Consider the following 114492-nt stretch of genomic DNA (forward strand, 5'->3'; position numbering starts at 1 on the left):
TGAATTTTAAATAAAAATATATGTCATGTATGTTGAAATATTTTTTTTAATTTAAAAAAAAAAAAATTTATCAACTTTTGCTTCTGTTTGAAAAAAATTAAATTTTCTTGCCTGTCAAATAAATCCATGGGGGAATTGCTTAGATATCGGTATAGATTCTCGCATGGGTTCTTATGGGAATCTATACCGTGCCGAATCCAAATGGGGATCTTATTTGGATTCCCATATGGATTTTCATGAAGATTTCCCATGGAAATCTACTCCATATGGGAATTTAGTGTTTTTTTTTAAATTATTTTCGATTTCTATAGAAATGTAATACTCCTGAGGTTATATAATAATGGGGAAGTCAATAACTTATTACGAATACTGATGTAAAAAGTATCAATTAGTCAATTTTTTGTTAAATATATCCTGCCAATGGAATATCAATTTTTTTTTTATTCCTATACCCGTATCAGTAGACGATAGACATTGAAATCTAAATACCCTGAATTCTATAGAAATTACTGATATATAAACCCAGATTCCTATATAAATTTCCTACTAAGAATTCCATAAATCCAAATTCCTATGTCTAGTTTCTATATGGGAAATTCAGGTACCTACAGTTTCCTATGTGGATTTCCTAAATGGAATTCCAGGTGCTTACAGTTTCCTATGTGAATTTTCCATATAAGAATCCAGATGTTTATAGTTTCTTTACATGGATTTCTTCTATGGGAAATCCAGGTACTCACAGTTTCCTATGTGAATTTTCCATTTGGAAATCCCATAGTTTTCTACATGGATTTTTATATAAATTCGTAACTCTCATATTAATTTCTATGAGTTCTTACATGATTCCATTTTTTCCCATATGAATTTCTATGGGTTCCTATGCATTTCTACATAGATTTTTTTGATAGGTTGATGTCTAATCAAACAATTAAAGTTTCATAATGTGCTTGATTTAAATTTTATTAATTTAAAAATTTTAATTTATGGTTAAAAATAGCTCTTGTGAAATTATCAATTACTCATGTGAGTACACCAAGGATTCAATTTATCCGCATGTGTGCGAGTTATTAAAAATAGGCAAATTTACTTAGTGGTAAATAAAAATAACGGTTACGATAATGATAGTAATAAAAAAAACCTATATGGTTGCATGATTAATTTATAAAAAAGGATCATGTAAATAAAATAAATGAACATAATGGGAGATAAAAAGATGAGGAAATGATTTTCTCAAAGATTTATCGAGTACATTAATAATGATGTAATCCGCTGAATTAAAGTATTACGGAAATATGAAAGATAATTTATAATTTAATTATTTTTATTAATTTATCTATTAATGATGTAATTTGTTCCAGAAGTGATAGTTTTAATAAGAAGAATATTATTTTAATGTTAATTTAAAATAATAAAAAGTTTGCGATTAAACACTTTTAATGATGCACTGTTGAGAAAGGATAAATTTGATCTTGATTAATTCAGGATGTGAAAGTTTTAATGTTAAAACAGGTTAATATATTAAGTAAATATTAAACTAAAACGAGAAAGCCGGAAAATAAAACAAAAATCCTTTCTAATTATTATTAATTTTTTAAATATTCCATTCCATTAAATTTAATTAAATTAAAATTTTTTTTTGTTTTATCATTAAGACAAATAAATAAAACAATTTAATTGCTTAAACAACTTCATATTGTTCGTAAGTACATGACTTTTTAATCGTAAGCTAAACAATAATTTTCCAGTTTTTTTTTTTTCAAACATTTTCAAACTCACTCAGATTTAAATTAAAAAAAAAAATATACAGCAAATAATTAGTACATTTTTTACACTCACACTCTACAATTTTATATTTATATTTATATATTTTTTTTACTTATTTCAACAATTTATTATTTTTTATTTACTTGTTTACATTTATTTCACACATATGTGATTCATTTATTAATTATTTATTAATTACTAATTTCAGAACCGGTAATTTGAATTTTTAAATAAATTATTGTTGTCTTGGCGAAAAATTGCCGTGTCTGCAGTTTAATTCGTCATTTAAAAATTAAAAAAAAAGTAAACCAAAATATTTGTATTAATTAATGAATTAAATAATTAATTAATTAACTATTGAAACATTCTTACAAGAAGCTACGAGTGGTAACTTTTGTTATTGAAACTTCACCGTTGGATTTTGTTCATTTTTATCGGATAAATACTATAATTACTTATATATTTATATTACATACGTTTACTTGTTAAATTAATTTTATCTGTATATATTTTAATTGAATATTTAAATTTCCATTCAAACATTACAGCAAAGAAAAAATATATATATATATATTGCATGATATATTTTATTTTTATTATATTATTGCAATTATATAATTACGTCGATGTCTAATATGAATAACAACAATCGGTAGACTCTTCGTACACTTGAATAATTATTTATCATAATCATAATAGTAATAATTTATATCATTATTTTAAATATTTAAATATACATGTATCATATTTTAATCAGAAGACTTTTATAAGAACACCTTTTATATTTTTATCTTCGATTGTTGCTTGTTGTTTTATATTTATTTTAATAAACATAAATATCAATTATTCATATAATTATATTTATATATATATATATTTATTTGTATTCTAATAAATAATTCTATTCATGCAATTTAATTTAATAAATTTATCTTAACTATACAACGCGGTTTTGTTCTCACGTACGATTACATATTGAGATCACGAGCTGGAAACGTCACCGTCATGGTAACGAGTTTCAAAAATCTTTTTTTTTAATTTTTATTTAACAAGCATTTTAGTTTTAAATAAATCACTCACTTATTTAAACCCAATTTATAATAAATAATTTAATTACCAGAGTCAAGTATCTTTTTTTTCTTAACATAAAAGCTCATTTCGTTTCATATTTGTCATTAATCCTACAGTTCCGTATCAAAAAAATCCATGTGGGAATCCAGCCTATGGTTTCCTATAGGAATCCAGCATAGATACCGATATAGATTCTCACATGGGTTCTATGGAAATCCATACCATGGCAAATCTATATGGAAATCTTGTATGGATTTTTTAAATGATTTCCCATGGAAATCTGTATCATGTCAAAATCCACATGAGAATCTTGTATGGATTTGGAATTTAAAAAATTAACAAAAAGCTTCACTGTGTTGATACAAAAAAATTGATGAATAAAAATATCTGCCAATAGAATGTTAATCTGTTCTTTTATTCACATGCGCGTATCAATAGACAACAGATAGAAATCCAGATATCTCGAATTCTATAGAAATTTCTTGTATAGAAACCCAGATTTCCATATGAATTTTCCACTAAGAAATCCATATTTCTTAGTCCCTATATGGAAATTTAAGTATCCAGTTTCCTATATGAAGTTTCTGCATAAAAATCCAGGTTTCCATGGTGTCCTATATAAATCCATACACTCATTAACTCCTATGGATTTCTACATAAATCCAGATTTCTATATGGTTTCCTATGGATTCCTATGCAATCTCACATGAATTTTTTTGATAGACTAACTTTTAAACAAAAAAAAAAAAAATGATATATTCTCTATACCTTATATTACTTAATATTAATTATAATTACGGTTGACTAGAGTTCACTCTCCAAGACCTCAGTGAGGACATAAAAGTGTTGAAATAAAAATAATTTAACTGAAACTTATGTACTAATGACTTGTAGCTTAATTACATTAATGACTATTTTATAAATACCTTAATTAATATAATACTTTGACATTTAATATATAATATAATAATTAACAACAATATATTTGGTTACTTAAATAGCACCAAATAAATGCAATAATATTTATACTAATATAATTACATTATGTATTTATTACACAATGCATTCTTATCATCAATTCACATCTTTGGTCTTAGCTGGGGTTCTTTCAAGAATCTTTATAACGTGACACGCGTCAAATAATATTAAAAAATGAAACTTATTACAATAATTCGTTACAGTCTATCTTAATAATTCATTAACATTTAATTTATATATTATATATATTTATATATTACTTAAATTTATGACTACTTATCAAATAATTATTTCCCATTACTTCATACCAGGCAACAACATATAGCAATAAAATTAATTAAATAACATTTAATATATACTTTGCATTATTTAAAACAAAGATATGACTTATTGATATTTATATTTACTACAATTATTATTAATTATAAATAAATATAATACTTTTTGTTACGCAAGCTAAAATAAATATATCTTTTTTTAGCAAACAATTAAAATTTTTGCGGCCGGATTATTAAATTTTAAGTGCATTTACATTGGGAATAAAATTAAAATCAATTCCTTTTAATTATTTTTGATGGACTGTTATGAAAATTAAATTACTGTTCATTGATACTTGACACGGGTAATCATTTTTTTTAAATAATACGGGTGTGCGAATCGTGTTCGAATCAAATCGAATAAAACTTTGATTCAAAATTCAAATTTTTGAATTATTCGTAACTTTTCAAATAATCCAAAATTTTTTAAATTCTTCGTCAATTTTCGAATTATTTGTAACTTATAAAATTACTCGATTCAAATGGAGAAAATTCTAATCAGCTTTCTAATATTCAATTTTTTATTTAATAGAGAGCTTAGTTTTTAAATTAACCAAAAGTCTGTGCTCTATTTATCGCAGACAAAAATTTAAATTATTAGAAAAAATATTAAAATTTTAAATAAGTCGTTAAAAAAAAAATTACGAATAATTCAAAAACTTACCAATAATTAAAAAAATTCAAATTATTCAAAAGTTCGAATAATTCGTAAGTTCACACCCTAATAAATAAACATAAAAAGCTGTGTATTGTCTTTTTTTTACTGACTAATCTTTTACTTTTTTCACAACTCAATTTAATATTATTACTGTCCTATGCATTAATAATTAATTAATTAATTAATTGATTTACTAAGAATAAGTGAGTGTGCAATTGGTACTTTTACTCGGTACATTATCAAGCATTACAACTGGCGAGAAAAAATAATAATTTCTTTTTATCCTAGATATCTACCTTACTTTTTATCATTATATTTATTTATATGTATATATATAATTTGTTAATTTATTATATGATACCTAGTAACTTAAAGTAATATTTATTCCGAAGAATCAGAGTCAGACTCAGCAGCCGCTGGGTGAACTGGTTCTTCGTGAGTCTCTGGAGTACTTTCGGGAATTTTTTTAGTCGCTGATACGTAAGCACCTGGTCCTTCTCCCTGCGTGTGTTCAATGCCAACCCTAGTAATTGGATAGAATAATTAATAATTTGTTTACTATTTAAAACGACCGATAGCTTTTGAACTGTCAAAATCTTGAATATACTCAAAGTACTTTTCAGTGTTTAACATTCTCATATAATTAATTTAAAATTTACATTCGAAAGATTATAAATTTATATGGGTTTTTAATGCTGATTTATTGCTCTACGATAATTAATTCACGTTTTATGACTCTGTGATTTTTATCTAAGGGACCACGACTTTTTCAAGGACCGCCTGCGTACATTATATTTATATATAAAATAAAAAAAATATAAAAACAAAAATGAAAATCGATTTTTTTAACATTTTTAAAATTTTTTATCCCTGTAAATTTAAGGCAAGAGGTAAAATGGGCCTTCTAAGAAAAAAAATTTCAATAGTGTGAGTTTTTTTAAACTATTTCTACTTTTTATTTAGTTCCCAAATAATAATTCAGTGTAAGTATAACCCAGCTGTAAAAGTTAAAAATTTGGGGTAAAATGAGCCTCGAAAAAAAAATTTTAAAGTTATTTTATTTTGTCGTTTTTTTAAAAAAAAGTAAATGATTAATTGATTTAATAAAAATTTTTCGGGTTAATTTCAAATTTTTTAATTTCTTCAAAGAAATTTTCAATAGCCCACATTGCCCCATAATATCCACATCCGCTCACTCTGAGTACAATTTAAAAAAAAATACTTGGACCTATTTTACCCCAGGGGTTGATTTGCCTTTTTTTCTATTTAAATTTTCCTAATAATTTAAAATCACTCGAGACTTTTGTTTGAACTAAAAAAAATCAGGATAAGCTTTTGTTTGAATGCAGAGCATAATTTCAAAGATAGTCGTCTCATTAAAATGGATGAAATTAAAATAAAAATACCTGTATTCATGTCTCGAGAGATTTCTCACATATTTTTCTGGCGGATTATCACTGTCACTATTTTGCAAACTGACACTTCTTGCTGTCGTATGTGACACTTGAGTAGCAGGCATCGTAAATTCGACATACGCATATTCCGCCAACTTTTCTGGTATCTGATCATAAGATGTCAAGCACATACGACAAACAAGTCCATGTGTTGTATATGCGCCTAAAAAAAATAAGAAACCCAACATATACTAAGCACTCAAATCAATTTTATTTAAATCCGAATTCATTCCGCAAATTTTTTACAGTAAATTCAAAATGTATCATGATCTAAAAAAAAATAATAATACCTTGGCCTTCTTTGGGCAATCGAGGCATTCTCCAAACAATAGCTCGATGCTGATGTTCATATTTAGCTTGCCCAGATGTTACTTCCATCAGTTGGGGCTCGAGAGTATCAACTGCGCCCAGAAATCTCTCAATACCTTTTATTTTTCCTGTTCTTCTATGAGCCGACTTTACTGAGCCATATCTAAAGTGTTTTTCCACTCTAAATAGATAAATCCAGCACTCGGGTATTGGAAACCGTACCATCACGTCTTCGCAAGGTATCTGCCCAAGTTTACGCGACGCAAATCCCGGAACCAAAATGTCCGCACGTAATTCAACCTGATAATCAAAATTTCATACTCTTTCATATATTTATTTAACTTTTGTTCATCAGTTAAAAAAAAAACAAATTGTGAGAAAGTAATTGGAATAGTTGTGAGTATTAATTAAATTAAAAAGAAAAAAAAAACGAAAAAAGCGTTACCTTATTTCCTGTAACACACATTACAGCTTTTAGCTGAAGTGGCAACTCTCGATTCTTCGGTGGCCTTACCCGGAATCTCATTAGTTCAATATAGCATGCATCGGGTGGTTTGAACCTTTTAAAATAGTTAGAAAAAAAAGACATCCATAAAACTACGTGTTAATTATTTTATTAATAAAAGGATTCAAAAATAGATATTGTTAATTTAAAAATATTAATAAATGAATTAATAAAATATATTTTATATTATTACAAAGTATACGTACTTGATAATCCTAGATTTTTCATACTCGTCCGGCTGGACACAAGAGTGAAACTCAACACTTTCCAGTCTGATCCATTCTTCGGTAACCACCGGGATAATATCATGTCTGCCAACGACTTCTTTACCCTGTCGCCACATATCATTGATCCCCAGTTCAACATCCGGCATTCCGGTAAGAAAACCCAAGAAGAATAATCTCACCCGCGCTATTTGTTTATCCACATGACCAGTGGCACTCTGCTCGACGTATAATTCATCAACGACATTTATTTGAACCTCTTCCATTTTGTAAGTCAACGCGCGATCGCGTTGGGCGGGTATCCTAAAAAGCGCTTCTTCAACAGCGCAAGAAAACGTCTTAAGATCCTCATAATTTAGTGATCCTAATTTAAACAGCTGTGATATTTGCGGTGCGTGTTCAACAGGAAGCCCAAGTTTCTTTAAATCGCTACCGAATTCTTTCACACCCTGATAGTCGCCCTGAATAGCATACGCGGCGAACTGACTCAATTTGTTCGTAAGTCTTTCGGCTTTGGTCACTTGTCCCGGTCTGACACCTGGTCGCTCTTTGTAAAATATGTACTGAAGTTTTACCGTAAATATTTTCCCATACTGATCAAACTGCTGGGCTGCTATGTCAGACACTGAATAGCATGTTAGCAATGGCAGCTCTTGAAACGGATCTTTATCGTCGCTTTTGTTAAATAATTGAAGCACAGGCGCATCGCCTTGATAAACTAAACGTACAAATATTTTTTTCCAAAAACGCTGGCCTGTTATTTTTTTTTTATTAGGTTGACGTAAGTGCATTTCCCAACCGTCACCAGTGTAAGTTACTCGGGGAAAATCTTCAAGTGGCTGACTTACGTCTTCATCGAATAATGGAGTCGGTGGAGTTTCCTGAAATAACAATGTCGTGGTAAGTAAATTTATTTGCATATTAATCAGTAATTAATTTAGATTTATGTAAAATAACTTACTTGAGAATCAGTACGAGTCATTTCAGGAACCTGGGGCATTTCGGAAGGAACAACAGCTTCCTGAGCGAAACCCGCAGACTTATCGAAGGGATTGAAACGTGGAGATGTGTCGGTGAAAGCCGAATTCATTGGACTTTTTGGCGGAGGAGCTAAAACTGGCACTGGACCGCCTTCGTTGAATGCCTCAGTGCCTTCTTTAGGTTTTATAAAGACACTGAAATCAGGCGCCTCGTCAGAATCCGCGGAATCGTTACGTTTTATCCTCGCCGCTGCTTCCTGAGGCGGAGCAGTCATACTCAGGAAAGAGTCAAAGCCTTCGCTTTCGCCGAATCCGATAGCAGCCCCCTCAGAACCGGCTGCTGACGAGTCACCCCAGACATCACTCGAAGTATCCATGGCAGTCTGTCCGGACCCAAAAGCGTCCATGAACGGATCAACGCCAGCTTCAGGTTCAGCAGCTTTGTCAAATTTACTGGCAAATGCATCAAATGCGTCGGAGTTATTTTGAATTGGCTCAGTTGCCGCCGCAAAACTGTCCAACTCCTCGGGTTTATAGGCAGCAACGGGAAATTCTGAGGCCGGTGTAGGGCTCGAAGATGTCAATTCGTCTACTGTGTCAGCTGGTTGACCGAAACCGCCGAGTAAATCTGATGTGAATATATTTGTTGATGCACTTGTGGGTACTTGAGTTGTTTCAGCAGTTGAAGCTGTTGTGAAAAGTGGTTCCGCGTCAAATAAACCTGCCTGAGTGCTTGAGAATGGAGCGCTGGTCATATCTGATACAGTCGATTGGCCTACAGAAAAGAAATTTGATTGAGATTCGTCAATTTCTGATGAAACGGAAACATTTGTTGGATCTTCGGTGGTCATATCAGTAAATGGAGTCGTGACGTCAATTGACTGTCTCTTTTCTGCCAAAGTTTCTTCAGGTACAGCAGCTTTAGATCCATAAGAAACATCTACATCAACGACACCGGGTTCATTTACTTCAGCGAATGGATTCTCGGCCATTAGATTAGCATTTGTTGTAGTGAATGTCGAAATATCTGTGCCAGGTTGACTAATACTGGTGTCAATACCCATGCTGGGTGCTGAGAAAATAGAAGCTGCGGTTATTTCAGCTGAAGGCCCATCAAAAATATCAAGAATATTTTCCGTTTGATTATCGTTAGTTGGTTGAGTATCATCTGGCATTAAATCTGGTATGTTGTTATCGACATCAAGGAAATCAGCGTAACTGTGCTCGGGCGTGGGCGAAGGTGAGTGCATTAGTGTAGGGCTGGGCGTACGTGTTGCTTGGAGTCGGTCCAGTAAATGGTTTGAAGTAGCATCCATTGCGTCAGTCACCGAAAGAATTAAATCTTTAGTATTTCGTGGTGGTGCTGGGGGTGGACCAGGTCTTGGTGGAGGTGGAGGACGTTTGGGCGTGGGTTTTTCATTACTCGGCTCAACTTTGACCTTTTCGTTTGGGGGCGAACTGAAATCTACTGTCGCTGGCTCTTGTGGTTGATAATCCGGCTGGACTTGGTCCGTAAATAGATTTATTTGTGTATCTGTACCAAGAAGATTTGCTTCCTGTACGTCAGCAGCTGTTGTTGCTGGTATGAATTCTTCCTGCGGTGGAACTTCAGCAGCAGGAGCTTCAAAAAATGCAAATGGATTTGTTGAGTCAGCTTGTGGTGGTTGATAACTTTGCTCGGCGGTGAAATTAAAAAATGGATTATCACTGCCGACTGTTGGAGCTGCTGCTGGGTCTGCAGATTCTGCAGCAAAGTCTTGAAGAAATGGATTTGACTGTTGTGATACTGGTTCTGATGGATAATCATCCATCAGAAATGGATTTCCGCCTTTGGAATCCATTTTTATTTATTTTTAAACTGCGATTTAATAATTTTATTTATTTATTTATCAACTAATTCAGATTCCAAAAGTCTGAGTTCTGTTTTGCCAGGTCCAATGCTAGCAAAACTTGTGTCAAATGGATCAATACTATCGTCGCCAAAGTCTTCACTCAGTACAGGAGTAAGAACTTTATCACCAGACTCTTGTACGTCAGATGACAAGAAATCTTGTGACACTTTAACTTCACCAGCACGTGGATCAAAGTCGTCGTCCTCAGTTACAAGTGTCGCTGGTTGCGGTGCTCGTGAAAGTTTATCAGCACTAATTGGATTTATTTTAATTTGCTGAACTTGATTTGGTATTTTACTTAACTCACTTTCAAGTAATTTCAATTCAGCTTTACCTGGCAAAATATTACTTGCTATTGACGTATCAAAAGGATCAACATAAGATATTTCTTCTTCGTCTTCCTCAGATACTTTGCTTTCAATAGTCGGTGTCAGAGCTTTGGTATTGACATCAACTTCAGCGTCCAATAAACTCTCTTGACGTTTGGGTTGATCAGGTTTTTTGCGATGCGCCGCTTCGTTTATTTCATAAACACTTTTAACCTCAGTACCGTCTTCCAATAGCGACTCAGTAACCTCACCAAATTTAAGACTTTTGGGTCTCACTGACGTCCCACCAAAGTCACTTTGTCTTCGACCAGCTGACACTTTTCCAGCTTCCCGTGGATTAAAGTCGTGTTCGCTGGTACTGTGAGTTAATTTAGTCTCTTGTTTTTGCAAGAGCTCTGATTCTATTAATTTAAGCTCTGTTTTACCAGGAGTTACTTTGGCAACGAAGCTCGTGTCGAATGGATCTACATCAACATTGCCCTCCTCTTCGGGCAGAATTTCTTCATGAGCAATTTCATCAATTGATTTTTGTGTATAATACGGCGTCAGTGGCTTAGAATGTATTGATTTTTCCTCGTCACTGGTAATCAACAAGTCTGGACGCTGAGATGGGGTTGGTAATTCAAAGGAAACACTTTTAACCGGAGCTAGACCCAATATTTCTGGTCTTGAAGGCTTGCGTATTTGATTAGCAGCTACAGCAGCTGCCTCTTCGGATTCAAAATTAACTGCTGATACTTTTACGCTTGAAACTGGGGGATGAAATGCTGGAGGACGTGGGGGTGGTCCAGCTGCTGGTTTCTTGACAACTGTCTCTTCTTTACGTGGATCAAAGTCGTCGTCGTCGAGACTGTCAACGGATTTATTTTTATCTCCCAGAAGTTCTTTTTCTAGGAATTTTAACTCGACGTGTCCAGGAGCCGGTTCTTGGATACCCGAGGTGTCAAATGGATCAACGTAAGTAAATTCTTCAGCGGGAGCAATAGGCTGCTCAGTGAGCTGAGTCAAATCTGTCGAAGAACCGCCGAGTAAATCAGTTGTCGCAGCCAATGATTTACTTGATCCTTTACTCAATAAACCAGTTTCGTAATCGCGATGGAAACCCGACGGATCAGTCAACGAAATAGTAACCTCTGATTCTGGTAAATCTTCAAGCTCCTTTTCGATAAATCTCAACTCTGTTTTACCAGGTACTAAATTATCAGCAAATGTCGTATCAAAGGGATCTTCCTCGTTAACAAAAGTCGCAACTTCAAAGCTCGCTTCGATTATTTCAGCTTCAACATGAATTGCCTCTGGTTCTTTTTCAGCAAATGGGTCATCGGCCTCAATTAAACCAGCTGGTGCCTCAACCGGTCCATCAAGATCAAAATCGTCATCTAAATCAGGAATCTCTTCAAGAATAGTCTTCTCCTTTAGAATTTCAAACTCTGATATATCTATAGGACCTTCTGGTAGCTTATCACCCTCTCCCGCATTAACTTCGGGCGTTACAGGTCTCGGTAAAATAGACGGTAAGTTTGTTAAATCGATAGGTATATCTGGAAGATCTGAATCGTCATCAAGCAAAGTTCTTTCAACTTGAATCGGTTCACTTACAATCTCTCCAGGCTCCCCAGCATCACTAAGAACTGGTTCGCTTACCTCAGCGTCGTCTAGTAATAAATTTTGCACTCTTACTTTACGTGGTCTTGATATTTTACAAGCACTGGCTTGATCAACACGACCGGAAAGTACTTCAACAGCGTTACCAAGACTAACAACTTTTTTACCGTGTTTGTCAACAGTCTTTAGAACTTTATCAGCATTTGTAGTATCAAATGGATCATCACCAGCTTCTTCTTCAGTCGGACTGTCTGGTATGTAAGCTAATTGGATCTCGGTATTCTGCAGAACATCGATGTACGTTGTGTCAAAAATATCTTCATCCTCCGAGATTTCATCTTCGTCGTCATCATCTGGTATTTCAACGAAACCCTCTTCAGTGACAGTTAGTTCTTTCTTTTTACCCTCCTCTTTATCAGCGACCTGTTCAATAGGATTACCGTCCTTATCAAAACCAATGAAACGTTTAGCCCGTTCCTTTTCGAGTTCCGGATCAACTTCCGGTTTTTTTTCCTCAACGACCGGCGCCTTGCGTTGGAAAAAGGACGTCGATTTAATGCGATCTAAGTCACCCTGGGTTTTCTTTAGTATCGAATCGACACCAGCAGTCAGAGCTTGAAATTTTTGCCACTCGTCGGAACCGGCGGCTGCTGTTGAACCTTCGGCGGCTGCTTTTTCAAGGGCTTCCGCCCGTTCTCGCCTGTAACGTTCGAGCTCCTCGGGATCAAACTCTTCCTCCTCGGCACCTTTCTTTCCTTTCTTCGATTTCTTCTTCTTCTTTAAGCCCTTGTGCATCAGCTTGTGCATTCTCTACAAGCTACCAGGGCGTGGGGGAGGCCTCTGAAAAATAATTAACTATTCAATTAAGATTCCAACTCTTTTTTTTTATTTTTTTCATCTTTTGTTACTCAATCGTCAAGGATTCCTGTTGAGCTAAAGTAGAACATGATCGATTTATTCTATAGTATATAATATAAATATACATATATATAGATTTATATATTTTTATTATATACTCAATATATTGCACGTAAACTGGACAATAATTTATAACTTAAATATTTATAACGACATACTTTTTTAAATAATAAATATATAAATTGCAAAGCCTGCGAAAATTTATAAATATAAAATTCAAAAATAAAAATTATTTTGAAAAAAAAAAATAGCCATTGACACAGCAGACAATAAATAAACGCCTACGTTAAAAAAAATCCTTTATAAAAAAATATATGACTGGAAGAATATAAATATCAATTACTACAGATAGATTTTTTTACTCTACTCATGATGGTGGACAAGGTGCAACAGTTCGGCAGAAAGCTCGATATCAAATACCAGAGGATTAGCTATTAAATAAAACATTTAATTATCAGGTATCGGATGCATTATTAATTTTTACGCTATAACTTTTTTAGTTTTAATTGATGGTTTTAATAATTAAGTAAAAAAAAAAGTAAATAGGGATAAAAATAAATTTGGAGTTAAAATATAAGTTATCGTAATAATGGATAAAATTAAAAGTGACCCATTTCGTCATTCGGTAAATTTACGAACATGCTGTTTCGAGAATATCGATCCCGTATTCTGTTCGGAGTTTGAGCACGAAGATAAGCGACAAGGGTGTGTGCGCAAAGCCAATGAAAATATGTAGTTTGAGGGTGGCTTAAAAATATGACAGGGGAGACAATTGTCGCGTGTATGACTTTTTTTATTTAAAAAAATTTAAATACCGATTTGAAAATTCAAATAAAATGAAATCAATCCGCTGTAGTATAAAGGATTAAAATGATAAATTTATAACTGCGGTTATTTGAATGATTTCTTCATATTATCGGGTCACTGACAACTTGGCAAGTGTCCCATAAAAGATGGAAACCTTCACGATAGTCAAGGGCATTAATTTTTTTTTTTAAAACTCAAATTTAATTAAAATTTATCAACTCCAATAAAAAAAAAAAAAAATGAATTCTTTTTTTTTTAAATCAGTACTTACAAATTAAGCCTCATGAGCCCCATTGATAAGTTGCACATTGTCTTAACATCATCGTCCACAAAACAGTATTAGCGACATTAAAAATTAGCGAGCGATTGTCAAAATAATGACACAATAAAATTATTAATAAAATTAAAATAGACAATTAAAAATAAATTTAAATCTTCTGTACACTTTGGTTTACTTATATTGTGATTTTAAATTTTTATATCAATATTTTTTTATCAATCGTTTATTTTATTTAATTATTTAAACGTTGGTTTATTATGTTAAGATTTATTTTATTAAATAAAATAAATCGAGCCCTTTAGTAAATTAATTTTTTATATTTCACGTAATAAAGAGAGCCAAGGAGGCTCGGGCTCTTGACGAAGGCGACTCACCTCGTACTCCGGCCTGAGCTATTTCCAGCATCGATCCGTTCACGGAGAATGCGCACATACTCATCGTCGTCGTTCACGAGACGAATTAACAAAAAAAAAGAATTAAATACAAGGAGAGATTTAAATAACAGAGGGAGATGTTAAAACTTCGACTCTTCTCTGCACTTATCAATTTAATTTACGAAAAATTTATTTCTCCAAACGTTAACTAGATAAATAATTCCATTAATTTAATAAAATTACGTTTATACTAACATCATACTTTGTTTCATAATAATTCATTAGTAATCTCCTTTAAAATCTATAAATAGACCAGTTTTAAAAATTCAAAATACAGAAGTTAGTTTTTAAATTTTTTTTAACAATAATTTAAAATTTAATTAACAGATAAAATATCAATATTTTTATATACTTTTATTTATATATTTTCTTTTTCTTATATTATTATATTTTAGATAAAATTTTATCATTTAATTAAAGAGCGCACGCGTCATCAGCCCACGCGCTTTTTCTCAAACTCTACGCATGCTTAGCGGGAATTATATTTATTTTAATAATTAATTACACTTATTATTAATTGAATTTATTTTAAAAAATCACTTTACCAATTAAAAATTTTTTATCGATATTTAAATTATTTTATTATGAATTTTATTGTTGAAATTACAGATATTTCATATTAAAATAACTTATATATTTATATATATAGAAATAATTATATTTAAGACTAATGTATATCGATATATAAAAAATAATTTCGATGTTTAGTCGTTTTAACTAACGATTACACACGATTTTTGATTATAAATAATAACTATCTCCCACTAACGTCATATTTTTTTTCCTGTAAGTCGTTACAGAGCTTAAAGAATAAAATAAAAAGTTAATTACCAAGCGTGAAGCAGTTAAGATAATTTTTTACAGGAAAACAAGGTAATTAAGATGAATAATTGGATAATAATTTAATACTGTATATAAATTTCCATATTGGAAAAAATACCAAAATATTTTACCCTTGATTTTTTGAGTACTAAATAATAGATATTAAAATTAATAAATAAATATTAATGATGTATTGTTAGACATTATTTTCATTTTCATTTCCATTTTCCAAAGACTCCTTATTTGCGGCTATGAGATTTTCCCACTGAGCAATAAGTGTACTACGACGTCGCGGATTTGGTTTGTGTTTCCCACTTCTATTTTCTCCTCGATCTGAGTCATCGTCATTAAGTGTATTCGATGATGTCCCACTTCTTAGTGAATTCGATCCATCGTAAATATCTGAATCATTGTCATTACCAATTTCAATCAGGTTTGGTTGAGATTTTGCCAGCATCCTTGACCTCATCAACCTACAAAATTTTATTTATTATATTTTATATTTTAAATTACTTATATATATACATATATATATATATATATATATATATATATATATATATATATATATACATATATATATATATATATATATATATATATATATATATACATATATATATATATATACACTGTAAAAAGAGCGGTGTTAAAAATTAACTCAATTTAACTCTGCGTGGTGTTAAAGTGAAATAACGCCTGTGTAAGCGGTGTAATTTGCAGGATCCTGAAGTTAGCAATTACAAAAAAAAAAAAAAAAAAAAAAAAAAAACTAAAAAATGCACATTTCGAAAATTTTAAAAACTTCAGGTGAAATTTTTCTAAATATTTTTTTTTATAAGTCATCGTTTTGAAAAATAATCAAAAAATTATTAGACGTTGGCTAACTTCAGTATCATGTAATTTCCCAGTATTAAATCGATGTAAAAAAAAATTTCCACATATAGAAATTAGAAAAAAAAATGTATTATATATATAAAAAAAAATATAAAAATCAAATGAATATTATCTGGAGGAAATTTCAATTTTGCTCTGTACTTATTTAAATGATTATTATCCGTTATTTATTTAAAAATTACATGATTTTACACCCAACATTTTAATCACCAATAATTTAATTAATTAATAAAAACTCTTTTTAACTGTAGAGATCGAGTAAATAAAAATTTTTACGAAGTAAAATATTTTCAACACCAAAAAAAAAAACTCTAACACCGGTAAAAAATATTCACACGGTTTTCGGTGATGAAATCTAACACCTACACCGTTTGAACTTACCCCGTTTTTTTTACAGTGTAAATAATATATAAAATAAAAAATACCTCAGTTCATTTTCCCTCTCTTTCATATCATTGAGTTCTTTCTGAATTTTTTCTTCAACCGGAACGTATCCTTTTCTAGTTTGCGGTTTTTTCGGCTCATCATCCGGTTCTATTCTCACTTCCAGACTTTTACTCAAAGCACGAATGCTCTGAGGGTTCAGGACAATGGTCGGTGTCGGTGGTGGTGTCAAACAATCGGCAGGTGGTGACGAATTTTTGTTGAAAATTCTACCACGTGTCGCTAAGAACCTGTGCATTAGTCCCTTTTGACTTGGTGATGTTGCAAAACGCAGCGGTGTCGGTGTCGTACGTGCCGATATAACTCCATTAGTCATTTTGGGTGTGAGATTATTATTATTAATATTATTATTATTAGACGTCAGTGTCACTGACGGCTCCAATATCTGGGGTGTTGACGTTGTCCTCTTTAACTTTCCCGATATTAATGCTTGTGGCATTCGACGAACCTGTTAAATAAATTATTTAAATATATATTTATTATTATATTAGCTTTTAAACTTTCACCAATTATTGATATAGCTTTCATCGAACAAGACACTAATTAAAATTTATCAATGTAGATTTAGTTCTTTATATATCACGAAAATTTTTATTCATCACGAAAAATAAATTACAGGCGACCGGTGAAACAATTCCATGAATTGATGAAAATTATGTTAATTACTATGATGATGATGATGATGATGACGATGATGATGGAACTACAAGGATTGGAGTACAATGAACGTTAAATACGTGAGAAAAATATATATTATATTGACTAAGATTACTCATTGTAACTATATTGTAAATTTGTCATATGTTACGTGTAAAAAATCGACATGAGGACACCTGAGGCAAGTCTGTAAGTACTCTAATAGATTATTACGTGGCTCGATTGTACGTGACCTCGAGAATTAAAAATATAAATTACTGACTACGTGTTTTAAATTTATAAAATTTTCGAAAATAACAAAGTAATTAATTATTAATTATAAACTTCTTAAGACATTTATGTGGAGTTTTAAAAAATTATTAAATTGGAGCTATAAAACACTCAAGTCTAATCAAATATAATTTAATTACACGAGATATAAACAATCGTGTTTAGTTTTCTTATTTATAACTCTTTTCTCAAGTATTTCTACATGACAAAATAAATAACATTTCGCTCTCCATAAATTTCTTAGGCAAAAAAAAAACATTCTCACAATAAAATATCTCACATGACATTCCAGTGAAAATAGTCAATATTTAGCTAAGACATCCGTCTATTGTCAATTGTCTAAATCATGCAACGCAAACTTTAAGATTAATTACAATACAAATTACCCGATACACTCAAGACAAAACTAAACTACTCTGTACAAACATACCACATACTCAGTATGTACTTATTCATATCACAGTAATAGAAATAGAGTTAAAAAAAAACAATTCTCTACCTTAGAATCAACAGTTTCGTGTGATGTTGTTTTAATACTTCCGACGTTTCTCAACTCGTGCTCACGCTCAGTGACCTCTTCAATTTCTCGCTGTATCCTGTCTGTAGCCTTCTTCAACTGCTCCTTCCTAAGATCAACCTGCAATATAAAAAAGTTAAATTTATACTACTTGCTTAAACTCTAAAAAGGAGTATACATTTTTACTCTCAATCAGACTCAATACACTCAGACATTACTCTAGCAAGTTTATTGCAATACCCATAACTCTTTTTAACGTTCACATAAAGTCTCTCCTTAACATACTGACTCTCATGTTTAAGAAAACTAAAAAAAAGCAGAAAAAATTTAAATCATAAAATCCCACCGCGGATGCGGACACACTCGCGATCATAAAGTTCATGAGTCACTTGACTGACCATAACTGATGCAAAAAAATTACTCACAAAGAATTAAAAGTACTGATGATTAAATATAAATATCAATGATCAATAATCAATAATTGCTAAAACGTTAACTGATAACCGATAACTGATGATAAGTGACCATTTAAATTTAAATTATTATTATAATATCGTAAATATAAAACCTTTGAGCAAAGACGTTTGTAGTCTTGGGGATAAAATTTATTTATAAAAAAGCAAACTATGGACGCGGGCCACTGGAGTCCAGGAATGCCGGTGGTGTAGATGCGACGAAGCGCGCGCTCTAACTAACTGTAACTCGCGCCTGTTACCTTCCCAACTAAAATGGGCCAGACACTCTTTCTACAACCACATATACTAAAAACACATGTCCTACACCATATAATATTTACTTACACATATATATATGAATAATAAACATATATATACATACAGATATACTTTAAATGTAAGAACCATCTGTTCTCCTCAATTTTTTTTACCTGATAATTTTAAAACCCCGCCGAAAGTATAAAACTCTTCTTCGAAATCGTATAACATACATTAATTTTTCAGTTATTTTATTTTTTAAGATAAAACCGGTGAAAGTCATCCAATTACAGGTACAATCGAGAACGAAATTGTTTTTATACTGATACGTACGCGTTTCCGAAATAAAAATAATTATTTATAATTAATTTTTACAGAGAACTCGACGGCCAATATTTCAAAATTTATCAATTGATAAGATAATGCTTCCCAGAATTATTATTTAATTTTATGACGTAAATCATTAAATTTTTTTTGTTATTTTGTTATATTTAATATATATTTTTAACCGTAAAATTTTAAATATTTAAATATAAGATATATATTCCTAGCAATAAACCACCGAGTACTGAAACTATTTATTATGTACGTCGGTTCAACGATCGTAATTCTTGGTCGCGCATCAGGAGCACAAGGACCTTGTACTCTAAACCTCTCCCTTTAAATATTAAAATGCAAAAAAAAAAAACCAATAACACAAATCATTTATTTATTTCTCAATTAATAAGACATGTCATTATTATTTTGAAATGTATTAATTATTTCTTCCTATCATTAGATCATTACATATAAAAAAAAACGTATGCAAATAAAGTTATGTTTTTATTATAGTCTACAATAATATGAAGGTCAGAAAGCCAATAGTTCATGACAATTTGTTCAGGTATTGAATAAAAAAAATATTTTTATTTTTAAAATTATCATTACATTTTTATTTAAATTTCCTAAAATAAATAAAGTTAATTAAAATAAATAACAATTATCGTGAATATAAATAATTAATTATCGATAAATAAATACGTACCTCCATCTTCATTTTAAAAATATTGTATTTTTAAAAAAATGTATTATCTAAATCAACTAAAACGTTTTTATCAGCTAGCAAAGCTATAACTGATTCAATATCAGATACAAAACACTTAATATTTTTTTTTAAATATATATACGTGTACATATACATATATATGTTTTTTATCAGATGGCAAACTAAAAAACATTTACGGCAAAAACGTTTATCACTCTAGTTACGTCACACACTTGTCTTAATAAATTATTGTACTGAGTATTTTAATATATTTCATATCAGTGAATTAATAACTTAACTTTTTACATAAATGTATAACAAAATGACGGTATAATAATAATATATAAAGTAATAATAATTTATTGTAGTAAAAATATGAGATTTATAAGGAATTTCAAATTAAAACGATGGGAAATTGACCAGACATACGTGAGTTACAGATCATGGCCGAGCGTCATGAGAAAATTCCAGTATAAATACTCCAGCTTGAACAAAACTGTCTTATTAAATATAATTTGCTTTTTTTTTTAAATTATTTCTTTTTTTTTTTTGCAATTATTTAATTATTTTGTTGCTCACAACTTATCACTTTAAATCATTTAAAACCTACTGATAACTTATCTATGAGACAATTTATTTTTTATTTGATTTGTGAAGTAGAAAAATATTTTTCAAGTGGACAAGTTTTTTTTAAAATATTTCTTTTTTATCTTTTTATTTTTTAAAATTAGAATAATGATAAATGTAACTGTAGCACCGGTCAGTACAGTCAGTACCACGAGATCCTCGACAACTTGTTCACTGACTACACCAGTCAGCATTAAACCCAAGTGACCTTGTTCTCTTACACATCACCGTTCTCCAAACAAAAGCAATACAATACACAATGTGAACTAACTAACGTTTTCTCTGATTTACTTTTTTTTCGCATGCAAACTCTTTGATTTACAGTATTTTGACATTCTCCGTTTTTTAAAAACTACCGCGCTCTTTTTAAAATGAATATATATCAAATTCCCTGGTTGAAAATTCTGATTGAAGTCCGATTGAACAATCGGAATGAATCAGTTTCAAGTGGAAAAAAGTGCTGAAAACTAAAAATATTATTTTCCAATTGAATTCCATTTTAAATTTTTAATTGAAGTGAAACTTTTTCAATTGGAAAATAATATTTTTATTTTGATTGGAACCGATTTGTTCTGAATAAAAACTTTGACTGGGATTCAATTGGTTTCAATTGAAAAATGATATATTTTTTGGAAGTTTCTGATTGATTCTAATCGGAAATTTCTGATAAAATCCTAATGGTGAATCGAATTTCTCAACCAAGGTTGTAGCAAACAGGGTTGAAACAGATTAGTGTTTCAAGTATTATCATTTCAAATGATGATGCAATTATTAATATGTATACATGTTAGTGTAATTCTTGATCGTTAATTATTAAAATATGAAATTAATAATCTGAACATTAAAAACTACTTGAATTATAAGCAGAAGAGTAAATTTAAATAAAAAAACTAGTGGGAACTTTTCGCGGTTGGAAAACAGATTCAAAAATTTTGGAACTGGATTTTTCAATAACTTTTTGTGCAAGAGCTCTGATTTTAACGAATTAATTAATTATTTTTAATTGATTCTGTCCTTAATTTTCAAAAGTATGTCGTTTTATGAAAATTGAATTATAACTTTTGAAAAGGATTTAAAGGAATGATTATTTTTTGATTGTCGATCATTAAAAGTTATCGAGTCATCCGAGCATTAACTTGAAGGATATTTAGTATTAAGAATGAGATTACATTGTAAAATAATACCGGAAATTAAAAACTTGCATTCAGATCGCGTTCAATCTAATTTTTTAATCGTGCGCAAAGATAATAATTACTTTCTAAAAGTTGTTTAATTGATTTTAATTTTATAATGTCTTGAATCAACTCCCGGGCACTTTATTAATTATTTCAAATAATTAATATTAGTTTATTTATTTTTCATAAATTCAATTTTATAATTTTACAATTAAGATTCTCAGAAAATTTTCATAAAAAGTTATTGAATATCGAAACTTATGAAATTCTCAAAAAAATTATTATTATTATTATTGAGTCAAAAATTAAACAAATGTACAAAAATTATCAGTAAATAATAAAATTGAACATAATTACCTTGAATTAATTGTAAATTTAATTAACAAAACCTTTCAAAATTTTTAAGTCAAATTTTTATGAATGTAACTGACAAGTAGGAATTTTTTAAATATTTGAATTAAATAAAATGTAAATTCAAAAATGCATATTTACATAAATGAAAAATCTGTACGCGCATTTTTTAAAATTTCATTATTGTAATTAATTAATTTACTTATTTAAAATTTATAAAATGTCTCATGGCTGCTATATTCACTCATAAATTTTTTTGGTTTCATTTGCAAACAGAATTTTTGGGCTTTAAATCGATTGTGCAGTTTAAATCTAAAATATCGATAGAATCGAACCACCTGATCTCGATAAATTAATCGAGTGAAATTCAAAGTGTTTATTATCACATTATTATTTATTAATTAATTTATAAATTATTTCTATTTAAACTTTGGTATTTAAAAAATAATTAATTAACTTAATCAAAATTTAATTGTTATTGTATATTTTAATAGAAAAGAATTTTTAAAAATTAGGTTAGGTTAGTTTTTTTTTTTTTTTTTTTTTTTTTTAAGTATTTTAAAATAAAATTTATTCATGGAAGGATTTCTGCCAGTTATAAGTAAGTTTTTTATTATTTAAATAAACTTTATATTTTTATTAAAAACAAAAAAATATTTTAGCGTCACCCAAACCATCTCCACAGAAAAATTTAACCGGGAACCCACGAATCATCAAGGACTTAGCTGCTGATATTCATAGAGATATTCAAACATGGAATGGAATTCACTTGCACGGATTGTCAATTATAAAATCAATAACAGCAATTAAAACTGATGACTCATTTTCAGAAGAGATACTAGAGCTTTGCGATCAGTTAGAAAAGGATATTGAACTATTGGTAATATTTTTATTGTCAATTATTTAACCAATAGTCTGGTTGCACGTAACTTTTATTCTTGTAATCAAAGATAAACATTCATAGAAAATTTGGTAAAAATGATTATTTACTTCAGTTGGTTCCATGCCAACTAATTCTTGGCAAGCCATTTGACAACTTCTCACTGATCAGGAAATTATTTTAGTAGCAATTATTTTTTTAGTATGTATTAGGATATTAGTTGTCACGGGATCACTTTAGAATGTTCTGGAATCAGTTTACGACAAAGTACTTCAGTCAATAATATTTAAATTTTATACGTTTGATAAAATGTAGAAGGAGATTTTAATACAAGACATACATTTAAAAATTAATAAAAAATATCATGTGGAGACAGTTTATTTTTTAATTCATAAATGACCGCCAAATGAAAAATAAATCAATATGCATTTTATAAATAAATCTTTCTTCCATATTTATTGAAAAAAAAAAAAAAAAAAATAAGTAAATTGAAACAGCTGCAATATTAAGCTGCATCATAATCAATTAATTATTTTAGTGGAATAAAACATATATTGATATGAAAGAAAATTGTTGGCTCATAAAAAAAAAATCCCGTGTAAAAAAAAATGCGTTCAAAAAGTTCTACGTGTGGAACTTCTAAACTTGAGACAGATTAGAACTTCAAGTGGAACTTTTGTAGTTTTCAGAGTCAAAAAAATTTAACTAGGACTTTATATGAACGAACGTTTTTAAAGCATATGTTTGAAAATATATTTTTAATACTTTATCCTTGTCCTGTAAAAAATTTCTATCAGAAACGAATATGACCCCATAAGAATCAACAAACATCCACAAAAAGTTCCAGTAAAAATTCGTAAAAATACGTTTTGAAAAATATATTTTGAAAACGTTCTTTTTTAAATTCAAAATTTGCCCATATAAAGTCCTAGATAAACTTTTTTTTTTCCATAAAAATTACAAAACTTCTACTCGAAATTCTAATCTCTAATGTCTAATCTAATTTTTCAAATTTAGAAGTTTCATATTTCGAATTTCTCAAGTCAATATTTCCCAGCAATAATATTACATGTCATAATTTCCCATGACAATGCAGATTATAAAGTTTCATTACATATTTTTACCCATGGGAATTTTTTATTAATTATTCATTTGTATATATATTGTAATTATGCGTAATATATCATTATAAAAAACTGGCGGTAAATTTAAATACTAATATTAACAACATCACTCTATAATTTTATTTTTTTTTAATATTTAAATTACGAATACTGATAATTATTATAATTAATTAGTCTTGAAATAATTTCATCACTTAAACTAAATGGATAATTTAAAAAATAATTAACTCACTTTACAAAATTTGTAAAACTAATGTTTATTTAAATTATAGGATGGAGTTGTCGTAAGACTAAATCGTGCGTTATCTCAAATAAAAACAGTATCACTAATCCATAACAGTAATGATAAATTATTCAAAACATGGTCAACTAAAAAATTCGGTAAATAACTTTCTATTAATAAATTATAGAGACTAATGGATTTAAAGTATTAATATTAATAAAATAATTTAAATATTTAAATAGAGAAAGCAGTCGAACAAATTTACGAAGCCTATAGAGAAGAAGCTGGATTTAAAAGATCAATATTAGAAAATGTCGCTCATGGTTACACTGATTCCTGGAAAATGTTACATCTAGCGGCTTGGGTCCATCAGCCAATGTTACCTCATAATTTGAATACTACACTAGAATCTTTACTCATTGAAACAGGCCACAGATAATAATTAAGATAATAATTTCCCAAGTAGCACAGAAACAATTTTAAGATGTCTTCTAAAAGGACAAGACAAATTTTTTTTTATATCAAAGCCAAGTTTTTTATGTAAACAATACATATAGATATTGGTCTTAACGGTAATTAAAAATTTGTGTCTGCACCTTTAACAAAAATTCAAAAATGAATATTTTGTTTATTCCTTCGTTCAAATCCAAGATAAACTTATGTATCAAAAAAATCGTTTTGATTTCAGATGAGGCAGTCATGAGTTGTCCTACCTACGGCAAAGAGACTTTTTTTTAAGGTGTCTCTCCCCACTACTACTAGCTTATTTTTTAATATTTTTTCATAAAAATTTAGCAAAATATTCTTGGAATGGTGCTTAATTATGTCACAAATTTTAAGAATTTTAATAAAGAAGGTACTCTGAAAAAAAAATCACAAAAATATCCTTTTTTTTTTTATCTCAAACACTTTTCTCCCTTAAGCAGATATTTTTTCGGTGACGAAAATTTCTGATGGCTGTCAAAATTTTGTTGTCTTTTCGATGGTTAAAAACCAGCCTAGAACTTCTATTTTATTGATGCCACAAAGCCGTGTGCTATTTAGGTATGACCAAGTATTTAAAATTACATAAATAAAAATAAATATATAATTAAAACGTACTTTTTTTATTTAATCATATTGACAGTTTAAATTATAATTATAACACCTGTAAGTTAGATTTTATGGAATTGACATTTTACATCTTTAAGCATATTTTATACATAAATGTTTTATATTTTTTTATTAAACATTGAGCGTTTGTAGTTTTTTTAAAAATTATAGATTATGAAAATATTTACAAATGACTTATTGTTTAAACCATGATAGATTACATGGATGGAATATTTTCTTAGTATGAAAATATGTCTACATTTATTTAACTTTTTTTTTCAAATCATAAACCGAGGCCTACCAAATTTTTAAATAATAATAACTACAAAATCTCACTTTTCTGATATTAATTCAATAATTTATGCAGATACTTTTTATTTTTACCATAAGTATCAATTATTATTTTAAGTATTTCAAACCAATGTAATTTTCATTCCCAAATAAAATAAAAAATAACCAGAACTTTTTTTTATAAATATTTTATCTTAACAATTCGGAAAAATATATTCATATTTTTATTTTAACAACTATCCTATTTATTATAAAGTATAAAGTATATAAATAAATATATACACAGAAAATAAGTTATTGTCCAAAATGAAGTTCTTCAAACTCCGAATTCAGATTTCGTTTAAACTCAATAATAATTTAATTTGAGATCTAAATATAAAAAAAACAAAATAAGAACGAAGAATTAAATTATGAATTTTTAAATTTAATAATTTGTCACATATATCAGCTAAGGACTAGCTCAATAAAAATCTACAGAATTAGCATTAGCTCCAAGTTCTTAGACTTAAATCTTCATGATCCTGAAGTTAACAGACAGCTAGCAATGTTCAGATTTTTTTTTTCAACAAGCCAACGACGAAAAAAAAAAAACTGAAAATATGCACATTTAGAAAATTAAAAAAACTATATGTGCAATTTTTTTTTCTGTAATTTGACGTTTTTTAAAACATCCAAAAATTATTATACATCTACTAACTTCAGTATTATAAAGTAGCAGACAATTAACAATTTTTGGATTTTTTTTTTTTTTCAAAGTCAATTACAAAAATAAAAAAAAATGCACATGTAGAAAATTAAAAAAACTATATGTGCAATTTTATTAAATATTTTTTTTTTGTAATTTGACATTTTTAGAAAAATTTATAAATTATAAGACGTCGGTTAGCTTATGATACTGAAGTTAGCTGACGTTTAATAATTTTTTGAATTGATTTAAAATGATAAATTATAAAAAAAAATATTTTAAAAAATTGCACTTGTAGTTTTTTAAATTTTCTACATATGCATTTTTTCATTTTTTTTTTTTTGTACTTAATTTATTGAAAAAAAAAAAAAATTCAAAAATTGTTAACTGTCTGCTAACTTTAGAATCATGGTTAACTTCAGTATCATTAATTTGCCTCATCAATTATTAATCATTAATGATATTTATACCGATATCAATATTAATATTAATATACATCCACAACTTATTTCTAATTTTTTTTTTTCTATTTTTTTCTTTATAAAATAGTCACTCGCTTATCATTAATTTCTACAAAATAAAATTAATAGCTATTGAAAAATATATAAGTAATATTTTTTTTTAAATAAATCCTACATACTTATAAATATACTATTCATAAATACAATAAACAATATTGCGAATGCATGAGATACTTAAATGTTTTTCTTCTTTCTCGTTATACTGAAGACAATAAAACACTTGTATAATAATAAATTATATGGTTTACATATAAAGTACAATGGAGTAAGAAATATATAAGTTTAAAGGTATACAATATAAAAAAATATGTAATATATATACGAGGTATTTAAATCAGCTTCTAGTATTTCTATTAAACTCTTCGCTCAGTGCCTCAAAATCAAGTTCAGTATCCAAATTACTGTTACTGCTTATTAAATTACTATCTAAAATATTATCCGGCATTATATTTTTAAGTCTTTCAGATACCAGCTCATCAACCAGACGTGTCTGATCAACCAGCTGTAATTGTTCAACTAATTTTTCATCAATCATTAAATTTTTATCAATAACTCCATTACTACTAAGTAGATCTAGCTCATAGTTTGTTATTTTATTAATATCTATACTATCAGTACCGACAAATAAATTACCGTCGCAATTACTTGTCATCATCGGTACCACGCTGTCGTTTATTATCGTTTGTAAACCGTTACTATTAAATGCCTCTGTTTTATCAATACATTGATTACCAGTACTGTCATTTGCTGACGACACTGCTATTATTTTGGGTATTATTTTTTGAAAACCTTTTGTAAATGTCTGTGTATTTATAATATTACTACTGCTGGTACTGATACTAGTATTAGTACTGCTACTACCAGTACTACTACTACTATTACTACTGCTCTCATTACAATTATTCTGTGTTGTATTATCAGTGTAATTATTACCTTGTAATTTAAAACTTTGTGTTGAGTTTTTCTGCTGATAAGTACCGACACTGCCGTTTTCTAATTTAACAAAACCAATTTGTTGAATTGGCTCTAATTTTATAAATGCTTGAGTTAAATTATTATCTAGTTTAGATTGTTCGTAATTATTATCGTTTAATTTTGTAAAATCTGATGATGCTGATACTGATGATGAGGTTGACAGTGTTGACAAAGATGACATTGATGATTGGCTGTTGGTGATGTCCAATTTGCTGCCGTTCAAACGAGTGAATCCATCTTTGGCGGGTTCTAATTTTTTGAATGAATGTTTCGAAGTATTTATTTGAATCTTTTGAAACCCAGGATTGTCTAAGATCTGACTTTGAATTTCTGGATTAGATATAAGTAATTTTGTTGACACGTTGTTTGATTTGCTTATAGTGTCTGATGTATTAACTGGGCTTGAGTTTCTGGGCATCAGTGTCAATGCAGTGAGAACTTCTGGGCAGTTTGTACTGACGGGTTCGAACTTACGGTCAGTAAGAAAATTAGAAACGTTGACGTTGACATTAATGTTGTTGTCGCCAAAGTGATTTAGACGCTCGTCGATGTTTTCTTTGCCGTCATCGTTGTCTATTTTGGGTACTTTAGCTGGAGGCTCATCGTCTGTTGAAGTTGTAAATGACGTGTTGTAAAAATGATTTGAATTTTTAAATATTTCATCATTGACGTTGTAATAACCAGGTGCCAATCCCAGTGTGTCGCACAGCAAATCATCATTTAATTCAAGAACGTGTTCATCTTTATCTTCATCATCATTTTCCGGTGACAGCATTGCGCTGACTCTCTCACGCGCAGTATCAACTAAACCTTTTAATTCGCTGAGAAATGTTTTCAAACAATTGTCTGACTTAATAACCATGAGATCAAATAATGATTGCGCATTTAAAACTGGTTTAGCAGCTATTTTAAGTATCTCTTTGCTATCACAAGCAGCTAATGCTTCTTGTAATTTTATTTGTCGTCTTTCTGATTTAGCTTCTGGAGTTATGTAAGCCCAGGGACCACGTCTTTTGCCTTTGCGTTTAAACTGATCCTGGGGATACTGCGGCGACTGTTTTAGCTCGGGTTCCACAGTCAGTGGCGGAAGTTGCTCAGGACTGCCATGATCTGGGTGTAACTCAAAGTGCTTGGCCATCCGCGTCCTTCCTAAATAAATTTTACTACATGTGGGGCAGCGGAAGTGATCAGATATTTTACGCTTAGGACCTTCGTAGCCAGTCAGTAGATCCTTGGCGGCTTCTTCGGAGTCAACCTTATCAGTACTGACGCAGTAGTCGCTGTACCCACCGTCAGAATCATCTAAATCGGGTTCCATAAAATCTAGATGATGGAGATGCTTGTAGTCACGCACGATATGCTTCGGCGGCCGAGACAGTCGGCCAGAACGTGTTCGCGCCACGTGTTTCTTTCGTTCGTCCTAAATTATTTACACTTATTAGTATTTTATCTCCCAAAGAAAAACTTTTTTATACAAGTTTCATATTTTAAATACTCTACCTTCGCTTCCTCAGAGTCGTCTTCTACTATTATAGATTTTGTTGGTTTCTTTTTAGGCCTGCCTCGCTTACCACCACGAGTTTTCAACAAATTCATGGGGTTTCTAATCCTCAGATCTAATTCTTCTGGGAATACGACTCTACAAAACCCCAAATAATATTTTTTAAATTATTAATTATTATAATAATAATAATAATAATAATTTTTCTGACAACTACAAACCTATAGACTATTTTTTCATTTGGAATAGAAGACTCTTGACTTCGTTGCTGTAATACATGAGCAATTTGTTTCAATTGTGACTGCGTTAATTTTTGTGAGCTAAAAGATAAAATTTCGATAATTAATTTGATCAACATATTAGTGTAATTTAAAAACAAATACATGATACTGAAATTAGTGATCCAGAAGTTAACAGACAATTAGCAATTTAGGATTTTGTTTTTTTTTCAACGTCAATTAAAAAAAAAAAAAAAAAAAAAACATATAGAAAAGTTAAGAAACTATAAGTGTTTTTTTTTTTTTTTTTTTTTTTTTCTAATTGATTTGTTGAAAAAAAAAAATCTAAATATTTTTAAATGTCTGTTAACCAGGATGGTAAAAGAAAAAAAAAATATATATATATATATACCTATGAAAAGTGTGACCTTGTTGAACAATTTGAATAGGATTTTCATTAGAACCTAATGGTTTAGCTAAATCAGACTGTCCAGCAGTAACTGAAGAAAGCGTTCCCATAATTTTCGACTTTTTATTATTTATTTTACTCAATACCGAGTTATTTGGTTTCTTACCAGCATCATTAGTCTGCACGCGCTTAATATTATTCACAGACAAACTCTGCGGTACCATTTTAACAATTCTCTGTATATTATCACCACCATTCAATGCACCAGATACATTCTGTGAGCTAATTGCCGCAATATTCTGCTTAGGAATCACCACCTTTGGCTGCGGCTTAAGTATCGAAACCGGCGTAGACACACAAGTGCTATTTCGTTGCAACAACCCACTCTGATTAACCGATTTAAAAGTATGCTGCGTTTTGATACGCGTACCAGTTTGAAAAGTTATCCCCGAATTTGCTGAATTTATCGGCAGCTTGGTTGCAGCCGTTGGTTTTCCACCGGCTTTTAAAACTTGCGGAGAAAACTGCACCGTCTTGGATGTAAACAACCCCGTGGATATTTTATTGTTGCTAATTAAACTATTAGCCGACGTCAACTTCCCGTTTATTACTTCCGTACTTTTACTAATTGCTGTAAATTGTTGAGCATTGTCTTCTTGGATACCAGCAACACGTGGTAGCAAACGTATTTGTTGTGCATTGCCTAGATTTTGTGATCTCGCGCCATTTGTTATTAAATTATTACCATTTTTATTGTTATTATTATTAGCACAGCTGGTGGAATTGTTGATACGTTGATTTGACGAATCGCAGGTTATTATTTGTGGAGTTAATAATTGCGCAGACAATGAATTATTATGTACGATTTGTGAAGCAACAGACGTACCTTTAAATATATGAGAAGTAAGTAAAGTTGATACTTTGGGAAGTAGAATTGAATTTTGATTAACTTGTTGATGTTGACTACTATCAGAAGAATTACCAGGAGTATTATCACCAGTATTTAATTTATTAGAAACTAGTCGTATACTTTTACCAGTTTTCAAAATTGTCTGGACTGGTTTTATAATAAATTGCGATGATGGAAATACAACTGGTAGCTTTTGCAAAACTTGTGTCGCAGATGACGTAACTGGAGCCTGATAATTCTGACTGCTTCCATCAACCGTCAATTGGATTTCGTTGAAATTATTAGCTATGCTAGGATCTAGATCGGACTTTTTAGAAGAATCTGAATCAGCAAACAAGGCCTGGACATTTGTCTGGGTATTATTTTCAAATTCATGAATTAAATCAATTGATTTACCACCTGGACTATTGATATCATTGATAGTTATCATTTTGCTGGCACTGTCGGCATCATGTCCGTCTAACTTGTTATCAATTGACCATCTCGCAGTCTCGTAATCAATTGTCTCAGGTGTTCCAGGTGATGCTGTGGATTTAATGTTATTAGTTTGGGTATCTTGGTATTCATTTAGTCCGTTATTTTGAAACTGATGTTGCGCTGGTTGATGATAACTCAAATCATCAGATTGATCATCGGCACACGAGTCAACCTCAAAATTTAAATTCAATTCAGCAGCCTGGGCTTGGGTGAGATGAATTGTGTGCGAAACATCACCGTCAGTTAAAAATGTTACAAATTCATGGTCATCATCATTTATAACTTCTTGGAATGCACGTTGAAGTAAATCTGTGGTGTTACAATTAACTCCGTTCGTAAATACTGACGAATTTGCTATTTCAGCCATATTTATACTTAACTTTTAATTATTATTTAATTATTTATATATTTTATCACCACCATTTTATTTATTTAAATTATTATTTTATTATTTATGATGTTGGTTTTTATTTTACTTTTAACTATATATTTATAGAGTTACTTTTACACGTTTTCGCGCAAACAGAAAACATCAGATACCTGTGAAGTTGTTTGGTTATGTTGTATATTTTTTTTTATATTTGTTACTTACTTCATATAACTTAGCCGGTAATGAGAAAATTTCTTTTACCCACACTTGATATTTTTTTTTTAAATAAAAAAGATTTTTGGATTTTTTTTTAAAATGATAAATTATAAAAAAACATATTTTTTTTGTAATTGATTTGTTGAAAAAAAAATAAAAAAATTATTACGATACTGAATTTAGTTGACGTCTAATAATTTTTCATTTTTTTAAAAACAATAAATTATAGAATAGAATGGAGGAAATTTCATATATATATATATATATATATATATATATATATATATATATATATATATATATATGTCGTTATATTGTTATCAACATATTTATTTTGTAGAAATTTTTTATATATACTGGAGGTAAGTAAAAAAAAATCAATTTGTTACTTTGGCATTTAAATTTACCGCCTCCATATTATTTATTTTATGCGGGATTTTTAAATTTGAATTCTCAACATTTATTTTTATTAATTATAATTATTAATACTGAGTTTTATAATTAACCATGAGATTTAACAATGCCAGTGATTAATAATTTTTAAAATATTTAATTTAAAATTAAATTTTGAAAAAGTATTATAATAAAAAAATGAAATCAAAATATATCATTATAAAAAAAAAACAAAAAAAAAAAAAATGATGTAAAATTTTTTTTTATACAAGAATTAAATTGAATTATTTATTGAATGTTTTTTTTTATACGACAGTAAAAAATGTGAGCATTGAAGTCTCCAATCCTTTTTCATTTGTGTCTCTAGAGGGCTCCAACATAAAATATCATATACCCGTATGCCCATGACATCACATAATATATGAATAATAATTTCTCGTATGGACATGTAACCAGTAGCTATGCTGTCAAAATAATCTATCAAACCATGTCAAAACAAAATAACTTTTTCTCCACCATTAATCAAGTATCTATAAAAAAAAAAGCAAAGAAAATACTTCAATAATATTTATAAATATTTATCAAAAAAATTTTTTCAATTTCCATAGTATTAATTTCCATTAAAAAAAATAATCAACTACATATTTATATATTTTCAGTATAATGATTCCAATAATACGGAATGACAATACCAGCAACGGTCTTTGTCCGCTTGTCACCTGTTTGTCTGGTTACTGCTCGTGATCTACACAAAAGAAATAAATTAAAAAAACAAGTCCGAGCGAGAGAGAGATCGTGAGAACCGGTAGAGAGGTCCGGTAGTTTCGTCGTTACCGATCAAGTCTCTGTCCAAGTTTTGCGGGTGGAGAACCGCTGATATTTAGCAGGGCTGGGTGTCAGGGACGCACCATCAACCTGCGAAAATTCAAAATTAATAAACAAATAAATTTCAAAAATTTCATTCATTTTAATATCCACCAACAAATTATAAAACCACAAGTTAGTTTCATGCAGTTTTTATTTTATTTAATTTCTAAACTTACTTTATCATTCAACTTTTCTTTTAATGAAGAAGCCTTTAGTTTCATGATAGTGAATATTCGTAATATTTGAATCATTAATTAATTTATTGCCGTTTTTTTATAGAGAATAATTTTGAATTTACTACTACTACTATTACTACAGACAGCAGTTTCCACTGACGGACAAAAATTTAAAAATTTAGTATGATCCTGAAGTTAGAAGACAATTAAAAATTTCTTTATTTTTTTTTAAACAATTTTATTTAAATTTAAAAAAAAAAACTAAAAATATGCGCATGTAGAAAATTAAAAAAACTACAGGTGCAATTTTTTCAAATATTTTTTCTTTTAATATATCGTTTTTAAAAAAAATAATTAGACGTCGGCTAATTTCGGTATCATAATTTAGTGGGGCACAAGGAAATGTGACAGCGGCCCTGGTTTTCTGGAAATCGTCAGTGGTCCGGGGCCATTAAACGCGTTTTATGTGTCTTGCAATTTGATCCTGCAGCGCTCAGTGCGCCGATCAGAGAGTAACAGAGAGTAATTTACGCGAATTCCTCAGCATCGTGTGGACTCTCTGCAGGTGGGCTGAACTTATAATCCAAAATTGTAACTACGGTACCACTAAGTCTGCTGTCAACATTGTGTTACTATTTATATTTATAAATATATAATAATAAATAATAATAATAATAAACAACGCACGCGTTATATATATGTATATTTTTAAGGATCGATAAATCGTTCGATCATCGGTCGCAACAATTTCGTGCACTCGACGAGTGCACGACAAAAAATAAAAAAAAATACATACGACATTGAGGGCATCGTCTCTGCAATATTTGTGAGTAAAAAAAAAGAAATTCTTGTAAATTATTATGATTAAATAGTGGTAATAATTGTGTATTATGATGAAATTTATTATTTAATATTTGAATTTGTGTATTATTATGTAATGTCATATTAATTTTATTGATTGCAGGGTAAATGATTGCTAGTTGTTGAAGTGTAATGCAGGGCATTATGCCAGTTAAAACTAAAACGAGAGTACCAGAAAGTATGGGTGTTTCTGGAGACCTGGTTGATGCTCGTGCTAAGCAAGTTCTTCGGGAAGCTGTTGATGCTGTTGTTAATAGTTTTGCTAAACATACTCAAGGATATGGAAGAGGTAAGATTTTTAAATATATTTTATTATACTCAAGTTTGCTGACGTCTAATAACTTTCTGATATTTTTTCAAAACAATAAATTGTAAAAAAAAAATATTTGAGATAATTGCACCCATAGTTTTTAAAATTTTCTACATGTGTCTATTTTTAGTTTTTTTTTTTTTTCATAATTTATTCGTTGCATAAAAACTGAAAATTTTTGATTGTATCAATTTCAGGATCATTATTTTATGATACTAAAATTAGCCGACGTCTAATAACTTTTTGATTTTTGTTCAAAGCAATAATTTATAAGAAAAAATTGCACCTACAGTTTTTCGAATTTTCTATACGTGCATATTTTTAGTTTTTTTTTTTTTTTTTGTAATTGATTTGTTAAAAAAAAATAAACAAATTGTTGATTGTCTGTAAATTTGAGGATCATTATATTTTTACATTGAAATATTTTTTATTTTTTGTTATGATTAGTTAATGTCGTGGAGGCATTGCAAGAGTTCTGGCAGATGAAACAAAGTAGAGGTACGGAGTTAAGAAACGGCGCATTGGTTATTTATGAATCAGTACCTGGTGCAAGCCCTCCATATGTTTGCTATGTAACACTACCTGGTGGTTCTTGCTTTGGTAGCTTTCAAAGTTGTCCAACAAAAGCCGAAGCACGTAGGTCAGCTGCTAAAATAGCACTGATGAATTCAGTGTTCAATGAACATCCGTCGAGGAAAATAACTGATGATTTTATTGAGAAAGCTGTCGCCGAGGCCAGAGCTAGTTTTAATAAACCAGCCTCGACTTCCAATGGTCAATCACAGGTTAAATACTATTTTGTGTTGTATGATTTGTTTATTTGTTTACGGACAGTTAAAAATTATCAATTTTTATTTATTCCTGTAGAATAGCGGAGATGAAAAGGAAGATCCTAATACAGGTATTGGTGCATTTCGCTTTATGTTAGAGTGCAATCGTGGCAGAACAATGTTAGAGTTCCAAGAATTGATGACTGTATTCCAATTGCTGCATTGGAATGGATCATTAAAAGCAATGAGAGAAAGACAATGCAGCAGACAAGAAGTCGTTGCTCATTACAGCCATCGTGCTCTTGATGATGACATGCGAAGCCAAATGGCACTTGATTGGGTTGCTAGGGAACACGAAAATGGTGGCGGAGTTGTTGCTATGGAACTTGCTCTTGCTGAGAGAGAATTGGAGACTGCTAGACTTGCTGGCCGTGAATTACGATTCCCTAAAGAGAAAAAAGATATTCTCATGCTTGCTCATGCTCAAGTCTGTCCACAGTAAATTTTAAATTATTATTATTTCTTTTCATTAGGACTATTGAACCGGTTATAACAGTAAATCAGCATTTTTAATTAACGTTTTACTGCGGTTATTGAAATTATTTTTAGTAATTAATTCATTATTGGCAGAAATTTACAAGCTACATCGACTCATCGAATATTTCTCGTTTATTAATTAGGATTCATGAATATTTAATAACATTAAATTTTTTTTTTAGACAACCTTAGAAAATTTTTATGAATTTAAGTTCAATTAGAAAATTTAATGAAATCTTTTTATTTAGTAAATTATTTATTCATATATATATATTTTTTTTTACTAAAAATTATATTATTTTTTTTACAATGAGATGAGAATTATTTTTACAATTTGAAGGCGTTAAATTTATTTGAGTTACTGCATATTATTATCACTTTAATTACTCTTATTAAATATCTCCGCGTTATTTTTTACTATTATTATTATTTTATTTAATAAAATGGGGATTGAAATACTAGATCGCTAGGAATTTAATTTTCATTGATAAATTATTTGGCCAGTGTCGTTATTAAAAAAAAAAAAAAATTAATTAATTAAACAAAAGATTAATGTAATTAATCGGTTTATTTATAACAATAAAATTACATTTTAAGGCCATTCGCAGACTGCCTCGAGTTTTTAAAAATTTTCAATAACTCAGCTGCTGTAAGAATAATAAATTTTATTAATGAATTAAAAATAGTTGAAGCATTAATTGAAAAATTACTTACAGTTGATATCAATTAGGATTGAGGTTAAACGAAATTTGAAAGATAAATTTCAGTAAAATCTTCATGTCATTTTTATAATTAAAATTTTTTAACTTAATTCAACTCCCAATTAATAACAACTGCAATTTTTTTTTAAATTTTAAACCTCGGCGAAATTGCAACTGCCCTTTTTTCAATAAAGGTTTTAATTTTTTTAAATTAATTAATAAAATTTAAATGCAATTATGACAGATAAAAATAAATGGATAATTTTAAAAAATTGGCAGCACTGTTTTAGAATGTCCTTAATTGATTAAATTAATTAATAAATAATTTGTATATAAAAGAGAAAGTTTAAAGCAATTGTGGAGTCGCGAGAATCCGCTTTTTAAACAAAGTCTTCCACTGTCATTGTGTTGTTATAATTATATATTGGGCATTGATTAATTAAATTCGCGAGCTTAATGTTTGTGCCTAACTTGCCCAACCAAGTTAAGTTAATTATAGCAATTATATTGTTTTTAAAATACTTTATTAATTCATTATTTTTATCGTGTCTTATATATTTAGATATAGGTATTAGATATTAAATAAATATATATATAATAAACGTGGGAAGGCTAAGTAACTGATTACACGAGATTGTCTATTTTTATTTTATTTTGTTTTTTATAAAATCTTGTGTTATCTCGCGAATATTGTGTGATAAATATCTAGTGTAATATTCATTCTTCCATTTTATTGATATCAAAATGTTATTGTCTTTCTGCCAAACGTTTTGACACGTGATATATCATTACGTTTTTTTTTTTTAATAAGACAGTAAGTTAGTTTGAGTAAAATATTAATATTTGTATACTGATAAAACAAAATCGAATATGTTATTTTTTGATAAAAAAAAAAAAAATTTTGAATGCACAAATCAATCCGTACTGCATTCAAATTATAATTGATATAAAGTTTTAAATTTAATTAATTAAATAGTTTATAACGATGTTTATTTTTATGTTATTGTATTAAATATTAACAATTGATAAAACATTGAATTTATTATTTTTATATTTTATCACAACATTCATTTATGTATCAACTGCACTGTCAGTTTTCGAAGGCGAACTTCTATTATCATCTTTTTCTTGTGTTGGATGCTCTAAAATTGTGTCTATTATTCCAAATTCTTTAGCTTCTGATGGATTCATAAATTTATCTCTCTCCATACTATTTTCTGTAATTAATTATTTTATTTTATTAATTATTGTTTAAAATTTTGATTAGTCGCAATAATGAAATTAAACTTAAGAATTTTAATTTAAAATTAAAAAATTCAATTTAAAAGTAATCTGAATTACTAAAATTTATTTAAATTTATTAAAGAAACAGACTCATTACCGAAGCAAAAGTAACTTAAAAAAAAACCAGACTTTAATTAATTGATTTGCATTAAATTAAAAATTCACATAACAATCAGAATTAATTATTTTAGCAAACGATTGATAAAAAAAAATTTTAAATACTGTTTAAAATTTTATCAAGTTAGCTCTTGAATTTTGAGCGTAAATACCATACCTATTCTAGAAATATCAAGACCAGTATGTTTCACATATAGATGATTTATTTGATTTTTCAATTTTAAAATTTCTTCCGCTTGAATTTGGATATCAGTGGCTTGGCCTTGAACTCCTCCAGAAGGTTGGTGGATCATAATCCTTGCATTGGGAAGTGAATGTCTCATACCAGGGGCACCAGCTGCCAGCAATAAACTTGCCATTGAACAGGCTTGACCTACACACCAGGTTGCTATTGGTGGAAGGACATATTGCATTGTATCATAAATTCCTAGACCTGCTGTTACACTTCCACCCGGTGAATTAATGTACAAGTGAATTGGCTTTTTATTGCTTTCTGATTGCAGAAATAGTAATTGCGCTATTACCAACGATGAAACATCATCTGTTACCTATAAAATAAAATTAAAATTCTAATTAATTAACGGGCAATTAGGACACTTATATGTGAAATTATTTATTTATTTTTTACCAACGTTTCGTCACTAATATCTGAGCCCTAAGGAAGTCACAAATGGTGACGAAACGTTGATAAAAAATTGAAAAATAATTGCACATGTGTCCTTTTTCCCGTTAATTAATTAGAGTTATACTGAATAAACTGGACATAAACAACAAAAGTTTAAAATGAAAATATTTAGGGCACATTATAAAACATTAAGTATACTGTAAAAAAACGGGAGTAAATTCGGATTTTATTCAAATCTGTCACTCGAAGTTTGAAAAAAAATTACTTCGCATACGGAGTAAGTGAGGAGTTTATTTTTTCACCGAAGAATTTTACTCTGAACCGGAGTTGCAATATTAAAATAAATCTCTTCAGGGTGAATTTTACTTCAAAGGGATCAAATAAATATAGTCATTTGCTTCGCATTCATTCAGGATTTATCCACGTTTACTCCGCAAACTTTTTACACTAGAAAAAGTGTAATCAGTATGAGTGTGAATGTAGCAGATATCAGACAATTCATAAATAAATTAAAATAATGAAATTTAAAAAAACGCGAGTAGTAATTTTTCATTGATCTAAGCATTTTAAAATTTTTATTCTACTTAGATTTTAGTTATTTACTCAAAAATATAAAAAATTGCCACTTATTAGTTACATTCACATTAATCGGTAAATATATATTATTTTAAGTAAAAAATTAATAATATTTGTTGATACTCACTGCTCCCATAAGACAAATAATTCGATCTTTTAATAATCTTGAATAAATGTCATAAGCTCGTTCTCCTCGACCAGTTTGTTCAACTACAATTGGTACTAAACCTAAATTTCTTGAAATAATATTTCGAGCATGGTTCTGTAAAATAAAAAATTATTAAATATTATTTAAGGTTATAAAATTAAATTTTTATAAAATCATATTATTGTAAAATTGCATACATTTGTATTTAAAAAATTGCCAATTTTCCTGAGCAACATTTTTTTTTTATATTAAATTAATAGTCAATAGACTAATAAAAATCTGTTTTGTTTTTATGTCCTTTATTTTTATTGAATTCAAATTAAATTAAATTTATTAAAATTTAATTATTATTATTGAGTAAAGTTTTAGAAAGTATAAAATAAATTAAATTTTTATTTTGTTTATGTTACAAAAATAAAATAAATTAAAATATTTTCACTTGGTGTCATCTATTTATCAATTTTATATATTTGACACATGAACTCGGTTATATTTTTTCCATTCAAAATAAAGTAAAGCAATCGAGAATGTAAAATAATAATAATAATAATAATAATAGTAACTGTATTTTGGCGCCACCGCAAATCCTAAAGTGATTTCAAATTTTCGCGGTTAAAATTTTATCAGTGATGTATACTACTAATAACTTCAAGTATTTAGTATTTTATATATTAATTTTGGTCTATTACAAAATAATTTAATAATTTAATAATTTAATTACGAGCGTGAATTTGGCTGATAATTGAAAATATTTTAAATTTTTGAATAAATAAAAAAAAATGTCAGAAGAATAAAAATTTAAAAATGCGTACTTAGATAATTAAAGAACCAATACGCGTTTTTTTTTAAATTTCATTATTTTAATTAATTTATTCATTTATTTAAAATTTATAAATTGTCTCATATTTGCTACATTTACACTTATTTTAAATTTATATAAAATTTAAGCAGTTTTATAATCACGTTTGATAGACATGATGAAAATAACGATTTACCGACTCAAATCCATCGAAATCCGATTAAATTTAATCGTAATGACTGGGAAAAAATTCACAAAAATAATAATTTATTTATCACAATAATTTAAAATAAATTAATGACCAAAGACCTGTAAATTTTTACCAGGAAAAATTGCAGGTGATAAGGAACAAATATTCTAAAGCAATGGAACCGATTTGTCATTGGTTACATTGACAGAGGGTGGAGCAAATAATAAAATTCTTCGTAGCCATGCACGACAATATACCTTTCAATTATACTGTTATTAATCTAATGAAAGATATTAGGCAGAAATATGATAATAATAGTGGTGGTAAATTGATGACGTTGTTGCTACAAGCAGTAATCTCCTTCGATTAAATTTTTCAAATTTCGTTTATCAGTTGCTTTACGACAATTAACTTCGATGGATAGACACGGTAACTTAATAATTAAAATTTCTAACATAAACTGATAAAAGTCATGTTCGATATCTTTATCTTTAATTTTTAACATAATAACTAAAGTTATAAATATAAATTAATGTAAAAAAAAATATTATTTAGAAACAATATTAAATTTATTTGGTGAATTTTACGAGTTTATTAAATATAATTTGAACAAACATGCGCTCTCTTGACATATATCGTATTTTAGTGATTTTTATATATGTGATAAGTGTAGACAGTGTCATTAATAGACAGAAATGTTGCCCGCCAAATATGATATTCCCGATTAAAGAGAATTCCAAGTGTTATATTTCTCAAAATAAAAATTCATCTGATTATTATGAGGAGAGAAATGGCGATTGGATAATTGGGTTCTTCGAAGACTGCTCAAATGATACCTTCACGGATTTGAAAGAATTTAAGGACAAGAGTTCAACGATATCGAAATCAGCAATTGCCTGTACTGATCTTGTGCGAGACGATCTTACAAATATTTCATTTGTTCATTACTGCAATCAAGCACATGAAGAAATTTCGGATCCGCAATCAATGAGCATTAGAAAATGTTGTCCTCATGGCCAACGCTATGATGCTAAAATTCGAGAATGTGTTTCTGATTCCTCAAATTATTTCGACGTTCTTAAAGCTTTACGTGCCTTTTCTAACAAGAATATACATTTCTTATCAATAGTAGAAGGTCCCCCAAGTTGTAATTACTCTTTAATTGATTATATCATTAGTGCAGCTAATGATACTCTGATTCTTAATAGCGATACTTCAGAGGTATGTTTTATTTAATTACTAATTAAATTTTCAAATTTTGTTCTCAAGTACATGAGAACTCATATTTTTATCGTAAAATATTCCTCATTAATCTTTTTTATTATTTAGATGAAATGTATTTTGATAGACGAAGAAAAATGGTGACAAAAAATGTAAAAATTTAGATTATGATGTCAACCGAACTTTTAACAGGAACTTGAGTCGCCAAAATATTATACTGTACTATATAATTACTATTGTCAGCCGCTAAAAATTTTTTACTCTCTACTGTAATTCCTAATTAAGACAAATAATTTCCATTACAATTAATTAATACGTTTAGAAAATATAAAATTTTTTGTAATGCAGCATAGCAATTTTTTGGAGACTTAATTTCCTGTTTTAAGTTTGATCGACAACATAATAAAAATTCGTACATTTCTTCAGTCCATTTTTCTTCGTGTAAAATATCGTAAATTTAATGATCGGCGAGCATTATAAATTCAAATATATATCTGCATTTCGAAGCAATTACCTGACATTGCTTCGCAGTGACTCAGAATGTACTTAAGGTCTTAAGTATTCTGTTTACACAGGATTAATTTACTTTAGAAATAAATCATGTACTTTGAACTCAAAATATAATATTAATATTTTAATATCTACTTAATATTGTTTTGAATTTAAAGAAAATTAATTATGCATGAAAAAACTAGTTTTATATTTAAGATTTCCATGTAAAATTTTTACACCTTTTAATTTTTTATGTTTTTCGTAGGCATTGATTCAATCGAAGAATAGTCAGACTAAAATTTCTGTTAATGAAAATAATGCATGCTTTGACTTTGAATTATCTTCTGGTATCATTGTAGTAAGAGCGTGTAGTGACGATAAATACTGTGCAGAAAACACTTGTTTGAGAAAGTGTTGCCCGGAAGATGAAGCTTGGATTAAACATAAATGCCGGAAACTTTCGACATACGAAGGCCCTCGTAAAGAATTTCACACTGAAATAAAAACATTCATTGAAAGTTTTCGTAATAACTCAAAATCACCAGAGGTTTTAAATTCTACTGGTAACTTTTTTTTTTTTAATATTCTAATATAATATTTAAATCACAATAAATTATATACACTGTAAAAAATTTGAGTGGACGTGAATTAAATCCGGAGTGAATGTGGATTTAGAAAAAATCCAGATCACTTCGAAATCTTTTCGCTGAAAAACAAGCTCCGAATTTACTCCGTATGCAGAATGAATTTTTTTAAAACTCCGGAACTCTGAGTGAAATCGGATTAAAATAAAATACGAATTTACTTCCAATTTTTTACAGTGTATAATTATTAAAGTATATATACTAGGAATAAGTTCACAATCTTTGTAAAACGTTTCGTCGGTTTCCCGACTTTTTCAAATATTCAATTATTAAACATTAATTGTCAATAAAATAAAAAATAATTAAGACAGAGTAGTATACTAGTCTTTTCAACAACAAATTACTGATAATTATTAAAAAAGACGATAATAAAAATATTTTTACAAAGTTAATTATGACAAGTAGATATCAAGACAATAAAAATATACATGATGAAACCAACGAAATGTTGTACAGAAATTATAAATAAACGTTAATTATAACACCTATCAAAGAAATTGTGAACTTATTCCTATTATATATAAAAAATGGATATGAATCGTAATAATTTTAACACTAAAACATATTTGCTAAATTTATTAGATTACGGTATTATGATTGGGATTCCATTTTGCAACCATGGCCGTATGTATCCAGTAATGAAACCAAAGAAGAATTGGTATTTTACTTTACATGGATATATTTATATATCGAATTCCAATACTTTTTACGATCCGAATGTTTATTGTTTGGAAATGGCGTATGAAAATAATTATGACGATGGATTGTATCCTAATATATGTTTTGAAAGATTTAAACCAGAGACAGAGCGCTTTCCACTACGGTAGTAATTTTAAAATAATAAATAGTACTAATATTAATTGTTACAAAGTGGCAAGATTTGATTCTGCCTTTACATTTTTTTTTCCATATTGAAGATTTTATGTCTTTACTTTCAGATTTGTAATAAATGCGTCGTTGGAACTGACAAGTTGCGTATTTTTAATAGTGACATTTTTAATGTATGTGTTACAACCATCGATACAAAATCTTCATGGCAATATTTTAATGTCTTATATAGGAAGTCTTTTTATTGCATACGCTTGTCATGCCGTAATGATATTTCTAATTTTAAAAGACAAATATAACTATGATTATTATGTATTAGATTCCCCAGTATGTAAACCTCTCGGTTATATTGTCACAGCAGCATACCTTATTGCTTTTTCTTGGCTTCATGTTTTGTGCTTCGATATTTGGTGGACATTTAGGCAAGTCTAATTTTATATTTTATAATTTCATATAAATCCTTTCCTTGTTCAGAAAATCTCGTAGAATCCAACAGATTCTCATAAATTCCCACAGAGTTTTTATAAGAATGAAGGCCTTGTACCTGCGGCTATAAGAATCTAAGATTTTTTATACAGGATCTTAACATTGTAATCTTATTTATTTACAGAGGCTACAATGGGGTAATTAAGCTCAACAAGGGTAAAAACAAAGCGCATTGGAAACAATTCATTCGTTATTCTTATTGGGCATTAGTTCCTGCAATGGTAGTAACTATTTCGATTATCATCGTAGACAACATAGATATTATACCACTAGATTTCCGTCCTCTTATAGGCACAGATTCGTGTTGGTTTTCATGTACGTAATATTTAATATTAATAAACTATAAAACTATCATTTTAATTTAATTAAAAGTAAATTATAAATAAATTCTATCCGTTTATTTTACAGCAAAGTACGGAAATTCAGGTAAAATCATCTTCTTCTATGGACCAATGATTGTTGTAGTATTGCTTAATACTATATATTTCATATTAACAATGCGTAGTTATGGGAGTGTTAAGGCAGATGTTACAAAATATGGTGATGCATCCGATCGAGAAAAAAAACTAAAAGAGGACCGAGCAAAGTAAGGATTTATATTTATTGTCATTCAAATTTATGTAGAAAAAAATATTTATATATTAATCGATAATTTTCATTTCAGATTAAAACTCACGTTAAAGCTTTTAGTTTTAATGGGAATCTTTTGGCTTATCGAAATACTTTCTTTTCTTATTAACTCTTATTTTCCGAATTTTCCGTGGAAGATTGAAACATTTTATGCATTTGATGTCTATAATTGCCTGCAAGGTATGATTCTTTGCATTTTCGTCTTCTTAAAAGAGAATTCATGTACTAAAATCAAAGCTCAATACACCAAAGTTAAATCATTAGTTTCCGAATCGATAACCAGTTTTATAAATAGATTTAAAATTAAAAAATCTACTAGTTCTTCTACTATCACCGATACTACTATTTCTACTACTATCAGCGACACTACTGTTAATGACTCCTTTAACGACAGTACGAACGCCAATACTAGCATCACTACCATCAGTTCTAGTAATACCGCAGAGTCAACTTTGTAAAATTTTAAAATTTAATATGTATATACTAATTTAACTTTTAGTTTAATTTTAAATAATGGAAAACCCAACATGCGCTGTGGTTTATATCTAAGTATTTTATATTTATGTATTATTCTTTTGAATTGTCTAGCTTTTTTTTAATATTAAGTTATATAAAAACTTACTCTTTACTAATTAGTGATTCTGTAAAAAAAAAAAAAATGATTTTTAACAATAAAGTAAAAGCAATAATTACTATAAACTTTTTTATTTATTTAAATTTAATTACTTTTGGAGCAATTAATATTTCAATAAACTACTTACTTACAATGCAAAAACTTTTAGTATATCCTCAAAAAAAATTTTCGTGAGTGGGTATAATTGATAAATAACAATTTCTTAATTATGAAATAAATAAGTAAAATGTAAGTAGAATAAAAATTAAAAAATTTTAATTCTTATTTAAATAATTGAAATATCAGTACGCGCCTTTTTTTAAATTCATTATTTTAATTTATTTATTTAAAATTTATAAGTTCTCTCGTATCTGCTACATCACACTCATGATTTTTAAAAGTTTTTGATTTGTAATTTTTAAAAGTCTTTTCTATAAGTATTTTATTTGTTTATTTAAAAGGATTATATTTTTTTAATGTCTGTTATTTTCAGAATCATTAATTTTCTCCAACTTGCAAAAGCCAACATTGACAGGTATATGTATATGGGTATATATTATACACCCACACGTTTCTTTTTTGAACTACAAAAAAATACGACTCTGAAGTATGAGTGTGAGTGTAGCAGATATGAAACAATTTATAAATTTTAAATAAATTAAAATGATGAAATTTTTAAAAAAATGCGCATATGGATTTTGCACTTATTTAAGTATGCATTTTTTAATTTTTACTCTAACATTTTATTCATTTATTCTAGAATTTAAAAAATTGACAATTGTCAGCCACATTCACACTCATTCCTGAAGTATGACAAATATTGAATTTCTAATGAACGAGTTAAACAATTAAAAATTTTAAAATTAAAATAATACACTTACAGATTTTTAAATTCTATAAATCCGCATTTTTTAATTTTATTCGATTTACATTTAATTCACATACTTAAAAATTTGTTAAATTTACAATTGTCAGCTACATTCATACTTATTCCTAAAGTGTTAATTAACAATTTTTTAATTTTTTTTAACAAATCCAATAAAAAAAAAAACTAAAAATATGCACATGCAGAAACTTTAAAAAATATGAGTGTAATTTTTTTTAAATATTTTTTTTATCATTTATCAGTTTAAAAAAAAATTCAAAAATTATTAGACGTCAGCCAACTTCAGTATCATAAAAAAAATATGATTGCTCTTTTTACCCTCGAGATTTAATTTTGTTATGTTGTGAGACAAGTTTTAAATAAAACTTTAAAGCTGTTAATTAATAAATAATATGTTTCATTAATAAAATAAAATAAATAAATTTTTATGAATAATTAATTTATAAATAATCAGTTGTTACCACATTTGTAATTCAGCAGCACTTTAAAGAGGTTAGTAATTTTAGTTCATGTTCAGACTTATCGTCACTGTTATTACAACAATACTTTTAAATAAAACGATAATAAAAAATTAATTAACATATTTATAAATTATTTCAGATAAAATGAATTGTCAATTGTTATTTAAATCTATTCAAAGAGGAGCGTCATTAATAATTTCCCGGATAACCTCAATTGAATCTAATCAATTGAGTACCAGGCAGTTCCATGGTCTAACTCAATGTCTTGTTACGAAAACGAATTCAAAAATCTATGAATCTGTTTCAAGTAAGAAAAATTTATTGCAACCAATTCAACCGACTTTAAGCCACACGTGTGGTATGAAACACAAACCTAGACCTCATCGTCGTTGTAAAGATTGTTACCTTTATGCCATCGAGGGAAGATGGTTCGTCGAATGTAAAACACATCCAAGACATAAACAGGCACAAATTGTTAAAAAAGAAAAAAATACATGGATACTAACTTCTGTATGTCAAAATAAGAAACGCCCGTGGTTTTGAATACCTTATTATTATTTAATCAAAATAATAATACAATTCTATAATTAATTATTATATATTAATGAATTTTACAAATATAATCTTTAGTCTTTAAATATATATATTTCGTTATTTTATTTCAATACGTCATTATTATTTTTTATTTTAAATAGCAATTTTCTATTTATATCTTTTATTTTGTTATATACTGAGGTAATGGTAGAGTATAAAAAGTGATAGAGTCCTTGTTGATGACATTTTTTTCTGTATTTAATTGTTGATAATATTTTTCTTTCCATAAATATTTATCAGTGATTGGCAGTGAATTTGTCCATGCCTAGAATTTATTTATAAATTTATAAGTTTTTAAAAATAATCATTTTTCATAAATTTTTTAGTAATGAGTATGTCTGTGCATCAAAAAATTATAATAGTTAAACTTTTAAATTAGGTTTCTATTATTTTGTATACAGAAAAAAAGGATTTCTTGGCGCTAAAATTTTTTACTCGCTCTAAGAAAATTTTACTTGCCCTAAGAAATTTTTCATGATCCTGAAATTAGTAAACTAAAAATTTTCAGGTTTTTTTTTAACAAATCAATTGCAAAGAAAAAAAAATTTGAAATATGCACATGTAGAAAATTAAAAAAACTACCGGCGCAATTTTTTAAAATATTTTTTTTTTATAATTTATCGTTTCTAAAAAAATCCAAAAATGATTAAACGTCGGCTAATTCCAGTATCATCATTTTTCCAAATTCTACCTCTACGAAAATTTCGAGCAAATCATAAAAAAACGGCGAATGTACAAAACACTTTTTTTGTGTCTGTGTTATTAAATAAAAATTATTTTCATTTCATACTTTTTCACAATGATTTATCCATTCGTGCATCAGTTTATTGCCGGTATTACGTGCAATATTTTTTGATTGCTGTAATAATTTCATACTCGATTTAAATTTCGATTGAATTATATTAAAGTACGCTTTCATAAGAATATATCTGAAATTAATTTTTTTAAATAGAGAAGTAATTTTGGTCACTCGATATAGAGATAATAAAATAAATTTACCGTGACAAAATAAATTTAGCAACTTTTGTTATTCGTTCGAGTATTTTAAATCGTTTTTTAACGTCTGCTAAAATCGTCTGAACAGCGTCAAAGTTTCTCCGATCGAGATTATGAACTACAAAAAATTTTTTATCATTGGAATTAATTTTGAATTCAAATTAAAAAAAAAAGTTATTACCGTACGACAGGAGAAGACATTCGAGTTGGATTACGGCAGTAAACGACTCATTTATTGTTATTATTTTAATCGAATCGAGATTTCTTATTTTCAGGTTCCAAATTAATGCGGATTCCCACTCTTCCATTCTTAAATACCTTTGCAATAAAAAATAAATTGTCTCAGTAATTTTTTTTTAAAACCTTAAAAATATTATCACCCAACCAAAGCCACATAGAAGAGTAAAATTTTTCTTTAACCCCAACATCTTTGGGTTCGACAATTATTTGACCTTCTTCTTGATAATATTCTTCACAATTTTTTAAAGATACTAATATTATTCCAGTTTCTAATAGGAAAGACAAACAAATCGTGTAGTACAGCATCCGATTTGATTCATTTTCTGTAGTCTTGTAAATTAATTCTAGAGTAAATATAAAAATATTTTATTTTATATTAAACTTGATAGCTTGAATATTTACTTAATTCTTTCAACAAGGTATTTATTTCTTCGAATCGGTATTCAATAATAGATAAATAAATCAAATGTGATAAAATTAATATTTTTAATTTATTAGATCTGACATTTTTAGCCAACTGAAAAACTATCAGTCCTAAATCGAAAATTTTTTTAATTTTATTTTTCAATAAACGGGAACAAAAAATACTCGTATATAACTTGACTATCGACTTTAATTCTTGTTCTGTAAGATCAGTATTTTTATTATCACAAAATTTTATTCCATCATTTTCTATATTCGTTACAAATGTTCTAAAATAAATATTTTACATAAATTAATATTTATAATAATAATTATTTATTATTAATTTAAAATAAGTATACTCGTTATTAAATGTATGTCCGATAGTTATCATATTTGCAAAAGCGGTACAAAGTGTAATTAAATATTTTTTTGATTCCAAAGCAGAATGCAAACTCCAAACTGCTGCAAGTTGAGCATTTTCATACAATCCTTCAATCTAATAATAATAATAATTCAATATAATTATTTAAATTTACAATTTGAAGGAAATGTAAAAAATAAATAATAATTTAATTACTTAATGACTAATACCTGAAAGACAGTAAATAATTCAGATAGACATTTTGAAAGCTGATCATTATATTCAGTAGCATCGTCATCATATTTATCAATCATATCATTTTTTTGATATGACATCATGAACTTGAGTTGTTGAAAATAAAATTTTGTTCTTAATTTAATTACCGAATTACTTTTAGGCCACCAGTATCCCATACTTCGTATCGCTTCTTTTAAATTATTTTCCGCCTCGTTAATTTGCCCGATTTGTAAATCACACTTTGCTTTGAGTGTTTTTATTCTTCCTTTTAAAAAAGGGACGGTAACTAATTCATCGTCGCGTGCTTTGAATATCTATTGAAAAATTTTTAATTAATTATTAGTGTTGTTGAAATTTTATTTTTTTATTTATTTAATTTTATTTTACCCGGTTCAAAATATCATCTGCATCATTCAATAGTGTTTTGGCTTTTGGTACGTTGTAAGTTGCCAAAAGTACCGTTGCAAATTCTAACATTGATATTAATACTTTGTCTTTACGATCTAGAATATGAATTTATGGATTATAAAACAAATTTTTTTATTGATAATTAAATTACTTAGAAATTAAATTAAGTACAATGAGAATATGAATTTAATAATTGTAGTATCATTTACCAATTCCTATGCAATGATCCAAAATTTGTGAGTATGTAGTAATGAGAATTAAATTACATTGGCAGTTAGTAAAATTTAAATTAGAATATGTCTGAGGTATTATATCCGTTTCTGAACTTTTCTTAAATTTGTAATACCATTTTTTTGAATTATCGTGTTCTATTTTATTAAATACATAAATTAGTAATTAATAATAATAATTATCATTGCACGGAGTAAAATTTCAAGTCAGTATTTTAAATCACATGGGGAAAATATTCACTTTAAATTTTTCTCCCTGTATTTGAAGTCAGTTATTAATTAATATTTTTTTTGTGTGAATATATATTTACTTTTTTGAATTTTAAAATTTTTGTAAATTCTATAAGGACTTGAGAGTTGTAAAATATCATCGAAATCAATTTTCCGGCTTGAACTTTTTAAACTTTCGTGATGAGACTCTAATAATTTATTAAAAAATTTACTGCCACAAGATTTACATTTTTTCGTATTATTTGCCAAATATCTCAAAGCTTTTTTATGAAATTCAATCTTTTGATTCTCAGTTAATAATCTGTTTATAAATTTCAAATCATTATTTTATTTTCAATCCCGTATATATACATATAAGTATTTTTTACATACCTATAAGTTGTTTCGCGAGACTCACTAATTTTGAATCGTAACAAAGTACAAGATGCATATTTAGGGAGATCAGAAAGTGGTTCTACAAAAAAAAAATTTTAACGTGGAATAGAAACTAACATAAGTAGTTTCAAATATTGAATACCTCGTATTTTAACATTTGTACATCCACATTTTATTTTTATATTATCATATATGTTTCTTAATTTTTTAGTAGATATTCTTGGTCCCATACTTCTACTGAAATCCCCAGCTGCACAACCAAGTATTCTTTTTTCAAAGAGATTTATTACTGCTATTTTTTAATTCAAATGTTAATTTATAAAAATTATTTTTTAATTTTTTATTTTGGTGTTAAATTTTAGATAATTATTAATTACTAATTATTTACACAAAGCAATATCTCGAATAGAAGTTCGCTGCATCAATTTTTCCAGTAAACTTCTGTTGATAGTTTCTCCTAATACCGCAGCACATTTTAATAAAATTTGATCCATTGGTTTCAAAGAATCAAAAAGTTTAAGAAACAAAACTGAAAAATTTATATCATATATTAATATATATATTTTTTATTGGATCTAGTTTTTACCATCTGTTGCAAGTTCGGCGACAACATCTTCGAGTTGAAAATTTTTCCTAATCGTACAAATGCAGACACCTTTTTCTTCTATAGCTGTTTTTTCCTCATCTAGTATCGAAACATTTTCCTAAAAATTTAAAAGTAAATTACAAGAATTCTATTGCTGCAACATAATTAATATTCATTTTAAATTTAAATTAAATCAATACCTCATAACTATTTTCATACATCCGCCAGCCGTCTTTTCGTGTTAAAGTTTCTTCCTTTTCTATTTCTTCTGCATCAGAGTCTGATGAAAATTTTCTTTGAATTTAATTTTCACAAGATGAATATTTTGATTATTTAAAAATAATAATTTTTATTAATTATAGTAATAATTACGTGTTAATCATCTTCAGTGGTGGCGTAACTAGATCCATTTTTTTAAGCATTTCTCTTGAAACTTTTTTAATTTCAATACCACCAACTTGCATTAAACTTACGAGATAATTTTCAATCCATCCTGGATTCCCCATACTTTTTTCTTGAATTACTCTACAAAAAAGTGTTTTTTTTTTTTTTTTTCAATAACTACTCGTTGCAATTTACGGGTAATTACGGTAAAATACCGCAATTTATCGTAATTTATGGCATTTTTACCCTAAGTGTCGTATGATTTTCCATTTTAACAGTACAATACTTTACTTTACGGTAAAATACTCCAGGCTTGCCGCAATTTTGCGGTAAAAATGCCATACTTTTGCCTAAAATACCGCACGCTTACCGTAAATTACCGTAATTAGGATCCGCCAGGGATACTTTTATTTTAATCAAAAGTAAATATATATCTAGATAATTTAATTATTTAATTTTAAAAAATTTTTAGATACTTTTCTAACTCTGGAGGAATAGCAACGACTCTCAAAAATTGACAAACTAATCCAGCATGATACCATTTATCTAAACCTTGAAGATTTATTACTTTAGATTTCTTCTCTAATATTCCAATTAATTTTTTTTCATCGTCATTGAGACCAAAGACAAAAAAAATTCTTTCTTGATCAACAATTGTCGGTATCAAAGTAAGAGATTCTTTGTCAATATATTCTGCGTCATCGACTAAAATCGCCCATAATTCTTTAAAGCATTCAAGAACCAACTTTGAAATATATTCATCTACACGCTGTTTTTTATCGTCGTCCGATAGTGTTGAGTAGCGGGAATTGAATTCAAAGTTAACATTAAATATTTCATTTAATAAATAGAAATATTGTTTTTCACTAATCGATTGTAAATGACGATAAATAATTTTTTTACGATCTTCTTTAGTCATTTCGGCTTTGAAACCCAGTGGAGTACAAAATATAAAATTTATAAAAGAATATGGCATCTAAAAAAATTAATTTTCTTTAAATAAAAATAAAAATTGGCATTTATATACTTAAATTTTACTTCTAGATCATTGTCTGTAAGAGTTATATAATTGCAGGCGATATTTTTCGGAATAATTTTTGATATTTCATCGAGCAATCGAGTTCTTCCGATTCGTGGCTCACCCCTTAAAAATTAAACACGAAAAAATTGTTTTTTTTATATAATTTCATAATTATCTAGCTTTTATTTTACCTAATTAGTAAAATATTATTTATATTTCTCAATGGAATTTTTCCATTATTCCAATTACTTTGAGCTTCAGCAAATAATGATTTGAATAATATTAATTGAGGTGTTCGGCCTAGCAATGGATAAGTTGCTGCTGTCATTTCTGAATCTTGAATTCTAGATAATAATTTTATTAATCACAAAAATAATTATCACAGTAATACATTGTTCATTACACGGTACATTTAGAAGCAGTAAATTTTTTCAATACAAATATTTAAACATCTTTAGACATTTAGTAAATTAAAATAATTTTATGAAATAAAATCATGTGATGATATTCAAAAATATACAGTGTAATTATAAGTAATTATAAATATAATTGTTAAATACTGGACTTGTTCAAGAAATTCATATATAGGACCGACATTTGAAATTCCTTTCAAGTATTTAGCTTCCTGAAGAATAAAATGTCCTGATTCAAGACGTGAGTAAAGAAAACTTTCTCTGTCACAGACAACCTGAAATGTTTATATTAAAATATTTTAATTTTCCACAACAATAAGAATAAAATACTCTTACAATTGATAATTACAGTCAAACTCCATTAACTTGGACAGTTAGTCTACAGAGGAGCAGAAATTTATGGGAATTTTCCAGTTAACGGATGCCCTTTCTTCTTTAAAAAGTAAACTACACGCATGCGCTCTTACATCACATGAATAATGTACAAATAAATATACGCAGGCAAAGCATCAGGTGGGAGACAGTGTAGCTCGAAGTGGGGGTCGATTAAGGGGAAGTTTCGAGATAATGGAGTTCGACTGTACTTCTACCCTAAATAAAACAGTATATTACCACAATTGTTTCAATGCCAAAGTTTTTTATACTGATATTAAAAATATTATTAGTATTATTTATTTAAAAATGATTACTTTATTAACATAAGCAACCATAAGTCTAGCAGCTTTATTAACTGGCATTCCAATAACAGTATACTCTCGTCTCAAAGTATGTCCAACAACACCGCAATAAGTCATACCAGTTGATACTCCAATAGTTACAGAATCGATATTTTCAATAGCACTCAGTGCTCTCTTTAATTTTGAAGCACAACGAAGTCCTATCTGGGCTTCCAGCTCTTGTTTACCACCTCTGAGACCAAAAATACATAGAAACATAAGGTCTTTATCAAATAACGATACTTTGTTTACACATCCTTGAAGTTTATCAACAATCCTTAAAATTTCAAATAATCATTACTGTAAAATTTAATCTTATAAGTTATAACTTAAGGAGGTTCGACCGACACTAGTGAGTCAAAGTAGTGTTTGAATTTTTTTGTTTGCTAAATTCTCCCAATAGTTATGAAAATTCATTATTTTAATTTATAATAACATAACGAATTCATAAATTAATATTTATTACTTACTTAACTAAAGAAAGTAATTAAATGACTTGGTTATTTTTGACTCATATGATTTAATAAAAAGATTTGGCAACAACGCGTTCTAACTTCTTACACATCGATATTCAAATTTAAGCGGGAAAAATTTATTTTCTAATCTTGTATCTCTTATTAATGTATTTCTATCTTTGTTTTTTCTCTCAGCTGCTTCCGCGACGTTGCCAAACCCTCAATAATATGTATCTCTGTTGATGAACAAGATTAAATAATAAAGTTTAACTCGAATTACTTAAATAATTACAATGGTAACACAATACTACAATGGTAACAAAAATATTCAAGTTTATGGTATGTGGTTTTTTATTTCTTAAACTTGGGAGGTTAATAATGAAAATAATCGAACAAGTCATGACGGGAGCTTGTCCGCCATAAGAGCCTGTGTATAAGAACTTTAAAAACGTCATTTTTTAATTTTTTTTTCTAAAAAAACTAGACGGTAGATCATATTCAAATTTAGAGAATACATAGATAAAGTATTTCTTTACATGTATACTAAGTTTCAAATCTTAAGTTGGAAAATCTTTTCTACCTTAGATTCAGTCGAACCTCCTTAATTACAATAACAATAAATTAACTTACCCACAAACACGTTTGAATGCTTTGTTAACAATGTAAATTAATGCCTTTTTTTTAATATTACTATCGGTAACAACATTTATAAAAACAATGACAACTTGACGAATTTCAGCAATATGTTCAAGTGGCTCATCAAGTTCGACAGAACGTACTACTGGTTTAAGCATGTAGCTTCTCAGCTCATTTTTTAAATGCTGCTTTGTCACATTAACTACTTTTGGCCTCACTACAATTATTATTTAAATTAATTATTAATTTGTTATATGAGGACTTGGTTTAATTACCAATTACAATAAATTAAATATAATTACGACTGTAATCGATAGTTGATTTAAATCCACCATTTTTAATATGATCTTCAAACTTAATAGCAGTAGCAGAATCTTCATTATAAATAAAGTTATCATCTACTGCAATTGTTGTAGAATTAGTTTCATCACTATTTATAGAAGATGCCGATGATTCGTTATCTTTATAATCATCTTTAGAATGGTCCCACATTGTTGCACTTGCTAAAATTAATGTATGTCTGTCAGGAAGAATTTTAAAAACATAATCACTTGGATTAGCCCATTGCCAGCTACTTGGAGCTACCAAAATATCACCTCCCCTAAAACAAAGATAACTCTCATTTTAAAAAATAAATAAATAATATATAGTCTTCCCACTGTGTCGTCTTCGAGAATTATCGGAAATTTTCCAGCAAGAGAATGTACCTCGGGTGTTTTCGGTTTTTACTCCCTCTAGTTGATCTATGTACTAAATATTTTCCCACTTTCCTCTACGCATGCGCAGTTTAGAAATGTTAGATAGTGGGGCGATTGTGAAGTTCATTCTCTTTCTGTGAGAAGTTGAGTAATGATGTGAAGTACTGATTTTTTAAGAGTAAGAGGTAAAAATCAACGGCAACTTACTCTCTGGGAAGACTTTATTGTTAAGAAGTTTTATAGATAACCTGCAAAGAGTCTCAGCATGTTTTACATCCCACACAGGTTTACCAGTAATAATATAATGAGACATTTGTTGTGGATCGCCAATTGATGTAAAACATATTTTTCCAGAAGCTATGGCTAGTTTTACTGATAAATGATAAATTTATAATTTTATTTTAAATAACTATGGCTAATCTAATTTACTTGATACCTTTCAAAGTGACACCTATATCAGTAACATAAGTTCCAAAGTGTTTTTGAACAATACAGGCTGTTTGCATAGCCTTTGTTGCGAGATCTCGCATTACCATTCCTTCCTGTAGCTTCCACATGACAATAAATGCATCGCCTGAAAATTTCAAAACATCTCCATGGTGGGATAAAATTTCCTGGACTATTGGTCCAATGTAACTATTAAGTGTCTCTGTTAATTTTGATGGTCCACTTTTTCCAGACGTTGTATATTTTTCTGTCAACTCCGTAAACCCTATAATCGAGGTCATAAAATCGTCTAATTAAATCTATACATTGAAAGACGTTTTTTAAAAATCTTCTTCTCTATTTTAGTTAAATTATTCCCAGAAAATATCAATGACCTGATATATCTCCCAGCATCAATGTCGTGTAATATTCTCTGATATTATAATCATTATAGTGGTCCAGGATTTCATCTGGACACATGGAAGCAAATATTTCCGTATGTTTTTCTATTTTTAAAAGCTCAGAAATTCTTCTTTTTTCTCTGACATTTGAAAAATATTTTCCGGTCACTAAAATTTATAAAATTTTAATCATTTCCTTTAAATAATAAATCAATTGGACTAAAATAAAATGAATTGTTTACTTTTTGTTACTAGAAAATTTAAAATGTCATCATTTGAAATTTCAGGTTAATTTAAATTGACATTGAAGCCGTAAAAAAAAAAAGAAGAAATAACAATTAGTAGGAACAAGGAAGAAATGATAAAACATGAAATGACAATAGACAATATGTGTTTATTCATTTAATATTTTTCGCGATATAGGTACTTAATATGACTTGTCGCTCTAACAGATCGCTGTCTACAATGTGACGGCCAAATTTTTTTTTTATTGTGCCTGGCCCTACTATTCGTTATTGTGCTTGAAATCTATAGTGATGGATCAACGTTTTCATTTATTCTGATTTTCATAATATATTTTTTAATTTGTTTTTTACTTTTTTAAATTTAAATCTCGCTCGCATACTTTAGATTTCATTTTAAATAAATTCACATTTAATTATTTGGGATTGCGATTTAATAATTAAATATATAGTATTCGAAAGCCAGCAGAAATATGCTGAATGTAGACGATGAGTATAAATGTAAGTCTTATTTTGGATATCAGGATATGATAGAATTTTTTTTAAAACTATTCTAATAATTCAAATAAATAATTATTATGTTATTTTATTTCATTTTTATGTTATAATTTAAATCGAGATATCAGACGTGATTCTCACTGTGCTTTACTTTTAAATGTATTTTCTTTATGTATATTTTTTATTATTTCGTTCATTTATTTTTTTTTTAGTAGGAAAAGCGAAATGCGATGTATTGGAGTATGAAAAGCATCGCAAGGGCGAAGAAGTAAATCGACAGTTTATCGAAATGTGCATCCGGAATTTTTTTTCTCGTATGTATACTAGATAATACTTTTTTTTGTATTCAACGACAATTTTTTTAAAACTCTTCTCTAAATTACATTCCAATTACATACATCCGTCTCACTAATGATTCAAGAAGACGGTACTCTAACGATTGACGTCTCTTCGTCGCAATATAATTATCATGATTTTTTTTTTTGCTTTTACTTTTTTTTCTATATATTTTTATGACGAATGTGACGCATTATATAATGGCACACAGCATGGCAGTTGCAACAATGTACTGTGATAAATTTTTTTGTATTATATCTTTAGCCTTAACAATTAAATTATTTTTTTTTCTTTACTAATTTAAACTTAATTTTTATAATATATAATATAGACCTGACATTTTTACATTCATCCGGTAATAATATTTATTACACTCTCACTCTTTATAGCTTTCTGCGACTGCTTTAATTATTTATATATATAATCTCTGTTTTTTTTTTTTTTAATTTTTTAAATAGAGATGATTTTAAATATTTATTTATTGTAAATTGTGGAGATTTGCAACACAGAATCGCGAAAATAGGCGAATATCAATTTTTGTTTTTATTGATTTATCAATGATTATTAGTTTAATATATTATTTAATTATATATCATCATAATCAACGTATTCATAGTAATATATACACGCAAATATTAATTGCAATTACATTCATGACGATACAATTGTCATTTATAATCTATAAACAAATATATTCACGCAATAATTCGAATACTTTATTAATTATGGCTTAATTAATTACAAATACATAGCGTATAACATGTAGAAATTGTTTTTTTATTTTTTTTTTTATTTATATCTTTCTTCTTTCCACTCGCATTCATTTTATCTTTTTCTCTCTCTTTCATTCTCTCACTCGTTAATTTTTGTTTTTTTTTTGTTTGTATTGAAAAATTAAAAAATGTGATTTGAGTCCAAAGCGATTATAAATTGTGATTTACTGAAAGTAATTAGCGATTCGATATTAAAAAAATTAATTTTAAAAATTTATTATCCTTCTTTAATATCGAGCCGGCAAATAATTTATCAGCAAGTCCATTTGTGTTTATTATAATAATATTTTACATAAAAAACATTCATAAATACTAAACAGTCGAGTCAAAATATAATCAAGACTTCTCTTAATTGAGATTTATTATAATAAATTTTTTTTTTTGTTTGCGGACACACTTAAATATACATTTATAAATTTTAATCATTATTATTATCATTTGACAAATAAAATTAACTTAATTACTTATACATTTAAATTAATTTATAATAATTAATAAATAATATTAATAATTCATTTATATAATTTATTGTGTATTGATTTTTTGCAACTATATATTTATTTTTGACTAACACTATTATTATAATTTTTAAATTTATTTCTTCTATAATTTTTTTCGAGTATTTCTTCTTTTATTAATATAATAATTAATAGAGCTCATCATCTATAACAAGGAGCACTGAAACTCTTAATTATCTTTGACAATAATAATGATAAGTACCCTAGCAAAAAAATCCATATGGGGGTCTAGCCAAGATTAGGGTGTGGGTTCACACATGGCGTTTTCGGATGGATTCTCATATGGTTTCCTATAGAAATATTAATCTGTTCCTTTATTCATATACGTCCTTGTTAAAAAAATCCATGTGAGATCGCATGAGAACCCATAGGAATTCATATAGAAAAGTATGGATTTATGTAAGAATCCATAAGTATCTGAATTCCGATATAGAAAATTCACATAGGAAACTATAGGTACTTAAATTCCCGGATGAATTCCCATATGGTTTCCTATAGGAATATTAATCTGTACCCAGGATTCTATAGAAATTATATATAAACCCAGATTCCATATGAATTTCCCATAAAGAAATCCATATATATCTAAATTTTTATGTCAAGTTTCTATATGGGAATTTAAGTACCCAATTTCCTATAGGAATTCAAATACTTATGGATTTCTATATAAATCCATACGCCAATATTAATTCCTATAAATTCTTACATAAATCCATACTTTTCTATATGAATTTCTATGGGTTCCCGTGTAATTTCACATGGGTTTTGGTAATAGAAACGCGTATATGAATAAAGGAACAGATGAATATTCCAATAGGAAACCACATAAGAATCTATTAAAAAAAAACCATGTGAAAACTCAAATAAGAATCTAGGCAAGATTCCCATATGAATTTTTTCGAAAGGGTATTTTGGTTTTAAATTTTATTTTCATTTAAATATTTATTAAATATTTGTATCAACAAGAATCTTAAATTGATTACACTGTCGTTTTATTTAAGACGATTAAAAAATCGTAATTGGAAACAATCATACATGATTAACAATACGTTCATTTAACGATTAATAATTACTTTATTTATTATTATATTATTATATATATATTATTCTGATAAATTATGACATAACATGATGATATAGGCTTGATATGACAGTGGCACGCGATTAGTCGTTAATGAATCGCACCCTTGACAACCCTGTTGTCACATTTATCTAAATATTCTATTTTATTTAATCTTCTCTGCTTTTATTCTCTAAATTAATATCTTTATTTCTTCACACTAATTACTTTTGCGTTAATACCACATCTAAGTTCCTACTGCAAATTATTTTCGCCCCTTTTTAATACTCATTATAATATTTATTTAATATAAATTGTCTCTCGAGGACTTTAAGATCCGATTCAAATATTATTTTTTAAATTAATTTCGTTTGTAATTTATTTCCTTTCTTCTTTTATTCAGTAATCGACGGAAATTTTCGTTTATTGAATTTATATTAATTTTTCAGCAAATAGACAAGATTAATTTCTTTACACAGATTAACAATACATATATGTATATATATATATTAAAAGATATTAAAGAGTAAAGAAAGCTATATACAAAAGATATTTTAGTGCCTTAAGTAAATACAAGTCTCGGATTTTATTTAAAATAGTGAAACAATATAAAATATAATAAGTGATAAAAGATAAGATAATAAGGACATGTAAAATATAAAAGAATACATGTATATATTTACAAAACTGAATTAGTGCCTTGGGTATATCTGCATATCAATTCTACATGGAATATACTAATTATTATCATTATTAAATATAATTATATCTCATGGACCTTCTAACCATCATCTATTTTTCTTCAACAAATTATTCAACAGAGTCTTGATAATACAGCAATTCCAATAATAATAAATATCTTGGATGATTTAAACTCGCTTGCCATTAAATATGTAATTCCGTCAGGCTTACTTATATATTTGAATTATTATTAATTTTAAATAAGATGCCTTTTCAACAATTAAACATTTTAGTTTTTTTGCTGCGATCATTATTGTCAAACATGATAAACAATATTCAGCACCTGTCCATTAATTTCAAATATTAAATCATAGCCTTGATATATGTTACACTTAAAAAAAATTATCTTTAATATTTTTATTTATTCTTATTCACAAAAATTATATTATTACGTAGATATTATTGCTTATAGTATAATTTATTCCTTACATATATGAACTGCAATAACTTTTTCATCTTTTACGTCTCCATATTCTTCTCTAGTTAGATTATAACACTATTAATACTATTACACTGGCATCCTTTATACATGAGTAATATAATTTTTTTGGACCCGTGACGTGAAATCCAATTGAAAAAACATTTTTTTTTCAGTATTGTTTATTTATAATTTTTTTTTTTTTTTTTCATTTATATTTTTCTAAACTCTAGCTAATACTTATATTCTTCTTTTTCGTTATTTTTAATGGCATTAAAAAATTCATTTTTTCAATTTTTAATTAGAAAAAAAAAAATTAATTAATTAATAAACATAAATTTATATTGACTGTAGTTTTATTTTTTTTCGTTTGACTTAAAAAAAATCGTCAATCAGATCAATATCACCTTTAGCTTAACAACCGATTATTTAAATTAAATAATTATTAATAAATTGATCCTTTTAAATTCGTATCAACGTACAATTAGACTGTTATGGAGATTCAAACGGTAGAAGATGTCACCGGTAGATGAATGCAGTCCAAAATAAATAAACGAAGCACAAATTTCATTACTTATACCCAAGCCCGTATTATTCCTAGCAAAATAATTTAATTATGTGGAATTATTTATAAAATTAAACTCAATAGTATATTGTGTGACGAGGGATGAAACGAAACGATTTTAGACCAGAGTGAAGTTGGCTGACATCACCTGCAGTCTTAAATCGTCTTTGATCCTGAGTTACACACTAGATTTTCCATGATTACCTGCTGGAATTTAAAGTTTCATTCAGCAGCCAGTCAGAAACAAGTTAATTTAAAACCAACTATTAGCGTAAGCGTAAATGTCATTTGCAATTTATAATTAAGTAGAAATTATAAATACTATGGGTTTTTCATATATTTTCTTAGACGGTGACATGTCATCCTATAAACAAAGACAAAAATTTAAACTTCCAGGTGTAGATCTGGTAAAAAATTATATTTACCACGGAAGATGGCAAGATATACTATACGCATTTGCTAATATTAATTCACTGCATTGGACTGATACTAGTTTGTTTCAACTGGCTGTAGACACTGAAACTTTAGGTTCCATGCTGATATCATGAAATCAATAATAAATATAAAAACTTACTTATCATCGCGACGTCTCAGAAACGGACTGTGAATTATCGAGATAGTCTTCATCTTTCCCAAGTGTCGGTTCAATAATCTTGGTAACCATTGGTGATTCACTCGTTGAGTCACTGGATTCCTCTTCAGATAATTCCATGCATTTTCTATCCTATTAAATAATTTAATTAGCTGTTTTTTTTTTTATAAAAAGGATAAGAAGGTATTATGCATATAGAGGTAGAGATTGAGAGGGAGAAAAGTTCAATAATCAATAGCAGATAATAGGTGATTATTTTACGTCGAGCATAAGAATAAATCTTCTCACCTCTTCTTTTAATTTATCAAGTAATCTGGCTTTATCGGCTTTCAATTGTTCCATTTGATCAAATTGCATCTGCGTTTTCACTGCTGAAAGTTCCAGTAGTGCCAGATGAGCATCTTTCTCAGACAATGCTGCTTTTAACGTTTCACACCTACAATAAATTTTATTTTTTAAACTTTAATTAAATTTATTACGATAAATTAAAGTGTAAATATATCAATATATACTTTTAATTACTTTAAATTATGAAGATCTTTAAGCTGAATTCTTCGTTCATCTTTTAGGCGGTTCAAATTTTTTTGACATTTTAAAAATTTTGACATTAGAGGCCGACATGAGTGACATTTTAACGCATTCGCTGATTGTAATGATGTTATTTTTTGTTCTAATTTTATTACCTGATAAATTTATTTATTATAATAACAATAATAGTAATAATATTCACTTTGGAATGGAGATAAAATTTAATAGATGCATCATAGAATTTAATTTCAAGCCATTAATTGTTTTAGCGATCGACTTAATTCATTATTTTAATATTTCCCAGCTTATATTCACAATGGGAAGTATAATTTATGTGCTTAATCTAATAAATTGCCGAGACAAAAACTAATATGATGATGAAAACTCGCGTTAAATTTAACTGGGATTTAATATTACATTGAATTTTATTATTAATAATAATAACGATAAATTAAAATAAAGTATTTTTTAAAAAGTAAAAATAATTTACGTCAAAAATAAAATTTCTATTTAAATTTTAAGTTTTTTTTTATTTAATTATAAAAAATATTTAAACTTTACTAAAATTAAAACTTCAAATTATTATTTATAAAGTACTTTTAGTCTGATGTATTTCAAGTAGAAAAAAAATCGTTAAAATATAAATGATGCATCTACTTAGTGTATAAATTTAAATTTTTGATCATCTATATCTTACCCTATCAATGTAATTCTCTTTGCTCTTTTCTATTTGCTTCAGTTTTTTATCAGCTTTATTAGCAATCGCTACACTGTCTCTAAGTGCATCTCTTAGCTCCGTAACTTTAAACTCTAATTTTTTTTCATGGTCTTCTTTTTTTTTTATAACATTTAACAGTTCTTCTATTTCTTCCAAATCCATTCTTTCACCAAATGCCCTTTCCAGTGAATCTATTTCATCTTCCAGCTGTTGAACTCTTTCATCCCTGACTCTTATTTCTTCTTTTAACACTCCAATATCTTCAGCCTCGTATTCACTTAATTCTGCCTTGATATTTTTAATTTCATTAGCCATTTTATATATTTTATCTTCTAATTCAATAACTTGCTGTTCATAATCTTGAATACGATTATCTTTTTCTGATATCGCATGTTCCATTTCTTTCATTTTAACTTCTTTTTCAAATATAACTTTCTTAATAATCTGCATTTTTTCATCATCATCGAAATTATTCAATAATTCGTCATCACATAAATTATTTATATTTTTAAATGGCTCACGTTTCATCAATTCTTTATCCAGCGTATCAATTTTGCTCAACAATTGATCTATTCTCTCTTCACGATCCTGTAACTTTTGTTTAAGCGCATCGACATTGTGACTCTTAACGTATTCTTCAAGATGTGTCACCATTTGTTCCAATTCAATAATACGTGTTTTTTCAATTCCCACGTCGCTGTTTCTTTCAATCCAACTCTCCAAGTCACGTATCCTACGTTCTTTAAAATCAATTTGACACTTAAGCTCGTGTAATTCTTTAACATCTGGATTTTGTTTAAGAAAATCTTCAAATTCAGCAATAGTATACTCTAATTTATTTATTTTAGATATTTTCTTCTTTAATATCCGTTGCAATTCAACGACACCATTTGTCTCTGAGTGATTATTTAGAAAATCTTCGATCGATTGCATCTCCATTTCCAATTCATAAATTCTCCTGTCTTTTGATTTTATTTCTTCTTTCCATTTTTCGATGTCTTCATCAATAGCACCATTGCTCAACTTATCGGGGTCGCAATAGTTTTCTTTTATCTTTTTTCATGTAATTTTATTATTTTCAGAGCACGCCGTGATACGAGACATAAAAATTGTGAGGAAGTTTAAAAAAAAATTAGTAAATTATTTAAATTAAAAACTTTTCAAAACAAAATAGATTTTTTTTGAATGGCCGTATTATAAATTATTATTAGCATCGGTCACCGCTTATTGTTCATCCGCTAAAATTATTAATTTACTATTATTATCATTATCATTTTTAATTAATTAGTTTAATTATTATTAATCATTGGTATACGATCATACTTTTTTAAAACTATTACACATACTTGCATTAAATATATAATTTTATTGTTGCCGTTGTTTTATTGATAAATTATTGTTTTTTTTTTTTTTATTTAAAATTTTATTTTTTTTAATATTTTTCATTGTTTGTTCTTACTCCTCTTTGTTCCACTTAAGTATTTATTCGATCAATTATTTATTTAATTATCAGTTTATAAATTAATAACTATTATCAATTGTTTATTATTATCACTTCTATATGTAAATTATTTAATAATTATTATTATTAATAGATTAACAATGGTCGTTATTAATTCACGAAAAATAATTAATTATTAATTATTATTTAAATGTCTTGTCATTTATTTATTTTTAATTTCCTGTATTATACGTATATTAGTTTTAACAAACAGTTTTATTTATTATTTTAATAATCACTCATTAATCACTCTTAATTAGCAAATTGTACTAAAAAGAATGGAAGAAGCGTTCCCAACAAAAGAATTACTTTAGAAGAAGCTTTTTAAGAATCCAGCAGGACCCGCCTATTTTTTTTTATATTACAACCATTCGATAAAAAAATTATTTTTTAAAATTATAGCATAGTAATTAAATTTGTTACGATTTTTATTAGAAAATCCATGATGGCATGAAAATAAAATTCGTGTTAGTTATTATTAGTTTTTATTATTATTATTATTTAAGGTAAAACTCAGTACCCAATCAAAGAACTAGTACCCGATCACTCATAAATTTGTATATCGGCGTTCTAATCAGCAAATTGTCTAACTCCATTTCAAAAAATCCTCCATTTATGCGAAAAGTAATTTAGAATTTTTTTTTTCATCTAAAAATTAGTTCCATATTTAGTATATGTGTAATATTTTTGTCTAGGTTACTTAAATAATATTTTTTCTGACTATTACTAGGGTAGAAGTTGCATTGTGGCCACTGTTACATTTTTGGACATTTAATACTTGATTAATAAAAAATTATAAAATAAAATTTTCAATGTAGCAGTGTGACAAAAGTATCTCTTTATATATTAAAATAATTTATTACGTCATTGTGTCTTTTACAAATTATTTTATTTAAATTTTGAAAGTGTCCAAAACTAGCCCTAAGGTGGCCAAAAACGGTACCTCTGCCCTATCTGAAAATTATACAGAATCACCTACTAGAAAATATTAAGTTAGACAATTTGCTAATTAGAACGTCGATATCTTTATTTAATAAATTGTACTATGATCGATTCTCAAAAAATATTGACAGATATCATGCAGTTTTATTATTTAAACCCCCTCTCCATTCGTCACGCTATGTCATATTTTCTGCGATCTCTTTATCAATATATTCATAGAAATATTTATATACTTAAAAATATGAAACGAATGACTTAAGTCATCTATATATAGATATACAAATACATAGATAGAAAAATATATAGATCGATACAAATGAATAGAAAAATCCATGTTATTATTCTCATCCATCTCCACCCATCTTCATGAATCTTCATTTATCCTCATAAATTTCTTATTATAATCAGGTACTAGTTTCCTGATCAAATACTGTCTTTTACCTTATGGTAAAGTAAAAATATATGACTATTTTACTGACCTCTTGTTGATTTGCAGCTGTGGCTTGTTTAAGTTTTGCTTGTGCAGCTTTAAGAGCGCTGTAATGTTAAAATAATAACAGTATGTAACAGTTTCGCTAATCCAAAGAAATATAAAAACTTCTGTTAATCGAAACTTTATATATTTTTTATAACCCAAAACTATAAACTTACTCTTGGAGTTCGCGTATCTGTTTTTCTTTTGAATTTTGTTCTTCTTGCGTCATTTGCATAAGCTGGAGTAGTCTTTCCGTTTCCGCGGAACTTCTTCCAGCTTCTTCTTTCGCTCTTTCCAATTCTTTTTCCGCAGTGTCCAGTGCCTTTTGCATTTCTGCAAGTCTTTTGTCTGGTGATCCGCCACTCTAAAGTTTCAAATATTTCCATAATATTTATTCACGTATCAATAGAATAAAATATAACTTTTTTCATTTTAAATAAAATTAAATATAAACCTTTTGAAGTTGTTGCTCCAACTGATCCATTTTTGCTTTTCGTTTTTTTAAATCCTGGTCTAATGCTTGTAATGCCCGTTCTTTTTCTTCAGCAGTTCTTAATTTACTATCAGATATTCTTGCACGTTCTTCAATCTGCTTCCTCTGCTCCTCTAACTGACGTTTTTGTTCTTCCAATTGTTTTCTTTCCTGACTAGTGTCGACGCCAGGTTTGGCTCCGCCAGCTTGAAGTTTCTTGTTCGCTTCGTGAAGATCCACCTGTGTAATTTTAAAATACAATAACTTTTTATATTCAATAATCTTTTTATTTTGTATAACCATTTCTCAAAAAAGTTTTATAATACATTAGCTACTTATATAAAAAAAAAAAAAAAAAAAAAAATGCGCAAATTAAAAGCCTCGCAGCATTTTTTTTCTCGCACGAGTATCATTTTAAGTAAAATTACAAAACATTTAAACTTTTCCATAACTTTGTTTTTTTTTTTTTTTTTTTTATGAATATTGATGAAATATAAACTAAAAAAATCAATGAAAAATATATAGAATTAAAATTTCTTAAGTATTTAAATTATAATAAAATAAATCGCATAACATTAAATTACAAAATACAAAAATTTTGATTTGCGTGATCATATTAAATACACACACTCACATACATACAATATGCATTTTAAATTTATGATAACAAAAATTTATTAAATTTTATAAACGATTAGAAAAGGATTTAGTTTGGGATTAATATATATATACATATATATGTATTTGACAATTACTGCAATGAATATTGTAAATAAAATAATTTTTAATAATTAGCTCGATATCAGCGCACGCTGATAATTAAATTACTACCAGTAAATTAAATCAGTTTATGATGCACAGTTAATTATTTAGGTTTATTATCTATGCATATACAATAATTAAGGTCATTGTATTATTAAATTATTCAGTAATTAGCTTATACATATAAGTTTTCATTAATTTAATATTAAATTGACAAATAATTTCTACTGAAAGTAGATTATTCGTTTGTACGATTGGTTTACAACTTAATCCTTTTCGTTGATAATTATTTATAATGTAGATTAACAATAATAATAATCATTATTATAAGAAGAATAAAAATAATTATAAATAAATAATTTAAAAATTCAAAAACTACTTAAGCTACATTCCAAAGAAAATAGTGGTAGAAACGAGATAATTTATGATACTGAATTTAGTTGACGCCTACAATTGTGGATTTTTGTAAAAACGATAAATAATAAAAACAAATTATTTTTACAAATTGCACTTATATAGCTTTTTCAATTTTCTACATGTGCATATTTTTAGTTTTTTTTTTTTTTTTTTTTTGCAGTTAATTTGTTGACAAAGACATCCGAAAATGATTAATTGTCATGAGTGTGAATGTAGGAGATGAGACAGTATAAATTTTGAATAAATAAATTGAAATAATGAAATTTTGAAAAATGCGCGCACTAGTTTTTCAATTATCTAAGTACGCATTTTAAAATTTTCATTCTTTTTAATTTTTATTTATTTATTTCAAAATTTTTTAAATTTTTGTCTGCTACATTCACACATCTCATTAATTGTCAGCTGACTTCAGTACCATAATAATTTAAAAAATTTATTTTTAGAGATAAAATTACAAATAAATAGATAATTCAAAAAAAAAATAAAGATGACACTGAAGTTAGCCGTCATCTAATAATTTTCAGTTTTCAAAACAATAAATTATGAAGAAGTTTTTTCTTGAGAAAAAGTCTATAAATTGTTTATAGTCTGTTATCTTCAGGCTCATAAAAATAATTAAACTCGTTGCTTTCACTACATTCGAGTGCGTATATGAAGATAAAATGATGTTGAAAGTATCTGACCACTGAAAATTTAATTTTTCAATTACCAAGTTGATTGTCATCATATAAATTTCTAAAAAAATATACACAAGAAAATTATAAAATTCTTCACATGCATTTTTTAAAATTTGCCTCTCAATATTAATTCATTTTATTCCTCGAAAATAAACAAATAAAAATAAAAATGTCTGGTACTTTCGGCATCATAAGATAAAAGTATAATAGTAGCAACTCTGAACAATGAAGGAACAATAAATGTGGATTTATGGTGATAATAAATAATAAATAAAAATGCTGATGTATGAAGAGAATGGAGAAAATAATAATAATAATAATATAGTTAATTCGTCCAGTCGACGAGGTCTGACGATGACGATGAACAGGCGACGTTATGTGGACGATGTAGATTTGCATTTACGTATAATTATATACACATATATATAACAGTGAGTATATTTATATATATATATAATAAATATATATTTTATAATAAATTAATATATTGGTGTGTGAGAGAGATAGAGGAGAAGATAAGACGAAAAGTGTGCAGGCGCATGTGCAATCAAGATGGTGAATAGACCAATTGTAATAATATATATTTATATTTATATTGTTGCGTAAGTGTAAAAATGTTTTTTTTTTTATATTTTCTATAAAATCTTGGCGCCGTTGACAATGACAGGCCATGAGCAGACAGATAGATTTAATAATTGCGCACATAATCAGGCTTTTGTCTGCCAGGCAACTCCTAACCTGATTTCTTTCGAGTTCCTGGACCAGCATCTCAAGCTGAGATTGTAGTCGCTCGCGTTCGATGATCGCCTGCTTGGTTTCCTCTTGTGCACGGTCCAAGTCCTTGCGAAGTTTAGCAGCCTCCTGGCCGCTAGATCCATTTTGCTGCTGCTGTTGCTGTTGCTGCTGCTGTAGATGAATCTGCATCTGTTGAATCTGTTGTTGCTGTGCATGAAGTTGACGCTCGGAAGTTTGGATTCTCTTCTGTAATTCATTGGCATTTCTTTCGGCATTATCGGCACGTTGTTTTTCAGATTCACAAAGTTTTCGCCACTGCTCAATTTGAGATTCATTTGCTGACGTAGCACCTGCTGACGCAAGTTGTTTTTGTAATTCTTGAATACGTTTTTCAGCTTGTTCAGCTCGTTGACGTTCTTTGTTTTGATTCTGAGTGAGTGTTTGAATTTGTTGAGTGAGACGTTGAACTTCACGCATTTGCGCTTCTAATGTTTCTTTGGTAGCACGATCAGGTGCTTGTTGTTGCTGTTGTTGCTGAAGACGTCGTACTTCGTCGCGTTGTTTGTCGAGCTCACTTTCACTTGTGCTCAACTCCTGCTGGAAGTTCATCAACATGTCTTGTGATTTTTCTAATTGTATTACCAACTGATCACGTTCAATCTGAAGTTGTTTCGCTTCGGCTTCCAATTTCTCACGCATTTTCTCAATTTTCTCTGAGTGTTTTTCACGATTTTCAAGTATCGCCGCCATTTTATCGCGCTCACGTAACGTGAGCTGAAGATCATGCTGAAGTTTCGCGAATTCTTCATTGCCAATGACTTGCTGTTGCTGTTGAATCCGTCGGAATTCTTGTCTCAGAGTGTCTCGTTCTTCTCTCAATGCTGTAAGTTCATTGACTACTCTTTCGTATTCTTTCTTAGCATTTTCAGCAATCTCTTGATGCTTAGCCAGTAAAATTTGTGATTTTTCAAGCTCTTTAGCCAATCTACCTGCCTCAAGCTCAACTTGATCTCTAGCGACAATGGCTTTGTCCAAACTAGCTCTAAGTCGTTCAACTTCAATACTTGCGCTTTCAGATCTTGTTTTACCTTCAGTTTGCATTAATCTTTCAAGTCTGACAATTTCTACCCTGAGTTTTTCGTTATCAGCCTCAAGTGCGTCACATTTAGCTTTAATTTTATCATGCCGATCACGTATTTTTTCAGCTTCAATTCGCGCTCTCTCAATTTCTGACCTAGATTTTTCTTGATTTGCGTTAACTTTACTGGCTTCTTCACGTGCTCTCTCAAGTTGTAATTGAGCTTCATGTAATTTAGCTTCTAATTCAGAATACGCAGTTTGCATACGTTTTAATTCAGATTCACGTATCTCCAACCTCTCCCTCACTTTTTCCAGTTCCTGTTGTAGCCTACTACCCTCGCTTTGCCATTTCTCCTGCTCGAACTGGTATTTACCTCGTACTCCCTCTGCCCGTTCTAAATCAGCTCGTAGTCTCGAAGCATCCTGTTCAGCTTTTCTCGCCCTGTCCAGTTCCGCAAGTGCCTTGTCCAGTCGGTCCCGCAGTCTCTCCACGTCCATTTTTGCCCTCTCGTGTTCATCCTTCTGGCGTTCTTGGCTCTCTTGATATTTACCAAATCGTGCGGCATATCTTTCACACTCTTCACGAGCACTTTCGGCTTCTGAACGAAGTCTTTCAGCTTCCGCTTGTGCTTTACGTACCTCTGCTTGCTGTCGATCGTGTTTTTCATACAACTTTTCGATTTCCATTTGCATACGTTGAAGTTCTTCTTGTGATTTCTCTGTTGCTGCTTGTGCTTTATTCAGCTGCGAGTGTGCGCGCTCCAATTCAAAACTAATTCTCTCATTGTCTGCCACGAGTTTTTCACGCTCATTCTGTAAACGACGTAACTCGATCTGAGATTTTTCGTACCTCTCGCGAACCATTTCAAGGTCTACAGTCAAACGATCTAAATCGTCTTTAGATTTTTCTTCGTTTTCTTTTGTCCTTCCTAATTGAAGTGCCGCACGATCATACATTTCTTGTACACGTGCTAATTCTTCTTGGGCTTTTCGTGCTTCTTCACGGCTCTTTAGAGCCAAGTGGGAGTTTTTCTCTGATTCCAACTCCAGTCGATCTTTCTCTGCTTCCATTACCTCTATTCGATTCTGAAGACGATACACTTCACTCTGTGATCTGTAAAATTTTTCATACTTTTAATATTCCGCCACTTCCTTATCAACTTTTAATAAACAATAATTTTTAATTTAATTTACCTGTCGCATTTCGCCATCAGTTTTTCAAATTCTTTGCTTGTATTTTCGCGGTCTTCCATTGCTTTCGATAGCGCATATTGAGTTTTGTCAAGTTTTTCTTTGAGGATTTCAATCTCTGTCAATGCGTCATCTCGTTCCAACTATAAATAAGATTTTTATGTCATATTGATTGAAACGAACAACCAAACTCGAAGTTTTATCTCTTATTTTTCATAATAATTATGGCGAAATACTTACAGAAATTTTCTGGTGGGAATTGTGGGCCTTTTCCCATCTGTCCTTCACTAAATCTAATTCAGAAAGTGCATTATCTTTTTCTCGCTGAAGTTTCGATACTTCTTCCTGTAGATTGTCACGTTCTTTTTGTAGTCTTTGAACGATTATCTGATGAAAATACAAAAACATACATATATAGTTAAATATATAACGCTCTTACAACCATTACTTCACATCAAAATGTCAAGTAAAGGGAAATTAAAAAAAAACTGCTCATACTTTGTATCGCTTTGGCAGAATTCTCAAAAAAAATTTAAGATTAATGACAAATTATTTATTATGAGTTTTTTATACCAATTACTAAAACCACAAATCTCTAATGCCAAAGAAAATTAATTTTTCATGCCTAAAGTATAAGTTTTATATATTTGTGGGTGGGCTATTTGAATTATTACTTCTTTATCTATAAAATAAATAAAAAACTTATTAGTTTGTCGACACTAATATCCTTTAATATAAAAATAAACATGTGGTAAAGAAATAACAAACGTCAAAAGTATTTTATTGACCCTAGCTTTTTCTACTTCCCCTTTTCATATGAACAAATATTTATAAATCAATCAAATAAAATTATTATAGTACCTGTGCTTTCTCATATTTGTCTTGAAGACGATCGACTTCCAGTTGAATAGCTTCCTTTTCCTTTTGCATTCTCGACGATTGCCCCAAAGCCTTGTCCAGTTGACTTTGAAGATTATCAAAGTCGTAGTTTTGTTTTTCTTTCTCCATTTGCATCTGAGAGTTATGATATTAGCGAGCGTTAATTAACTTGTCAAAACTTTATTTAATTTATTATTAATTAGTTACATAAACAAGTAAGGATTAATTAGTTTTGTTAATACAATTAAAGAAGAAAATTATTATGCAAGTGATGTTGTTTTATCATCTAATTTAATTAGTTATAAAATACTAACTCGTCGTATTTCCGTTTGCGATTTTTCCAATCGTTCCTGAAGCTTATCAGCTTCACTTTGAGCCTTATCGAGCATATTCTGCAGTCTTTCTTGCTGTAGCTGAGCTTTACCAAGAGTCGCTTGTGTTCTTTCGAGTTCTTCTCGTGCTTTTTCTAATTCAGCGACAGCTTTGTCGCGTTCAGAATGTAATCTAGCTACTGTTGACTGTGCTCGATCATATTCTTCACGCAAACTATCTTGTTCTCCCTGTGCGTTCTCCAGTCTTGCTTTTAGCCTATAGACTTCTCCTTGACTTTTTTCAACCTGAAATTTAATAATTAAAATTTTTTTTTATATTCCACAGTCTTCAATTGAGCAAAACAGTAGAAGTGACATCCGGCCATACCCAGAATGGAAAAGTATATTTATTATTTTCAAAATCATCAATTTGTTAGAAGAAATTTTTATAAAACACTACTTATATAGTGAAATGCATTTTACGAAATTAAATTATCGCTTTTGCTCATCTTCGAACTTGATCAAGGCAATTTCCCAAAGAATAACTATACCGAGTTTCATTAAGATCCGATAAAATTGTAGCCAGCATCTATCTGACATTGCGCGTTAAATAAACTTTTAAACTAATGGAATTTTTCGGCATTTCTCAGCAAAATAAAATATACTACAGTAAAATTCTTTGAAAATTGCGAAAAAGACTCTCTGCAATATCTAAATTCCTAAATAAATATAGCTAATAAGCCATTAAAATAAAATGGGCGCAATGAAATACTTTGAGGATAAGTAAAAATTCTGAACATATCAGAGGGAAAATAACCTTTTCTTGAAGAGCAGCAGCTTCAGCTCGAGCTCGTTCATTATCCGCTTGCGTGACTCGTAGTTCAGCTTGAGCTCTTCTCAGTTCTGTTGCAGCCTTTTCAGCGCGCTCTTGAATCCTATCTATTTCCTGTGAAGAGTTAAGTGTACCTCTACCAAATGTACTTGACGATTTTTCAATATCATGACGTAATCTTTCATTCTCAAGTTCCAGCCTAGTGAGTCGTTGTTTGGCTGCCTCCCAGTCGGCACCACTACGGCCTACCTCGGATGCCGCTTTGTCCAACTCAGCTTTACTTTTGCCGAGTTCTGATTGTGAACTCTCTAGTTTCGCCTCCAGGCGATCTTTTTCTGCTTGTGCTCGTTCCAAACGTGCTCCAAGCTTCTCGACCTTTTAAGAAAAAAAAAAAAAATATTTTAAAAAATTAAGTACGGATGTTTTCAGGTTTTTTTTTTTCTTCTTTTTTTAATAGGCGCCTTTAAAATTAAGGCAAAGAGTGTTCAAGTATGTGGAAAAAATTTAAAAACATGTACCTCAGATTCAAGTGCATGAATCTTCATCTTGTATTCAGCGAGTTCACGCTCATGAAGTTCTCTTTCTTCTTGTTTTTCCTGTTCAGCACGATCTCTTTGCTCTCTCAATTGGGCCATTTGTTTTTCCTTGTCCCCGATTGCTTCCTCAAGGCTGCTCAACGCGCCCTCACTATTGCAGTGGTGCGCCTGCATCGCGGTCAGACGTGCACGCGCCATGTCCACTTGGTTGTCTTTTTCTTTCAACAAATCTTCGAGGTTTTCAATCTAGATTGTGATAAGAAAAAATTATTCATTCTATGCTTACTACTTTTTTTTTTTAAATTAAAATGTCTCAGTTATTTGAAATGAAGCCTAGTTTTTTTTGTTCTTTTAAATTAGTTATTAAATTTAAATTTTTTCTATCGAACAAGATCTTTAACTGGATATTAAATAACTGAGATCTATAATTGATATTTGATATCTGAGACATTTCTTTTCAATCAGAAGTCACAAAAAATAAAAAGAAGAAATAGTATTTGATGTTAGTAAGTGATATTGAAGCATTTTATTCAATTTTTGTTAGAGATAAATTTACGTTAAAATTTGTTATTGATTTATAAAGTTTACTCAGCTATATTTACTTACTTTATTAATACAATCAAATGATGTAACTTGTCATAAGTACTCAGTAAAAACCCCAGTTATTTTTATAACCGAGCTCTTTACTTAATTTGTTGGTTTTTATTTTAAAAATTTTACAATAACTGGTTTCATTTTTTCATTTATAAAAATACAGGTCATATTTTATCTGATAGACTTATTCAAGTGTAATGTAAGACATTAAAGTTAATAACAAAAAATATTTATGACCAGATTACAAGTTGGTAATAAATTATAATATGAAATTTATCAGTTATTACTTACATATAAATTATTTGTTTCAATACAAAAAAAAATTGGAAGTAAATTCGGAGTACGGATTTTATTTGAAGTCGAATTCACTCCGGTCCGGAATTTAAATTTTAAAATAAACTCCGTTTCGGAGTGAATTTAACTTAGAGGAATTCAAATAAATGAACTGTCATTCGCTCGCATTTACAGTTAAATTAAATAAGGATTTAAATACTTAATTTTATTAAATTTTTATAAAATTATAAACTATTTACAATGTTTACAAAAATAAAAAATAATTACAAACTACAACATAAAATAAAAACTAAATATAATTAATTAAAAATAATAAAACATAATCTAGTGACATCAAATAAAATAATAAACTTAAAGTAAATCATCTCCCACTCATTCAGTCATACATTTTTACAAGAGAAAAAAAATTATAAAACTTTAACGAAAAATATTATAAATTAAACAATAAATAATTTATAGGTTGGTATTGAAAAATTATATTTTGGTGAAACAAAATATATGAATTTAAATAATAATATATAATAAAACGAACCTTTCGTTGGAGGACATTGATTTTGCGATCTTTGATATCCATGTGATCTTTGAGCTCAGTCAACTCAGTATTCATGCGATTTCTCTCCTGTTGTGCTTGCAATACAGCTTGGGTTTTTTTCTCAATCAGTCGATTCTTCTCTTCGAGTCTTTGTCGCATTTCCTCAACCTATAAAAGAAACCAGATAAATGCGTCTTTGAGATTAACTTAAATTGGATGGATCGTATATAAAGTTATGTGAAAAGATAGATCTAGGTTTATGATATATATATATATATATATATATATATATGAGAGAGATAAAAATTTAAAGAATTCACAGTAGCATCATTTTGATGACCTACTTCCAATCTCTGACCTCATTCTGTACATCTTCGATTTGTCTCTCGGTAAAGTCATATTTGGACTCGAGTGGAATTGATATTTTACGATTAATATTAGTACCTTTATTTTTAACCGTCCAAAAGATTCAATTTTTATTATCAAACCTTACTTTTTTAATATATTTTTATTCAATAGTTATAAATATAAATGTATATGTCAATTATTTCAAATTAATCACTGGTAAAAAAAAGTAACAACCCTTATCCCATGTCGTTTTCAGCAGCCGTAAAAAATACTCCAATCAGAATATTCACTGATTCAATCAGTGATACTTGGGACTGATTCGCAGTTAATATTCTGTGATTCATTTTAAGAGTGACCTATTTAGTATCCTTTCAAATAAAAAAAAATAATTCAACTTTTTTTTTTTTTTTTATCGGGACAATAGAATAGAAAAATTATATCGTGATAAAATTATCCTGGTTTTTAAAATATTATTATATAATTATAAAATACTACAATATTTTATTAAAAATAATAATTTTATAGTTTAAAAAGTATCACAGTTATTATATTTATAATCATAGTAATAAAATTATGTTGATTATAAAATTAAAAACCGTATGAAGCAAATTATATGCTGCGAGTACTCATTGAATTATAGCGAGTAGAATATAGTAAATTAGTAAAGTTTGTGAATAAATAAAGATGAATTTGTAATTTAAAATTGCTCATAACAATTTATCAACAAAGTTTGAGTGATAACTTTTAAAATCTCATTAGCGAATTCATTTGAAATTAAAAAATATTTAATTATAAAACTTAATTTTATATTTTTAATTGCGAATGTGATACATGTTTGATAGAGTTTAATATGAACACGCTATTATATTAAATCATTTACTGGAAATTAATCTCCTATACGGAGAGAAAATTATGGTATTCGTTTTTTTATACATTTATGAAATATCAATCCATAACGTTACAGTAATAATTAGTTTGAATTATGGGATATGTCCATAACTTCTGGAAGAAGTTACCATAACTAAACCATTTCCTGTATGGTCTAGCAGCTGAGTTAGTAATGATTACCATACTAATGGGAATAGTTCCCATAATCATATAATAATAAATCTTATAACCACATTGGAACGGTTCTTAGAATCTTATACATAGTAATCGGTCCCATAATATATGTAAAATATTCCCATATCATTATGGTAATCATTTCCATACTTTTACAGTAAACATTACCACATATTATGGTAATGATACTCATAATATGAAGGATTTCTAAATGTCATGGTAATCGCTGCTATATATTATGGGAATAGTTGTCATAATTTTATAGAAACCATTCTGACATCGTACAGGAATAAAACCCATACAGATAGGAATGGTTACTATATAATTTGTATGGGTATCAATATTTAAAAAAAATTTTTACCATACGATATGGGAAGCATTTTCATAATATACTGTAATTGCTACCATAAATTTCTCTCCGTATACACATACTTACTATGAATATATATAATTGAATTTAAACGTACTGTAAGTAGTAAAAAATTCTTACGTCAGCCTGGAGCATGTTATAGTGCTCTTCTTTAGCACAAAGTGACTCCTTAAGTACTGCAATATGTCTTTGGTAGTCCTGATGCTGTTCCTCAAGTGTTTTCATCTTAGCCGACATTCCGAGAATTTCCTGATCCCTACGCTGAACCTCCGTCCTGAGTTCGTCCAGCTGTGAAAATATTCGTCGTGCCGACCAAAAACAATCAGTCTCACCTTTGCTTCATTTTTGTCAGCCATTCCAGATCATCGACATTGGAAGGCTTTCATTGAATTATTTTTATTTTTTTTTTTTTATTGTTTTTTTAATTTTTAGTTTCGCATTCAGGTTTTTGTTTATTCATGCTTAAGCATGAAGATAATAGCTTTTATCTTCAGTTTAAATTAAATTATTTTCTAATTCTACATTTAAATAATTATAGTATCTTCATACTTGAGCAAAATCTGCAACATGCAGCATTATATCATTGACAATGTGTATGTACTCTAATGTGTTTAATATATTGTGATTTTTTAGTTGCAATATTTATAATTTTTATATATAAATATGTAAATCCTTGGATCATAATAAATGTATCTCAGTGTGCAAGTCATTCTATTTTTTTCACGGTTTTTTATATTTTTATTTTAAATTTTTTCTAATTATAAATAAATATACATGTATAAATATATACATATATATTTATTTATTATAAATTAACCTAATTAATTTATTAAATCTACTTTTGTCAGCGTAAAAATTCGACGAAATATATCAAAGTATATAATTTTAAAAAAATATATATAGATAAATTTATATATATATTATCACTTAAATATTTAACGTCGAAAAAGCATAGTGTATTACTAAAAATTCTATTAGCTAATCACTAATTATAAGGAGCATGTCTTATCACATTAAGGATATCCCCCTCCCACTTTTAAAAAATATCCAATGATTCATAAATTTTATTAATTAATTAAAAAGGAATCAAAGGATTAATTGAAAAAAGTATGACACAGTTGCGATTTCGCCGATATGAATTTAAAAAAAAATGATTTAGTTAATTTCAATTAGGAGTCGAACGAAATTTAGTAAATAACTTTTAGCCCGCGAAATTTGAAAATTCAAATTATAACAATGACATGACAATTTTTCTGAGTTTTTTTACCGAATTTCGTTTGACTCCTAATTAAAACCAACTGTAAGTCATGTTTTTTTTTAAATTTATATCGGCGGAATTCAATTAATGCTTTAATTTTTTTTTTGTTTTATTGATTACTTAATAAAATTTGAATACAGTTATGACACTGTAAGGTCATTAAATATTTTTAAAAACTGAGGGATATTGTCTGAGAAATTTTATTAAAAATAATAAAATTTTTTAATATACCGGACATATTATGAAAATATAAAATTTATATGAATAAATGTTTTCATTGCCTGATAGCAATGTTTTGTTAAATTTATAACATATATTGTAGACCCTATTGACAGTTCAATTTATTAAGCATCGAAGCGTTTTATTAATTTAAAAATAAAACTGGTGAATTGTTACAAATTAGAATTCATGGCAGATTAATTTATTGATATTAAAATATATACGTTAATATTAAATCGTATATTATATTTTACAGAATAATCATAATACAATGCAATATAATAATAATAATAATTCTTATTATTATTATTATTGTTAATTAGAGCATCAAAAATATAATTTTTTAATAACAATGATAAGACATGCTCGTAATTAATTAATTTCAATGATGAAAATCCCTGTGATGAAAACGAGCAGCGAGTCAACATAATCCTGCAAACGAAATCGACCAGAGAGGATATGATTGTTATAATAAAAGGGATGCAAGAGAGGGAAAACAATACAAAATATCTTCAGAGGAGACTTTTTTTTAAAGAAAAAGTCATGGCGAGTTCTACGAATTATCTATTGTTCACTACCTCGCGATAACAAATGACAAGATGACGTACAAGATAAAACTTTGATATGAAAATTATACTTTTTGGATGATATATTAATGACTTTATCAAGCATTTTTAATTAAATTAAATTGTAATGCAATATGATTTTAAATAAATGAGTCGTTACTATTGACTTATAATGAAACAAATATTAGCGATATTGGATGAATTATTATTTTAAAATCGGATAATAATATATTTATATTGATAAATAAACTTCGAGACATCTACTGTATATTATATAGAAATGGTAAAAATGGTAACAGTTAATTGACATTACTCATTTGTTAATAAATATAGTTGAATAAATTGGTAAAATGTTACATTTAGTAATAATTACGATAATCCAGATACTATGGAAGTAGGATGCCTCGTTTAAGCAAACGCAGTGATAAACGGAGGAATGGGTGCTTGGAGAAGAGCTTGGAAGTGCTTCTCAGTTCGACGAGTGACTTAAATCCTTACCTCTTCAGAAAGCTAAAATATTTTCGGGACCATTTTTAATATGCTTCACACGCTTATTGGCACGACGATATTCCATAAAATCTCGTTATTTTATTTTATTTTTATTCATTTATTATTTTTGTTTTTTAATTTATAAGAAAAATATTTTTACACAGAAAAAAAGTATCGAATAAAGGAAAATATTTTTGAAAACCTAAATTTTGTATGATAAGGTAAAAATATACTTTGGCCAAGACAAATTCTCTTGGCTCAAAAAAATCTTTACTTTACTCAAAAAATATTTTCATGATTTATGATAATGATTTTTTTCTGTGTATTTGCATATTATTTTAGTATATAAAGAAAAATAAAAAATTAAAATAGAACGAGAATAAATGGAAGCGACGGCCACTGTTGATACGTTGTCTTATCTATAACTTAAGCTTAAAATTTATAAATTTTAAGTAAGTAAAACTTAAATGCTAAAAAACAAAATTAAAGATCATGTCACATTTGGTCTACCCGACAATTAATCTTTTAATAGTTTTGAGCTAAAATTTTAATTAACAGAAAAAAAAATTACTGAATTTCATTATATGAAAACGGAATTTATTTTAGTTTTTATAAAAATACTCGGATTTATTTTTTTATATTTTACTTTTATTGTCTCTGATAAATTGTATTTATGAATAAACAAAACGCTGGAATATATTTAAAAAAGTATGTCATGAAATTATTTTTGGAACGTAATATTTAAAACATGATATTTATATAACTTTTTTTTTACTGCATTAATAATTTTTTAAATGTTTTAATTTAATTGCCATTTGTCGGATAAACTAAATAGACACTCTGAAAAATTATCTTGCATAAAAGTTACGAACGTCACTCATTAATTAGACAGAAGAATAAAATAATTAAAGCTTGCGATTCAAATTATATTTTTTTTTATTTAATTAAGATAATAATTTATTATCGAGTGCCCGTTTGTAATTTTAATTTTGAGTGCGGCAGATAAAAGAAAGAAAAAAGAAACTGACTCAGCTTCCCAAGTAGCACACAGCTTTTTGACATCTATAAGATAGAAATTTTGATGATATTGAAGTTAGCAGACGTCTTATAACTTTTAGATTTTTTTAAAAATTACTAATCAAAAAAAAAAAATATATAAATTCAAAAAAATTGCACCTGTAGTTTTTAAAATTTTCTACATGTGCATATTTTTAGTTTTTTTTTTTTTGTAATTGCATTGTTGAAAAAAAATATCCGAAAATTACTAGTTGTCTCTTAACCAGGATCATGTTTTTTGACTAATCGATAAGGCATCAAAATGTTGACAAAACGAAAATTTATCTCACCGAAAAAAAATCTGTTTAAAAGACTTGACACAAGTGACGATAAAAAATTAATTACAAATAAATCTACTAAAATATTTTTTAATTGAAATGACGTTTTTTGGACAGAAAAAGAAGACCAATTTCCTATGACTCATATGACCAACATTTGAATGTCTTATTTATATAAAAAAACTTGGCTTTGAGACAAAAAGAAATTTGTCTTGTCTTTTTAAATGACATCTTAAAGTTGTCTCTGTGCTACTTGAGTTTAGAGAAAACTAGAGTGAACACAACTAAAATTTAAAAAAATATTAATAACTAATATCAAAATTTAATTGATAATTATTGAATACTAAAAAATTAATTTAATATATTTGAAGTAAATAATTTAAAAATTAATTTATTTGATATAAATTACATAATAATAAAATAATAATATAGAGATCAGAGAGATCGAAAGAGAAACGTCAATTTAACGAAAGCAATTTAATGTGTATTGTTGCGCGTTCATGCATCATGCTCTGTGAAAAAACTTAGGTGGTAAATTACATGCCAAAAAAATTATTTTGTCTTTTTGGTCTTGATTTTTTAAAAATTTTAATTAAAAACTAATTTTTTCATGTTTAAAAAAAAAGAAAAGAAAAATTTCCTCGTCACGTTCGATTTTACGGTGAGAAAATGTCTGTGCGTGATTTTATGACGCGTGGAGTGAAGCAGGAAAGAAGAAAAGAAGAGAAGAAAATTTATGTGAAGAAATATTGATAGAATGCCAGTAGAATAAAAATAAATAAATAAAATATCGGCAGTGTTGCCATTGGTTTTCATAAAAGCATCAACTATTGTGATAAAGCTTTTTTAAAATTTATGAAGATTATGATTGCGTGACAACAGTTGAACGAAAAAAGCTTGATTTTATTCTTTTGTAGCTGATTCATAAGCTGGACATACATTTTTAAAATAGGATTTAATGGAAATGATAAAAAATAAATTTATGATACTCGAAATTATCAAAGGAAAATAAAAATTTCAATGATTAGCCAAACTTAAATAAAAAAAAAAGAAATTAATTAAATAAAAAAAATTATTGTAAAATAATTATGCAAAATATTTATGATTATAAATTTATTTTAATGTGTGATTATTTAAATTTTCAGGAATTTTTTTTTTTTTTTTACCGAGCGTATGATAGTTATTGCGTGAAGGGACACGAAATGCCAATGAAATATTGCAGTGATGTAAAAAAGTAAGATACTTTAATAGAATGATTTAAAAATAACATTTTTTTATGATTGCCGATTTAATGATAAGTGAAATTAAAAGCTATATGATGTAATGAATGATTTGAAAACGATCTATTACACTAATTGAAATATTTATTTTTAAGGACAGGTTTTATTGATAATTTTTGCCAAATTTTATAATTTGCAAGAATTTATTCATCAACGTTTTTGTTTTTTTCACATAAATTTAAAATTATAATTTTGCCATATTTTTTAAAATATAATTATTCGTTTTATCTTCACAATATTATTTTAAAATATTTAACACTTGATCATATTTTCAAAAATATTTTCATTTATTTATTTATTTATTTATTTATTACTAAAATGAAGTAAACTACCATTTACATCACTGTCAAACTTCCACGACCTCGGATAAAATAATTAAATATAATTTATTATTTATTTATATCGTTATCAACAAAGTGAGGATCGAGGAGTAGAAATTTAGATTTCGATAACGAGTGACGTTATTGACATTAGTATTTTTATAATTATAACTTTTTAAATATTACTGATATTAATTAATGCACCTCTCAGTTTATTTTATTTCATTTTCTACCGAGCTAGTACTAGACTAGAGATATTGTAGCAAAGCAAATTTAAAAAAAAAAAAAAAAATAGGACAAGAGGCCAAAAAATACGGGACTCGAAATTGACTTGAAATTTTCTATAAAAACTCGATTACTAAAAAAAATTTCCAATTTCATCATTAATATCACGTAATTATATCGTATTGATATTTATATATCAGTTCTTAATAATAACTTTGTTGTAATTATGTAGAAAGAAAAATTATTTGAAATATATATAGATATATATCTGGACAATTAACATTTTTAGACATCTCAAGGGGTCAACAGTTTCTAAGGCCTAAATTTTTTATTTTTTCATTAAAGCTAATTAATTTTTTTTTAGGTACGTACATTAAGGATTCGGCATCTACACAGCCAAGTAAACTTTCTTATTTTTCACGATCTCCATTTAAAGCTTACCATTTTTTAAAAATCATCTTTTAATAGTTATCCAAATTTATATTTTCAAATAAATATATATATCATGTAAGCCTTTGTAGATTTAAATATATTCTATTTATTTATCTCTAAAGGATACGTTGGATCAAAAAACATTCTACAAGAAGAAAAATGGAGACAATAAACGTACTAATTTTTATTATGCGGTCGATCAAATGTGGAACAGGAAGTTGAGCCGCCAAAAAATTATCGCCGTACTATAATTATTATTGTGACCCCAAAGTTTTTTATTCTCTACTATGATTCCTAATTTAGACAAATAATTTTCATTACAAAACCGAGCTCTTGGCCAAGTGATCTAATGCGCATGCCTCTACATCAGACTTCAATCGGCCAGGCACTGGGTTCGAACCTCAGTGAGTGCAAATACGAATTTTTAAAAAAAGCGCTGAAATCAACTATCCCATTGTCCCCACGTTCGATACCCAACAGTTAATTAGTTACTCATGACCTTGGCAATTAGAGCGACTTCAAATAAAATTTTTCATTACAATTTATCAATTAATTTTAAACGTATAATATTTTTGCAGCGCAGCATAATCAATTTTTGGTGACGCAATTTCCTATTTCGTTTGATCGACAGCATAATAAAACTTCGTACATTTTTAGAGTCAATTTTTCTTCATATATCGTCTCGGCGCTTGCTCATAATAAATAGATAACTATAGGATGTATGTTTTGTTTATATTTAAAATATAAAAAAATAAATGATAGCCGGGAAGGATATTTTAGTTGTAGGTACAGTAGTAATTACTTAAAAGGATTAAGAATATATAATATGTAGATATTTTGTTTTTCGAACACGGGTGGTTGTAATAAATATTTAGTTGCCATAAAAAACGTCTAGCAACATGATAATTGGCTTATTTTAAGTCTAATGGGTCTTGAACCCACCAAGACACGTAAACGCCTGAATATTTGGCATTTTAATAAATGCACTTAATTAAATATACTTTCGGCTTCATTAAATATTTATATAGTAAGTATAGATATAAATAAATAAATAATATCGCTTACAGTCCCACCCTACAAACGGAAGTTAAATATATAGGGGATTGAATTATCTTTTTTTTAAATCTTTACACAAAAGTCTCGAATAAAAAAAAGGAACAGGGATTATCAATGATAAAACTTGACATTATTAATATGTATATAGCAGTATTGAGCTTAATATCAGTTCAAAATATTATTAATAATAATTAAAAAAAAAACAGCTCTCGAAAAATCCGCCACCGATTCCCTCACCTCCCCTTGAATAGACAACAAAGATTCATCACACAGCCAAAGTAGTCTTCTGCATCCAAATTTAGATGACGTCGTTCTTTTCGATGCGCACGTTGTTGATGAAGAAACTTACTTGGCGTTTGAAGTTGAGGTCGTGCTTGTTGAAGGTGTGGGCGTGCAAAGCCAAGGCGCCAGCGGCGGCTGGTTCTATTTGCTTCAGATGCTGATGAATACTTTGCTGATGTTGATGATGCTGTTGCTGCTGCTGCTGTTGCTGGTTTGGATACTGATGATGGTGATGATGGTAGTGATGCTGCTGAGGATGGTGCCGATCAGCATAAGGATTGACGACCCCAGTTGAAAGACCAGATGATATTCCCGTGAGACATGATGATGGACCTGTCGAAGCGGCAATTGAATTGGTTAGTGTAGAAGTTGGAGTTTGGGCTTTTGGCACGAGGGATGTCACTGCGGAGGGTCCACAAGTGAGGACGGCTGACTGAAGGCTCTCGAGTGCGTTGGGTAATGAGAGTGAATGCCCCTTGGCAGTGGTTTCGACGATACCTGATCCGCCGCTGAGCCCCGGTGTATTAGATCTCAACCCACTGGTTCCACTTGGAACTGCCGTTGCTTTGAGCAGCTGTTCCCTCAATTTACCGCCACATTCACGGATCCTTTGCAACTCAGCTTCCAGCAGGCTGACTTCCTTCTCAAGTGTCTGAATTCGGGCGTCTTTAGTTTCTAATATTGCAGTTAGTGTACTACTGCCCGGAACACCACCAGGTACTGCGACACTACCACCTAAATGTGTTGCCGTGCTGCTCAATATCCCACTATCGCCGTAGAAGCCACTGATGATCCCACTTCCGGCAACTGGTGCCCCAGATGATGCTGTCGAGGCGTAAGCGAGCTCCAACTGGGTCTGGAGGCTCTTCAGCGTCTCGTTCGTCGCTTTGAGCTCCTTATAAACAAGCAATATCAGACGTTACTTGTGCTTGTCCTCACATATTATCATCATTATTATTATCATTATCATTATCATAATCAATATTTTAAAAAATTTATTTAATTATTCTTTATATCTTGGATTTTCGTGATTGGTTGGTGATGATGGTGGTGATAGTGGTGCTGTGAGGAGATATCAAATCGACACGTGGCTAGAGATTCAAATTATGATAATTTTAAATTATACATTATATTGATAATTAACTCTGGATAAAATTATAATATCTATTATATGATCTAGCCTCGCTCGATTATTAACCGCCTCTCAGAGGAAGCGGTACTCTCATAGTCCCGGTTGACGAAAGAATAGCGACGTTCCCGTCGAACTTCAAGCTGTCGATCCATTATTTCTTCTCTTGTTATTACATTTAAATAATAATATACTTTGCTTCACTATTTATTTTATAAATTATTCGGAAATTATTCACTTCCAGTTCACCACTAATTATTTTTGTGGATCCTCAGTCAGGTACATTAGCTTTTTTCTTTTACAACCACACTAAATTTAATTTACATTTTCCGAACGATCGTATTTGTAAACTTTTTTTTTTTATTTTTTCAATCCATAATTTATAATATGTTTACATTTAATTTATATTTATTGATACTGTAATCCTCTTGATGATTTATATCGACGCCGGGCGACGCCGCAGTTCTTTCGCCCACCGCGACGTACGGCCGACATTTTGTCCATTTATGCATTCACCGTCATAATTTTAATTGTTTTTTTTTTTTTAAACATCATTCACTATAATCACTTTCGTAGAAAATAACGAAAGCAGTAATTTATATATATTTTTTTTTCACAGTGACAATACAGCTACGGGAATCCCCGCGTCTGCGTGTCAAAGAATTGTCCGGTGGCGCTGCTATGGACAAGATCTCATACTACAGAGTTTCATGTTCAAAAATTTATAACTACATTTATTAAGTTAATTAACAGTAGTTATAAATTTTTATCTATGTGCTAATATGTGTAATGAATGTATAGAACACAATACACAATGCAAATAATATATAATTTTTTTTTCACAAGTATATATTATTTTTTGTATTTCATGTTTTGAAATGGAGTCTGAAAATATGAGTTTCAAAAAATGATTTTCGAGTGATGTTATTTATTTGTTTTACGAAATAAGCGCGCAATTAATATGTAATTTAAATAGTGTACGTGTAGACAAAAAGAATTTTAAAAAATAATAATTTTTTAAAAGAAATTGAATTAAAAAGATTTAAAATAAAATTTTTCTTAACAATGACGAATAGAAGGAACGATAAATTGTTGGATAGTTAAATTAGGTTGTATACATTCAGTGATAAGTATATATTTTTAATTGTGATATGAATTGGTGCATAAGGATTTTAAACATTCCGTATTATTTTTTGTACTGTCAGTGTTTGTAAATATTTTTAAGTTTAAATAAATAAACAGGTGGACTGATAAGTGTAGATTTTAAAATATGAAATCGAGCCGAGAATCATGCGTGCATATTTATACATCATTTATTATTAATAATACACTGTAAAAAATCATGTACCTGAAGATCGAAACGTCTTTCACGGAATGAAAATAACAAAACAAAATGAAAAGTTTAAAATTTACTGGATCTAGATTTCCAAAATGTTTTGCATAGATGCTAGTATGTCAGCCGAAAATTGCAGCCACCAATTACCCCTTAAGTCGCTTTTAAGCAGTCATTACATAAATTCTTTTCATTTTCGTTGCGTGAAAAACGTTCTGATCAAAGGAGTTATTTCGGAGTGATCTGAATTTTATTTGAATCCGCATTCAGTCCGATTCGGAGTGAATTTCATTACGAAGCGGAGTTTAAAAAATAAAATAAACTTCCCTTTGGAGTGAATTTGACTCCAAAGGCATTAAATAATTACACAATCCGCTCCAGATTTAATCCTCGTTCACTCCGCAAATTTTTTACATTGTAATAGTAATAATTATGATATTATATTATGAAAGGTAATAATAATTTTAAATATAATTGTAAATAAAATCTGTTTGTTGAAAATTTTACACTCAACTTCACGCTTGTTAATTAACTATGCGATGAAAATCACGCGATTTACGGCTCGGCTTCTTTTTGCCTTTACATTTATATAAATACGTGCTATTATATAGATTGTTCTGTAAATATCGCCGAACACATTGGTATGAATACACAAATAATATAATATAAAATGATTTGTATACCTCTTACTTTTTTATATCTTTTTCACTGAATTTAAAATATGTGACTATTGTGAACTAATGAATAGTGAATGATTTTGTAAAATTTGTATAAACAGAAAGTGTATTTTCAATAATTTAAGTATGTGTAAATTATAGATTACATAATCGTATAATATTCACCGTTAATTTAGTTGATAAAAAAATTATGCCGGTTTGTTATTTTGTTTTCTTTTCTTATGATAAAAGACAAACAGTTTGAAATTTTAATTATTTCGTACATTTAATCCTGATGATTTTTAATTTGCGATATTTTTCTCGTTAATTCTGTTTGTTAAATTTGAAAACTTTTTTAATAAAAAATTTTTTTATTAATGATGTTATTTTTCTTTATACAGAAATGTATTTTTTGAAAATCGAAATTATGAAATATTTATATTAATATTTTAAAAAATTCGAAAAAAAAAATTTGTAAGCTCGGTTAAATAACAGATGTTGATGCGCTGTAAAAAATTTTGGGGCTGCGATGTGGTGTGAATGATTCGGTGTTAAAATTTTCAACACTGCCGGTGTGAAAGTTATCCGACGCGGTGTTAAATTTTGGACCGTGTGAATTAGAAGTTTTACTGAAAACTCTCGATTACTTTGACACTAAATATTTAATTTTTATTGTAAATAATCTACATAAATAATAATAATGATATACTAGTGCTACAGCCTATATATATTATTTGATAATTTTTAACGACAGATTATGTTATTGGAAAAAATTTGAAGTAATTACACCGAATGGTGTAAAAGAATACATTCATACTGTGTTTAATTTACACCGCGAGATATTTCACACCGTGAATTCACACCCAGCAGACCGTATAAAGTCCCCGAGGACAATTTTCACAGCAAAAATTTTTTACAGTGTAGTGTTTATATTGTGATGTTTAGTTTTATATTGTTTGATTGTTTTCCTATATGTTAATAACGTTTTTCTGAGCAATGTCTTGAAGAATTTTGAGTATCGATGAGTGTACCTGCTTGGTCCTTCGTCGTTTTGGTCTGCCGCGTGCTTCGATGGCCAATAATTTTTTGAGTTTGTCCTAGAGATGCGAGACGGATATTTGTTGTTGTGGTTGTTGTTGTTGATTTTGATGATAAAGATGACACGATGAAGAAGATGGCATTGCGTAAGATATACATATTTTGTTTGTTTCAATAATATTTTAATTTAGGAGAGATGAGAGTGACGGTAGGGGAATAAATATGCGAGCATGAATCCTCAATAGTTCTTTTAAAAAAGGTTTCTTATCTAATATGTTTTTATTTTAAATAAAATAAATAAATTTCCTACACATTCAAAGCAAGTCATTCCACGCATTATTGGTCAGCATTTCATTAATTTTTATTTTATCGCTTTCAATTTTCTGTTTTTTTTTTTTTTTTTTTTTTTTTTTTTTATATTTACTTTGTATACTGAAATATTTTATCGCTAAAAAAAAGTTTTTTTTGAAATTGGCTTTTTTGGCAGAAAGTGAAAAATTAAATATTAAAATTGACAATTAAATTATATAAATTAAAAATAATAAGCAATATAGCAATGAAAAGCTGTTTTTTTTTTAGATGGAATTGACACTCTTTGCTGCGTTATATAGAAAAACTCTTCATAAAAAAAATTATGACACAAATGAAAAAATAAAAATTTCAAAAAAAGTTTAATTTGAATTTCATGCTAATGCTAGTACTAATTAAACTTTTACCGCTGCTATTCTAGTATTTACATATTTTTTTGGTTTATTTTTTTTGTACAGTAATCAGAAAAAAAATATCAAAATTTATCACTAAACAAAATTTAATTGTACGGCTAATATTTCATTTATTGTACAAATTTTAAATATTATTTTACGCACAACAAATATTTGAAAATTTATTTACAGTTTTTAAATTAAAAATAAATAAATGAAAAATAATTATTATACAAAGTAAGCAACTGATTCCGATCTGGAACTAAATTACGATGTCAATTATTTTGGACAAGTATTCAATTAATTTCCATATAATTAAATAAAAATAAAAATTTAATACAGGAAAATTTTTTTGAGTAATAATTAAAATTCAAAATCATTAGCATAAAATTATTTGCTGTCAAGATTTTTTTAAAAATGAAAATAAAATATTTATGGAAAAAAAAACAATTGATGAAAAAAATTAATTATTTTGTGTGTTCCTGTGTAGTAAAATAAAAAGTCTAGTAGACAAAATGGAAAATGAAATGAAACCGTATATCCCTTGAGTAAAACTACCGTGACCCAATTGATCCCCAAGGAGTAACAATGACGTTGAACAATACTCGCACAACTTGAATCTATCTTCTTACAAACTAAAATAATATTAAATCTTAGCTTGTGTAGTTGGCGAGTTTGCTCTTTTGCATGCAGCGAGTGAGTTACAATCGTCACGTTCAACATTATTACAAAGAGGCTAAGTTTAACACCAAAGTATAACACCATGGTGCCATGAAAACAGATTAATTAATTGTGTACGTTTAATAAAACGTTTTTAAATTATTGCCGTCACTTACAGTGTCACAATAAATTTACCAAAATATAATATTATTTCGTATTCATTTTAATTAACACAAGCAGCAAAGAGAGTAATTGGGAAAAAATAATAAATAAATGTCAGTGTAAAAAAAAATTTATCTTTACTTCCTGAGGTATTTTTATTTATCAACATCTCATGAGACTTCATAAACTTCAATATGAATTTTTGATTAATTAAAAAAAAATTCATCTCTTAAGTCTTGCAAAATTATTATTAAATTGATGTTTCAAGTTAATTGAAATATAATTATTATAATGTAAAAAATTTTTCAAGTAAACGCAGATTTTTGGAGTACAGGTGGAGCGGATGACTATTTATTTAAAATTCTTGAAGTGAAATTCACTTCAGGGGAGTTTATTTGATAATGAAACTCCGGTTCAGAATAAAATTCACTCCTAAAGAGAGTTTATTTTAATATTAAAACTTCAAATCGGAGTGAATGCGATTTAAATGAATTTCAGTTCATTCCTAAATCACTCAGCTAAAAAAAACAAACTCCACATTTACTCCTTATACGAAGTAATTTTTTTCAAACTCCGGAACTTTTAGTGATGGAGTGAATTCGGATTTAAATAAAATCAGAAGTCACTTCCGACTTTTTACAGTGTATATATATAATTTGTTACAGGTAAATAAGTACAGATATGTCGTATAAATTTTATAGAAATACTATTTTTTTTTTTTATTTTTAGGAAATAAATTTTTGAAGCATTCATCGAAAATTACGAAGTTTGTGAGATCTCAAAAGATGACTATAAGAAAATAAAAATACCTAAAGAATCAGTCATAAAATTTTTTTTGCATGAGTATATTTTTTAAATGAGGAATTTTAATTGATAATAACTGATATAGAAAATGTGATTTATGCGTAAATGAGTTTGATGGTTTTTGAAGAAGAAAAATTTTTTCAATGAAAGTTGATTTAATGGTGAATATTTTTTTTCTACATACTTTAATCATGTTTAAACATTTAAATAAATAAATAACATCAAATTTGATGTAAATAATTTGTTCATATCTAGATTTCCTACATATGTTAATGTATGAATATTAAATCATCAAATTCAATGATTTAATTAGTATTTGTTTAAACATGAATAAGTCCATTTGCATATACATATATATACTTATATATTATATATATATATATATGAGTGATTAGCACGTGACGAGAGCGAGTGTAATAGACGTATGCAAATAACTAAACGCAATCTTCGAACTCTCTTCTCTCTATTTATTTGATATTTAAAATTAAAAATATATAAATATATATTAATTAAATAATGAAAAAAAAATTATCGATTTCATTGTTCGTTGAATGGCTTCTAGACACACATATAGAGAAACCTCCACCTAGATCCTAGGATCTTTAACGAGCACATACACATTAATGCAACGATTAAATAAAAATTAAAGACATTAATTATAATAATATTTTAATGAAAATGCATAACTCGGATTTGAAATCATTTTTTTATGGAAAATAACTACAGCTCAAAAAGTTTTAATCTCGAAAGCATTTAATATCTATTAACTTTTTTTTTTTTTTTTTTTTTTTTTCATTTTTCATAAAAAAATTCCAGCGTACAGTATTTTTCATACTGTACAAATATACTATAGTAAATATGTCAAAAGGTAAAATTTTTCAAATCCGAATTTAATATTAAATTGTGAATAAGGATAAAAAGTGTTGTGAATTGGCGGAGGATTGACGCAAGTTTTAAAGCACACATACCGCCGCTAAAATGAGTCATAACGTGCGAACATATTTAAGTGCTCGTGAGGCGCATGTTTATATACCATATATATATTCATATATATATATAATATTTATAAAATGTATGTGTATAAAGATCAAATGGAAGCAAGGAAAATAGGAAATATTGCAATGGTAATATTTATATATATACAATCCAAGCTCGTTATAAGCAATCATCTAAAGAGTTGGGAAAAAATTTTTGAGTCGCGTATATGTAGTCGCAAGTCGTTTGTTATAAGCAACGATGAAAGTGTAATACACTATACCGATAATTACACTGTAAAAAATCGGAGGTGAATTCGGAGTAATTGCGGATTTTGTTTCAATTCGACTTCGTCACTCGAAGTTCTGAAGTTTGAAAAAAAATCACTCTGCATACGGAGTAAATAGGGAGTGGTTTTTCAGCGGAATGATTCCAGAGTAATGTGGATTTTCTTTGAATCCGCATTCACTTGGCAAATTTTTTACAGTGTGTACAAAATAAATTTTTGTCATGGGTGTTGCTTATAACGAGTGTCGAGTTATGAAATTGAAACGCCGGAGTAGTGGGGGAGTTTCAAAGTCTTAACGAAAAGCTTGATAGGGGGAATTACTTCTAAGGAGCTTAGACTGTATTTATATATATATAGATTAGATTATTTATAATGAGAAAAAGAGAGAAAAAAAGAGAGAGTGATTTAATTCTTTGTCAAGTGCAAAAAGAAATTGTTTTCAAAGAGTAATGATCATTACATAAATAAATATGCATAATGCTGTAAATAAAAGTGATTAACATATAATTAAACAGAAGTAAGAGCCAGTATTCATATGAAATAATATAATTAAATAAATAAATATAATAATAAGTAGAATAAAAAAATTGAAAGGTTATTTATATACAATAAAATGTATGCAGATTTAAGGACAAAAATGTTTGAAATGTATTTGAGATATTTAAATATTTTTGTGCCTTTTTTGCGTAAACGTGTTTTTACCTCTTGAGCTTTGGACTGTCATCGGGGATCTCTAGAGACTGTTTATTAATGCAAAAAAATTGCTAATGGTTTTTTTTTATGTGAATGATGCGTCCTAATCTCCATAACTATCTCAGTACTTGTTATTTAAATATTAAGTGTTATTTTTTTTGTTAATGGTATCATTTTTTAAATTACCAAAAAATTATCATAATGTATATCTGGGATAGTTAGATGAAGCGAATGCATAGCGCAACAAAATAACTACGTGCAAGCTTACTAAGTATACATAAATATGCGTCCCGGTGTAAAATACAAAAATGTATTTTTTTTTTTTTTACGTGATATGTTAATTTTTTTTACGTTTGTTTCAATAGTTATGATTATAATTAAAATAGTTTTAGTTAAAATATATATTACGATTTGGGTGAATATTGATTTAATACTACTAGGATAGAAAATGTTTAAGGACCTGCTTCTGGGCCATGGACTGCATCTGCTGGAACATGATCCTCTCCTCCTCTTTTCCTGAAACACGACAAAGTAACGAGAAGCTCGCGAGATTGTTTCGAAACCTGACTAATTATTATGGGTGGACTTTTGTTTCAATTCAAAATTATTATTATTATATGTGACTGACATATTAATAAGTTTTTTTTTTTAGTAACTGGTATGTAAATTTTTTGTTGTTTTTATTTTTAAAATACTTATTTATCTACGAGTAACTGTAAGTGACATTAAAAGTATTTAAATATTATGTATATTTTTTTTTAATGCGCAATGCATATAAAAATATATTAGAATTTCTCTTGGGTAAAAAAAATGAAATTCATATTTGACGTTATGAAGGGAAGTCACAAGGATTCAGATGAATTTACTTCAATGATCCGCAATATTGAGATGTAAAACCTTCCTCGAGAATATTGAGTATTAGGAAAAGCATTTTTATGAGTTTCTGATGTCTATTTATTTATTGATGTACAGTGCGAGAAAGAATTTATATATAAAATAATCAATGAAAATTTTCATAACTTATTTAGTTACGAGTAGTGATGTAAGGCAGAGAAATTGTCAGACAATTGACCAGCGAAAAATTGACTAATGATCATTTCTTCAACTCAACGAACGTTTTCCCGCTAATTTGAATTTGACAAAAAAATTAACTGAAAAATTTTTTACGAATTTTTTAGAATAAACCAATTGGTCGTTATGTTGAGTGATGCGACTTGCAGTTCATACTTAAAATTACAAGTGCTTGTACATTGAATATTGTCCCGGAAAATATTTCATAAAATTTTTTGACGTCAATTGATAAGCAGTAAGTCAATTTATCGTGATCTGACTGAACATAAAATTGACGGTCATTTCGTATCACGTAAGAAGTAAAACGTGCTCGGAATTTAAAGGAAAAAATAATATCTTAGTTATCTCCATTGTCTTATTTTTATATTTCATCTCTTGAACATTTAAAAACGCACGATATTTCATTTTCTCTCATTTGTTTTACATCTACTTTACATATTTCGCCCGCGACCTGATTTTATATTTATATGTTTTTTCTTTGATACTGCAATAAAAATGAGGATAAAAAAATTTTTTTCTCTATTTATATGTCAATGTGTCGTATAAATTTTTTTTTAATGTTTATTTTTAAATAAATAAAAAAAATTCATTACTTATAATGCGCTTTTTTTTGTCAAATAAAAAAGAAAAAATTTAAAAACCTATTGATAAAAATATACAAAAAAAATTTAATCTCTCACCCATCCCCTTGTTTTGGAGCATCTCCAGGAGCTTTTTGATGCTCTCATCACGAGCTTGTAGTGTTTGCTTCTGAGTTTCTATTCTCAGTTCGAGCTCCTGAAATAAAAAATGGTAATTATTTAATTTGAATAGTAATTATCTTCAATCATATGTTTTATTAATCAGATCACATCATGTACAGTATCTCCAAAGGAATTTAAAATAATTGCTCATTAGCACGCGATATATATACGTGTAATTAAAATAAACAGTGGGAAAAATAAATTAATATGGATGCGGTGCGTAATAGTAAAGTTTAATAAGTTTTGTTTTTATAAAGTGTCTAAGATGGTAACATCAGCAACGCTTGTCAACTCCAATACTTTAACACCCATTTCTAACGAATTTATGACGCCTCTTTAACGACAGAAATGCAATTAAGCTAGAAATAGATTCTCGACGGTGGATCTCACCCACATAAACGATAAATTTCAGACTATGAATTTTCGCAATATTAAAAATTACTTTAAAATATTATTTTGAAAAATCTATTTCATAATAATTAATCTAATTCATAACTTTATCAGCAACATGATATTGAAATTTAATATTTAATATTAAAAAAAAAATCTGAAAGGTTGAAAAAAATTTTTATTGGAAGTTGACCATGAGAAGAATGGAAAAGAATGAGAGCGTTTATGTTTAAATGAAAAGTGGCCTGTACATTTAATTCTGTTAGAAATCATTCCACACAATATCAATATTTTTTATTCCTGATGGTGTCCTCTAGCAGGAAAAACTCGAAAAAATACGAGAATAAATTTTTTTTCGACTTCCGAATCGGCAGTTTTGGACTATGGGCTTTCTATGTACATATTTTTGCAAAAAATCGCCCGTAACTTTTTTTATATTGAAAATAATTCCACATAATGCAAACGTTTTTTGTTATTTATGGTGTTCTTCAGTAGAAAACATCCCAAAAAGTATGAGAAAAATGTTTACTTTGAATCTCAGGCATACAGCAGATGGAGGCAGATGAAGCTGCCTACATATTTTCATCAAAAGTTGTCCGTAACTTTACTCCTGTTATCAATAACTGTCACAATATAAACATTTTTTGTTTCTTACAGTCTACTCTAGTAGAAAAAACTATAAAAAGTCCCATGAAGAATTTTTTTTTAACTTATGACAATGCGTTTAATGGACGAGGGTTGATCAGATTAGGGAAGGATGCTTCTGTCTATAGACTTTCATGAACAGTGACCCGTAGATTTACTCCTGTTAGGAATAACTCTACATAATATGAAAGTCTTTTGTTCCTTGTAATGTCCTCTATATTATATAAACACATATTTTACCTTCAACATAATTATCATAATTTTATATTTGTCAAATTACTAATTTAATATTTTATCTTAACATTTTAAAACATTTATATAGACAAAGATGACCAGCTAACCCTCGCAGATATTTCAGAATCGTTATCGTAATAGATTTCCTAGTATCCAAAAAAATGAAAAAAAAATTACCCTTCTAATCTAGGATTTACTAAACAAATTTATTGTGCTTTAGGTCCAATTAGTTTTTCTAAAAGACAAATAGCCATATAGTATTAAAATTTTTTTTGGCAATAAATCGTTAATCCCTAACATTTGACTTTATCGATCTCTTAAAAAAATGTATTTTGTTGTTATTCTTTTAGAGTTGGTTCATTAAAAAAATAAGATTTTTCAAGTTATTAAGATGTAACGTCTGTATATTTAAAAAAAAACAGTCGTTCCTCCTAAAAAGTAATTATTTTTTGATATTTTACTTTCATTAATTACAAAACCAATTGGAAAAAGGGGTCTGAATCTTTCAGAATCTTAGTAATTCAATAGTACCTACATATCCGGAAAATATGATTAAAATACTCGCCGGAGGCGGACTCACCAAACCTATTTTCCTATGCCCTTTATTGCTTTTAAATTAAAATCATGTTTACAGATAACATTCAACTATTTTTAAATGTAATTTAATTATTTGGCTATGAATGGTTTTTTTAAAAAATTTAGATGATTACTCGGTGTGGTCTAAAAGTTACACTAAATATCGTGTTAAATTTTGGTGGTGTGAATTAAAAATGTTTACTCTGTCAAGCGTGCGAATGTGTAATTTATGATAATTTTGATTTTAAAAAAATGATTTAAAAAATATTTAAATGTTCGAAACTTTATTTAATATTTAAATAAAATTTTCAATATCATTTGTTGGTCATTAATCAAAATTATAACGAGTAACACGGAATGGTGTAAAAAAGTAGGTTACACCGATAATTTTTTACACCTTTATTTTACACTATACGGTCATGTAAAGTTCTCAGGGGCATTTTTGCACCAAAATTTTTTGCAGTGGAACCTAGAATAAATAGAAATAATTTAGTTATTATTTTTTTTTTTTTATTTCTATTGTCGTAAAGATGAATGGCTTAGTTTTATAGAGGATGAAAGAGACTGTCGAACAGCAGTGATTCATCCTCAGTTTTAAAAGTTTTATGATGCACATATAGGTATGAGTCGTCTGAGGACAAAATTGATGGAATCATCATATTGATAAATCTTTCCATCATTTTCAGCATAAAAACATTTCAAATATGTATTATATGTTTTTTTATCTCTCCATCATCAATCACGCTACTCATAAATATCGCATTTTGTTAAAATGTTTGGACTACACAAATATGTCAATATTATCTTTCGAGTATCAAAAATAATATACTAGAGACAGCGGGTGGAAATATTCTGATTGTTTTTCATTTAAAAAAATAGAACATAAGAGGAAAATTTGTGGGTGAAAAATTTGTTTCTTTCTTCGCTATTATATATATTTTCATGTTTTCAAAACTAGAGTTTAAAATAGTTGTGTTGAAAAAATTAAAAATAGAAAACGTGACTTGGAATTCGTAGGATGGAACGTGACAGAGTGCAGGTCGGTAAGCTTTCAATTTACGTTGGACTCGTGGTGAGTTTCAAGGGGTTTTACAACCGTTGAGATTTAAGGAAAGGTATATGAGAAGTGAAAGGGGAGAGAGGGCAAGTATAATCGAGAAATACGATAATGAGCAGCAGTACGAGAAAGCGTCTGCATAATCTGGCTGATAGCCAAAGGCGACCAGTTGCTTCCCGTACGTCACAACTGGTTGACCTGAGTAACGACAGAGAACTGAGTCCACAATCATTACATTACGTGTATAGTTTTCTTTCGCTAAACTCAGAACCGTCAAGATGCCGGAAGAGTCTCACCAGCGGCTTGTAGAAACATGTCATGCTCATAAGATTAAAAACGTATGAGGAAAACTATATTTGTCGAGAGAATAAAGGCTTTAAATGTACCATAAACAATTGTGATATTTGTGCCAAAAGTTCGACACGATCATTTCACCTGTTCATTTACCTTTAGGTCAATGACTTTTTAAGATTTACAAAATTCCATGCCAAAATTTTAGTACACTCTCTTGGATCTCATTCAATTCAGTCTTTGTTTTAGAAAAAAAAAAATTAGATTGATAGTTTTAAAAATTACTTTTAAATACTAAAAATAAATTTGACTTTGTCAAAGTTTTTAAGAATTTAAAATTTATGGAAATAAAATAAAACATGGGAAACTTTGTCTCGCTAAAAAAAAAGTTTACCAATGACTGAACGTAAAAAGTGAAAAAAATTGCAAGGCTGGTTAATGTATTGTTAAAAAAAATGTTTAAATGAAAATTAAAAGTTTGATTTGAAAAAAAAAAAAAAAAGATTTTCATTATTAGAAAAAAAAAAATGATGAGAGCTAAAGTAGAAGGAAGTTTGTGGTTTAACGCAATGCATTATGCCAGTTTTTAGTATTTTTTGTGAGGACTTTCATAATCCCGGACAGCTTGAGAGGCCGCAGCCTCGTTAGCAAATTCTCGGCTGACCTAAAATACTTCCACTACTGTACTGTATATTATAGATTTATTTTTGAATAAAACTTTTTTTATATTTTCCTTCAGATTCTTCTATTCTTATCGTTGTTATGATTATTATTATTATTCTTACTGTAAACTGCATGCACATGATACTGATGTTGTTTGTGGAAAACACTTTTATTGTGCAGGTATGTATGATAAAGATAAACTCAATTTAAAGGTTTTTGTACACAACAATGCAATAGTTGTAGCACTGAAAATCAATATTGTTAACTCATTTTGAAATTTGAATAAACTTATTGATTAAACTATTTTTTACCTTTATTGTGTCCCGCAGTATTGCTATTTCTCGAGTTAGATGTTCATTTTCATTGTAAAGAACTTCCATTTGTTGCTGCATTTCTACGCTGGGTCCTCGCATTCTCAGTCTCAATTCTTCCTCCAACTGTCTTACCATCATACTTTGTTTCTGCAACACACAATCAAGACAAATAATATAATAAGACATGTAACACTAGTATAAATCGTAGCATCAAAATGATAATAAGAAAAAACATTGTAAATTATGAGATAAAAGTATCAAAAATAATTAACCCTACACACAGAAAAAAATGATTTCTTAACGTAAGAAATATATCGCATTATGAAATAGAAATAAAAATTTTTTCAAGACACGAAATAATATATTTTAGCCCTAAAAAATGTTTGTTTTCACACGAGTATAGAAATTGACTACAAAATGATGAAAAATTGGACTAAGGGTAATAATATTTTTTTTTTATTTCAAATTTTTATAATGAAAATTAAAAAACAAATGTAATCCCTACTAATTCATTTTTACTAGAAATTTGAATAGCGCGTTACGTGCGCGCGTAAATTTCAACCAATACTGAATCGTGGCCCGTTTTTTGCGAATTTCGACCTTTGACTAACTTCAAGACTTTCATCTATTTTATAATATAGGAAATTGATTCTTATTTTTCATATCCTTTGTACTCATATATAAATTAAAATATAGAAAATCATACTGAATTATATTCTATATATAAAGCAATATTTATGAGTTAAATAAAATTTTCTTTACTATAATAGCGTAATAAATAATTTTAATTTGTTGTCTTAATTTTTCATTATTCGCGTTTTTGAGTATACAAGTTCTTAAAAAAATTTGTATAAAGCTAATTAATATTCGCGTATCTTGATTATATCCTCAATAGGAAGCTGCTGGTACAGAGCTTGTACCTTGTGTCATTTCACCCTCCACCAGTTCAGTAGATCTTAAAGAAGATCCAGCTTGTAGCAGCAAAAATACACAGCCAGTAGTTTCTCCGGCGGCTATAACTGAGCGAGAAGCTTTTATTGCGCTTTATAATTACCACCACTCGTTGGCGATTGCTCATCAAGACCCCAGATCTTTTCATTAAATATTCAGAGATTTTCCTGAGTATGAATTACATTTATGGAACGGACTCAGTTTGATCATAATCAAATATGAACATTTCGGCAATGACATAGTGATCTAGTGCAATGTTAATTATAATTCCTTTTCAATTAATCAAATTTTTATAAATTAAAACGAACGTCAGGTTGTTACTGCGAGAGGCGCGAGATACTCAGAGCCATCTGATGGAGGTTCAATTAACAGAAACCAAGGTTGGAATCTTATATAACAAATGTCAGATTAAATTGCCTAGCGATTGAGTAAATCTATAGTATGGTTCGCATGCAATGTCACAACAATTGCAACGATACATACAACGCAATGGCAGTGTGTTCTAGAGTATAGTTGATAACAAGCATCAATATTACACTCGTCCAGTGCAGTAATAGCACTCATACAATCGTCAGGTTACCGAGTTAAACCCTGTACGATAGACAAGGGAGTACAGTAAATACCGGGAATGCAATAGAGTATTTCCTACTGGGAATTATATCAATCTATGTCAAATCGTTGTTAAACATAAATGCAATTATATTATTCGAATACTTGCCGAATAATCTATGATAATTTATACATTAATAACAACCTGTTTAATTATCAACTCTAACGATAATTCATATCAAAAAATCACATTCAAGTTTATAGTACACTGTGAAAAATTCCCATTAAATTTTACTATGGGTGCATTGTAACCCCGGACCATAAGGAAACTGGTACAAAATTTACAAGTGTCCCATAGTAAACGGTATGCGCAGGCGATACGATTGGGACCTATGCGCATACGTTTACTATGGTACACTTGTAAATTTTGTGCCAGTTTTCTTATGGTCCGGGGTTACAATGCACCCATAGTAAAATTTGTTGGAAATTTTTCACAGTGTAAGAAATATTAGTTTTAAAAATTTGAAATTTAAATTTCATTATTTTCTCTACAATGAGAAATTATTATTGTTTGAAATTTTATGGTGTCATATAAAGCCGGACTATGTAGACCATCTGCAGAAATTTAAATCAACACATAGAAAAATTACTATGGCCATAGAAAAATTTTGACAATATGAATTTTACTAATTCGAATTGAAATAAAATCCGTTACTCCGAACTTACTCCCAATTTTTTACAGTGTAGTATTTGAGGCAAAAATAATTTCATCGTGTATTTAATTTTTTATTATCACTATAATAGTATTAATAATTGAATAAGACATAAATAAAAATAAAAAGGGTCATTGATGTCATAAAATAATTTGGGAACATGTTTCGGTTGTTACACACGGAATAAATTGAATAATTTATATACAATACAATACAATGTGTTTGTCTGTATGTATGGCTGTCACATATATATAAAGTTAATGAATATTTGCGTGTAAAAAAAAGAATGACTTGGGAAATGGGTATCAAGAGTGAGCGACAGTTTATATTAAGGGCCTGGAAATTCTGGACAGTCAGAGAGTGCAACGATTGACCCGATTATTCTTGCTCATCCATACCAGGCTAACGGGAGCGTGACGTCACGGCGTCGAGGCCACACCCGGTAAGCTTATGACGTCACAATAGTTTAGTGGTGAATGCGAATAAGTGGTTATAATTAGTTGATAGTAACTATATGTCAACAGATCGATGCGTCTGGTTTTGACTAAAAACAATTTTTTTCCCAAAGAGTTTATTTTCAAACTTTTAGGGATGATTGCCCAATAAGATTTATGGTTGTGCAAAATAAGTATTTAAAATAATTTGTCTTCCGCACAAATTGCTAAGATAAAAATTTTAATTTAAATAAGCTAGAGTATGCGTAAAAAGTACCTGGCTAATAAAGTAAAATAACTTTTCATTATTTTTAAGATAAATTTAATAAAATGTAATCAGATTTAAGTTGAATGACGTAGATAAAAGCGCTTAAGATTACGTCAATACATATCTGTCGCGACTATTACGGAACGCTAAGTCTCCCTTGAGGCATCAACCCCTTGGTGGCTGTGATGTTCGATGCCACCCCTGTCTCATTGTGTCTTCAGGTTACTAAACAAGCTAACAGTGTATACTAAATATTACTTGATGCAATTATACCCATAAAATTATAAACAAGTTATGATTTAATATTTCGCATTGAATAGTCATCTTTTTTTTTTTTTTTTTTTTTTTTTTAATTTAATTATTTAGAGAAATCAAATCAATGAATTAAGTTTCTAACTAAATCAGGGTCACTTATAATCGATTGTATGAGAAAATATAATGCATAGGTATTCATAGCATATAAATATAAGACGCCTTAGTCATAAGCAAACGAGAAACTTTCGTACCTTAGTTGTGGAATTATTGTCTATAATGCTCAACTTATCAATAGATAATGTTTCAATACTCGGAAAAATAAATAACTGACCTTTTTTTTTTCAATTAGTGACTCAATTTAACCATTTAGTGAATGAAAAGAAATACAACCATTTATTGTTTGTGATATTGTTGACGGTTATTGATACAGTCATATATTTATTGTATATATACTAGGGTGATTAAAAAAAAAACTTAAAATCGATCAGAAGATTATTTTTTTTATGAGCTTGAGATTAAAATGGAAATAACTAGAAAAGAATCAGGAATTCGAAAAAACTTTATGAGTAATAATTTGTAGGAAATAAAAATGTCTACAAAAAAAAGTCCTATGATATTTTGTGATAAGTCTGATAGTTTCGCCGGAAAAGTAAAAATATCTCAAAATTTAATATAAATTCAACTTCAACCTCGAATAACTTTTGAACAATTGGATTTATCAAAAAATGATAAGAGACTTTTTTTTGTAGAGCATTCAATTTCCTACAAAAATATGTCTGTTGATTTTTTCTACTGTGCATCGTTAGCTAATTATAAAAATCAGAAGATGCAAAAAAAAATTTTCCCATGTTATTCTTATGGAAAATAGAAAAGTGCAATGCGGAATCTCTTAATGTTAATATTAAGAGCTCTAATTTTCGAAGGCATCTTCTTATATCTAAATGAAACTTTTGAACCTGTTTGTGAGAAAAAAAAAAGTGTTTTTTTTTAATAACCCTAATATATACATTTAAATATAAACAATAAAAAAGTATATACACTGATAAAAAAGTTGACTTAATTCAAGAGAAAATCATTTTCTTCAAAATGGAATTCTTGGTTCAAAATTTTCGCTCTTGAATCAAGTCAACTTTTTTATCAGTGTATAATAATCATATAACACAAGTCGAATTACTCATAATTTCGTAGTGCTAAATACAATTATTTTTTATATTTATAAAATTCTAATTGAAATGTACTTGACATCAGCTTATTTGTTATTATTATTATTTATAATCTAAACCTGTATGTAAATTGCACGGAGAAATTATTCTTGTTTATAATACTATGGTGTCAAAGTAAAGCCACCTGACGGAAATTGAAATAAACACATGCGAAAATCACTATAACCATAGTAAAATTTACAATGGTCACAGTAATTTGTGATACTATCGTTGCCAATTTTACTACGATCACGGTAATTTTTACACGGGTTCATTTCAGTTTCTGCGGGTGGCCAATATGGCCCCGCTGTACCATGACATTGTAGCATTTCAAACGAGAATAATTTCTCTGGGTAATCGTATATTTTTTTTGACAGCCATAAGAAATTTTAATCTCTGTAAAAAATTGGGAGTAAACTCGTAGTAATTACGGATTTTATTTTAATTCAAATTTACTCTGATTCAGAGTTTTGATATTAAAACAAACTCCCCTTTGGAGTGAATTTCACTTCAGGGAAATTAAATAAATAAACAGTTATGCAGTCCAAATTTACTCCGGATTTAATCTGCAAATTTTTTGCAATGGTTGAAAAAATTAAATAAATTACAGTAATTCATTTTTCTTTAGCATATCAATTAGTACGATATTTTTATAGATCTTCGACTAAGCATACTTCAGTTTCAATTATCTGCAATATATCATAATAGTAATAATTTACAGAGCAATAAATTTAATATTCGAATTTTCGTTTACGTCAAATTTGTTTTATGATACAAATAAATAAATATAGTGTCATGAATTAATGAATTTGAATAAATTTTGAGAAATTGACTTAATGTTAAAAATAACCAGATTATGTATTCCTCTTTTTATTATCAGTAATATATTTTTTTTTATTTTTAGTATCACGTTATTGATCTTTTTTTTTTTTTATGTATTTGTCTAGAGAATTTTTTCAATTTTAAAAATCCATGAGTTAAATTTTACGGTTTACCATTTTATTTAAAAGTTAAATTTGTTCAGTAAATTGCAATCACAAATATTTTTTAAATATCATGAAATAAAAAACGTAAAACAAATCGATATATTTAATCGATTATGTTTTCAAATATCATGAGTAATAAATAAAATAAAAAAAAATAGATAAGAAGAAGAAATGAGCAATGGGCTGTGAATTTTTAAGGCGAAGCCTTTCTTCAGATCCTATTAAATATCGTATACAAGTCTTACATACCCTATTCTTATTCTTTACCGTAAGTAAAAAAAAATTCTCGACGTGGATATAATGTTTTTTTTATACCGAATATCGATTGTACAATATAAATATATATTCATCGAAATATAAAAAGTATTATTTTTTTTACGGCAAACCCCGATGCTTTAAAGGAAACGCATGAGAAAAAACATGAAAACAGAAAGTCAAAGAGTGGCTGGAGAGTCTTTTAACTTTCAGGGAAATAAGAGAGTCTAAGATTCTATTATAGTATGAAGAAAAAAGAGTCTGGTTGTGAGGTCATTGTACCTCGAGAGGATCGATCCTCTTCTGAGAACTAAAGCCACCCCAGCAGTGCTTGCAATGTCGCGTCGACCCTTGTGTTAAGAAAGCATGGAAAACCGTCGATAAAGTCACACCTACGTTGAGAAAAAGAAAATGACATTAAAGTTAAAGGAGTGTATGTACTTTTAGTTCCTTACGGTTCCCCTGAGTTTATTACTTATACTCATACCCTGTTTTAAATCTTTAACGATCATTCTGAGACCTAAACATATACGTGTGGAAGCTTATCGTCCACTTAAAGCATACATCGAATTAACTCCAGTTAATACCATGAGAATAATAAAACGTTTTCTTTGATTATTATTTATCTACATCAAAAAATTACGACTGCTAATTCGACTTTTACTGAGAACACTTCAAACTTTTTATAAAAATATAATTCATTAAATTTACTACGTCAAAAGTAAATTTTAAACGTTCATACAATTAATTTGTACGTTTAAAAATAATTTAAATTTCTTTACAATGATAATTTAATTACACATTAGACTTAGGTGCCTCTAAAAATTTTATTTTTAAAAATGCGCTACTATTAGCTTAAATTAAAAAAAATTCAAAGAGACGTCTCTCAAAGAAAAAGCGTCAGATAAAAGTTGTAAAAAAACTATTGTCAGCGATTCGAGAAAATTACATACATCCTCTGCACTTTTTTTGTTTTCATATCACGAAAGTAATATCTTACAGTATATTTTGAAAGTTGATAAAAACATAATTGGATTATTCATATGATAAAGTGTCAGACATTAAATTTAATTACATGAAAATAGATATATATATAATAGGATAAAAATAAATGGTTTATTAAGATGATAAAAGTTAATAATTAATGGGAGTAAAATACGAAAGTGCTAATGAAGGTGTTGTGTTGCGTATAATTTATAAATTAGTATCTTTTGTTATAAAACTTTTATTTCCCATGATTTTATTAACGCAGTAGATATTACGACAAGACCGTTGAGTATCAGTTCGAGGTTTAAAAGTGAAGCAAACAGGGCACGTAGTATAGTAATCGTAGTAGTAGTAGTAGTAGTAGTAGTAGTAGTAGTAGTAAAGTAGTAGGAGTAGTAGTAGTAGGAGTAGTAATAGTAGGGTGTTTGAGAAACAGAGTCGCTCAATAATGCCTCTGCATCATTCCTTCTCACTCGATGTCTCTCCCAAACGCTCGCCCTATTTCCCTCTGCTCTTTTCCTTCAGTTGACCCATTTTCCGTGTACATACTGTACACAGCACAGTTCTAATACCGCCCGATTTTTTTTCTCTTATATTTCCCAACCATTTTTACGGAAAAATATATTTATGGAAAAAAAAATCAACGGGCATGACATAACTTTAATAGTATATTCAGCATTTTATCATCCCACAGTTGTATAAGTACCAATTGATCTACCTTTCAATATTAATATGACATGTAATTAATAGTCAAAGAAAAAAAATTTTTTATTGAAAAATTTTTAAGTATAATTTCTTGAAAATAAATAAAAAATTATGAAGTACTATAATTTAATGGTACATTAATTTTTTGAAATAAATATCTGAAGAATTTGAAAAATAGTACACAGAAAAAAAAGATCTCTTGGGAGTAGAAAAAATTTTCTTGAGGCGAATAAAAATTATTTGCGCAAAAAAATTCTATTTTTCTGTGTAACAAGAGTATAATTTTTTATTGAAAGGTTAAACATTTTTGTTATTTTAAATAATAGAATAACTGGTGTAGTTGTAAAGTATAAATTTCATCCCACGGTTGACGACAGAAATGCAAAAAGGATAAGAATGATAAGTTGAAATGAGATTTTTTAGTACATATGTATATACAATGTATTTTACATATATACAAACATATGTGTAGCACAGAAAAATTTAAAAAAAGGTGCATTTGCTGAGTAGAAGTGATACTTCGTCAAACGTCACCAGCCACTTCCTCATTAAAATACGTGTCCGTGATATTCATGGGTGACATACAACGTAGTCAGCATGATATATTTGCTCGACAACTGAAAATAGTTTGCCAATAAAATTATTTGTATTTCCACCGATCCCGCTTAAATTAAATGCTCTAATCATGAGTAATCAATGAAATAAAAAATAAAATACTGAATGAATTATTGTATCCGGTAAATATTATATAATTCATTGAAAAAGTTTTTGTATAAGAACTCGAGATCATTAGTCAGTAAATTATTGGAGAAAGTAGGAAATGAAAATTAATTTCCTGGCTTGTATCTCGCACGTAATCGCTGAAATTGTAATGTGAAATTTTGGCAAACGAGAGAAAACCTGTGGGTTATCAGTTTCCGCTATTTATATTTCCCTCTTCCTATATGTCAGCTTCACTTTTCTCATTGGGAGAATGCCAGAATGACTGCGAAAGTTTTAGAGTTCATAGCACACGTAAAAATTTTTTTTTTCTTTTATCGATGAGCAAAATCGGTCAAAATTTTTTTCTATTTCATTTTTATATTTAATTTGACAGTTGATAAGTCAAATAAATTTTATTAAATCAACATAAAAAATTTAATCGAAAATTAAAAAGTAATAATGAAATTTTAAATATAAATACGTTTAAAATTAAATCATTGAAGTATGTATTTAGAAAAAAAAAATTCGTAAGAGAATGGACCTACTGTTTTATTCAACACTGAATCAATCTTTTTACTTAGCGTTTGATTTGCGCGTTGCGTCACTAAAAACCTTGACATCAAACGTCGATCTACGACATCTACAAATTACAACTTTATACTAAACTTCTGAAAGATAAAGAGGTATGTGATTTATATTTTATATGTCAATATAAATAAACAACATTTATAGAAGCCAATGGTAAAAATCAAAACTTTTGAAAAAATAAAGTTTTTGGATGACAAATTCGTATTCGTATTTTTATTTATTCATAGGAAGCAAATATATATATATATATATATATAATTTATCACCTTGGAACTTTAAAAAAATTTGATTCAGACGAAATACATTTTTTAAATCTGAAAATTCTCATAAAATAAAAATATATCATAAGATATAAAAAAATAAATTTTTTTCTTACGCCAAACCGTTTTCGATAAATTCTTTGAATAAAAAAAATGTAATATTTTAAATTGTAAATTTATGAAATTGAATTTTTAATAATTCGCATTTTTCTCAATATTTCGATATTAAAAATTCATATTAATTAAATTAAATGCAAAATTTTAAAACTAATATTTGTGCAAGCGATAAAATTTGCATATTTTATAAAAATCGTGATGTGAAATTTTCTAAAAAATTATCTAGATTTAATTTGCATACTCATAACACAACATATAATTAATGTGATATTTTATATAAATTTTTTAAGGTAGATAAAAAGTTATAATTTATAAAAAAATAAATAAATCAATGAATAAAAATAATCCGAATAAAAATAAGTAACATGTATTTTACAAAGATCGTGGCTGTTTAAAGTGTACAAGATATATCTATATATGTAGATGTTCATCGATCGGCCTAAATATAACGTTGGTAGCAGAGAGTGGCCGACGGTACACGCGAATAACCACGAACCCTCGCACCGACGGTGTTTTCTCAACAATATATATGTAATACAACAAAATAGATCTAAGCGACTTAACTACATTGTTCTATTCCTGCTTTATGTGGATTTGCGCGTACATTTGTGTCCATATACACAATTATTTGTCGTCACGATTGTATATCTTTTATAAGTTAACAAATCGATTTTTTATTGGTCGAACATTTATTACTTCTATAAAATAATTATAGGTGATACTATAAATATTTCCTACCACAAAACATCACTCGATTTGTCTACTTTATTCATTACGATTTATCTATTTCAGTAACATGATGCACTGTAGAAAATTTGCGGAGCGAATGCAAAAATCCGCAGTAATTATGGACCGGATGACTGTTTATTTATTTAATCCTCTCGGAGTTAAATTTACTCAGGAAAGTTTATTTTAATGTCAAAACTCCGAATTGGAGTGAAATAAAATCCAGATCACTTTGAAATCACTCCGCTGAAAAAAAAAATTCTCTATTTACTCCGTATATGTATTCAAAAAAATCTAACCAAGACAAATGAATTTATAACTTTTATTTAACGAATTTTTACAATGGAGTTTAAATTTCTACTTTTTGTAACTTAAATTTACGTGAAAATTTAAAAGATCAAAATTCCATTAAAAATATAATTATTTTTTTTTTAGAAAAAAAACTGACCGCTGTAGTAAAGAAAGAAGGACAATTCAATGTAATCGGAAGTGATGTTTTTTCTGTGACCTACATCACGTAATTTTCTAGTCGCATATTGAAGTTTTTGAAAGCATTAAAACTTTTCTACTAATCGCACCATTACATAGATATTATTTTTTAATGATCTATTTTTTTCTACATTCTTCTATTTTCTTGACCTCATGACCTACTCGAACATTTATTCTTACATTGATAGATGTAAAGAACAGAAGGTCTTTAGGTCACACGTGGCTCTACTCATTCCTCATTTAACTCATTGCTATTTTAATTATTTATCCTTCAGTTATAATTTTATTATTATTATTCAGCTCATCACGTTTATTGCAGTAAAGATATTAAAAACAGACATTAGTATTAATTAAGGCAATCAAAATTAATTAGTACTTTGCATAAATAATTTATCACGAGCATGCAGTCAAGTAATATTTTTATCTATCTAACAAATTACTGAGTTTTATAATTTTTTTCCTCGACTGAATGTTTAATTTTGATAAGAGTTTGATATTGATCATAACTTTTATTGATAAAAAATAAAAGAAAGCAATTGAAAATAAATGTTTGCGATTTATTAGTAGCTGCTTGTTCAACTGACATTTAATGAAAAATAAACATGAAAATTAAAGAATTATTTCATAGACAAGAATTTAATAATTTAAATTAATTGTATATGTTCTTCAATTTAATTTTATTTAACTTAATTCCTCATGGTGACTTCACTTTAAGTGTAAGTGTTTGAAAGTTATTAAAGTATGCATGTATATGTATGAAATATTTACAGAAATTCCCAAGTAACAAACGAGTGTGTGATATCTATAAGATAGAATTTTTGAGGCTGCTTTTTGACTTAACAATGAGGCACCAAAATGTTGACAAATTGGAAATTTATATCACCGAAAAAATTTATGCTTAAAAGACACACAAGTGACGACAAAAAGTAAATTTATATGGTCAAATAAATCATCTAAATGATTTTTTAATTGAAATTATTTTAAGACGGAAAAAAGAACACAAATAGAAAAAATTAGAATGTGAAATTCTACTGGATGACTAGATTTATGAAATTTTTCGCAATAGATGCTGGTATGTCAGCCGAAAATCTTAAGCCATCCCCAACTATCTATGAGTCAAATTTTCTATGACTCTTAGGACTAACGTTCTTATATATTATGTATACAAACACGGCTTTGACATAAAAAAAAATTTGTATCAAATCTTAAAGTTGTCTCCGTGCTACTTGGGTTATTAATTTTTTTTTTTACACAACATTGATATTAAATTTTAATAACCCATATAAAAAAAAGTCATAACAGTGAACTTTCAAATTTAAAGACAATTCTAAACTTTGAGTTGATTATTTTTAGAACTTTAGAAAAATTTCCAATCTCTACACCTCAAAAATTTTTTCTGAATTTCTTATAAAAAGTCAAAAAAACGTGCATAATTGGTTTTAAAGTCTTTTTTTCAGTATTCTTTAAACCAGAAAAATTTTCCAATAAAAAATTTCAAATTTTTGTTTAAAAAATTCAGAAAAATGTTTCTATAAAATACTCAGTTCAAAATTATTCAAACTATTTAAAGTTTTCAAGTTCCAAAAATAAGATGCCTGAACTCAAAGCTCAGAATTGTTACAAATTTTGAAGTTCACGGTTATGAAAATTTTTAGAACGCACTTTTTCCCACGGGAACCAACAATTCATAGTTTATATTTACTTTGAAACTCAAATAATCCGGAACAAACTGAATAAAAATAATGTAACAGCTTCACTTTATGAATAAAGCTAATTGTTACAAATGATAACATTGATAAAAAAACATAAACTTTACCAAGGGAAAAAAACCCGAAAGTTTGATGAGAACTGCTTGATAAAAAATCATGACTCAGCGACTGAGCATCCACTTTAGTAAGTGAATTTCTTTTGGGGAATTAATTGAAGCATATAAAGAGATTTATTTGATAAGCTTTACAAGCTAAAAGAAACTTTTAAACTTTTTTTATCCCAATACAATTTATCAACTTTTATGAATGACTATTAGCATACATGAATTTTATTTATTTTTAATATTTATAAACATACAGATGAGCTGTGAAAAAAAGTTTGGGAATGCTCGAGTCTTTGACTGGCATGCTGATGGATGCTAATGACTCATAAAGTGTTTAAATATTAACCACGTGTGGCAGTATTCACACAGACGGGACACTTGAAATAAAATAAAATTGGGTGTGTGTAATAATGATAGCTTGCCTTTGTTATAACTTGTGGCGCTCTGATTATTGAATTATTTCTCATGTATATGCTGATTTGATTTGATTTCGTTCCGTTTTGAATCAAATATGAGTTATAAAATCAGACTATCGAAAAACATTAAACACTGAGCTAAAAATAATTTAATGCAGTTTGAAATTTTAATCTCTACTTGTCAATTAGTTAATTGAGTCTGTAATATTTTTAGCCCAATCTATTAAAAATTAAAATTAAAAAAAAATCAATAAATAGAAACTCAAAAAAAAAAAAAAACGCACCTGATTTTCGGAATTAAGTAATTTAAGTTGTTCATTGATGAGACTGTACTTGGTACTTTCTTCTTTTCTCAATGCCCTTTCTTTTTTGAGTTCAGGACTCCAAAATGTCTTGATACTATGCATTGAACTTCCAAGCTTTTGATTGGTTAGTTCAAGCTCTTTTTTGAGATTACCCAGTTCTCGTTGTAGATCATTGTTTTGGTGCTGAAGTTCGCCAATGTACATACCACCGTCCCTGAGCATATGGGGATTTGGGCTCTGCCTCGCTGACCTAGACCCGTAAATGTCGTCATCGAGATAAAGCCCCCCTCGATCTCTGCTGCGTTCCCTGGGATCGCGAATTGGTACGAATTCGCGATCATGATCAAGGATACCAGCGGAAGCCCGATCCAAACTGGTGTATCGGGCAGATAAGACACCTGAGCCAGACATGGCTGGTCTGGAAGCGCTTCGGGAACGGTGGTGGCCACTGGCACCCGTGGACATACTTCTACCACGTTCTTCAAGCATAACTGGACTGCCTAAATCTTCGTCTCGTGAGTAAAATGGACTGCTCAGCTGGTGATGATGATAACTGGAAGAGTAGCTGAGATGTTCTGGTGAATTATTTCCACTTCTGGTGCCGCGTTTACGACCCAGAGGACTGCCTCGACCGCTAGCATAACTTCGTGATGGACTGCGATCAACCGTTGGAAGCTCACCGACACGTCTTCCACTTCTTGGTGATCTAGTCCCGCCGCCTGGACCAACCACACTAGAGGAGTAAGGATCCCTGGACATATCTTTCTAGTTCTACTTGTGTGTCTACTTCCTCCCTCTATCTGTTCAACTAGTTCTGTAACTCCCTACCCTCTCATCCAACAATCGACTTTCTCACTTTTAACGTCGGGAGAGGCGACCCACTTGTCTCCCCCTTTCTCTTTCTCTCTCTCGTCTCTTTTTCTGACAGCAAGAGTCTCTTCCGGTCTCACTTGGTCTCACGCACACACAGCCAACTTGCCCTCACTCTAAACCGGCATCTTCTTATTTTTAGTCTTACAACCTGCATGTGTTTATATCTATTTAAAAAAGCCACCTTCCTCGCTTCCTGAATTCTCAGTCATTGGAAATTATTGACAAGATGTTGATATTGACTTATTCATTATTTATGAATTTTATCAGCTCTCTGTGCATTGAAAGCTTTTCAGTCTTTATCGATCGCATGTGTTTCTATATATTCATGTATATATAAATATGTATATATGTGTATGTGTGTGTCACGTGTTTAGTATAAGGTGTCAATTCGTTTGTACATAACCGGAAGTTTACAGCTCTTGTCTTGGTATTGATCGACCTTTAATTGTCCTCCATTTAGAGATCCACTTTTCTTAAAAGTTCATCCGACTGATGTGGAAGAAAGTCGAGGCACTCCAAGTCTGGCTGCCCAATTTGAATTCTCTTTACGACTCATCTGTATTCTGCTGTTTTACAAACAATATAAACTTTAAAAAAAACTATTTTACAAATTCATCAGGCCCTTTTTTTTATTCAGCAATCCAGGTTTAATCACACTCTCTGGTAATTAAACTCTAAACTCGACATATCTGTCCTACTTACGTCAACTAGTATCAGCACAGGAGGACTTTTAAATACATTACAGGTAGTTGTTCTGTTTATTCAAGATAATCAGTCTTTGAATCGAGCAATTTAGAAAAAAACATGGGAGGATCTCTTTAATCACACCCCCAACCCTGTCATCGTCTCGAGTCACTTTGTAGGAACACCCAAATTCGTCCCACGCCTCTCTTCTTTACCCTCACACGATATTCACAAACTATCTTTCGTTTTTAAATACTAATTTATTGCATTATTGTCTATCGCTAACACTCACGTCTTTCATCATTACATAGATCCTCACTTAATTTATTTCACTCACGATTTTAAAATCCGATAGCTTTAAAATTTTCCCGCATCGGCCAGCTACCGATCGATTTCATTCTCCACCTCTTCTACTACTCTTCCACCTCTTTTTATTCCTTCTTAAACCCTTTTTTCACTTCTACTCTACTCCTCTAGGTAAATACTATCGCACGATACCAATTCAAATTACATATTTTAAATGCATTGTCATTTCTTCCTTGTCTTCCCTGGTGGTCTGACTCCGTCGCTGGCCTTCGTTTGGGCGACGATCGCCCACAGGACGACCTCGTAATGCCAGCGAGGTGCCCGGCACGTATTATCGTCGCTAGGTGGAAGAGGGCTCGATCGACGCCGCGACGGATCCGCGAGCACTGACAATGTCCGCGTGCGCCGCAAGCTCCCACAGAGGGCCACCCTACATCTGTGCACATGCGCTTGTCATATATAATATACCGTATACGTATACGTTCTGAGAAGGAGAATGCAAGACAGAGGATTACCGTGTGGTATTCACTACTGATATATCCGTCACAAACACTCTCTTACATATAGTTCAATATTGTCGCGTGGTCACCACCACCATCAACCAAACGCATCCATGTTTTGGATAATCGGTTGCATAGCATACGGAAAGTGACTATATCTTCCGCAAAGTTACACTACGGTA

The 114492-nt window shown here is 28.5% G+C and overlaps 8 protein-coding genes, 1 long non-coding RNA gene and 1 other non-coding gene across 15 annotated transcripts; 3 read left to right on the forward strand and 7 right to left on the reverse strand.

The window, feature by feature from the left end:
• Nucleotides 1-4855: 4855 nt before the first annotated feature.
• On the reverse strand, nucleotides 4856-14255 carry LOC103581027 (protein stoned-B). The gene is made up of 8 exons (XM_053737944.1): nucleotides 14083-14255; nucleotides 10155-12926; nucleotides 8242-10104; nucleotides 7263-8161; nucleotides 6997-7111; nucleotides 6533-6851; nucleotides 6195-6405; nucleotides 4856-5311 (listed from the first exon to the last, which is right to left on the reverse strand). Exons 2-8 carry the CDS (start codon nucleotides 12891-12893, stop codon nucleotides 5170-5172), a joined length of 6288 nt encoding a protein of 2095 aa, XP_053593919.1. The 5' UTR covers nucleotides 12894-12926; nucleotides 14083-14255; the 3' UTR covers nucleotides 4856-5169.
• Nucleotides 14256-15116: 861 nt separating this feature from the next.
• Nucleotides 15117-21903, reverse strand: LOC103581029 (putative uncharacterized protein DDB_G0285119). 6 transcript variants are annotated; one of them, XM_008563003.3, is made up of 4 exons: nucleotides 19870-21903; nucleotides 18115-18252; nucleotides 16670-17136; nucleotides 15119-15820 (listed from the first exon to the last, which is right to left on the reverse strand). In XM_008563003.3, the coding sequence occupies exons 1-4, from the start codon at nucleotides 19879-19881 to the stop codon at nucleotides 15544-15546; spliced, it is 894 nt and encodes a 297-aa protein (XP_008561225.1). In that variant the 5' UTR covers nucleotides 19882-21903; the 3' UTR covers nucleotides 15119-15543. The 6 variants fall into 6 exon arrangements, with proteins under 6 accessions (XP_008543061.1, XP_008561225.1, XP_008561226.1 ...); XM_008563004.3 differs by lacking the exon at nucleotides 19870-21903 and adding an exon at nucleotides 19019-19212; XM_008544838.3 differs by lacking the exon at nucleotides 19870-21903 and adding an exon at nucleotides 18558-18669.
• Nucleotides 21904-22298: 395 nt separating this feature from the next.
• LOC103581026 (cyclin-dependent kinase 2-interacting protein) lies at nucleotides 22299-26645 on the forward strand. Its single transcript, XM_053738791.1, has 6 exons — nucleotides 22299-22623; nucleotides 22685-22902; nucleotides 24299-24407; nucleotides 24492-24821; nucleotides 24938-25105; nucleotides 25176-26645. The coding sequence occupies exons 1-4, from the start codon at nucleotides 22599-22601 to the stop codon at nucleotides 24686-24688; spliced, it is 549 nt and encodes a 182-aa protein (XP_053594766.1). The 5' UTR covers nucleotides 22299-22598; the 3' UTR covers nucleotides 24689-24821; nucleotides 24938-25105; nucleotides 25176-26645.
• Nucleotides 26646-26666: 21 nt separating this feature from the next.
• LOC103581025 (uncharacterized) lies at nucleotides 26667-31865 on the reverse strand. The gene is made up of 4 exons (XM_008562997.2): nucleotides 29945-31865; nucleotides 29536-29634; nucleotides 29314-29452; nucleotides 26667-29233 (listed from the first exon to the last, which is right to left on the reverse strand). The coding sequence occupies exons 1-4, from the start codon at nucleotides 31693-31695 to the stop codon at nucleotides 27173-27175; spliced, it is 4050 nt and encodes a 1349-aa protein (XP_008561219.2). The 5' UTR covers nucleotides 31696-31865; the 3' UTR covers nucleotides 26667-27172.
• A 1137-nt stretch (nucleotides 31866-33002) lies between these two features.
• On the reverse strand, nucleotides 33003-33539 carry LOC103581024 (uncharacterized). Its single transcript, XR_549628.1, has 3 exons — nucleotides 33351-33539; nucleotides 33142-33222; nucleotides 33003-33052 (listed from the first exon to the last, which is right to left on the reverse strand). It is a non-coding gene; the product is annotated as an uncharacterized LOC103581024 (long non-coding RNA).
• A 235-nt stretch (nucleotides 33540-33774) lies between these two features.
• Nucleotides 33775-37414, forward strand: LOC103581023 (protein limb expression 1 homolog). Its single transcript, XM_008562996.3, has 4 exons — nucleotides 33775-34176; nucleotides 34315-34500; nucleotides 34969-35306; nucleotides 35389-37414. The coding sequence occupies exons 2-4, from the start codon at nucleotides 34344-34346 to the stop codon at nucleotides 35791-35793; spliced, it is 900 nt and encodes a 299-aa protein (XP_008561218.1). The 5' UTR covers nucleotides 33775-34176; nucleotides 34315-34343; the 3' UTR covers nucleotides 35794-37414.
• Nucleotides 37415-37497: 83 nt separating this feature from the next.
• LOC103581021 (ATP-dependent Clp protease proteolytic subunit) lies at nucleotides 37498-39917 on the reverse strand. Its single transcript, XM_008562995.2, has 4 exons — nucleotides 39477-39917; nucleotides 39259-39393; nucleotides 38088-38478; nucleotides 37498-37746 (listed from the first exon to the last, which is right to left on the reverse strand). The coding sequence occupies exons 1-4, from the start codon at nucleotides 39513-39515 to the stop codon at nucleotides 37601-37603; spliced, it is 711 nt and encodes a 236-aa protein (XP_008561217.1). The 5' UTR covers nucleotides 39516-39917; the 3' UTR covers nucleotides 37498-37600.
• A 636-nt stretch (nucleotides 39918-40553) lies between these two features.
• Nucleotides 40554-45208, forward strand: LOC103581020 (G-protein coupled receptor Mth). The gene is made up of 7 exons (XM_008562994.3): nucleotides 40554-41489; nucleotides 42247-42544; nucleotides 43208-43448; nucleotides 43564-43875; nucleotides 44064-44254; nucleotides 44348-44525; nucleotides 44604-45208. The coding sequence occupies exons 1-7, from the start codon at nucleotides 40884-40886 to the stop codon at nucleotides 45025-45027; spliced, it is 2250 nt and encodes a 749-aa protein (XP_008561216.1). The 5' UTR covers nucleotides 40554-40883; the 3' UTR covers nucleotides 45028-45208.
• A 2910-nt stretch (nucleotides 45209-48118) lies between these two features.
• LOC103568337 (uncharacterized) lies at nucleotides 48119-57758 on the reverse strand. Its single transcript, XR_008403480.1, has 26 exons — nucleotides 57752-57758; nucleotides 56337-56447; nucleotides 55952-56227; nucleotides 55764-55887; nucleotides 55120-55418; nucleotides 54812-55034; nucleotides 53700-54003; nucleotides 53158-53285; nucleotides 52847-52941; nucleotides 52615-52739; nucleotides 52053-52321; nucleotides 51565-51717; nucleotides 51393-51486; nucleotides 51193-51310; nucleotides 50995-51135; nucleotides 50749-50895; nucleotides 50604-50685; nucleotides 50405-50532; nucleotides 49980-50090; nucleotides 49750-49865; nucleotides 49356-49676; nucleotides 49124-49260; nucleotides 48865-49051; nucleotides 48505-48689; nucleotides 48301-48437; nucleotides 48119-48237 (listed from the first exon to the last, which is right to left on the reverse strand). It is a non-coding gene; the product is annotated as an uncharacterized LOC103568337 (transcript).
• A 3529-nt stretch (nucleotides 57759-61287) lies between these two features.
• LOC103581019 (trichohyalin) lies at nucleotides 61288-114186 on the reverse strand. The gene is made up of 21 exons (XM_008562993.1): nucleotides 111927-114186; nucleotides 99224-99373; nucleotides 94994-95090; nucleotides 93703-93758; nucleotides 77462-77629; nucleotides 75562-75729; nucleotides 74124-74387; nucleotides 73591-73980; nucleotides 72777-73079; nucleotides 72445-72597; nucleotides 71824-71970; nucleotides 71587-71726; nucleotides 69316-71506; nucleotides 66704-66961; nucleotides 66426-66613; nucleotides 66254-66311; nucleotides 63311-64384; nucleotides 62608-62768; nucleotides 62374-62521; nucleotides 62068-62217; nucleotides 61288-61525 (listed from the first exon to the last, which is right to left on the reverse strand). Exons 1-20 carry the CDS (start codon nucleotides 112704-112706, stop codon nucleotides 62071-62073), a joined length of 7041 nt encoding a protein of 2346 aa, XP_008561215.1. The 5' UTR covers nucleotides 112707-114186; the 3' UTR covers nucleotides 61288-61525; nucleotides 62068-62070.
• Between the last annotated feature and the right edge of the window lie 306 nt (nucleotides 114187-114492).

Source organism: Microplitis demolitor, chromosome 4, assembly GCF_026212275.2.
Source record: "Microplitis demolitor isolate Queensland-Clemson2020A chromosome 4, iyMicDemo2.1a, whole genome shotgun sequence".
NCBI classification, from domain to species: Eukaryota; Metazoa; Arthropoda; class Insecta; order Hymenoptera; family Braconidae; genus Microplitis; species Microplitis demolitor.

Coding starts and splice junctions, on each gene's coding strand:
- LOC103581027 (XM_053737944.1), bottom strand. CDS start 12,893: ATGCACAAGCTGATGCACAAGGGCTTAAAGAAGAAGAAGAAATCGAAG. Junction 7,112..7,262: donor GAAAAATCTAGGATTATCAA/GTACGTATACTT, acceptor CTATTTTAAAAG/GTTCAAACCACCCGATGCAT. Junction 5,312..6,194: donor CTCTCGAGACATGAATACAG/GTATTTTTATTT, acceptor TCCAATTACTAG/GGTTGGCATTGAACACACGC.
- LOC103581029 (XM_008563003.3), bottom strand. Junction 17,137..18,114: donor ACGAAACTGTTGATTCTAAG/GTAGAGAATTGT, acceptor TTTATTTAACAG/GTTCGTCGAATGCCACAAGC. Junction 15,821..16,669: donor GAGAGGGAAAATGAACTGAG/GTATTTTTTATT, acceptor AAAATTTTGTAG/GTTGATGAGGTCAAGGATGC.
- LOC103581020 (XM_008562994.3), top strand. CDS start 40,884: ATGCGCTCTCTTGACATATATCGTATTTTAGTGATTTTTATATATGTG. Junction 43,876..44,063: donor GATATTTGGTGGACATTTAG/GCAAGTCTAATT, acceptor ATTTATTTACAG/AGGCTACAATGGGGTAATTA. Junction 44,526..44,603: donor CTAAAAGAGGACCGAGCAAA/GTAAGGATTTAT, acceptor TTTTCATTTCAG/ATTAAAACTCACGTTAAAGC.
- LOC103581023 (XM_008562996.3), top strand. CDS start 34,344: ATGCAGGGCATTATGCCAGTTAAAACTAAAACGAGAGTACCAGAAAGT. Junction 34,501..34,968: donor TACTCAAGGATATGGAAGAG/GTAAGATTTTTA, acceptor TGTTATGATTAG/TTAATGTCGTGGAGGCATTG. Junction 35,307..35,388: donor CTTCCAATGGTCAATCACAG/GTTAAATACTAT, acceptor TTATTCCTGTAG/AATAGCGGAGATGAAAAGGA.
- LOC103581026 (XM_053738791.1), top strand. CDS start 22,599: ATGGAAGGATTTCTGCCAGTTATAA. Junction 22,903..24,298: donor AAAAGGATATTGAACTATTG/GTAATATTTTTA, acceptor TTTAAATTATAG/GATGGAGTTGTCGTAAGACT. Junction 24,408..24,491: donor ATGGTCAACTAAAAAATTCG/GTAAATAACTTT, acceptor ATATTTAAATAG/AGAAAGCAGTCGAACAAATT.
- LOC103581019 (XM_008562993.1), bottom strand. CDS start 112,706: ATGTCCAGGGATCCTTACTCCTCTAGTGTGGTTGGTCCAGGCGGCGGG. Junction 71,727..71,823: donor ATTCCCACCAGAAAATTTCT/GTAAGTATTTCG, acceptor TCTTATTTATAG/TTGGAACGAGATGACGCATT. Junction 62,522..62,607: donor AAAGATCTTCATAATTTAAA/GTAATTAAAAGT, acceptor AATTTATTGTAG/GTGTGAAACGTTAAAAGCAG.
- LOC103581025 (XM_008562997.2), bottom strand. CDS start 31,695: ATGGCTGAAATAGCAAATTCGTCAGTATTTACGAACGGAGTTAATTGT. Junction 29,635..29,944: donor CAAGGTCACACTTTTCATAG/GTATATATATAT, acceptor TTTATCTTTTAG/CTCACAAAAATTAACGCAGT. Junction 29,453..29,535: donor AATGAAAAAATAGTCTATAG/GTTTGTAGTTGT, acceptor GGGGTTTTGTAG/AGTCGTATTCCCAGAAGAAT.
- LOC103581021 (XM_008562995.2), bottom strand. CDS start 39,515: ATGTTGCTCAGGAAAATTGGCAATTTTTTAAATACAAAT. Junction 39,394..39,476: donor GCAATTTTTTAAATACAAAT/GTATGCAATTTT, acceptor TTTATTTTACAG/AACCATGCTCGAAATATTAT. Junction 37,747..38,087: donor TCTTGATATTTCTAGAATAG/GTATGGTATTTA, acceptor AATTAATTACAG/AAAATAGTATGGAGAGAGAT.